Raw genomic sequence first — 144,179 nt, 5'->3', positions numbered from 1 at the left:
GTGGACAGACCAGGGCACAAATGCAAAGTATGTGGAGGATGTTTGGGGCATGGGAGTCCGGACTAGGCAGGATGAGAAGGGCATTGTGAGAAGACGAGTGTTGGAGCTGTGCATTAGGGAAGTCATGGAAGGGCAGAAAGGGAAAGAGATAAAAGAGAACGCGATCAAATGGAAGAATTTGGCGAAAGAGGCCGTTGATGAAGGTGGAAGTTCTGATAAGAACATCGATGAATTTGTAGCAGAATTAATACGCCCCTAGTGGTATTTAGAAACCCAATTAAGAATAATATGCTTATGGATTTGTCAAAAAATGTTTGTTAATACTAAAGTCATGAGCATATAATGTTAATAAGATTAGAGATTTCTGGTTGATTTACCCGATAATGATGTGAATAATATGTGAACAATTTCTCCAGAAAGTTCGTTAGTTAATTAATTTTTGTATATATTATCAGGCAAGTGTAAGAAAATTAATAATATATGCACGACTGATATGGGCCATATTGCAAAAATTAATTAACTAACGAACTTTATTAATGGAAAGAATTTCATAACCTAATCTCTGACCATACAATTGCATCTTAAGGACCTGAATAACCTCAACTGCAAAACATCAATTCTCTTTTTCCACATTCCACAATTCTGTTCATTAACATTTTTACTGAGAAATACTTCATAGTATACTAAATTGCACTGGCTGTAAAGCTCACCAATTTAACTCGCTCGAGAATAAAAATAAAAATAAAAACAAAAATGATTATTACAATGATTTGCTCGAGGATGAATTTAGAGAAATCTGTAGATTAAATTACAACATTACCGCACAAGGAACTCTTACAACAGACATATTTCACATACTCAAACCAAGACACTCGTAGCATAGAATCTTTCACATCTAGCCCCACCACTTTGTGTTTGCAACGATGACCTATCATTCCTCAAAACTGATAAAGTCTAACATGTTCTACCCAACCCCAAAAACATTTCAATTTCACCAATGTTCGCAAAACCACCTGCATTACAAGGAGTCCGGACTAGTGGACGATCTGATTCTTGAGGGCATCTGCACGGGTCTGCCTAATTCACCTCCAAACCTGTACTTCAAGGAATCAAATTCATCAAGATCAAGTTCATCCAAACTGCCGAAGGTTCCATCATCCTCTATGTGCAATTCATTCCCCATGGTACAGATCTCAGCCACATCTTCATCACTACTACCTTCTTCATCGTCGTCGTTAGTTCGAACCATTGACCAGTAAACAAAGTTCGGCCGGATGAATCTTCAGATTGAAGAAATTCAACATAGAAAAAGGATAAAAGTCAGCAAAATATGCAAGAGGCAATCACAAGAGGTCCCAACAATATTGTAGGAGATAGATATTGATTACACAGCCTGGGAAGAGTTGTTCTCCTGTCACTGTTTTGGTCCAGAAGAACGTGATTAAAAGGTTAGAGGGTTGCTCAATTATAAGATCATCTGCTTAAAGATCTATTATGTAGCATTTAATTGATGAGCCCAAAAGGAGTTGATTTAGGGGTCAAATTTTCAAAATATATAACAGGATTAACCAATGTATTGGACACAGAAAAATACCTTCATGGAAAGGATTTCATATAATTACTCATCACGTTGTTTTATATCAGATCTATGAAAAAGGGCTCTCAAATTTGTCCTTGGACCTCAAAATGAAATGTCTAAATAATTAAATCCAAGTCAGTCCATCTCAAATCCAATGATAGAATTGTTATAAATTTTCTAAATAGGGCCACAGGTGAACCGCACAAATGTAAATGGCTATGCTGAAGACCCCCTTCCAAAGCTCTGGATTCTAAAGAAGCAGTCAAAAGACAGGTATATAGAGAACAATGTCTTCCCATCTTTTGCATCTATCAAAATAGATCTCCCACTACGTAACATGCAATTTTAAATAAATCCTACTAAAATTACTTAGACCCAAAGATAAGAAGATAAACCTGTCAGATTTTGTCAAGCCTTTCTATCCCACCAAAAGCTCTGGAAAATTCTGATTCCAGCAGATCATCAAACATGAAGCTCTCTGACACTGTAAATAGATGAGATGCTTTGGCCTGCCGAAGAAATTCCTGTACTATGGATGGCAGGCACACCTGCCAGGGATGAAATCAAGGAAGATTAAGCCCCATGCTCTGTCAAAATTTAAAGGGAATTAACCAAAGCTCGCAAGACATATGTAAGTTATTGGCATAAATCATGCATCACCTCCTTGAACATATCCAAAACAGGCTCGGCCACAAAAACTCTCTTATTCCACTCTTTTCTATTACAAGTTATCCTATTATATAATTTCTTAAAATCTTTCCTTATTCAACCATCACATATTAGTTTTGTTCGGCCTCTTTGTCCTTTACTTTCTATTTTAACTAACCCCTTTTACTATCTATATCAGATGTACACAAACTACCGAAGCCTACTATCTCTTGTTTTATCATCAATACGTGACACTTATAATTTCTCTCTATGATGCTGACAATTAATAATTTCTTTTCTAGTTAATCCAACCTAATATTTGCATCTCAACCACACAGATGCATTATTCCTGTTACTTTTTTGATAACCAGCACAAGATAATTGGTCTAATATTAAGAATGGTTTTTTTTTTTTTTTTTTTTTTTTTTTTTGTCTTAAAATAATCACCATTTCAATGTCACTTATCAAAATTGTTTAGTTTTTTCTTTTAGGTATTTAGTTCAAATCCCATATATTCAGTTTTAGTTCTACAAATTTTATAACTTTTGAACTTTGTGCAATTGAGGGTGGGCCTTGGCTCAATGGTGAGGTTGTTACATTGTAACCTGGACGTCACAGTTTCTAAATCAGAAACAGCCACTCCATGTGAAGCTAAGACGTGGGAACCTTGTGCACAGGGTTAGCCCTTTTCAAACCTTGTGCAGTTCACCATATTTTCATTTTTGTTGCTAGAGTTTCCCTAAATGTGTCCATCATAATCATCAACAAGCAAATATTTTTTCTAAAGCTAATTAGAACAGATGTGGCAATAATGTTGATCCAAATTGTAATTTTAATTTTATATGAAAATTATTAGTTTCCTCATATATATTACAAACAATAGTTCTTGTCTCACATTATACATCTTGGATAAAATGAACTACAAGAATTTCTTTTTCATTGTACGACCTACCAAATTTTCTCTATTAAAACTCTATCACATGATTTCTCTAAATGTATGAAAATCTTTTGTAAATCCTACTTTTTTCACATCTACATCTTCCACTAGTAAATGGCATAAAAACATTAGTAAATAAGGGGAAAATCGGGAAATTCAATCTACAATTTTTAAAACTGTGCTAAATTCACCTTCAGTGGGTTCAAAGGATGCTTCAAAATTGACTCAATAGGCATAAAGAGCAGTTGTGATTTGAGCGGAGGAACATCCGTCATTGATCTCATATGAAAGCAACGCACATACATGAAAGCCTGTGCAACAGAAAATGACAGCACAACACCAAATTTACAGTCACTTCAATCATTTAAAAATAAAAAATAAAAATCAAACGCAAAATTGCAAATTAAATACAAGTATCAAATGAAGGCCCTCTCATTTGTGAGCATACAGTGAAACTGAATAATGGGTATCAAATGAAGGTCCAACCTATAGCAACCTCAAAAGCATCAAGATAGACAAAATTATAAAGCAAAAGCAACAGCTATCATTTAGGGGGCAGACAAACGCACCTACAAGGGTTTGGAACCTATACCATAGGTTGGCTATATTTTAATAGTAATGGATGACTATATATGTTTGTGCAACATAAACCGAAGGGAAATTTTTATTTTTATTTTTAAAAAATAGGCAGCGGAAATTGTATCTTCTAAAATTATACAGAACAATTTCCTGGACAAACTAACCATTCAAGAAATCAAAAATTCCTAATATCAAATTTCTAAACCACCAATATGAAGATAATTCCTTCATTTTAAGCAACCAAATTACAAATACAAAACTCTAAAATTTATTAAACCTATATAATCCAATTAAAAGACTGTCACTAGCTCTTACAAATGCCTTACTGTTTATCATCAATTGTTATTGTTTAACTCTTGCTGATCCTAACTGAATGTCAAAATATCAAATACCTGGCATCCAGAATAAAAAATTCTATGAGCTTCTGGATTGGTATCACCATCATGGATTTGACAATATTCAGAACACCAATCTACCAGCCTGAGACCTCATAAACATAGCAAGACACACAGCATTAGAAATAGACACGCAAGATTTAAAGAGCAGATTATAAAATGCTCATCAACCTTTTCAATATGATAGCAACAAATGAGGCTGACGAAAATTTTGCACGAGACAAGTAACTAGCAAGATAAGCAACAGCACTCATCCTGAAAGGAGCGAATAAAAGAATTAGTACCTACAAAACTTTGTACTGCATATATGTAACTAGAACTTGTGAATCTTCAACCTTCACATTGCAGATTCTATGTTGCCAACATTGTGACTGACGATATCAAGAATATTAAATGTAGGAACTGAACTGCACCATTAACCAAAAAAGGAAGGGAAAAAATGGCTAGTAAAATCTAAATTTGGCCTGATACTGATGTAGTCCAGTTTTCAATGAAATTAGGAATTGGAAAAAAATTTATCCATCGCTAACAACATTTATATAGGTGTTTGGTAGGAGGGGAGAGAGAGAGGGGAATAATATGATAGAATCGCACAAACAAAAAATGCATCTTTATTTCAGGTACTCTGTTGAGCACACTAGCACAGAGGAAGTTGGCCACAGATACTGCACTGAAAACACCATTTATATAGGTTTACTGTAGGAGGAAAGGGAGAGAGAAGGCAACACAGAGAGAAATAAGTCATACAAACAAAAAATGCATTGTTATTTCAGGTACTCTGTTGGATACAAACGCACACACATATAGGAAGTTGGACACTGATACTCCACTAAATCTCACACAAAATTCCTTAAATTTCTTCAAAGAGATCCTTTGAAGTTTATGAGATACAAAAATCAACAGATAATGTAGTACACAAGTGAATAATGATATATATTAACTTAGGAAAACTATAACGATACATATTAAGCTCATCAAGCATTTGCTCAAGAATATACGATGTAATTCGTGGAATAAAAGCAGTAACAAACCTAGCTGTGATCTACCACGTATGAGATTTTAGAAATGTATCTCCATTTTTTTTTCATCTTCTGCAACTGACACTCATATTTTTTTCCTTTTTTTTTTTTTTGGGTTAAGGTGCAACTGACACTCCTTGCCACTGTCAGAATTCAACACCAATAGCCTTAACTGAACAAATGTGACATAAGTTGGAAATAAAAAAGCTACAAAATAAGTTTAATTATTTATAGAAGTGTTTTAAGATCACAGGAGAACGGATGAACAAATAAATTGATAACAAAAGACTGAATCTTTGAAAGAAAGAAGCATCAGAAAAACTAAAATATCTTCATCCTATACCTATCAAGTGGGGATTGACCTCCCATAAAAATATCTGCAAGCATATTGGCAAATTTAACACCACAATTTTCAGGATCCAATGAACATGCAAAGAACATCACAAACTGCAAAATGTTAAGCAACAAACTTTCAACGAAGAGGTGTGACCGTGTGAGGTGCGACTCAATGCATAAACTAAAAAAATCCATTTGCAAATTCGTCACGTTCAATGAAATATGAATATAAAGAAAGGAGAAAAATTAAAAAACAACAAGAGGGATAATTTTATTATTATTATTATTATTTTTTTTTTTTTTTTCTGAGTTGATACTCACAGCCCCATGCCTCCACTGGCCCGTTGGTACAAGAGGAATAATTGTTTTGTCCATAATACGTAAGCATGTGCGATCAAGAGTAATTACCTGGGCAAATTTTGACTTGTACGTATTCATAACAGTTTTCTGAAATGACTGAAGAAGAGTTCCAAATACCTAATCATGAATATTGTGGATGGGGGTGAAGAAAAGAGAAAAGGAAAACAGATTAGCAGGATCAGGACAAGATAGTGATCTGTTTCTTTTCTTCCTCTTTTTTTCTTCTACTTATTATTATTTGTTTTTGTTTTTGTTTTTCTTGGTAGGTAGCATAATAAAATGTAGAAGAAAGATAATCCTGATTGTTACCTCAATCAATCGACCACCTTCGATGCAGGACTTGAGATGCTCAAAGATAAGCACCATCAAGCTATCTAATTTTTCAGCAAATATGTCTCCCACAAAAAAGTTCTCATTCAATGATTCTACCAGAAGCTGGAAACAAAAATTAGCATTATCAAACAGAGGTAGGCTGAAACAAAAATTAGCATTATCAAAGAGAGGTAGGCTGAAACAAAAATTTAATTCCATAGAAACTTGAAAGATCACAATTAGCGAGAGAAATTAAAATAATCATTTTTGGAAACATATTTTACCATGGTTTCAAGTTTTGAGCACAAAATTTGCATATTCTAATATGTAACAATTTTCCTTCTTACAACATTGCTTACGCTCCTCAGGACACGAAGACAACCTACCTTATAATATCAATTGGGTTTTGCCATTGTCATTCTGCTTCAGAAAGTTTGTTGATGCATGTTGCTGCCATTTTACCATCATGAACCCTTTAAATTTTTCTTTATCCTTCTCTTTTCCCAAAGTTACTCTTACACCTTGAAAATCAGCATTTCAGCTTTTTCTCATCCAAGACAAGAAGTTAGTAGGGGCTTAAAAAATATTAGGGACTTGAATCCAAAAAATGTACAAAATTTCTACAGAATTTTCATGATGATTTTGAATAATTTGGCCCAAGTCCACCAGATCAACTAATATGCTGTTAAAGATAATAGATTCTTAGAAACATTTGTACTCTAATCTGTGATGTGCTGATTTGCTTTTTTAACAAATGGTTGTTCTCAAATACATGATTGGTACTTTATGGACCAGTTTAATTGTTCATTACCCATGCATCAAGCGTTGTCTTATTCACTTTGCAGATAACATGTGGTAGCTATGTATCATGCAGTGGTTAATATTGGGTATGTAATAGCAACATATAATACTGGTCTAGTAAATATATAATAGCAATATTATATTATCATGCAGTGGTTAATATTTGGTATGTAATAGCAATATTATAGCAACATATAATATTGGTTAATATTGGTATGTAGATGCATTACCATGTGGATTCCTTATTCTATCTCCTTAATTAATTTTAGGAAATTTTAAGCAGTCATTTCACAGACTGTGGCATTTAGCCATTATGAAGACAGGCTAGATCCTAAGAATACCTACACCAGTTAATGCATCAGTATATGACCTTGATTCATATCAGTTTAGCTACAGCCATAAATATTTCCAATTGTTCATTAATCTATCAAGAATCCAATTTTTTTTGGTTCTGAAATTAAAAAAATTCAAGCAGAGATCAAAACAATTTAAATACCATATGTACAATATTATGTATTAAAAGAACATTTTTAGCCATACAGACGCACATATTGAATTTATCATTAATCATTACACATTATTCACAATAATCAAACATGAATTATGTGCACTAGTAAAAATATAACACAAATATTGTGTTTTATACAAATAAAGTTTCAAACTCATATTATACTTGCAAATCAAGTTTCAAACTCGTATTATACTTCCATAAAGTCCACCAGATCGGATTCACCAATTTCTAATGATCAAATCTACACATGACACTATCATTCAAAAATAAGACAAATTTAAACAGATACTAATGGACGTTGCAAATTAAAGTTTAAATTTTTTTGACCAGAATAGAACAGAAAGAATAAATCATCCTTCAAAGCCATACCTTGCACATGGTTGAGAATGACTCCTCTGTGCTTGTACACTATCATTTTGTCAAAATATAGAGGAAGAATAAAAATAACAAAAAACAAAAAGCAAAACAAAAACAAGACGACCTATTATGGAGCATATTATGTTTTCTAGTCGAGTTTGAAATTGGATCAATAAGCTATGAGCACTCCAAGGCTGTAATATGAACCAAGATTCTTAAGCTTGAATCAAGATTGAGCAAACAGAAGCTCAAATATCACTCAGAACAACCAAATCCAAGTTGTCCTGATCTTGTGCACATTTTAAGCCACCTTGAGCAGCCTAACACTTGACTCAAATGGCTTGTCTATAACCGTAAGTGTGATTGTTGGACACAACCAAACAGGTTTAAAATCAAGGAAAAGAAATTGCGTACTCTGGACTTCAGCAAAACATAAATACACTGCTAAACTAATCTTTGTTCCAATAGTTTCATTAGTAAAACATCACAACATAACAGTATCAACTTCTAACTAAAGAGATTTACCTGAAGGGGAAAAAAAGAGAGAGGGAGAGAACTTCCTACTAAAGAGAATACAGAGGCAATCAAATCAAAGATATTAACAAATACATGAAACACACCTCATCACTGTCTTTCCTGGCATAATCTGCAGTACCTTCCACCTCTTCTAGCTCCATCTCAAAGATGCCTTTACTGGAATCATCTTGTAAAATATCGTCCAAAACTATCTCCACCTGTATGAAGCCGTAGTACAAGATATTAAAATATCTAATCATTACTCTCTTTTCTCACAAATTGACAAGGCAACCTCATATAACTCACTTCCAAATCTATCAGCCTAGCCATCACTGCAATTACCAACAGGCTTCCAATAACTTCTCATAGAGAACCACTCTCTAGTCTCAGCACGTTCTCCACATACATCACAATCAACTACCAAAACAAGTAGCCATATTTTCAGATCAAATGCTTTACAATTAATAATGGTGGATATTTATGGCAACAAAAAATATAGACTAGCAAGACTTGAAAAATGCATTACAGCAATTCATAAACAAGGTTTTGGGCTCAGGTCCCAATTACTTTAGCGAATTCCTTATCATGCATGCTTGAATCAAGCTAAATAATTGCAAAATTGTGAATGTTCAGGATGCAATACCTCGCACCAATTGGCCAGCAAGAATAAGCACCAAATGTCAATCAAAACCAGCATGCATAAACAAATTGACCTATGCATCAAGCATAAGGTATCTTATGAGGATCACTATAATCTGGCAGATAAGTTCCACAATAGAAAAAATGAGCTCTCTATATGAAAATATCTCATAGGGTAGCTTAAAAAGGACCATGACCCTCATTTTGATTGGTTAAAGTCTCCCATCTGAAAACCCCTTTATTGTATCAACATAGAAATGCACATCCAGAGGATCTATGGCACGAGTAAGAACAAAAGTGCAAGTTAAGGATATAGAAGGGTTGGACTGGACTCAGAAACACACCAAACATATAAATCCTTATTTGAATGTTGTAACTCAATTAAACACTTCAACAACCAATTCAGGTACAAAATCATCAAAATAAAGGGACTATCAAGTTGGGAATATAAGTTGAACTCACAGTTTCCTTTGTATATATGTTCGGCATTCTCTGGATTATTATGTCCTGTAGTTTCAAAGGGGCAAGAGGCACTAAATCAGCAATGTCTTTCAGCGCTGAATGCACACGATGAAGAACTTGGTTCTTTCTTGCAACAACGCATGGCTGCTTCAGTAATTCCGGGAAGGAGTAAGGTGGCGTGAAATTGCTTACAAGCATATGCAAGCATGAATCAACATATTTTCCATTTGATGCAGCCTATGATATAATCAGAGAGAGAAATAATCATTATGACAAATATGAGAAAGAATATGTTATAATATATGCCAAAGTGTGCGAATATAACTTCCAAGTAATCCATCAAACATACATACCAAAGATATTATTAGTTCAATCAATGCATCCATCACATCAGGCCCGTAGTTCCACATGTTCATTCCAAATATCTGAAGAGTTACCAATGAGAAAATTACAATAATCAATTAACTAATGCCATGTACAGAAATGTTCATGTGTCAATAACTCTTGGAAGAAAGAAGGGACCCATGGTGAACAAAATCTATATAACAAACTGCTCCAGATAGTGCCTTCAAACTTGTCTGCCAAACAACCCAAAAAGTTCTTTAAAAAAAACAGAAGAAAAGAAAAGAGAAGAAAAGCAAAAACAAAAAGATATACGAGGTAAACAAAAAAAAAAAAATCGACATCAAAATATAAATTTGTGATTGAGTAAGAACCTACCACAAGCAGGGCCACCTCATAAGTGGTGAGACGTTCCGTATGGTGCAAGACCCCAATCAACTGGTTATAACTGTCGCTCTCACCCTGAATCAGTAATATTCTGCTTTTAGAGAACTTATTAACATCAAGGCACTCAGGCATAAACAAATATCAAATAGTTTGCCCAGTTTCTATGCACCAAAAGTAGCATTAACCATCCTCTGTAAAGTCTAAAAGAAAGAAAGGGAGCAAATATTCAAGAAAGGGAACAAATATTATTTTTCATAAATTTATATTAAATTTTGAGAGTGGAATAACTACCAAGACTTACCAAAAAGAAAAGTAAATAATTACCAAATATCAAAAGATTTGGGCTATAACAATTTCACTAGATAAAAAGGGCAAACCCGCTCCCGCCATTGCAAGGTGTGGGGAGGGTCAAATGTATGCAACCTTCCCACCGCATGCGGAGAGAAGGTTTCCTTGTTACAAACCTGTAACCTCAAGGTCACAATGGAGCAACCTTACCATTGAGCCAAGGCTCACAAAGTTTAGATGTATTTAAAAATAAATCTAAATTTGGATATGGTCCAAAGAAAATTTACCCATCACTTTGAATGGTAAGAATATGATTGTGATTGAACTTGCAACCCAACCTTTGAATCAACAGTCTTATTACATTCTATTCAAGTCAAGCCAACAAACTTGTGCCCCAACATGCATGCACACTCTTGTTATATCGTTATATTATCACATATCCATAGGTCACTAGAACATGCATGTGGGATCACTTAAGTTACTCGCATTGCTGAAGGTCCATGTAATATATATCATCTAATAATCTGCTGTCAGGGGTTCAAATCCACCAGACAAGAATATTGTTAGAATTAAACCAAGACTAACTACTAAAGAAAAACACAAAAACACACATACAGAGGATGTTTTTACTATCTCCCAATGTACTGATCTTACAATTATAGTTTGTTATTACATAAGAGCTAAGCAAACATTAAAGTAAAACCATGCAGAGAAACAATCTTCGAGAAAATTTGAGAATGCTTACCAGTGGTACTAATCTAAGGGCATCTCGGATGTGATAAACCAACTCCGAATCACTGAAATTAACATCGTCAATTCCATCACGTCCTGCCATTTCAGTTGCAAATTCCACTCCCACGATCTTTGTGCCAAATGCTAGTGACACAGTAGCAGTGCCTGGAAGAAGGAATTTAATTAACCAAACCCGTAAAAATGCAAAACACCAGTAGGCCGTATGTGCATGCTTTAGCAATCAAAATGTCTATGTAAGTCTTGGAATCAGTTTGGCAGATATCCTAAGATTATATCACACAGTTATTTATCATCTCTGTGTGTAATTTATTCTCTCTTTAGGTGTGCATATGAAAAAATGAAAACCAATTAAATAAAATAAGATAATTACTCTGACTGTAAAGCACTCCAATAAAAAGAAATTTTAATCTTCTTTTTCCTCCACCAGCATCTAACGCTAAACAGCGAACTTCAAAACCGATATTGACGGAGAGATACATTTCATTAGATTCTAAAACAGATGATGAATAGTCTTAAAATAGAGAGAGCATATATACAAAAAGAAATTACATAACGAATCAGTGATATATATTTAATTTAGAAACAAATCATATGAGCAAAGAAAGATACATACCATACGAGTTGCAAGAAACAATTCATCGTTTTAACCTCAAATTCATGTACCCTTATATGCGTGTATGTAAGCATGCATTAGATTCTAAACTTGAATTCTATACCGTTAGAACAATATCTAGAGAGGAAAAAAAAAAAGGGACAGAGAGTGTTTACCAAAAATAAATGGATGGAGAGAGGGGGGGATGATGGCGGCGATGAGAGAGAACAGAATCGGAAGTAGGCGAAGTCTCTGTGTTTCTGTGTCTCTGCCTCTTGGATTGCCGCCACACCAACGACTTCAGTTAGACGCCAATGTCAATTCAAACGCAAACCCTAACCGTAACTCTAACCCCAACCCTAGTGGACTGTTTGAACCTAACCGTGGTTACATTAGACGTGGGACTTGCCCTTTAATCATGGCGCGCGAAGGTAATCTAGTAAACAAACATATCAGACACACAGGTCTGATGCTTTATCAAAAGGAGGAGAGAGGCGTGCATGGTGCACTCCTGAGTCGTGTGAGTCGGTGTCGGTGGGCGCCCTAAATTTGGGTCTTTTAAAATTCAAAATTAAGAAATTGTATGATTTTTGTTGCTAAAGAAGATATTGGCCTCTAGCCCTCTCTCGCCCCATAATAGTTTATTGGACAGTTGTTTTGCCGTCGGTCACTATCGCAAACGGCTCCTCTCGCTCTCTCACTAAAAATTACATATTATCACTTTGTTAAAGGGTTCATTTCTTCTTCTTTAAATGCTTTTTTTTTTTTTTTTTTTTTTTTTTTTTTTTTGAGATTTTTACATATAAATAGAATTAGGGAGCCATATTTACTCATGTATGAAGTCAAAATCTTACATTTTCACAAAAATGAGTTTGACTTAAATGGTGACATGGCACATGAAGTTTTACTGTTTAAAATTTTTGTTGCCTAAAATGCCCTTCTCCCTATCCCAATGCATTTACCTTATTACCCTTGTTTAGAAAATATGGTACCTGGAGGTCAAAAAGTGGTATCTTCAGTTCAAAAACGTGGTACATTTAGAACAAAAGTGGTACCTTCGTAAAAGGGACTTATTTTTGCAATTGAAAATAGCATTAAACCCCACACCGCTAATTAAGTTGCACATTACATCCATAAACAGCTCCATTAGCGTCATGAATAACACAAAATATTCTCCAAACTAGCTAAGCGAGTATTTAGAAAACATGGTACCTTCAGTTCAAAAACGTGGTACCTTTAGAACAAAAGTGGTACCTTCGTTAAAGGGACTTATTTTTGCAATTGAAAATAGCATTAAACCCCACACCGCTAATTAAGTTGCACATTACATCCATAAACAGCTCCATTAGCGCCATGAATAACACAAAATATTCTCCAAACTAGCTAAGCGAGTATTTAGAAAACATGGTACCTTCAGTTCAAAAACGTGGTACCTTTAGAACAAAAGTGGTACCTTCGTAAAAGGAACTTATTTTTGCAATTGAAAATGGTATTAAACCCCACACCGCTAATTAAGTTACACATTAGATCCATAAACAGCTCCATTAGCGCAATAAATAACACAAATATTTCTTAATTATCATATACTACATCTAAATAGTTAGTATGGTAGATTTTTTTTTTCGCACCATTTTAATCGGCAAGGCTGTTTGGGACTTTTGAATAACTATTTCAATAATGCAATTGTTAAAAAAATTATGATATCCAAAGATCATGTTTGATATGGATCTAGGTCATAATTAAATCTTTAGAATTTTTCAATGATAATAGGGAAATAATTTGGTCTCTAGACCTCTTATACATGAAGATCATTTAGAATTTTGATATAGGTCTGGGTCCTAATTAATTGTATGATGCTACTTATATATATATATATATATATATATATATATATTCATGACAATCATTCTATTCTCATCATACAATTAATATATATATATATATATATATATATATATTAATTGTATGATGAGAATAGAATGATTGTCATGAATTCAAACATACATCTTATACATTATAACTTAAAGAGATTAATGTGTTATTGAGATTCTGGAATGCCCCAGTCTAGAATTATATTTTTCTTTACATACAATTATAATTATACTGATGTGTTATTGAAATTTTGGAATGCCCCAGTCTAGAAATTCTGGAATGCCTCATCTTATGCATTTAATTATATTTTTTCATTTTGTTTAAGAGTTTGAAAATTTGTCCACGTTTTCAGTTCCTATTTTTCACCTTTTCCGTTTCGCCAACTTCTTTAAGGTTGGTTAATTTTTTCGTTAATATGATACAATTAAATGTAGTAACTTTTTTTTTTTTTCTTTTTTTTCTTTTTGACAGTGTGATTGGAAGATCGATTCTTGCCATCAAGAATTTGAATGGATGAATGGGGGTTAATATTACAATCAAGACTTTGTATGGACGAGTGGGGGCTAATAAATTTTCAAACTTAATAATTGTGTTCTTATTTTGCAAAAGATGATTGCTTCCTTTAAATTTAGTGATTTAGTTTTTTATTTCTTGTTGACTTTATTATATTGGATGGATGATAACTTTTTTGACATTCGTGGTGACTTAAAGTATTTTGTAGACATGGTACTTCACTTGATGGTTTTGATTTAATGAAAAGTAATGGATTTTGATTGTTCTATTTAATAAATACATGTTAGGCTCTTCTATTTAATAAGAAGGTTTATAAATTTTTCAACAGCAGTATTAGGAAATTGATGATTTTCTTGACAAATGGATTTAGTCCCTGTTTTGGAACATTGATAAATGGTGAATTTTTTAATTGTAGAATGAATTTTTTGTTGTAGTGATAGGCATTGATTAACATTGATGATTTTTTTAATTGATGAACGAATTTAGTTCCGGGGAGAAAAACTTTGAAGAAGTGAGGGCACTTATCAGGTAAAGAGAACTTTTTGCCAGGTTTCATCATTGTTTGATCTTACTCCTTACAAGCTTAAAGCCCTAACCCTAATTTCGACAGCTCTTACATTAATTTGTGGAGGTAAGTTCCTATTTTGTAAGAACCAAGCGCACCTCCTGAAGGATAATTTGGGTTACAGGTACTATTCCATTATGGAATTGGCTTAAAAGCAGCTTCTTTACCTATCAAGTAAAGAATAATTGTGTTTACGATATATTGTAGAATTAAAAAAAAAAAATAAAAATAAAAATAAAAAATTAGCAGATAAACAATGTTCCAAGTGATCTTGGAGTATATTTTGTACTATTCATTCCCTCAAGTCAGCTAGACTGGAATATAGTTTGTACTCTTTATGGCACTAATTGATTTATTTGTGGATGTAATATGCAACCTAATTAGCGGTGCGAGGTTTAATACCATTTTCAATTGCAAAAATAAGTCCATTTTGCGAATGTACCACTTTTTTTCCATAGGTACCACGTTTTTGAACTAAAGGTACCACTTTTTGGCCTCCAGGTACCATGTTTCGTAAACACTCGCTTAGCTAGCTTGGAGAATATTGTGTTATTTATGGAGCTAATGGAGCTATTTATGGATCTAATGTGCAACTTAATTAACGGTGTGGGGTTTAATACCATTTTCAATTGCAAAAATAAATTCCTTTTACGAAGATACCACTTTTGTTCTAAAGGTACCACGTTTTTGAACTGAAGGTACCACTTTTTGGCCTTCAGGTACCATGTTTTCTAAACACTCGCTTAGCTAGTTTGGAGAATATTTTGTATTATTCAGAGCGCTAATGGAGCTGTTTATGGATGTAATGTGCAACTTAATTAGCGGTGTGGGGTTTAATCTCATTTTCAATTGCAAAAATAAGTCCTTTTTACTAAGGTACCACTTTTGTTCTAAAGGTACCACGTTTTTGAACTGAAGGTACCACTTTTTGGCCTTCAGATACCATGTTTTCTAAACAAGGGTGATAAGGTAAATGCATTGGAATAGGGAGAAGGGCATTTTAGGTAACAAAAAATTTTAAACAGTAAAACTTCATGTGCTATGTCATCATTTAGGTCAAACTCATTTTTGTGAAAATATAAGACTTTGACTACATCTATGAGTAAATATGGCTCCCTAACTCCATTTATATATAAAAATCCCTTTTTTTTTTCCTATGTTTTTTGGGTCACTGTGTAACTCTTCAACGTGCTTGATTGACGTTTTCAATGCCATATACTTTTGTTGAGGAGATCAAGAGTGAAATTGATAAATCAACGAGTCAGTGACCTAGTGGTATCAACTTCTTACTTCTCAAAAAGAAGTTAAGGGTTCAAGTCTCAGTAGAGATATGTATGTGTGAGTACCAATTAGGAAAAAAAAAAAAAAAAAAATTTGATAAGCTCGGGAAATAATTTTTGAATAATTAATTAGTAAGTTGCTTTGGCTAAATTTTCAAAATTTATTTTTTTCACCAACACCAAAAAAATACAAAATATTTTTCCAAAAATATTGTACGCTCAAACAAAGGAGCCTAAAAGCTTGCAATTATTTATTTTCTTTTTACCACCATTGCGCCATTTTATTTATTTAATTGTCTACTACGGAGGTGAAATCCTCACCTCAACCCTCATTTGAGATTATGCAAATTTTTATCTTATCTATCATGTATATCCGTCAATCAAAAAAAAGGGACCGATTAGAAGAAATTTTCTACCAAAGTTTAACACTGAAAAACAAAAATGATTTGCTGACAATTTATTGAATGAACTTGTGATTAAGCGGATATGAAAGCTTTGTGTCAACAACAAATTCATGGCTAACAATTGAGTCCAAAATTTATTTTGGATTTTACTAACTAGTTTGGCCTCTATTTTATCGCATGCTATTAATGTTTTCTTGGCAAAAATAAAAAAAAAAAAAAAACAAAAAACAAAAACATAGCAATGTTGCAATTTGTCATATCTGCTGTGTTGAGATCATGTACATTACAGCAAGTGCCTCCGTCGCTTCTTTCCTATCGTTGGATGGCTTTCAAGGAATGGTATATCAAAGTGCATTATGCAAGCATTATTCATTAACCTAATTGATATAGCATCCAGCTGAGTGTGTACTCTATCTCCTACAATAAGCACATTACTTGCAAATTAACATTTTTGTGAGGAAATTCCTCACAAATTAATGCCCAGAAAAGAATTTCATAAAAAAAGATTACAGAGATTTTCGTCAGCAAGTAAAAATGTTTATTCTTAGATTTTCTAAAAAGGATCCATTAAGTGGTAGCAGTACAGTATGCATTGTGGTGTTGCAATTGCAAACAATAAATACTCCTATGGACTGACACTTGCATTTCTAGTTAATCAACCGTACCACAAAAAAATAATTAAAAATAAAAAATAAAAAAATCGTGATATATACCGTAAAATACTAGACCATACCATATTGGCATACTATTATCCTCTTCTTTATTTTATTTTATTTTTTTCCTTTTACATATCCCATATGTTATATAAGTTTCAGCCTTTCTAAAAATACAATTGAATAAAACAAATATGGACCAACAAACATAGAAAATATACTATAATGAAAATAACACCACAAGAAGAAGAGGAAGAAAGTGGTAGCATTAACTTTTAAATTCCAACAAACGATCAGCTAAATCGAAAGAAAAAATAGTAATAAAGAAAGCTGTACATGTCAGAAAGCTATAACTAGGCAATTACCTGAAACATTTGAGTGAAGTTACTAATCTTCCGATATAGAAGAGTCAAGATCAGTAACAGAGCATAAAACTATACATAGAATAGAATCATTACCATAAACAATAACAAATAATTACATGCAGATTATAGTACCATTCATTATCATATCATTAAGCTATAAACATACACAGTATTAGTAAAAAAAAACAAGTTGGTAGCATCAACTTTCAAATCCAACAATCAACCAGGTATATAGGAAGGAAAAATGTAAAAAAGAATGCTGAACATGTCAGAAGCTTATAATTTGTAGATTCACCTGAAACAGTTGAATGAAGAAACTAATTGATCAATATAGAAGAGTCAAACAACAACCAAGACACTAAAATTATTACATTTATTTAAACAACAAAAGCAGATAATTACATACAGATTATGGTGACATTCATTACTACCTCTCACTCACGCGTAAGATTCACCTTCACCTCTCCAGCAACAATGAGTTCCTCTATGAAGTCAGCATCAGCAGTACTTGGTGGCATCAAAATTTCATCATCTGTAGTAAAATTGTATCGCTGCCCAATGGCTCTCAGAAGTTGGTACACTTCGAACATAGTAGGCCTCTCCTTGGGAGGGGGCAGTACACAAATACATGCAACTTTAAGGAATTGGAAAAGCTCATTATCATAACCCTTCCCAGCCAAAGAGTTGTCAACGGCATCTCGAAGCTTGGAGTTGCTTGAAAGTTGTGTAATCCATTCCACCAAATTTCCACTAAAGGTTTCAGGGGCTTTAGCCACATGGGTAGGTCTCTCACCAGTCACCAACTCAAGAAGCACAACTCCAAAGCTGTAAACATCCCCCTTAGGGGTGGCCATCAGAGTTCGTGCATATTCAGGAGCGACATAACCCAAATCCCCGAACTCCCCATTCACAAACGTACTCAAATGAGTATCAACGGGGTTCATGAGCCTAGCAAGTCCAAAATCAGAAATTTTGGGCTCAAAATCCACATCCAGCAAGATGCATTTGGAACTTATGTTACGATGAATGATACGGGGATTGCAATTATGATGAAGCCATGCAAATCCTTTGGCCGCCCCTATACCAATTTTGAGCCTCGTAGCCCACTCCATAGATTTACCACCATCATTCACAATATGTAATTTATCATAGAGGGTACCATTTGACATGTGCTTATAAATCAAAAGTCTCTCTTTCTTAGCCATGCAAAAACCAAGAAGAGGAACCAGATTACGGTGTTTCACGTTCCCCAAAGTACCCATCTCAGACATAAATTCTTTTTCAGAGTGTTGACTATTTTGCAACCTTTTCACCATAAGTGAAGTGCCATCTTCAAGGACTGCCTTATACATAGTTCCCGTTCTTCCTGATCCAATGATGTTGACTTTGCTGAAATTGTTAGTAGCCTTCATGAGATCACTTAATCTCATTTTCGAAACAGACTTCTCGAACATGGAAAGCTGAAAATTACAATACCTTTTTTTATCAATTGATATTGCTAGAATAATGAATCTTGGAAATTATAAAATTATCAAATATTACGGGAAATAGATAATTGAATAACTAAAAAAAAAATCCTACTCAATAGTAAAAGGCTGTCAGAGCAATAGATTAAATCAGCCTACCTTGATTCCTTTGGCTCCCTTTATACTCTTCGCCCATTTATTTTCTTCAGGGTCTTCTTCCTTCTTCTTTTTAGACACCCTACGGATATAGGGGAACATACCAATAACACCTAATGCTGCAACAATCAGCCCACCAGCAGCCGCTCCGGCAATGATTCCAGTGTGGGTTTTTGCCTTGGGACCTTGGCAAGGGGGCAAAGGACCCCCGCAGAGTCCATCATTATTTGCATAATTCTCTGCTGGAATTGTAGCATTGTAAAAATTTGGAACTGGCCCACTCAAGTGATTGTGGGATACGCTAAATGTCTTCATCCGACCAAGCAGGCTAAGCTGTGCAGGAATTTGACCTGTCAACTGGTTGTTGTCGAGTTTAAGAATATTCAGATAGGTACAATTGGCAAGGCCTGATGGGATCCCTCCAGAGAAATTGTTAGATGATAGATCAAGAGATGTAACATACTGGACTAATGTAGAGATGTCGGCAGGAATAGCTCCATAAAGCTTGTTGCTGGAAAGATCTAAGCCTGTCATGGCTGAGCAATTTACAAGACCACGTGGAAACTCGCCCTTGAGTCCCATGTCTGGAAGCCGGATATTTAAAACCTTGTTCTCATCAGGATGCCAGCATTCAATTCCAATAAATGTACATATGAAACCTTCAGTACCATTATCAAAATTCCATGAAGTGCTTAAGTAATTGAATGGATCTTCCAAGGAAGCTTTAAGAGCTTTTAAGCACTGAATATCACTCTCAAGACCATAGCTGAAACTGTCATCCAACAACAACAGTACTAGGATACCAACAAAAAGAGTAAAAGTTCTGCTAATTAGTGCCATATTTATGAAGAAGCCCATCACAACTCGCACGGATCTAAGGATGAGAACCCCTTGATTGCTGTTTAGCTCAAATTAGTAACCTGCAATACCATGTTCCTTTTAACACCTGACCTAAAACAAATAAAAAATCAACATAGAGAATAAACTGAATTTGGCACTCTATGTAAGTAACTAGAAGACGAATGCAAAGTCAAAACAGAACTACTTTAACTAACAGATGAGCAATTAACAAAATCTTTCATGTACCAAAATTAAGAGACAAAAGTACCAGGGGAGTTTATGCAATTATGCTGATGCCCCCTTACCAAGAGAGGACAAAAAATTATTGTCTAAAGCAAGAGAGAGAAATGAAGAAGGAAAAGAATGCTAGAACAGGGAGGGGAAAAAAAAAAAAAAAAAAAAAAAAACGAAGCAGCAAAAAACAGTTGCTACAATTCTTTTAATATAAATCACCCCCTCTTTAATGCCCTAGCCACCCTTTATCTAGCAATCCTACTAAAAAACAGAAAACTACATAAATCAGGAAAGTTTTGAAAAATGAAAAATCAGAACATAACAAAAATCATAAAGTTGACAGCAGAAAATTAGGGATTTTATTTGGCCTTCTTTGCACTCCTAGCCTTCTTTGGGTGCTCCTAACAGTTCATAAAATCACTAACTACATCATTTGCACTCTATGTAAAATTTCAACATAAGAAATAAATAAAGTAATTAGAAATGAAAACAAATAAGAAACAACTATTGTTTCAAATAATTAACCTGAAATTTTTTGAAGTAAGGAAATAAAAAAAAGGGGACAACATGCATGGAAATCCCAAACCTTAAGAGTCCCTGAATTAAAAAGGGGGAGGAGGACCGAAAACACAATTAAGTTTAACTAACGGATTATATTTAAAAAAAAAAAATTCAAAGATAACCCATAGGAAGAAAATCAATCAAAAGATGAAAAAAAAGCACAAAGAAGAAAACTTCAGCTACGCAGACCTACAAATAACGCATGAAATTGGAAAAACTAAACCTAATATAATGAGCATCCAAAATCTTCAGTCCTCAAAGTAGTGAAAACACATACCCAATTGACTTCCCTCAGTCTTTTATCACCATGAGAATAAATTCCCGAAACCCAGTTGAAAAAAAATGGAAAATTGCTAAAGAATTTCAGAGAAAGCCACATCACAAACCCTACCTCATAAAGATCAAACAACCCAGGGAAGGTCCATCGCTGTCTCGACAGAGAAAATCAAGAACTTGGTGATCGCACCTCCAAATCAACCAAATGCCTCAGAGAGAAAGCAACGACCCAGTTTGTTGAAAAATTCAAAGCCGGCAATAAACGTTCAAAGAGAAATGGGGTAATAAAATAAATTGAGCAGAAGGCAATGAGAGTGGACCAGCAAGAAATAGGTAGTAAATGTGCCTGTAAATTTTGGCGGTTTGAGATTCAACTGAGGGCCGTTCGATTGGAAGTATTGTTGGAGAGGTGAGAGGTTATTGTTGGGTCAAAGAAGGAACGCCCATCTTTTTCCAAGCTACGTACGACTGCAACGACACTCTTTGCTGTGAAAAATAAAGTAGGAATTTGATGACTTGGGCTCGTATGATTTGAGCTCGTTCACACAAAACCCATAATTTATGGGATTAATTTCATTCACCTTTAAATTTTATCAAATATCACTCATAAATATTTTTCAAAAATAACAATCAATTAGCTTCATTTTTTCTTTTTCATCATAATCACGATTAAAAACATAAAAAGGACAGTTTTGTTTCTAATTTTTTAATCTCATTTAGTCCTAAATATAAAGTTATTTAAATGACCATTATACCCTCATTGACACCTCCTCGTAAAGTGCTCACCGCCGCAGCAAGGCCACCACCCACAAGCCACCACGAAGAGGAGGATGTTCAGTCTGTGGCCAAATGCAGAATTTAGTTTGTAGTGAATAAGACCAATAAAGATATATAATATAATTTGTAAATTTAAAAAATATTTAGAGATATTTTAATATTTTTATCTAATTATTTAAGCTAAAAGAGTTATTTTGACAAAGTCGAATGATATTTAAGTCATTTGGGTGTAAATCAAAAATGGAACAAAAGTTTGTAATAGTTATTTTTGAAAGATATTTTAAGATAATATTTGGTCAAATTTGAAGAAGTGTCAGTGAAATTAACCCTATTTTGTATGTTCACGTAAAAAGTTGATTTTTTTTGCTTTCTTGTTCTTTTTACCCCTAGATTGAAAAGGAAATAGGAAGATAATAGGGAGGTGATATTTAGGCTTTGGATGTAAAATACATATTGTCCCATTGTCATAAAAAATTTACAAAGAAAAAAATATTAAAATTTAACAAAAATAACTTATTCATTAATTTTTGACAAGTTATTTTATATGAAATGATTTCGACCTCAATCTTGACTTGGTTCTTTGCCAAATATAGAAAAATAAAAATTTAGAAAAAATATTTTACCTAAAAAAATATATATTTTTTGAGTAAAATATTTTACGTGAAAATAAACGGATCCTTAAAAAATGAAAACACCATAATTGGAGTTATGGTTGTCCATTCACCCTATGTATTGTCTAAAAATTATTTATATCCCAATTCATATGGAGCATGAAATCATGAAAAGTGTGTTTACGTGCTGTTTGATAAAACTGAAAATTAAGCACTGAAAATTTCAAGTATTGAATTTTAAGCGCTGAAACTTTAAGTACTGATGAATGTATTAATTTGAAAACCTGTTTGATAACGTTTTAATTTTAAGCGCTTAATTCATTAAAATTGTTTGTTATATACAAAAGCTGAAGTCTGAAAGTTGTACATATTACATTTTTGCCTTTAATATCTGATACTCATAACAGTTTTATATTTATAATACAAAAATATTAATAAAACAACCACATTCACTAAATGAAAATATATCAATTTAACAATGAATATTAATGTCAAATATAATCATAACAAAATATAAATTCAAGATTGGAAAACGGGCCTTTAATACTCCAAATGTTCGTTCAATCACATTTCTCAGCTTGGCATGCGCATGGTTAAATAGCTATTCTTTTGTTTTAGGACAACCACCATTTTGAAAGTTGGCAAATCAATATCGTACATTACGATAAGATATCATAAATCTTCGGGTGCGTGTGTATACAACATCACACAAATAATATTTATCTACAATGTAATATGTTTAAAATGGTTAATAAAGTATATGATAAGTAAATTTTTTTTTTTCTTACATGATAAATAAATATTCAAAAATATTATTACTAAAGAAAGTAATTGTTATATTTGAAACACAATTCTTCTCTGAGAATAAAATTCTATTATATAAATAATTACATAATATTTGTTGAGGTTGAATTTCGCCGCGGTCTAGTACGATACCGTTTCCTGCAAAATAAGGATGGCAAAGTCAAACACCGGTGTTGTGCCGGCCGTTGACCCTCCGACGATCAAGTCAGCAAGGATTCTCGATAGAGAATTTTAATCGTAATTTGCTTAGTAGGAGTTTTTTTGTGCCTACCTTATCCCCAAGTCGTCTTTGTCTTTATAGTCACTTCCCTTATTCTTGATAAGGGAGTTCCATCGTCCTTAGCCCATAGAGCCTACCTCGTGGAAATCCTATCCTTGATAAGATTTGAACTTATCCCATGACAAATCCTATCCTAGATACGATTTATTTAATAGAATGGTTATCCTTAATAACGAGATATTATCGTCTGAGAGTTGGAGAAATCTGGTGGCAGGTCAATATTTAATTCCCTTTTTTGTTAAGTCAAGATAGGCTAGGGTTATTTTTTCCTATCAGTTGCCCCCTATTTCTGGGTACGTGGTGGACCAAGGAAATACTTTCTATATTCCATTTGTTTCCTTTTTACTACAGGCCCCTTCCATATTGTAGTAGGACTCCTTTATAAGAACTTCACTGTTACTTGAAAAAGAATTTTTTTTCCTATAAATAGATAAATATATATTTATTTATTTACCTTCCTTTTCTTTTTGGTTTGAAATCCTCCAAACTGGATCCTAACTGTGAGTTTATTGTGGATCGTTGTAGATACGTAATTAGGTCAAGTTGTCTCTACCAGGTTATTGGTGTAATTCCAAAGTGGTTTCGCTATTTTCGCGATATCCGATGCCTCATCATGTTCGTGCAGAAAAATAACTTGAATACTGAATCTCAATCCGAGGACTCAACCTCTGAAAGTGTTGAAGAACTCGATCCTGACTATGCTGATGAATCTGGTGTTGATTACTCCTCAAGACCAAGGACTGTTTTTTCCAAGCAACCTCCTCGTGAAGGAAAATCCTTAATGAAGGATGAGAATTTACAGAGTTGTAGAGTTAAATATTCCATTCCTTCATCTATTCGTCTTCACAAACCCAAACCAGAAGATAGATGTTCTTCTATTCGTTTGGGTGAGGTATGTTTTTTCGAGTCGACTTTTACTACGGGCTTGCATTTTCCGATTCACCCATTTGTAGAAGAAATTCTTTCTCATCTGAAGATAGCTCCTTCTCAAATTGCTCCTAATTCATGGAGAATTATTATAGGCTGTTTGATTGTTTGGGGAAAGTGTGGCAATGGCCATCTAACAGTAAATCAATTCCTGCATTTTTATTATCCCAAGAAGAAAAAAAGACAATTTTTGGTACCTCCAGTGTAGATCAAAGAAGACATACATCCTTGTCGCAACCCCTGAAAATAATAAAGGTTGGAAGAGTCGTTTCTTCTTTATTTCCGGTGCATACGGGAAATTTCCAACTATTTGGAATAATTCAGATCCAACAGGTAAGATTTATTTGTATACAATAATAGTATTGACGGACCAACCACCTAGGCAGGTTCTCCGCAAACCTGATACTTCAGGGCGACTCATGAAGTGGTCGGTAGAACTTGGAGAGTTCGATTATTCCCTCGGGTACTGTTCATGAATATGATTTTTTTTTATTTATTTATTTATTTTTTTTTTGCACCCGAGGGAATAGTACCCTCGGGTACTGTTCATGAATAGGAAATTTTTTTTTTTTTTTTTTTTTTTTTATGTGCAACTTATTATTCTTTTTCCCAGAATTTAAGGACAAACCAACCCTCTCCATTCCAGAAGCTGAGCATGTTGGTAATGCCTCTTCTTACCCAGTAAAGACCTTTAGCGATCTCATAACTGACGAGGCTTTAGATTTGTATGTACGAGCTCATAGCTTAAAGGAAACCTCCACCCACTTAGAGAAAGGTAAGAAAAACAAACATACTTATATGTGAACTTATTGATTTTTAGTTAATATCTCATTAAGTATTTCCCTTATTACTTTTCATGCAGGCAAGAAGCTCAGTAAAAGACTTCTAGCCCAAGTCCGGTCAAGTAATCTCCCTTCAACTCCTGCTTCCAAAAAATTACGAAGGGTAGGAGAAGGGAATCATGGTACATCCGCAAGCCCTGGAGTGTTATCAGGTCCTACTCTTGTACCTCTAGGTTTCAGCGGATTTGGTGGGGTTCCTACTAGTTTCGAAAGTTTTTGTTCAGTATCAACCAACCAAGCCTTTTCCCACGGGGAATCGATTCTCGATGACGCTAATGTCGCGAATGACAGGTTACATAAAATGGTAGTAAAAGGCGACAATGCCAGATTGCAGAGTCTGCCAGCATCTAAGCTTTCAAAGAAATTTCTTCATCTAATCGGCCAGGTGAGATTTTACCCTTATTATGCGCATCTATTTTTTTTCGTTTATTTATTTATTTATTTTTAATTGTTCGCCACTATTTATTTATTTATAGGGCACTACATACTCTGTTGTTATCGCCAAAGAATACGAGAAACTTTCCCTAGAGATGGCTTCCCTTAAGGCTAAATATGAAGATGTTACTTCTACACTTAAAATAAAAGAAGATGACTTGACTAATGCAAAATTAAACTTTCAAGATGAGAAAGTGAAACTTACCAAAGAATACTCTGATAAGCTGGAATTCGAGAAGCTAGCTGCCGTGGAGAATTTTAAAAATTCTAATGAATTCAAGGTGCTCATAGGCAAGGCTTGCTGTGATGGTTTTGACCAGTTCAAAGCTCTTTTCGGCAAAGATCGTCCAGACATAGACTTTTCTAGGTATGACGTTCTAAGTGAGAGCGAAGAGGAAGAGGAAGATTGAATTCCATAGTATTAGTCATATATATATATATATATATATATATATATATATTAGGTTTTTTGATTTCTCAGTATGTTGTTCCTTTAAAACTTTTCAGAATATCTTTGAATCCAGAGAATAGTTGCTCTACTTTTGTCTTTCATGGTATTATTCCATACTTATTGTTTCCTTATACAGAACTCATTTTACTTTCCCAGGCTTCACTCAGCCCGTCCTTCTTTCGAAGGAACATATTTTTACGAGCTTCACCCAGCTCGTCCCTTTAGTAAGGAAAAGTCACTTACTTCTTTTAATAAAGAAGGGGACTTAATGTGTCACTAGTCCTTATGTGACTTATAAAATTCAGTAGAAACACGTGCAATAAATACGAATAACCATTTTATTAAAGACCTATCGAAAATAATAATCGATAGTTGAATATCAGCATCCGTTACACACTGGTCTGCTTTATTGTGGCTGAAAACATTCTATCACTTTTAAAAGTGAGATAATAAAATAAAACACAGCCTGGCATGAGTACCTACTGGTAATATTTCCTCAAATATTCTGCATTCCACGGGTGGGGAAGCTGGCTCCCACCAAGTGACTCTAACCAGTATGCCCCCGGTCTGTTGCTTTTGGTTACTCGATAAGGGCCCTCCCAATTGGGAGCTAACTTTCCTTCCCCCTTTTCCTTAGTAGCTGGGGTAACCTCACGAAGCACCAGGTCTCCTGGCTCGAACCTCCTTGGCTTGACTCGGGCATTGTAGTACTTGGATATCATCCGCTGGTAAGCCGCAACCTTGACCTGGGCCTGCTCCCTTTTCTCTTCTACCAGGTCTAGGTTTAATCGTAGTTCCACTCCGTTCTGTTGAGGTTCAAAATACTTGGTTCTGAAGGTAGCAACCTTGGTTTCTACCGGGATCACAGCTTCACTTCCAAAAGCTAACCCAAAAGGGGTCTCCCCAGTAGGGGTTCTTACGGTAGTGCGATAGGCCCATAAAACTCCGGGTAGTTGTTCAGGCCACAAGCCCTTGGCCTTTTCTAGGCGTGTCTTGATCATCTTCAATATTGTCCTATTCGTGACTTCAACCTGCCCATTGGCTTGGGGATGGGTAGGAGAGGAGAAATGAACTTTGATCCCAAGTTCATTACAAAAGTCGAGGAACTGCTCACTTTCAAACTGCTTCCCATTATCGGTCACAATTACCCTTGGTGCTCCGAACCTGTAGATTATTGTCTTCCAGAAAAACTTTTTTACTTCATTCGCTTTAATATGAGCTAATGGCTCAGCTTCTACCCATTTGGTGAAATAATCGATAGCCACAATTACGTATTTTTAGTTTGTCCCTTCCCTTGGGGTAAGGGGCCGATGAGGTCTGTCCCCCATTGGGCAAAAGGCCACGGCCCTGTAAGAGGGGTTAACTTTTCTGCTGGTTGTTTTGGGACATTAGCGAATCTCTGACACTTGTCACATTTCTTCACAAACTCAAGTGCATCTGTCCTCATAGTAGGCCAAAAGTATCCTTGTCGGATAGCTTTATGCGCTAGTGATCTGCCCTCAGCATGATTTCCACAAAGGCCTTCATGTATGTCCTTTAGAATGTAATTTGCCTCATCAATGGAGACACAACGCAAGTAGGGTAGAGAAAATCTCTTCTTGTAGAGAACCCCATCAACGAGGGAATATTTTGCCGCACGCATCCTAATCTTTCATGCTTCCATGCGGTTCTGAGGTAGCTCTTCGTTCTCACTGTACCTGATAATGGGTTCTTCCCACTCCATGCCATGGGCCACCTGGTGTATTTTCTGTGGCCAATCCCAGACCGTGCTAGGCTCATCCAAATATCCCACAGGTATGGCTTTATCTTCCTCTGTGGTTGCCAATCGAGCCAGGGCGTCTGCCTGCGCATTCTCTTCTCGGGGAATCCGGTGAATAGAAAACTTCTTAAAAAAGCCCTTGATATCCTCTATCTTATGTAAATAGGTCTTCATCTTCTCATCCTTGGCTTCATATTCCCCCTGGACTTGTCCAGTTATTAGTTGAGAGTCAGTATATGCTACTAGTCGTTTAACTTCCAAAGCTTTCGCCATCCTGAGGCCTGCTAGGAGGGCTTCATACTCTGCCTCATTGTTGGTTGCTTTAAAACCAAACCTGAGTGCATATTTGATGCATTCCCCATTTGGGGAGATAATTACTAGTCCTGCCCCACTTGCACGGGCGTTGACAGACCCATCCACATATAACGTCCAAGTAGATTCGGCTTCTTCCTGCTTATCTGCAGCATGCTCGGGCCCATCTTCTGGTGTGAATTCCGCTATAACATCTGCCAGTACCTGGGCTTTTAAGGCCGTTCGGGGTTTGTATTGGATATCGAACTCTCCAAGTTCTACCGACCACTTCATGAGTCGCCCTGAAGTATCAGGTTTGCGGAGAACCTGCCTAAGTGGTTGGTCCGTCAATACTATTATTGTATGAGCTTGGAAGTAAGGCCTGAGTTTCCTTGCGGAGATAACTAGAGCAAATGCCAACTTTTCTATCCTTGGGTATCTTTCTTCTGCCCCCCTGAATGCACGACTAATATAATATACCGGTTTCTGGTTTCCATCCTCTTCGCGGACCAAGGCTGAGCTTACTGCCGACGGAGAAACTGCCAAGTACAAATACAACTGTTCTCCTTGCATCGCCCGCGAACTGTTGAGGTTAAATTTCGCCGCGGTCTAGTACGACACCGTTTCCTGCAAAATAAGGATGGCAAAGTCAAACATCGGTGTTGTGCCGGCCGTTGACCCTCCGACGATCAAGTCAGCAAGGATTCTCGATAGAGAATTTTAATCGTAATTTGCTTAGTAGGAGTTTTTTTGTGCCTGATAATGGGTTCTGCCCACTCCATGCCATGGGCCACCTGGTGTATTTTCTGTGGCCAATCCCAGACCGTGCTAGGCTCATCCAAATATCCCACGGGTATGGCTTTTATCTTCCTCTATGGTTGCCAATTAAGCCAGGGCGTCTGCCTGCGCATTCTCTTAGGGGTTCTTACGGTAGTGCGATAGGCCCATAAAACTCCGGGTAGTTGTTCAGGCCACAAGCCCTTGGCCTTTTCTAGGCGTGTCTTGATCATCTTCAATATTGTCCTATTCGTGACTTCAACCTGCCCATTGGCTTGGGGATGGGTAGGAGAGGAGAAATGAACTTTGATCCCAAGTTCATTACAAAAGTCGAGGAACTGCTCACTTTCAAACTGCTTCCCATTATCGGTCACAATTACCCTTGGTGCTCCAAACCTGCAGATTATTGTCTTCCAGAAAAACTTTTTTACTTCATTCGCTCTAATATGAGCTAATGGCTCAGCTTCTACCCATTTGGTGAAATAATCGAACTCTCCAAGTTCTACCGACCACTTCATGAGTCGCTCTGAAGTATCAGGTTTGCGGAGAACCTGCCTAGGTGGTTGGTCCGTCAATACTATTATTGTATGACCTTGGAAGTAAGGCCTGAGTTTCCTCGCGGAGATAACTAGAGCAAATGCCAACTTTTCTATCCTTGGGTATATTTCTTCCGCCCCCCTGAATGCACGACTAATATAATATACCGGTTTCTGGTTTCCATCCTCTTCGCGGACCAAGGCTGAGCTTACTGCCGACAGAGAAACTGCCAAGTACAAATACAACTGTTCTCCTTGCATCGCCCGCGACAATAATGGTGGTGAAGTGAGATACTCCTTTAGCTCTGTAAAAGCTTGCTCGCACTTAGGGGTCCATGAAAAAGCTTTCCTGAGCACACGGAAAAAAGGCAAACACCTATCGGTCGCCCTGGAAATCAACCTGTTCAGAGCTGCGATCCTTCCTGTCAATCTTTGAAGTTCCTTGGTCGATGCTGGAGACTGCATGTTGAGAATCGCCTGGACCTTCTCAGGGTTAGCTTCTATCCCTCTTCTACTTACCATGTAACCGAGGAATTTCCTAGAGGAGACTCCGAAGGCACATTTACTTGGGTTGAGCTTCATCTGGTGTTTCCTGAGGACTTGGAACGTTTCCTGTAGATCAACCAGATGGTCTTGAGCTTTCAAGCTTTTTACAAGCATGTCATCCACATACACTTCCATATTCCTTCCGATTTGGTCCTTAAACATCAGGTTTACTAGCCGCTGATATGTTGCACCAGCATTTTTTAGCCCAAAAGGCATCACCTTATAGCAATATAAACCTCTGTCCGTGATGAAAGAGGTTTTATCTCTGTCTGGCGTGTGCATTGAGATTTGGTTATACCCTGAGTATGCATCCATAAAACTGAGCAGCTCATGGCCAGCTGTCCCTTCTACCAAGATATCAATTCTTGGTAGAGGGAAACTGTCTTTGGGGCACGCCTTATTTAAATCCGTAAAGTCTACACACAACCTCCATTTTCCATTGGCCTTTTTTACCAAAACAACATTGGCCAACCAGTCGGGATAATGAACCTCCTGGATGAAATCAGCTTTCATAAGCTTATTCACCTCTTCTGATATAGCCATGTTCCTTTCCGCGGCAAATGTTCTTCGCTTTTGCCTGATAGGTTTGAATGTAGGATTTGTGTTTAATCGATGTTCAATCGTAGTTGGATTAATACCGGACATGTCTTCATGTGACCAAGCGAATACATCTTGATTCTGTCTGAGGAACTGTATAAGAATATTTGTGAAATCTGAGGGGAGCAAAGACCCTATCTTCACCTTTTTTGTTATGTCAGTGTCATTCAGGCATATCTCCACCAAGTCCTCGATTGGCTTAGCCCGGTCTTGCTCATTCTCTTCAACTTCATCGACAATCAAAGCCTCCTGCTGTCTCTTTTCTTTGAGAGAGGCAACGTAGCATTCTCTGGCAATAGACTGATCTCCTCTTAGTTCGCCCACGCCATGCTCGGTAGGGAAGCGCATTAATAGGTGATAAGTCGAAGTGATAACCCTCATCGAATTTAAGGTCGCTCTTCCTAGGATGACATTGTAAGCAGATGGACAATCCACCACCAGGAAGTCGACCATGACAGTGACTTGCTTTGGGCTGGTTCCTGCAGTGACATGAAGGATGACTGCTCCTAGAGGATAGACTTTGTCTCCTGTGAATCCTACCAATGGTGATCTGGTAGGTCTGAGTTTCTCCTTACCAATCTTCATCTTGCTGAATGCATCAAGAAAAATGATATCAGCTGAACTTCCATTATCTACCAAGATTTGCCGAGTATTATAGTTAGAAATCATCATGGTGACGACAAGAGGGTCGTCATGAGGTTGCTGCACATCTTTCATGTCTTCATCTGAAAATGTAATAACTGGATCACCTAAACGAGGCATCTTTCGATGTTGAATCTGTACTCCCACTTCGCACACCTCAGATGAGCTTCGCATTCTCCTTGCATAGGCCTTACGGGCTGAGCTCGATTCTCCACCTCCTGCACACCCCCCGGCTATGACCCTGATCTCTCCTATTGGTTGTTGATCAGGAGGGTGGTTATCTCGGCCTGCTCTTAGTGGGTTAATGTCGGTTCTGTCATTCTCCACAATAAATTTTCGCATGTGCCCCCTTCGGATCAGAGTCTCAATTTGATCCTTAAGGTCGAAGCAATCCTCTGTAGCGTGCCCATGGTCTTTATGGAACCTGCAATACTTATCACGAGGTCTCCTTGCCGGATCTGACTTCAACTTCGGTGGCCACTTCAGATATGGTTCATCCTGGATCTGTAGGAAAACTTGATCTATCGGCATATTTAAAGGAGTGTAATTTGTATACCTCTCCGTGTTCTTATAGCGAGATGCCCTTTCATTCTGGTTGACCATGGGTTTCTTATACTTGGTTTCCTTTTCATCTCTGATCATCAGGGCCGGCCTTTTCTTGTCTGACTTCTTATCCTCCCCTTCTTTTCCCTTTCTCGCAATCATTGCATCTTCAGCATTCATATGTCTTTTAGCTCGAACCAATAACTCGGCCATGTTGGTAGGAGGTTCCTCTGATAAAGAGAAGAGAAATCTTGAGGTTTGAAGTCCTCCTATGAAGGCGGCTAGGGCCACCTTGTCATCCGCTTCCTCCACCTGTAACATCTCCGTGTTAAAACGACTAATGTAATCTCGCAGTGACTCTCCCTTCTGTTGCTTCACAGTAAGGAGGTGGGTAGCCGGCCTTCTATGCCTCTGGCCAGCAATGAAATGGCCCACGAAGCCCTTACTCAATTCTTCAAAGGTTTCGATGGTTCCTGGCTTTAGTTTGTTGAACCATACCCGTACTGATCCTTTAAGAGTAGTTGGGAAAGCCCTGCACATGATCTCATCCGGCATCGCGTGTAGGTGCATAAGCGCCTGAAAAGTCTCCAAGTGGTCGAGGGGATCTTTAGTTCCGTCGAAACTCTCAATTGTGGGCATTCTAAATTTGCTTGGCAAAGGGCATTTCATAACCGAGGGGCTGAATGGCAAATTGGTTTTCTGCACCAAACCATCTATGGCTGCAATGCCTTTTCCCTTCATGGCCTGCATCACACCCTCCATCTTTGCCTTGAGATCCTGTATCTCTAGGTCAACGTGGGAAATTTCCTCGGTCTTTTCAATGACAGTCGTGTCTTCATGGGGTCGGGAACTCCGTGGAAGAAAGGGGCGGATCACCTCTCTATGTCGGTTTCCCACCTGGCTTTGTTCAACTTCTGTCTCATGTCGGGGAGGATGAGTATCCTGCTTTTCCAGATTCCCATTACCCCTGTTTGGATTCGAGAGGTCTTGGCGTGGCAAGCCCTGTTGAACCGGTGGAACAAGGTGTTGCAGGAGTGCTGCATTTTGTTGGATCAACTGGTCCATACCCTGATTCAGAGTTTGGACCTGCAGTTCCAACGCTGCAAATCGTGTCTGGTCATTTGGGACGTCTAGATTTTCACCCGACTCTTCCCTTTGACCAGATCCCTGCGACGGTGTTCCTTCGGTAACCATACCGGACCGCAAACGTCTATACCCAACGAGTAATAAATCGATTCAAGGGAATTGCTGTTCCCACAGACGGCGCCAACTGTTGAGGTTGAATTTCGCCGCGGTCTAGTACGACACCGTTTCCTGCAAAATAAGGATGGCAAAGTCAAACACCGGTGTTGTGCCGGCCGTTGACCCTCCGACGATCAAGTCAGCAAGGATTCTCGATAGAGAATTTTAATCGTAATTTGCTTAGTAGGAGTTTTTTTGTGCCTACCTTATCCCCAAGTCGTCTTTGTCTTTATAGTCACTTCCCTTATTCTTGATAAGGGAGTTCCATCGTCCTTAGCCCATAGAGCCTACCTCGTGGAAATCCTATCCTTGATAAGATTTGAACTTATCCCATGACAAATCCTATCCTAGATACGATTTGTCATCATTCTTATTTAATAGAATGGTTATCCTTAATAACGAGATATTATCGTCTGAGAGTTGGAGAAATCTGGTGGTAGGTCAATATTTAATTCCCTTTTTTGTTAAGTCAAGATAGGCTAGGGTTATTTTTCCCTATCAATATTTTTGTAAGGTATGAAAATGGTGTTAATAATATTAAACAAAATATGTGAAATTGAATAAAATTTTGTTATATAAATAATTATTTTCTATATATTGTGAATCAATATGAATATGAATGGTAACAGTTTAAAATATAAATAATTACATAATATTTATGTAGGGTACAAAAATGGTGTTAACAATATTAAAGAAAGTACGTAAAATTGAATAAAATTCTTATATAAATAATTATTTTTTATATATAGTGAATCAATATGAATGGTAATAGTTTAAAATGTATTAGGTAGAATTATGTTTTTTTTTATTTTTATTTTTTTGGAATTTGTTCCATGCAATTCATTTTCATTAGCAACAAGACGAAACTAAATATATATGATTATATGAGGGTAGAGCAGTCATTAGAAATTTGTTTTTTAAACCCAACCACTTGCCATGTTCTGCGATAAGCTATAAGCAACCTTTCCAACGCTTAAAATTTTCGCCTCTTTTAAGAAGTACTTACCATTTTAAGCGGTGTCCTGAAATTTTATTAAACGCACTTATTTTTAAAAATCACTTACCGTGTTCTGCATTCAGCGCTTAATTGGAAAATCAAACAGGCTTAGATTATGGTTGTGGATGCAGTTTTAGAATTTTAATCAACTGATAGATATGGTATGTTAGGCTCCGCTTGTTTGGACGTAAAATATTTTTCAGAAAATATTTATTTTTTATTTTTTTGGTATTTGGTTGTCGTAAAATATTTACAAACAAAAAAAATTAAAAATTAACAAAAATAACTTATTTATTAATTTTAGACAAGTTATTCTACATGTCCTGCCCAATGGACTTGACCTCAACCTCGACGTAGATCTTTGCCAAATATAGACAAAGTAAAAATAAAAGATTTTACCTAAAAGATAAAAATATTTAAAAAAAATATAAATTTTACGTAGGAAGAAATGGAGCCTTAATATTAAATTTGGGATAGTAGGAACTTATAAAAATAGAGTACATCAATATATAGGATATGAGTATCCTTATAATTCTTGGCAAAATATATATATATAATAACTCCCTAGTTTTTTTTTTTTTTTTTTTTTATTTTTTTTAAAAAAAAAATTAATAAAAACGTAACAAAACCTCCTCAAACTAATGTATTCGCAATAATCCCGCTGTAGTATCTGTTAACATGATTTTTTATTTTTTTCTTTTTGGGGGAAATTCAAACAATTGTGTATATATATATATATATATTATATATATAAGAGTAATTGCAAAAGCCCAAATTAATGGGTTAGGCCCAAAGGGCTGTCACAAGTGTAACATGACAGCCCAAATGGCAACAAAGGGAGCAGAATTTGGCTAGCCGTTAGACGCAGTCGAGATCATCTCAACATCTCCGCTGGTGAAGCCAAGGTGTGATTCCGGTGGAATCGCAATCAATCGGGATCAGTTAGTCTCGGGGTTGGCCTGATGAAGGAAGACAGAAACTTCCATCTTTAACTGAGCATGCCGGGACTTTATGGAATCTCTCTTTGTTACAGAGTCAAGATTACCTGAGACGGTATCCATAATCCTGTTGAGGATGCACAATTGCAAATAGGATTTTCCTTTAAACAATCTTGCTCTTCGTTCCCTCCAGACATGGTATACTTCCAGTGGTGGGAGCACCAATTAACCAGAGAGATTCAATTCGGCATTGCTAAATGGAACCCACAATGTGTTTGAATAAATGACCAAATTGGAGCAGATAATGGGCAGCTGAAAAATAGATGGGAATGGGATTCAGGGGATGATAATTTAACAATGGTTTGAGGAATCAGAAGGGGATATGGTCCAGAGCACAGAGTCTGAGCGATCAACAGTGGGTGGTGGATTGGTTCGAAGCTCGGGGACTAGGGAAGTGATGGAAGGTGGAAAGCTCCAAGAGTTACCTGTAATGAATTCTCTTACAGTAGCATTGGGTTCAACAGGAGAGTTCTGAATGGATAGATGACTGTGAGAAAGAGTGAGTGGTCCTGATGACAGCCAATTATCATGCCAAAAACTGGTAGAAACTCCATTGCCGACTATGCTCGATTAGTGGTCTAACTAAGCTCTGAGTTGTAGAATCTTTCTCCACATCCAACTATCGGAAGAGAATCAAAATACAATTTGGTCTTTCGGAAGAGGTTCCCCTTGTGGTGAATCCGGTGCACCATTCTTTGTTGCCATTTGAGTGAGCCGGTGCAGAGCTAAATGCAGGCCAATGTTGGGCTCCATGCCGGCACAATGGTGCTCTCTTTTTCCTCTTCAACTATGCTCTTTCTCTCGCTTATGCAAACCCCCACTTTTTTCTTTTTCTTTTTTTTCCTAAGTCCAATTCCATTTGTTCCCAGCAATTTCTGCAAACATCATCGATCCTCATCCTGACTGAGTCCATTCTAACACCTCAGTCACCACACTACAGTATGATGCATAAGCACCTATGATTAAAGGTTGAAGATTGAGAAAATGTTGAGATTGGGGAGAAATCAGACAGGTTATTGGTTAGTTAAACTATTCATAGAGATTTGATCAGAACTTTGTGATGAGGAATCCTTTTAGAATAATCATTTTCAGTCCAAAATTAAACATCTGACTGAATGGAGGAACTGAGAGGAGCTGCTTCGGCTCCTCCATTGGCAGCCTTGTTTTCGTCTCCCACATCACTGCTCTTTTTTTTTTTTTTTACTCTTTATATATAATTCTGATGAGACAAACAAAGCATGCATGTTAGGCAGTGGTAGTTAGCGGTCAAGGTTTTAAGGAATTGCACCACCATCACCGTCTACATCAGAGTTTTATATATACAATTGCACCACCACCATAGTCTGCCACATATCCCATCATCACTACATCAATACTCATTGATGTATTTTCTTCTAATCATTAATTATAGATCTCACTTGTCTTTTTATTCATTATGTTCCTGTCCTATTTTTTCTCCTATAACAAAGCTTTGTTTTTGTTGATACTCCGTATATTATTTATTTTTTTCTATTGGAAGGTGAAGAAGCATTAGGTAGGAGGGGTGGTTGTTGGTCGATAGTTTTATTTTATACAATATGATGAGTCAACACATTAGTTTCATAGGTATTGGTTGTTAACTTGGTTAATCAGTAATTTAGTGATCTAGAATAAGATCGAGAGTGGGTACCAGTACCATTGAAAAACTCTCTCTTGTTGATTACACTTTGTAGATTGAGTGTCAAAGAGAAAAGAAGGGTGGAAATTGCTACCGCATTCGTTACTTGGATGGTGGAGAAAATCCTAGACTCCTTGATCAATGCAGTTGGATGTGAAGATTTGTTACTTGGTTGAGTATGACAACAATATTGAGAATGTTGATAAGAAAAGGTGAGAAGCTTGGGCATGTGAAATAAAGGGTGCAAGGACAGGTTGACACTGCCACGAGGAACAGGGAAGTTACTGAAGCTGATGTCCGGACCTGGCTTGAAAATGTGTATGTTGTCACCTTGGGGTCAGAAAGCTTCTGGAAGACGAAGATCAGTAGGACAAGAGGTGCCTCGGTGGATGGTGCATCAATTTGAGCTCTCAATACCAGTTTAGCAAAGAAGCAAAGTAGAAAACAGTTGCAATTACTGAGCTCCATGAAGAGGGCAGATTCTCGACTTTGTCTCACCCTGTTCCTCCACCAGGAATAGAAGTTTCTTCAAGCAGAGGTTTTCGCACTTTTGAAAGAAGAGCATTAGCCATGAAGCGAATTACGGATGCTTTGATGGACCAGAACACTCACATTATTGGAATTTGTGGAATGGGAGGTGTGGGCAAGACTAGTGTAGGAAATTGGCAAACGTACCAAAGAGAGAGATGGCCGTTGTTTCTCAAACTCCAAGTGTGACCAAGATCCAAAAGGAAATCGCAGACATGCTAGGCAATAAGCTAGACAACAAGCTAGACAACGATGTCAGTGTTAGCGAATCTCATAGAGCACAGTTATTATGGCAAACAATAAGGACCTGGCAGAAACGAATCCTGGTAATACTTGACACTGTTTTGGGACAGACTTGATCTTTAGGCGGTGGGTGTTCCTTTTAGAGAGGATAATATAGGTTGCAAAGTTGTGTTAACCAGTCGAAGTGTGGTTTGCAATCAAATGGGAGTTCAAAAGATTGTTCATGTCAATGTGTTGCCGAAACCAGAAGCATGGGTCCTTTTCACAGAGATGGCCAGTGAAGCAGTCGATTGCAGTGATTTGAATCCATTGCAAGAGAGGTAGAAGATGAATGCAGTGATGTGCCACTTGTTATTGTGACGATCACTAGAGTGTTGAAAAATAAAAACGAGTGCATGTGGACTGATGTAGCTCGACAGCTAAAGAAGTCAAACCCAACACACATCCATGGATTGCAAATAGACGTGTCTGCCAAACTAGAGTTGAGTTTCAATTATCTGGAAAGCAAGGAGGCCAAATCATTCTTCTTATCCTGTTGCTTCTTTCCAGAAGATTATAACATTCCGATGGATGACTTGATGAGGTACTCGATGGGGCTTAGGATGTTTCGAAAAGTCCGTACCATTGAAGAAGCAAGAGGTATAGCCTGGGCTGTGGTAAGTACCCTTATTGCTTCTTTTTGTTGATGGATGGTACTGAGGAAGGGTTCGTTAAAATGCATGATGTCATTCGCGATGTTGCAATATCTATTTTGTCTAAATATGAGAACTACAGGTTCAAGGTTATGAGTGGACTGAGAGATTGGCCAATTGAACAAACATTTGAAAATTATTCAGCATCTGATTGATATCAAATGATAGTAATGATGAGCTTCCTGATATCCTTCAATGCCCAAATCTCCAGACCTTGCAACAACAATGCAATTCTCAGTTGCAAATTCCAAATGATTTCTTTCAAGGATTGAAAGATCAATTAAATTTTTTAGAAATATCTAATTTCTCAGTTTCAAATTCCAAATGCTGTATTCGCTTCCAGTCACTTCCACCATCGCTTGGAATGCTTTCTACCCTTCAAACCCTTCATCTAACTTATTGCAAGTTAGGGGACATATCTATGATAGGAAGCCCATATAATCTTGAGATTATCAGCTTTTGTGGTTCCGAAGTTGATGAGATTCCCCAAGAAATTGGCCAATTGACTTATCTAAGACTCCCTGATTTGACGAACTGTGAAGGGCTTATCAAAATAGTACTAGGCGTCATATGCAGTCTTCGTAAATTAGAGGAGCTATATTTGCCAGAATATATTAGGATCCCATTGGGCTAAAATCCTTGTCTCAATTGGCTTGCCTGCACATTTTTATTCCAATCAAGCCTTTGTTAGCTGGATCTGGGTGATAGATCGGCCTATACATTCTGGTAGTCTAGCTCCTACTTATGGAGGAAAACCAAACCCCAGGTCTGTCCCCCTTCAAGCAGCCTACCAGATGAATATCCTATACCAATTCTGATATTTACATGCTTCAGATAGGTAGCATGCATCAATTGTACCCATTGCAATGAAATATTTGTCGTGTTGAAGTGAGTACGTCATGGGTGCTAGGTCTCGAGCCATAGTACCATCATCAGTAGTTAGAGGAAGAGTTCCAACAAAGACTTCCAAACGGATCACGGGACTTGGTCCAGCCAATCCACCAGATTGGACAGCTGTTTCGGTTGATATTGGTTTGTTTGAGTTTTGAGAATCACATATGCCATTCTTGAGTTAGGAGTGTTGGGTGAGCAATATGTTCTTTTGCATAGGATTGCTTGTAAATCCCGTAGTTGGGGGAAGTTATAGTTCTGGTTTATCCTATAATAGATTCAGAGTCTTCTTCTAGAAGCTCTTCACATGATCCTGAACCAATTCCTCAGTTTGTGTTGAAGAAACTGACAATCCATTTTATAAAAAGTCAAATCTCTTCTGCGTATAGATTTACATGTGGGAGAGACAACAAGTTTCAACATAAGAATTGGCATTCCAAGTCATAAGGTTGGCCAAACATACAAATCTAATCTTTATTGATGGCTTGAAGAATTTGAAGAATATCTTCATTGAATTAAATGACGATGGCTTCAGTGAATTAAAGTCTCTTGAAATCAATTTCTGTATAATGGAATACCTGGTGAACAGAACGAAGGGGACACCGCAGGTGGCCTTTCGCAGCTTAGAAGTTTTGTTGTTTCATTTCCTAGACGGCTTCATTGAAATATGCCCTGGCCAACTCCCGGAGGACCTGGACCAATCCTTGTGCAATGTACGACAAATACATGTGAGTGTGTGTCATGAGATGCTGAAGATTGCTTCATCTAGTTTGCTATTAAGGCTAATAAATCTTGAGAAATTCAGTGTCAGTGCTGCTTGTTCACTGATAAATGTGTTTGAACTGGAAGAGCATGATGTTGAAGATGAACTTGAGCTAGATGGTATGTGCGGGATGACACGTATATGGAGGGGCCCCTACAATTTATTAACCTTGAGAAGGTCCAATTGAGTCAATGTCACACAAGTTGCGAAAGTTATTCCCGCCAATGCTAGTACAAGGGCTTGTTCGCCTGAAATACCTCTATATTAGTAATTGCCATGGTTTGGAAGAATTACTATTGGTTGTGAAGAGTTATAGTACTATTGAATGGCCATCTTAGGAAATGCTGGAGATGGAATCTTGTCATAGGATGGGGACTTTTGGTTGTGGAGTGCAAGAGATTAGGATGGATGGCGACCTTAATGCCACTGTGCAACAAATCTTCAAAGGAAAGGTTCGAATCATTGAGCACGGACTGTGTATATAGATTATATCCGATTTGGTCCTGTTAATTACAATGAAAGGTCCTCATATTTCATTGTGGACATACAATGGTTGTGTGTGTTCCTCACAGTGGGATATGGTTTTGTAGGCACTGGCTAAGGAGGAAGGTCCCAGTCACTCTTCCCCATTAGGCATCACCCACTTGAAAGTAGGAGCTTGGTGATGGTTCCGAGGAGGATGCAGATTTCCAACTAGCTCTTTCAGCAAAAATAAAATAAAATAACCAAGAGAAACAAAAGCTGTCTTCCGTTCTTGGTTATGACAATGAGGATATTTCATCTCCAGCAGCCATGTAGTGTTCCTTTTGTTATTCGTACTTTCGTAGGTGCAGCACCTTGTGCGGAAATAAAAATACTCATGTAAAATGGTGGTTCTTTGATGTATATATGTAATCCTCTGGTGTGCTTCATTATATTTGTGACGGTGTGTAAACTACTTGTATAAACAGTATTCTATCTGAGTGCAATGTTTTGTGTATTAATGAATGTGTAATATTTTGTATATTAATGAAGTAGTTGTTGTTTCTCCCTTTTTTTTGGGGCTTTACTTTTTGCTTCAAAATGATATACATATATCACTAAGTTACGTACCTTCACTATTTTAGTATATATGAACTCAGTAATGTGGGAAAAAAAAAATTCACAAGAAATTAACTTTAGCTCCATATTTTAATATTTTATTCTAGGCAATCACATAACAAGTACAGCTTTGGGGACACCTATTACAATGCCTTATGTTGGTCATATGATGGTTCTTTTCAACCCACATTGAAAAGAACATGAAGGACAATTTTAAATAAATGTCTACTTTTAAAAAAATAATATAAAAACTTTAAGGGGATGGTGTTTATTTAAAATTGGAAAGTTAATAATTATCATTTTGTCGTGTTTATTGGAGAACAAATGATTTTTTTTTTTGTCCATAGGGCACACAAAATAGAATGTTGCATTTACTTCCTCTCTCTCTCTCTTTTTTTTTTTTTTTTTTCTCTTAAACAAGTGAAGGTTTATTAATATATTCTCTTTTTTCCTTCCTCTTTCATTTTATTTCTTTTTCTCTCCTAATTATCCAGTTAAATGCACGGTAAAAAAAAAAATTTATTCTCTCTTTTCTTTTCTATTGATTCAATAAAAGAAAATTAAGAAAAATAATAAAATTCCTTCCACATTTGGGTGAACAAAATAGGCTTCGATGGATAGGTCCTTATACATTTAAATAAAATAAAATTAAAAATCAAAGGAAATCATCCATTTTTTCCCTTGGGATGCAAACGTCAACTACATTGATGAAAAGGCAAATCAGAAGCGAATAATCATGATCTATAGTGTTTAAATAGTTTTCCAAACCAAAAAGTGGAAAGAACCAAATGTTGGATAATTTGACCTTGAGTTTAGACTTTAATCAAATGATCTCTAAATTAATCATGTTGCACATATTTTATATAACTAAGAACTGCGATTGATACAAGTGTCACATTCTTTGGGCATTCATAATATCAAGTCACTAGTACTCTTTACTGCATTTTTGTGAAGTTACTGCGTATCACCGTAACTGGTCGTCAATAGCACCATAATGATTTTCCAACTCCAATATGTGAGGAGCATTGAGTTCGGGTGTCTCTACCCTATACCATTAGTTAACACATTATAGGACTTTTCTTTATTTTCCTTTCTTGTTTGTTTGGTAGAAAGAAGAAAAAGGGAAACAAAAAGGAGGAAGGAAATCTACCCATTTTCTTCTAAAAATAAAAAAATAAAAATTTCTAGCCATATTAATTTCGGGCTTGGATTCTCAATTTTCAGTTGTGGATAATGAGAGTGGACCATTATAAACATGTCTTATTTGATGGTCTAATCTCTATAATTGATTAAATACTTAATCAAATGGAGAATCATTACCCATCTAATTTTTATTTTTATTATTTTTTTTTTCAAGAATGGTAGAGATTAGTGAATAGTGCTTAGTTATTAGATAGAAGTGAAAGGATGCAAAACTCGAACACGGGCTCTCAAATACGAAGAGCAACCTAATCACTCAAACAATGCAACACTTGTCCATTTATTTCTTCAAAAGTGAAAAGCTTGAAGAAATCATCATTATATTTTTATATTTTTTGTTGTCTTTATTGTATATTTATCTCACTACACCTTCTTTAATATTTAGCATAAAAATTCAAGACAAGTCCTTTACTTGTATTTCAACTCATTTCAATTTGAAAGGTAGAATGTTTGAGTCTTTCAAAGTGTATCGTGGAAGTTAATTTTGAGGGCAATTATATATACATATATATATTAGCATTATATAAATAATTTGAGATTCCTAAGAATAAATTTTAAGTTTTCACATATTGGAAAATTTGAAAAAATATTCAAAAATCCATTAAATTGACATTTTTTTAAATAAAAAAATTGTTGCCTAAAAACATAATTAAAAAACTCCAATTATAAAGAACATTTGTTAAAGCACGTATATAAACAAATTTAAAAAATACCCTCAAATAAAATCACACAAGTTGGTCAAAATTCAACTAATCAATGTATACAACTCTAATCAAACGACTAAAGACATAAAAGTTTGAGAGAGAACTTACTCTTATAAATGAATACTTAATATTTGATTATTTAATGAAGAACAAGTAATTCAAGCATCTACTGACTTCAATCATTTTCCTCAATTTAAGGTTTTAGAAGACATAAGAAATGCCATTACTAGGGGCACGTTTGTGGACTGGTCATTGATAAATATATTCTGTAATAGCCTTTTCCTTTCCTACCGTACGACGTCGGTCCAAAGCTACTCCATCGGGTATTAGTAAAAATGGGACTGCCCCCAAAAAAGCAAAAAAGTAGAGGGGGAGAGAGTGTGGGTGTGTCGGGTGTTGTGACAGTGGTATATAGTAAGTCTTTAGTCCAACTGATACTTTCCTCTTTCTTTCTTTAGGGGTTCGCAGCGTCCCGCAAACCCTCAAAAACCCACCGAACATGGTTTGATCTTCCGGCGAATTTCGCCGCCGACCGATCGTTTTCGTCACCATATCACATCCATATCTGTAAGTCCTTCTCCATTTCTCTCAAATATTCGATCATTTGGTTCAATTTCGTTATTTAATCTTCAGATCGGGACTCGACTCTCAACTCCTAATCTTTAAATTTAGCTTCAATTATTTCACTTTTTCTTGTTCCAATTGTTTTGTTTAAGATATTTTTTCCTTTGTGATCGATCATTTTGGGCCTAGCTTTTGCAGTGTTCTTGTTGATTAAATCATCAGCATCGGGAGTTAAAACCTGTTATTTGGTGAAATTAAAACCGCTAATTCACGCGCGTGCTGTTGTGTATTCACTGACCATATTTTCTCCCATTTATTCGTATCATAAGTTTCAACATTTTTCATGTATTTGTTTCTTTTTATTTGTATTCATCTTTGGGTTTAATATCTTATTTTGACCTGGTTTACTGTGTTGAAATTTATTTACATGTATTTGATTTTGTGGTTGATTCACTTAATTAACATGAAGATGGATAAGGGTTTATGAAAGTACTAATCTTTTTTTTGGGGATTAGAATATGTTGAATGCTGAATAGTGATATATGTGTTCGTGTAACCCATTGATGGGCAGAAAAAAGAAATGATTATGGAAAGGATTGAAGACAAAATGCATTGGGGTTGAGTGGTATATCTATGTTAATTCTTTCAATGTCTGTTTCTGTTTGTACTGAGTATATAGGTTGATTTGAGTTGCGGAATTCTATGTTATAAGTTGTTTCAAATACAATCTAGTTTCGAGTTGGAAAAGATTATTTCATTAAACCTTTGATGGTACTTACTGTGTGGTTTATGATTTTCATTGTTTTAATCTACTTTTTACTGATTTCAGTGCTTGCTTCCTTGGATGTTCAATTAAATAATCTTTCTGATCTCCAATTCTTTTTATCTTATGTAATTTCTTTTCTTTTATTTGCTGAATTCAACACTTTTTACCAATTAAACTGTCAAATTTTACATATCCATGCATATTGCACATAGATATGACCGAGTTTGTTAAACACCATGGCATCACTGTCAACTCTAGTAAAAAATTTGAATTGGATATCGGCATTCTCATGTTCTTTGTGGTAACAGTCCAACTTGGGAGTGTGTGAGTTGATCTTGGATTTGGGACTGTGTTAGTTGATCTAATCTTTATGCTTTCATTCAAATTTAAAATGCAAGACATGTGTCTTGACTCGATATATGTTCATTTTTCTAATTGTTTACAATCTTTGAAGTAACATGTGATTTGTAAACTGAACATTTACAGAGAACACAAAGTGAAAATGAGATATTGAGCATGAATATGAACATAAACATATTTGAACTATCACTTTTTAATTTTTTTTCTTTATTTATTAAGTGCTTGAAAGATTATCAAGGGTGACTTTCTTACTTTATCATGACTGAAGTGTCTTTATGTGTTCTAGAAACAAGTTTGCTTTACCCCGTATTTATTTTTTTACAAGAAAGCACAATAATTAGAAGTTTCTATTTATTAAACAGTTTGCTAAAAATAAGTTTTCTTTATTATAATTAAACTTGAGATGGTCCTCTTCCTCTGTATGCTTATAGTGTGCTGAGTGAATTTTCAAATTCAATAAGGTAAAGCTCCATTCAAAATCTTCTTGTCTTCCTATAGTTAGTAACAAGATCTCACGGCTAAAGAGTATCAATAATCACGCCATGTTTCTTTGTGAAGGTGATTAGAGCTGTAAATGAGTCAAGCCGAGTTTTGGGGTGTTCCACTCCAAAAAGGTGCTAATCGAGGTTTGACTAGTCAAGATTGAGCTTGGCTCACCGGTGTTTGAATGAGCCCGGATGGTTCAATTGAGCTAATTCTTGTTTGTATGACTACTTAGTGTGTGTGTGCATGTCTATATATGACACTTCGATGGAAGAAATCACCATTGATCATGGCTTCATTGTCCAGCATTTGAGAGAGAGAGAGAGAGAACTAATTTGTTTGGCAAAAGATGCTGTTGGTTGTGGTTGTCAACGACAGGATTTGCCTTTTCGACAGACGTCAATTTGCTTGGGCTATGTGGCGACTAGGTTGTGTGCGTGCAAGAAAGAGAAGGTAATGGAGATAGGGTTTACAGATAAGCTGGCTGCTAGGATTGTGTGAGTGAGTTAACAGAAGGTAATGGAGATAGGGGTTACAAATGTGCTAGCAGCTAGGGTTGAGTGTGAGCGAGAAAGAGAAGGTAATGGAAATTGGGTTTAATGATGGGTTGGGTAATGGAGATGGGCTTGTGTTTTGGGCTATTTTATTTTCAAAAGGAATGAATATAAGTTGGTCTGGGCTGGGTTTGGACTTTTATTTGTTAGTTAAAATGAAGTGTAATGGTTAATAAGCCTTCTTAACACAGCCAACACACACACACACACACACACACACACACACACACGAGCTCAAAACGTGTCATTCGACGATCTTGTTCGTGAACGTCTTCACAAATAAACGTGATGTGGTGGGGGTTGTGTGAGCTCGGTTATTTTAATAATTGAGCTTTAAAATTCAGTTTGAGCTTGGTTCATATACTAAATAAACAAACACGAATTGAGCTCTTAAAGAGCTGTGCCTCAGCTGTTCGCTAATAGCGAGGTTCATTTATAGCCCTAAAGGTGATAATTTTTTATTTATTTATTTGTGGACGGTGATACTGCTGTGCTGTTCTTTTTGGATTTTCTTTATAGCATGGAACTAGGTTGGTGAAGAGTTTTTTTTTTTTTTTTTTTCATGTTTAGTAACGCTAGCACTTGTCAAAAAAAAAAAAAATAAATGTTTAGTAACGCTAGCAAAGAAATGCACGAGCGATGCACGTAGTTCAAAAAGTTGCAACAATATATGATGGTGAGACATTCTTCTAAATTTTTTTTATTTTTTATTTTATTTATTTTAAATATAGTTTAATAACTCGTAGGTATTTAAAAAAAGAAAATATGACAAATTGGGACCTTTACTGTCATTAAACAACCCAAATCCATCCACTAGAAGGCATATGATGGTGAGACATTCTTTTAAAACAATTTCTATAATATAGCTCAATAACTCATGGACATTTAAAGAAAGAAAAGATGACAAATTGGAACATTTAGCCGTTATGGTATTTTTCTTGAGATTATAAGTGCTAAGGCTTGCATCTTGTTAAAATTTTGCTGATCTCTATCAAAACTTCAGCAATGTGAAGAAAATCAATACATCAAGTAGTCTGAACCTGAAATATGAACAGATAATAAATCTAATTAACAAATGAACTAATAAATAAAAGCAGCACATAACCAACAAATTCAACACGAGGAATACTCACCTTGTGTGGTGAAAAAACAAACAATTGGTATAAATAAGCAAATCTAATTAAAGGATTAATACACAATATATACGTAGGAAAAAGAGAAAAACCATTTATGAACTAATTCACAAAGAAAGGAAAAAAAAGAACTAATTCACGAACAACCATTTGATGCTTGGCTTGTGTGGGTTCCTGTGGGTCATGCCTCATTCTGCTAGAGAGATGGTTGAGGCTTGGAGAGGGTGTTTTGTGGGGGCCCATGTTCGTGATCCTTGGAGGGCAACGCCTCTCTGTGTGTGGTGGTGCATTTGGCTTGAGAGGAATAGGAGATATTTTGATGGGAAGGAGAGGCCTATTTCTTTTCTTAATTTCTCTATTGTTTCCACTCTTTTTTGTTGGGTCTTGGGTAGAGATTATAGATCTTTAGAGGAAATTGTTGATTTTTTGGCCTCTTTGAAATTGTAGAGGATGTTTTGGCCTGTGTTTGTTCCCTTGGGATGCGCTTCCCTTTTGAGCGCTTTTTATACAATTCTTACTTATCAAAAAAAAAAGAAAAAGAAAAAAAAAAGCCCTATTTTGTATCCATGTGTACACCACACACACACACATGTACCTAAAAATAAAAATAGCTTATAATTGCATTTTTTGCGTGCACATGGCTTACAAAAGAAAGATTCTCATGCATCAATATGTACCTTTTCATTTTTATATTTTCTAATTATTTGATGAGAAGCATGTGATTATGAATCTAAAATTTCAATTATCTTGGAACTAATTCAAATACTTGTTTTAGTTGTGCTGCAATCTTTGAACGTTTATTAGACACAACTAATTTCCCATTGGGCCTTTCGTCTTGGTACATTAATCTCTTTAAATAAAATCCATATGCTTTGCCTTTCAGGGAAAAAAATAAAAGTCTTTGAACTTTATCATTTATCTTGGAACTAACTCAAATATTTGTTTTAGTTGTGCTGATAACTCCAACTTTTTAATAACCAAAATAATAAAAAACATTAAAAAAATGCGATCTTTGAAATTTTATCATTTCTTTGAATTTATGTGCACCAAATTGTTATGTTATTCAATTTCTTGCATAAAAAGCAAAAAATATCATTAAATCAGAATTTTTTTTAAAAAAATGTATAGAAATAATAAAAAATGCTTAACACTTTTATAAGTAGGTAGGAGAAATGTACATGCAATGCATGTAGTTGAAAATCTTTGCAGAAAATAATTTTTATGATACAAATGTTAAATAATTACACAATAAAAAAAAAATAAAGTAATAAAATCAAATGACATGATTAAGATAAATGCTAAATACTTTAGACATGAAGAGAAAAAAATTGACTGCAATCATTCAATACAAATATTTTATCAGATATGAAAAACTCAATTAAATTGGTAAAACATTTAGAATAATATGAAAAAAAAAGCATTACAACTCAAAGATTGATAAAGAGGCACAATGAAGTGCTTACCGTGCGTTGCAATAAAATCTCAGGATCAACACCATCTAAAATTCAACGATTTTGGAATTTTCATTACAAAGATTGAATGTCTGGACACAAAAACAATTTAAATCAACAACAAATCCAGCAAAGAAATGAAAAAAGTATCGAATTCATCTCTTTGCACTGGACGACCTAGAATTGACCATCGGGGAGGGATCAGATTACCCTTTCTTCGTTATCAATTGAGGATTGTCGCTCTGTTGCAACACACTCCAATCAACACCCGATTTGGTTACGTCATACTTTCCACACTTCTTTTTTTCAACAATTTCCTTATCTTGTTTTGCTAACTGTATATGAAAAGGAAATATGTTGATAACCATAATTTAGTTTTGCCGAAGGTTTGTGTCCTTTGGGTATCCTTTTAGGAATTAAGCGATTAGGAAACTGTTTAGGAAAATAAAATTATATTAGTAACTATAATTTACTTTTGCCGAAGGTTTGTGCCCTTTGGAGTGTCCTTTGAGAAATGGAAAAAAACTGTTTAGAATAAGGAAATAATATTAATAATTATAATTAATTGCAATTGATAAAAATAGTGAAAAATGTGAAATAATAAAAAAATCCTTGCACTTTTATAGATAGCATAGATAGATATGCATGTTTGACCAAATTTATGATATCTTTTGTGTCTATGGATAACATCGGCGAAGTTTGAATTAAACTATTTAAGAGAAACACTAGGCATTGTGAAATGATTGTTTATTGTCTTGTAAGTTTTAGAAGTCTATGAAAATTCTGTTGGAACATTTCTTTGAGCAATGTATTTTTCTATTTTTAACTCAATGATTAAAAGCTGAACGAGTTTGTTCTCTTTACTAGTTCAACATCCATGTTGCGTCTTAGATATTTTAGTTTTCAAATATTGATTTCTCATTTCAGGTAAATATCTTGTGGTTATTGGGTGGGTGATGGTGCCTTTTACCAAATTGATTGCTATCAATTATATGATATATTTGGTTGGTTAAAAAGGAATACTAGTTCCAATAAATATCAACTTATCAAGGTTGCAGAATGAATAGTTTGTAGCAATTTATTTTGCCAGTGGATTGAATTTAAAGGGAAGACAATAAATAGGAGACACAATTGGATTTCATTTCGAGTCCTGGCATAGTAAGTTGGAATCCTGTTTGTAGTGGGTGTTCTGCTTAGTGTCCTTGCATGGTTTATTAGTTTTCCTTTGTTGCGAATTGAATATTAGAGAATGAGATTAACTTAGGTGGTTCTTAGTAGTGACATTTCTTTTTTATGCAACACAAGTAATATGGAGTAGACATTTTAATCCACACATGTATTTGATGGATGAATGGAGTGTGACTAGGAGAGATAAGATAAATAATGACAGTGTGAGAGAAATATTAGCTGTAGCAACAGTTAGTGAGAAAATTAGAGAGTAGACTTAGATGGTTTGGACACATATATCGGAGACCTAGAGACGCATTGGTTAAGCGGGGTAGATTAGTTGTAATAGAAGGTAAGAGATGGAGAGGGCTACCAAAAAAAATAGGGGACGAGGTTATTAAAAATGAATTAAAAAAATTAAACATGGCAGGGGAAATGGCATGTAATAGGAAAGAGTAGAGAGAGAATTCACGTGGCCGACCCCGTTCGTATGGGATTAAGGCAAGGATGATGATGGTGATGACGACGACGACGACGATGATATATTTGTTTGTTTTATAGTCACTAGGCACTTTGATAGTTAGTTATTGGACAAGGATAGCCATCATGTGTGGAATTTGAATTTCGTTTTGTAAGATTTTTCAGTTTGCTGGTATGATGGTTGTTCCTATTGTGACAAAACAGAGTTATTGGTAGAAGTGTCGGGATTTTGGTTATTGCTGCTGGTGATGTTTGAAGATAAGTAACTTAGAAATTCTGTTACATGTTTGTGGTTTTGTTGTCTTGTTACTTGGACTGAATCTGTATTAGAACTTCTGTTACTTGTTTGTGGTTTGGTTGTCTTGTTCCTTGGACTGAATCTGTACTTTGTAAGGACCTTTTTGTTCTTCTGTTGATAAGTTATCCTTAAACATTAGGGGGCTATGTTTTGTAGAGAGAGTCTTGCTTCGTTAATGTGTATAATTGATTTGGCAATCCTCTTTCTTGGTGCAAGCTTTTTAACTTGCTGCTAGGACATTAATTTCGTCAAGATTTTACAGATCTTTTGTAGGCCATAAATCTTGATATTTTAGGTCCTCTCTTTTCAAACTTTTAACTTGTGTATCATGAGATATATATATATATATATATATATATATATATATTTGTTTTTTTTTTCGGTTTTCCATTTCTTTCTCCATGTCAGTTTACTTTAGGAATATTTGTTAGCATTTAATGATATTTTATTTATAGTTCTCTTGGTATAATTCAAGTTTCGGCCAACCTTCACCACTATGCTTGGAAGACACTGGTTATTAGCTGTTTAGATATTTGATTTAGTTCTACAGCATCCGTCTATAGTATTTTTGTGGAAGAAATGCAGGGGTGAGACACTGAGGACTTTGGTTTGGTGCACTGCTGCAGCAATACTAAAGTTCACCTTGTTTTTTTTGGATGTATATCGAAATATATTTTCTAAAAGTGTAAAATTGTCATCCATAATCTTTTAGTTAAGCAGGATATTACTCGAAAGATTTATAACTTATAAGTAGAGCTATCCAATGAAGTCATAATGCCATAACTTAATAAGATATTGACTCTTATGTGCCTTTTAATTCTTGCATACACCGACACACATATATTGGAATGTTTTAGTTACTTCCTTTTGACATGTAGTGTTTTGGTTAGTTGAGAAGTTGGGGATCTTTTGTGAGTGTTCAGAATAAATTTTAAATGCATTGCTTAAGTAAATTCTGAGTTCCTTTTTTCAATTGATTTTTCTCTTATATTTTTGATGAATGACAATGTGTTAGATTATAGTCACTTAATGCTTGTTTACCCCCCTGTATGCGGCACTAAGAGATTTCATAGATGCTGTTTAATTTTTACAAGGTTCTCTCTTACATATGCATTACACAGAACAGATAATAATTATACAGAGCAGATAATAATAAGATTATTAGCGGCTGATATAGTGATAATTCATGCAACATATGGCATGGCTAATGTGTTTTTGTTCATTTCAGATGCCAAATTTATTCTTGTCTTTTTACTCTTTTATTAATTCCTTTATTTTAATTTTTTTTTCAGTTTCCACTAGGCTTTGCTGCCATGGAAGATGCTCAATCAGTTGCTACACTCATGGATTCCACGAGCTCTAAGATTCAACAACTTCAGAAAGCATTTGCTGAGCTCGAAAGTCATCGTGCCGTAACTCTGAATTTAAAATGGAAACAACTTGAAGAACATTTTCATGGACTTGAGAAGTCCCTGAAGAGGCGTTTTAATGAATTGGAAGACCAAGAAAAGGAACTCGAGAGCAAGGCAATGGAAGCCCAAGAGTTGTTGGTGAGGCGTGAAGCAGCTGTCACAGCCAAGGAACAAGCTTCATTGGAGAGGCTCCAAGAGAAGAGAGATGCTGCAGTCTCTGCAATTCTAGATAAGCACAGGAAGGTATTTCCCGGAGAACCTGCTGTTGTCACGAGTGAGGGCCAAGGTGGAACAGCATTTGTGGAAGAGAAACCACCTGATGCCATGGCTGCTGAGACTCCTGAGAGTAACAACGAAGACATGAAGAAGACTTCTGAAATTGGAAATGTGGAGGTGATGTCTTACCCCCAGCTAGTCAAATTATGTCAAGAGATGGACTCAGAAGGGCTCCACAAGTTCATATCAGACAACCGTAAGAATCTTGCTGCCATAAGGGAGGAAATTCCACTTGCATTAAAGGCTGCAGCTGATCCAGCTTCTTTGGTTTTGGACTCCCTCAAGGGTTTCTACTGCATGGAACTGCCAAATCTGGATGGAAAAAAAGATTCAAATCTACTGGGTCTACGCCGAACATGTATCATGTTGATGGAGTGCCTTAGCATTTTGTTAACAAGCCTGGATCTGGGCTCTGTTTCAAATGTAATCCCAGAAGATGTAAAAGAACGAGCAAAGGCTATTGCTGAAGAGTGGAAACCAAAGTTAGATGATCTTGATGTGGATGCTGGCAATGGGAACTCCTTAGAGGCTCATGCATTTTTACAACTTCTAGCCACTTTTGGTATTAATTCTGATTTTGATCAGGACGACTTATCCAAGTTAATACCGATGGTTTCTCGTCGTCGCCAAGCAGCTGATCTGTGTCGTTCCCTTGGATTGTCAGATAAGATGCCAGGTCAGCTTTTGTTTATTTATTTATTATTTGAGTTTGGGTATCGGGTTGGGGGGTCAATGTTGAAAACACATTGAACATTCACTTGACAGGATGAACTTGCTTGGGGTTTTATATCGCATAGAACTTGGGTAAATGGGGTACATATCTAATCTGTAGCTTTTAGGAAAGTGGACATCGGTAAATTGTAAGAAGTGTCCAATTTTTCTTATAATCTGTATATGAGAGTGAAACAACCTGTCTGAGAACATTAAGTCTTTAACGCGAGTACATGTACTCATTGGAATTTTTTGAGCACTGGAGACATGTTAAGCAATATCCAATGGAACTGCCGGGTTACGTTTCTCTCTTGTCAGATATGCACCTTGTATTTTCCAACAAAAGGCATGTTAGACGCACCCCATACTTGTCGGTGCCCATGTCATAGTGTCCTAAAGGGGTGTTTTATGCATTTTTAAAATTTTAGACAACTTAGAGACAAAATGGACAAGAAGGGTCATCTCTCCTAAAGTAGTTAAGGATGGACCCCCCTCCCTTTTTTATTTTTAATTTTTAATTTTTTTTCTTTTTTTCATTTCATTTGATAACCTACAGTGTAAGTATAATGGGCCGGGTGCTTCGCGGTTCGACCCAAAAGCTAAAACTATTAAGTGGTGCTAACACCCAACCATAGATACCCAATCACTTTCCTATCCGGATCCGATGTGGGACAAGACCCTTCTAACATTCTTCCCCTCCTGAACTCGCAATGCACTTGTTGTGGTCGGACCACCCGGCGTTGACCCGGGCACCTCCCGGGTGGGCTCGTCTAGGCGAGTACTTGGCGTGACACCGGACCAAGGACTGAGTCTGGCTCTCATATCAACTATAATAGGTAGGGAGCTTCGTGGTCCGACCCAAAAGCTTAAGTTATTAGGTGGTGTCCAACCCACATATACCCAATCACTCCCCCACCTGGATCCGATGTGGGACAAGACCCTCTAACAGTAAGCTTGTAGGTTCGTGCTTCATTGGATTTTGCGTTTGTTCCATGTGAAATACTCTATATTTTCTCTTTAATAGACTTTTTTTATAGAAAGTTTCTTGGCATTTGCTGAATAATGGAGTTGAGGATGTTGCAGCTTGGGTAGATGGATTCATTTGACAGAGAGTGCAGAAGTTCTCAAGGGGACTGAATTATTTTAATGTCATACTACTATCAGTTTTTGTAACTGTTCTATGGTTCACTTCAGTCTGCTTGGACTTTTCAGGTGTAATTATTGTTTTGGTGAATAATGGAAGGCAAATTGATGCTGTTAACCTAGCTTTTGCATTTGAGCTCACAGAGCAGTTTTCACCTGTTTCATTACTGAAATCCTACTTGACAGAGGCAAGAAAAGTTTCTTCACCTGTAAGATCTGGAAATCAATCTCCTACTCTGCAGGTTTGTTCTTCAAATATGTTAAACAATGAGTTCTATTGTTTCTAGTAATTTGCTCTCCAAAATTCCAACTAGCAAGCAATACAATTAATTTGAGCCTACTAAAATGACATTGTTTTTAGTGTGTGTAAGTAGTTCTTTTCCAAATATCTAATGCATTTCAATTAGAGTAGTTTATTTAATGCTTCGACACTGTCAGCGTTTGGATTGATAAAATACTAAGAAATTTGATCTAGTAGAGCTTGAAAATTTATTCTCTAGTGTTGTTTCCTTTGGGATTCTCTTGTTTGCATACTATCGTTAGAGTATCAGGGGTAAAATTTTGACTTTAATGTACTGGCAGCAGTACCAAGTGTTTGGACCTAACTTAGTCCGATGTGGCTGATGCTAGATGTTAATAGGATTTTGTCAAGACGGAATATGAAAATTTTATTTTGTGCTCCTGTTTTGGATAATCTAATAAAGTTTCTGGTGTTTCAGAATGAGGTCAATGAAAGGGAGCTGACTGCACTTAAGGCTGTGATCAAGTGCATTGAAGACCACAAGCTTGAAGAGCATTACCCCCTGGATCCACTCCAAAAACGGGTTCTCCTGATAGAGAAGGTGAAGGCAGACAAGAAAAGGGCAACAGAAGTTGCAAAACCTCAACCCAAAAGACCCCGTGCTAATGGCGTAGGATATGTGCCCCGAGTCACTAATGTTGCCACTGACAAGAATTTCTATCCTAGAATGACCGATAGGTATCCCCAGTACATTTATGACAGACCATATGTTTACCCCGGACCAACTGACAACCATGTCCCCTCACTTCTTGGTTCTGCTACTTACAACCTATCCCCTAGTCATGGCAACTACTTTGGAAATGGCTTCCAGTACCAGGCTCCATATCTTCACTAGTTAGTAGGATGTTTAAGCTTTGATTATGATCCTCTTAACTGTTAGTGTTAACCCTTCAGTTCGTCAGATGCTGCAATGTATGATCATTAAAAAAAAAAAAAAAAAGAAAAAAAAAAATCGAAAAAAAGAAGGAAAACAACTAGCCATGTTGATCTTTAATTTGTTGTACAAGCTAATACTGTGATCCTTTTAATATATGTACTGTTTACTTTGTTGTGTAGTTATTGTTTCTCATAGCATGTTTAGGCCTTTTGTGTAGTTACCATATTTATGTTTGTATGATGCAGGTGAAGATCCTTTTGCCTATAGTAAGCATGAAATTTAGATTGTTGTGACCAAGTTACACCACTTTGTATATTCGGATGATGCGCCATGTCTAATCCTGCTGTATGTGATTCCTGCTTTCTTTGGCATTCACTGATGTTTTTGAGTAACTAATATGCTTTTCTATAGGGACTTTATGTCATAATTCCGACACAATTTCTCAATAATAATTGGTGTGTAAAATTCTTAGGTTTCAATTATAAGTGCTTATTCAATTCAGTTTTTTATTTTTATTTTTATTTTTTTTATAAAAGAAATTCAGTACTTAATTCTGAATATATTTAGTGATTATTACTCAAAAGATTAAAATATACTTCATTTGTTACTAAACCCCAAAAATAAAAAAAAATTAAAATTAAAATCATAATTACTAATTAATATTTTAGCTATTAAAATTTTCGTATTTAATTTTTAATTTTATCAAACAACAGTAAAGAACTTTTTACTGGATTATAGTAATATCATCACCGAAACTTTTGCATGTTGGAGTGATGTGTAGACATGTGGTCCTTGTTCTGCGAAGCTATTCATTTTTTTTTTTTTTTTGTAATTTTTAGCCAGCATTCTTTGGACTAGGGTTTCATTCTGTTCTCTCATGTTGCTTTACAACATGTAGTCTTAATCCATTTCTATTTTATTTTGTGCTCTCATGTTGCTTCATGCTGTCATAATGTGGGGCAAGTGTAAAGCCAAATTATCTGATTGGGAACTCTTTTATAGTAGTACTGATATGTAGGTGATTTTTTTTTTCCCTAGTTGATCTGTAGGTGAAATGATTTAAAACATGAAGGCAGTGTAGGTTTGTTTTGTATTGTAGAACCGACACATTCCAACTCAAGGGGAAGTACTGTGTTTTTTCTGGTTCGATTTCTTTAAGTTTGATGGGTCTTGCCGTCTTGGGTTATGTTTTCCAGACCAACTGAACTCGGGTTAGTTCTGACAAGTTTGTACTTGAATGAAAGGGCTTGATTAGATGGATCTCATTCTACATGTTCAAAACACAAAAGTGAACTTGAAAATCCACGAATATAGAGCTTCATCATAGCATGTAAATATTATACCAGAAAATTGCATCTCAGTGTAAGGGAGTAGAAACTGAGAATATACAGAAAAAAACCGATCCACCTTGCACAAATATGATAATAGACAAACACTACAATCAACATAGAAAGACACCATTCACAATAAGATTCAGAATAGCCAAAATGTCCAACATTGTGTACTAAAACCTAATACATTCACCAACAGGTTAGTGGCTTAACAGTACTAAGCTCCTACTTCTCAAAGAGAGGTCAGGGGTTCGAACCTCAGTTGAGTAGAGGCATGTGTGTGTGACCAACTAGGAAAAACAAAAACCTAATACATTTTGTGCTAAAAACTCATGCATCCCAAAAGAATTCCTGTGTGTGTGTGTGCTAAAAACTCATGCATCCCAACCCACCCACAAATGCCTGGCATCACTAGCATACAGGGTTACATCCATCACTAGGCGTAGACGAAAAAGATTTTCAAGCTTATGAAAATTACCTTGAAGAAGTTCACCATGTCAGACCATTGGAGAATTGATAATTACCATTGCTAAAATCCTTCACTTATTTATTTTTTCAAAAAAATCACAGCCACATGTATTTTCATATCTTAAAAGTTAAAAACATACATAGGAAGCACTCATTATTGCTTTTTTTTTTTTTTTCTTCCCAAAAAGGTTACAGCCACGTGTATTTTCAAACCTTAAAATACAACCATAGGAAACAAGTTTTCTGCACGTTACATTCCTGAATAATTGTTCCCACTCATGCAGCAGTTACAGCTTTTTTGGTTGCATTTCAATCTGCAACTTCAGTAACTGTTCGGTTAAAGCAAACTAGAAACTCGGTATTACCCTCGGCACCCTTTAGTGGAGACTCAATCCACCCTTTGCAGTGGAATCCTAAATCTTTTACGCCTTGGATGATCTTTTCAAGAACCTACATAGTAAAATCCAATCAAGAGCATATCACTCTCAAATTAAATTATAGATTCCTAAATATGCCAAAATCATCTCTCACATTAAATTATAAATACCTAAATATGTATTGATGGTAAAGAAAATAAGTTTGGAAATCTAGGCAAATATTAGAGAAATATTGGGACACAAATAAATAATAATAAAACCTTAGTATCTTCTCATCGAAGTGTGAACCAAATTTGTATGAAAGCTAGGGTGTCCTCAACATTGGTTCGATTTCAGATTCAAAAGATGGTCCTTTGAATTCAAAAAAACTTCATTAGCACTTGTCATATCTCACATTACCTCATATAACCCTTCCCTCTTTTAAGCCTGCAAAAATTACTAACTCTTTAAATTATACTCTCAATCCCTAACACATGAATCTGTTGGCAATTTGCAGAGAATATGGATCTCTTATCACCATCAACACAAACACCCCCCAAAATTAAGCCTAAACTCGGTCCGAATCCGATTCGTTTACAAGTCTACTTTTAGATATAAGTTGGAGAAGATTTCAAAACATGCAATGGAAAAATTGTGCTCATTTTAGTGCTTAAAACTCCATGTCTAATTGAAACACTTGCAAAGAAGGGGAAGATGAATTCGAAGTTACAGATAATTCTTATTTCATATTTTAAATAATGTTGTGACACGTCCAGATTATTGTCAAAAGCTCACGAATAATCAGCACCATTTAATGATTTATATCGTTCTCTGAAGATTCACTCTTAATATTAAATTTAACTTAAGATTTCTAAAATCCAAATAAAAGCTAGATGGCAGTTAGCCAACATGGTTATTCTACCAAATAAAGAACATTTCCATCCCTTTTCTAACAAAAACAAATAGATGCAAGCTAATAATTGAACATGAAGAGCACTGTTCTCTTGTAGACACTGGGCTGTGTGAAGATCAAGTTCATTAAATTAACAGAAAATTGAACAAATGCTTACCTCCTGATGGACTAAGGGATCTCTCACGATTCCTCCTCCTCCTACCTGCAACAAACAAGGACTCTCTTACATAACAAACAAAAAAGGTTATCAATACGCAATTGCCCTATGGTTACCATAAACTGACATACCATATGCAAATAAAGAAGTGCACATAAAGTAGAGTTCTGCTATTCTTTTCCAGTTTACTGGTCTTGTTGGTTTGAAAGCAACAGTTTTTAGTAAACCAAAAGTCTTTAAAAGAATGGTGTTAAGTGGATTACCGACTGGCCGAAGTATTATAAACTTTTTTCTAAATGAGAAACCAGAAATTTAGTAAACACAGGACAAAGATGGCACAATGAACAGAAGCATGATAAATCCTTCAATTATAAAGAAAAAAAGTTTAAAAAAGAGAAGAGAAAATACAACAGAGTGGCAGACTATACAATGATAACATCCCAAAGAAGTGGCCTCTATAAAGCCCCACTAGCCCTTTCCCCAATCACTTTTTAAGCTGTGCCTCCTGATAATATAACTGGCCCCTATCCTACAAAAACCTTTTATCTTCAAATTCGTATAGCGAAAACAAAAGATCTCTTTTAATCTAACCTCATCTTGTTGATAAATCTCTCCTCCAACTTTAGTAATGTTCTTTTCCAAATATAATAATAAAAACTGATTCAGCTAAACTGCAGGACATACAAAATCCATATAGACCAAGCATCAAAATAAAATAACAAGGAAAAATAGATGGCTTACTTGGGATCTGCGAGCCTCAAATTGAGGCTTAACCAGGGTAACTAATGTAGATTCTTCCTTCATTACATTTAAAACAGCAGGCATGACCTACATATAAACCAAAAAGGGAAAAGAAGGTGAGAAGGAAAAACAAAGCATTTGAAATCAAAAAGGGAAGTTCAACAACGCCAAAAACTATAAATAAAAAAAAAAAAAATCCATAAAATCATATTGATTGAGAAGGAGAATGTTCACAATACTCTTGCTCCGTATATTTAAAGCAGAACCATTTTTCAAATGTATGCAGAAAAATCAGAAGCGTATTTAAATTGGATAAGTGATTTCAAGTGACAAAGTCCACAAAATCTGTACATTGGCAGTGCGGTGTTTCAACACTATTTGAAATCTCACCAAGAGTATGGAGATGAATGAAAGGTCCAATGTCACCAAATCAACTTTTTGTGGGAGTCCAGAAAGATATCTTAAATTTGTCCGTTCTACAACACTGACACGTTCATCTCGCCGAATTTTGTCTGCCACCTAAGAAAAAGTGAGCATCAAGAATGACTGGAAAATCCAACACTGTAGCAGAAGAACATGCGAAGGCCGTAGGGGTGTGTTACAATATCCTTAAACATTCATGTTCATAACAGCAGAAATTTGCTTATACATTGAGGTTGACATACTTATCTGAACTAAACCGGATACATCTCACACTAAAAACAAGAATTTTGGTTTTATGAATAAATACTTTCAAGGTAAAGACTGAGAAACCTTCTTGATTAAAAGCCAGTTTCTTTCAAAAGCAGAGTAAAATATAAACTTGCATTTTAGAATAAAGAACTAGGTCCTGTTTTGCTCTGCAGGAGCCGATGGATGGCAGGACAAAAAATGAGCAGTTGCACATGCAAATGCAGAAAACTTAAATTAAATAAGCTAATCTATTCCGAACTGACTGAAACCATTAATGTTTGTTACAAACAGAAATATTAAAATATGAACTCCAAACAGTCTGGTTGTTTACACCAAAAGCATTCTCCAAGGAGCCTTTGGGATTGGGCGGATTTAAGGGAATCCTATTCAAGTTTTTACTTCTTTGAAGGGTGAGAAGAAAATTTAGAGGATTTTCCTTTCTGGATTATTTATCATTGGCCTTACCATGTTCTATTTGTCCCATGACGCATCTACATAAGGGTTTGACTTTCTTTTTTTTAATACAATTGGCACTAGTTGTTTAAAGGGGCAAAAAAAAAAAAAAAAAATCACGCAATTCTAACCACTTACAACTACTCTACTGATTTAACTGGTAAACTTTTTAAAGTCTTCCATCAATATGGTACTACCAGATGATGGTCCATTCAACAAGATTATCATGTATACATGGCAATGAAAAGTCATGCACTGTTGTGCATCTCGGTTTTTAGTCGTGACAGTGGTTGTGACCAATAGACTATTGCTAGTGAGTCCGTCTCATCGCATCCCCTGTTTAGGTACTAGAGATTACTTTTTACAAATTATGCCTGCTTAACCCCCCATTTAAGCAAAGTTCCTGGACAATGGCAGTACAAACCAAAAATTTCAAAAATCTCATACATTGCTTTGGCTACAGCATGTGAAATTCTAATATTTATCTATAGTGTAATAACATTTGTGACATTTCGTACTGGTATTTGCCAATTGTAAGTAAACCTTAACTACCTCCTCTGCCTGGATATATCCAAACTCTTCACTGATTCATGAGTACGAGATGTCAGAAAAATGTAAACTACCTGTCCATATCCTACATCAACTCCATAAACAAATGAAGCACCATACTGAAGCAAGCAGTCTGTAAATCCTCAGTAGACAACCCTGAATCAAGAGCTACTCTGCCAGCAACATCAACACCGAGTTGTTCAATGGCAGCCTCTAACTTATGTCCTGCTCTGGATTAGGAGAAAAATAGAGAAAGGAACAAGCTTCAGAAGTCTTCCCAAGGTTATTGCAGAAATGAAAAATCGTACAATTTTTGGGGTTATTATAGGGAGTAATCACCTACATACATATTTTGGAACTTCAGCCTTGATCTCAACTAAAGCTTTATCAGATACAGGTGTTCCAGCCTTGTTTACTACTTTTCCGTCAACAAAAACTTTTCCTGTTTTGAAAGGAGCAACATAAGTCCCAAAAAGAATCAAATGTGAGTCAATGCAAATGAAAATGGAGAAGTTGACATAGTAATAAGAAAGATATCTAGCATGTGTTTTAACTGTTTATTGAAATTATGACCTCGAAATATAATAAAACATTGAAACAAAATTCATTTAAGAGACCAAGAATGGTTGGATTGGGCAAGGTTTTTTTGAGTTGTTTCCTTAACTAAATTTCTCAGTTCCAATGTATTTATTTCTCTTCTTGCCATATCAAATATTTCTAAAGTCAAATTTAGTTTATTAATAGCTTCAAATCATAGCTAATGGACACTAGAATCCATCATCAAAAGATGTCGGTTTTGTACAAGAGCTCCAAGTCTTACAGATGGTCTGGGTAGAATACTCCTTTAACTAGGAGTCTGGTGCTGACATTGAAAACAAATTAGACGTCAAATTTTTAACAAGAACCCAAGATATATGCAATATCAAAACAAATACACTTTCATCTTTCGAGAATATTACATTAATTTTGTGATAGCATGCAATCACTGTAATTTTGGCATTCCTATATGGAAACAGCTAAACAATTACAGATATGAGGATTTAGTATGTTGCAGATGTAGATCAACTTGCCTAGTTAATGACATAAGCCCTTTTTCCAATTTTTTTTTCATCAACAATCCAAATTAAACATCAAATTTCTAAATCTTAGACAAATTCAGCAAGGCATAAAATTTCAAGATGTGTAAGGTATTATAAATTCAAAGTCTAAAATCTAGCAGACTCCACAAAATACATTTCTAGGACCCTTTTTTTAATGAGTATATCACCTTGTAGGATCCATGACTGTATGAAGGTTCGGCTGTACTGCTGAAACCTTTCAAGGCATATCTCATCCAGCCTCCTTTTCCTAGAAATGTCATCAAAGAACACAGATGGTAAAAAAGTAGATGGAAAAATAAAAAGGTTCTCTAAAGAATAGTCTATAATTATTGTACAACATTGCAATTATATTCATCTCAGGCTCATTAATAAAAATAATTTTGCTTCTGAATGTGAAAATTGACTCTCCTCCTCAAGTCATTTTTGTCATTATCACCATTACTACCATCAATACCTAAATGGAGTTTGGATGCATTTGTTCATGCTAAGGATGCAAGTATGCAACTATCACAAAATTAATAAGCATTGGTATGGACTAAATTTACACTGTTTTAAAGGTGAAAACAAATGGTGAGGCATTTTTCTCCATCTGAGATAAGGGTTAAGCCTCTCTTTTGTGGGCGGTGTGGCTGTGATTTGGTCATTCTTGGGTCTTATGTGGTATTTATAGTTGATAGTGAGGTCCTCTCTTTTGTGGGGTGTGTCGGTGTGGTTCACTGGCTGTGGGTGTGACGCGTAAAGATTTATAATTATGTACCTATTATAATAAAATAGAAGATGTGGTTGGTAATAACAGTGAGAAGTGAAAATTTATGATATATTAGGCGTAAGCGTCTGCTGAGGCATAAAAAAGGATGTTAAAAAAAATGCGCATATAATTATTCCTTGGTTCATGAGGTGTGAGCCCTAAAAGGGATGTTTGTTTAATTTTTGAAGTCTCACGAGCTCATTGAAGCAGCATCCTCAAACTTGTTTTGTACAACAACAACCAAGCCTTTTCCCCAACAGAAAAGTTTTCTAACAATATCATAACAAATGAAATGAAATGACAGTAGAAGAGTGGATATGGCCCAAATGTTCTGAGTTTTTATTAATCCCATGTTTATATATAAAAAATATTCTGAGTTCTGTCGTATATGATAGATTTGAAACAAAATTGGAAACCTACAATTGTATTGCATTAACAAATTGGGTGTACATTATATATATACATATATAACTGTATATGTATACACGTGCTTAGATAGAGAGAAAGCTCACTTCTTCTGAGGTTGAACCTTTCCTGATCTGTCAGCAGTAGCGGTAAAGCTTCTACTGGGATAACGCATGTGGGCCTTGACCCATCTCACTGAAATCAAAAGAGCTAATTAGAACACAATCTACAATTCATCTAGGCGGATATAAAAGTTTGGATTTTCTCACTAGTTCATGCAAGATACACAACACAAACGGGTCGAATAAGGATGCATATGGACTTCCCACCGGAATGGGATGGTATTCTTTACATTTTCCATAGCAGTTGAAAACAGAAGGGCAAAGGCAAGTGATAAAGTAGAAATTGGAATGATAGACTAAGTTCCATAAAGCAATCGCATGAGAGCCTCAATTCCAAATGCTCAAGGAAAAACATAGATAGATAAATATAATTTTTTTGGAAAAGATAAAGCTGGACAGTGGGTATCGGAAAGAAAAGAACAAGAAATTATAAAGACGAAGGGGAATAAAGAATTATATTACACAGTAAATAAACAAACCAAAGAAAATCTTTAGCGAAAACAAGAAATTGGGTGTGTGTGGAAACTGTACCCTCAGAGCAAAGAGAAGTAATATAACGGCTTGATATAGGAAACTTCAGCACCTGCAGTGACATCTTTTTGCATCCCCTTTGATCCTGTCACTGCCAGAACACAAACTTCAGTGTAACTGTGTGTGTATGAGAGCGACCTTATCCTCCTAGATTGCCGTTCAAGATTATTGCGGCTTGAGCCAGAAGCGAGGCTAAATTTAATTAGGTATTAGGTATTGGTAATTTAGGTGGGTCTGAAACCACCGGCCCATTGGGCTCATGGTATCCCAGATAAGTCTATGCCTGTGATTAAATTTATTTTTATTTTTATTTCAATATTGATTAGTAATTTGAAGAATCATTTTCTTAAGAGGTCAGATGTAGTTCTTCTATATCTATATCCAATTTATTTATTTATTTTTGGGTAAGGTGCAAAAAAAAATAAAAATAAAAAAACTCTCAAATTATATCCAAATTTGCACATAACTTCATTAAAGTAAATTTTGTACATAATACTCTTAAACTATAATATTTTGTTATAAAATGCGACTATTTTATTTATTAAGTTACCAAAATATTATTTCTTATTGAATCAAGCTTAATTTAGTTTTCTTATTGGAATAAATTATGAAAAAATTCATTCTAATTTGATGACCTATTATTCCTTTAATTTTTTAATTAATTATTTAAATAAAAATCTTAAATAAAAAATTTTAAAATTATTTAATTAATTTCTTGAATATATTGTATAAAAAAGAAATTAATTAATTATTTAAGTAATTTATTAATTTTTATGGTAAAAATGTTTAAACTAAGTATAATAAATTTAATTATTAATAATAAATTAATCATTTTATAAAATAATAGTTACAAATTTATTTTTCTTAATGATAAATTGATACTAAATATAAAATAAAATAAAATATTATAATTAATATTTAGATAAGAGAAAAAATAATAAAAATAATTTAATAAAAAATTTTATAAGAAAAGGTATAATAATATTTTGTAACAAATTTATCTTTAATGAAAGAAATGAAGGCTGGTAAGGAAAGAAAAGAAGCGTCTAATTCAAACAGGGAAAATAAAGGCAGCGTTAAAAGAACGCCTTAATAAAAGGATGTATATAAATGCATGATATTGGCGGTGGATTTGAACCAGAGAAACCCTATCCCTCCACTCGAAAATAAATGGCTCCAACGGTCTTCAACTGTCCTCCTGGGTTCAAGACCAGACGACTCTCATCTCGCGTCGTTAACATTGTTCTTTCTCCACTCGTCGTCACTCACAATGTCTCTTACCATATCATCATCGCTTGCATGTGGCTTTCTGAAATCAACGGCTCTAAATGTCCGCAGAAGAAAATCTTCCGGACTCAGTTGCCGATCATCCATTGATGACGTAAGCTTTTTCACATCATTAAACTCTCTTCTCTCATTTTTCATGATTTTGATGGTAATATTTTGATGAATATTGTAGGATTATCTGTTGGATGCTCCTACTTCAGTGGGAGATGGCTTTTCTTTCAGCGGAGGTTTGATTTGTTTTCTTTTTCAAAATTTTCCAAAAAACGAAATTTGATGAAGAAAATTATACTTTCTTCTTGGACAGGGAAGTATTCAGATGGGCCTAATCCAGCGGATGAATGGTTCAAGAAAGGAAAAATCGTAAGTCTTGTTTGGGATTAGGTTTTTCTGAAATTTTTAGGGTATTTCTTGAAATTATTTTTATGTGACATTAGTATTTGAGGCAGTTTATTTTTTAAGGAAAAGAAAGAAAGATTAAACAGAGGACAGTTTTACAGAGGCAATTTTGTATTAAAGAATTTCATGGTGTAATATACCAGAGATTATTTTGTTGCATTAAAGGGTAAGGGCTATACTAACTGAAAATATGAAAATGGAATAGTTAAAATTACTTATTTCGAGAACCCTCTTTCTACTTTCATTATCTAATTGTTGTGGTCTACTCTGAAGAATGATGGTCCTTAATGCATCTACTTTAGTTTGTAACAGTATACCATACGGCAAAACATGTCTTCATTTTTTATTTTTTCATTTTTATTCAACGTGTGCCTAAGTATGCCATTTCTATTATTGCATCTGAGAATCAAGTAGCTCATTTGGAACTTTTGATATTGGTTCTGGCTGTATTTACCATGCTTGTCGGATGTCTATTTGCCTAAATTTCATTTGGATGCTTTGTGTATCATGTTGACATTAATAGTCATTGGTCATTATCAGGTGAAAGCTCATCCTGTTTTTGGCTCTGGCGACAAAGCAAAGGATCCAATTTTTGGTCTTACAATGGGTGGGGGATCTCAGGCTTCTACTGATGTCTTCAGGTGAATTTATAAGTCTTTAAGACTCAGGAGTCTCCTAGTTTTTTTATATAGGATGTCAACATGCTATAATTTTATAGTGGTTTAGGACTTCATGTTATGCAGAAATTGACGATGGAATATTTGCAAGGTTTACCGTTTGAAACATGATCTATATATATGAAATAGATGGTTTTGCGTTGAAAGCGGAAGTGATGACAGTCCTCCAATTATATTAATTCATGGTTTTCCTTCACAGGTGAGTCTTATTTTGTTGAGTGATTTGTTCAAAAATACAATTAAGTTACCATCTTTGTTTGAGTGTTTTGATTATCTAAATTAACCTAGATAACTGTGGCATGACATAATTACTGGAAGCTTTACCCTGGGTTTGTATGATGTTGCAACAAGGTCAAAGGAGGTTGAAGTTGAAACCTTGATAATTACCAAAAAGCCAAAAAAAAGAAAACTAAGAAGAATTCTTGACAAGGCTCTTTTCAATTTAGCGTTGCATTTTAAACATCACATTACAAATGGTAGCTAAGGTATTCAATGATTTATGCATAATGTTGGAATAGTAATGTACTTAATTTATTCTTGCTCAATGTGTGTTCATGTATGTGGTGATTATGAATTTTACACTTGTTTTGTTTATTCAGTTTTTTTATTTTTATTGGAGTCTCAATTAATGATGATTGTACCCTTCAAAGATATATAATTATCTTCAGTATAATTTGAGCTAGTGTTTGCTTCTGCTGCTCAAGAGCTGAATGGCGAAGATTGAGTATATGCTTTAGCATTGCAAACTCGAAGAAAGATTTTTCATATTTTAAATCACCGCTTATAGTTGTGTTTCATATAAGAAAGGGCTGAGATGAATTTCTATTTCTAAGAGTAATCTTTGAAGGATGCAATGAAATTATTTCTTCCTTTGTTTAAGATAAATAAAAAAAGACATCATCATTGTAATATTATTGTTCTGAAACATATTGATCTTTAGGCAACTGCTAAATTACTTGCATTCTTTTTTACTCAACACAAAGAACAATTTTTAGGTTTATATATGACTAGGAGGACTTTCAATTGATCATACTGTGAACTTTTGAGACTAATAAAACACTCTCGTTGTTGCTAATACAGTTGTATGGAAGGGTGGTAGGCTCTATTTGATGCAGCATGGGCACCATGTTTCTAACGGATATTCTGAAAAAGTAGCAAACAGAACTAGTCTTTTCGAGCATAATATAATATCTTTTTAAACATAATGATTGCATATTCTCTATGATTTGAATATGCCACTTGAAAAGCATTTCTCGTTCTTTCCTCCTACTATGTAACCGTTAAATTGCTTGATGCTAAGGTATACCCTTTACATTTTCTCATTCTGGGCAGTTATTCGATGATATGTTATATGTTTTGCAATATTATTGGCATTGCTGGTATTGCATGGAGATGTCTATGTGATACCACAATTAATTTGAATTGCAAAGACTTGCCTAGAAATGACATGGCCTTTGAAAAGATGGATTGTCCAATCAAATATGTCTGCTATAATGTATATTAGAATAATACTTATTAGTTGATCAGAAATTACTTGGTACAAATCAAACTGAACATTCCTTGAATTATTTCATGTTTAGAACTCCTCTTTGGTTGCAACCATTTTAACCCAACATTTCCAAACAAGGTTGGTTTCGATTATCAAATTAGATGTGCATGCATGTCTTTTTCTCAATTATGCCCATTCTTCATTTTGCAAAAAGATAATAATTCTTTTGTTCCTATCAAGGTTGAAAGCTTCTTCTGGGGTCTCATTTACTCATTTTGCCAACTAGAAAAGAATAAAGAGGAAAAGAAATAAGTACCTGGAGGGACATTCCTTGAATTATATCATGTTTAGAACTCCTCTTTGGTTGCAACCATTTTAACCCAACATTTTCAAACAGGGTTGGTTTTGATTATCAAATTAGATGTGCATGCATGTCTTTTTATCAATCATGCCCATTCTTCATTTTGCAAAAAGATAATAATTCTTTTGTTCCTATCAAGGTTGTAAGCTTCTTCTGGGGTCTCATTTACTCATTTGCCAACTAGAAAAGAATAAAGAGGAAAAGAAATAAGTACCTAGAGGGACATTCCTTGAATTGTATCATGTTTAGAACTCCTCCTTGGTTTCAACCATTTTAACCCAACATTTTTAAACAGGGTTGGTTTCGATTATCAAATTAGATGTGCATGCATGTCTTTTTCTCAATCAGGCCCATTCTTCATTTTGCTAAAAAATAATAATTCTTTTGTTCCTATCAAGGTTGTTAGCTTCTTCTGGGGTCTCATTTACTCATTTTGTCAACTAGAAAAGAATAAAGAGGAAAAGAAATAAGTACCTAGAGTTCTCTATTTTTTCTGTTAATTTGTCTCCAAGCCCCGTGAGCGTCCTGAATTTTGAAATGTTCTTTACTTTCTAACAAACATTAATCACAATTTTCTCATGCTGATATTGAGAAAGTAAAATACTTGTAGTTATAATTGCAAAAATGTATCTAGGCTGTGTTTGTTTTTATATAATATGTGACTGATTTCATGTGCGTGTAATATACATATTCATTCTAGTTTCCTTTTATCATAATCCGGTTGATTTGATAACCACACGATTTATTATCATCCATATCACTGTTAATGTTAAAGTAACGTGGAGGTTGATTGCAGACTATTATCATTTCTGGGAACTTCTGTTAAGTTTTTACCTCAAATGTTTTTCTTTTCATACTGTCACAGGCATATTCTTATCGCAAAGTTCTTCCCGTGCTCTCCAAGGACTATCATGCCGTTGCTTTTGATTGGCTTGGTAAGATTTTATTAATTTCAGGGAAAACTAATTTTTAAAGATTAGTGTTTCATCTCCTTAAGAGATTTTTCTTTAAATTCCTGTTCATTTTTTATGATCTTTGAAAGTAACTACCACTTGGACTAGAACTATTGAAAATGCACTTATAGACTCCAAATACACAATTTATTGATTAGATAATCTTAGCAATGCAATGTCTGTCTTACCTTTGTGGCCCTTCTCTGTTAAATAATTAATACTTGAAGTATTGATAATTTGTCATGGTCTAAGTGATGTTTCAATATGATGATTTGTCATGCTCAATTATTCACATAAATGTTCATTATAAGCTAACATATAAAGAAAATACTGCATTTATTTCTTTCTTACAGGATTTGGGTTTTCAGATAAGCCTCAGCCCAAATATGGTTTTGACTACACATTGGATGGTAAATGCCTTTTTATTCAGATAAAATATGGCAGGACACAGGCTGTAGGTTAATTTAGTTTTAAAAGAAAAAGATTAAGAATATCCGCTTTAAATTTTTTGTTGTGGCTTGCAGAATATGTCTCATCCTTGGGATCTCTTATAAATGAACTTTCCACCAGTAAGGTTACAATTGTTGCACAGGTATATTTGCCATTTTTGAATTTAGATGCAGGGTTACTGGTCAAGCTACACATTTTTTACAAGTAGCTGAAAAATAATTTCGTTATATGCCATGTTTTGCAGGGTTATTTTTCTCCAATTGCTGTTAAATATGCTAGCAGTCATCAGGAAAAGATTAACAATCTCATACTTCTTAATCCTCCTGTATGAACTACTCTACTCTAATCTTAGAATTCAGTTTGTCAATTTGTACTTGGTGATATTCATTCTATTGGTCTTATTATTTTGCTTATACAAGCTTGTGAAGTTTGGAATAATGATAAATAGGAAAACTACCAATAATCCCCGGAAGTTTCTGAAACTAGTATTAATCTGCCATAAGCTTTCTAAAATAAGATATCCCACTCTTGAGGTTTCTGATATCACTACCAAACTCTGCTGAGTTTGGCATTAGCTCACCCTTAACTTCCTTCCTTTTGAGTTCTCTTGTGATAGTTTTTTCTTTATCTTTTTATTTTTTATCTTCGTGGTTGTTTTGCCTCTTGTCATTTAAAAAAATTGAGTTGATAATGACTACACCATAGATGTAAAAAAATTGGTATGGTATTTTGGTCCGTGCAAGGTAGTGTGCAAGCCTCAATTCGTATGGCACAAATGTTTTGATTCTTTATTATTTTATTGCAAGCCTCAATTCGTATGGCACAAATGTTTTGATTCTTTATTATTTTATTGCAAGCCTCAATTCGTATGGCACAAATGTTTTGATTCTTTATTGTTTTATTCCAAGAATTGGAATGTCAATTTTTGTGAGAATAGTTAACAAATGTAGACATTTATATTCCACATTCATTAATTTGTATGAAGTTTCTACATAGACACACGAACAATTGCATAACTTTTTTTTTTTGATAAGTACTAACAATTGCATAACTTGGTACATTTAAGAATTTGTTCGAGTAAAATAAAAGGCGTGGAAGAAATAAATGTGGGTAACATGTTACTAAATACAACAACTAAGATATGCAACATTGTTTGTCACTTTGAATCCTAATGAAAGAACCATAATATCCGGTCACATAAATCTTAATGGCTTGGCATCTAGCACATCCCTTGAGTTGGTGCAGGCATGATATAGGCTTTTTAAAAATATGGATTGAACCACTCCCTCAATGGTTTTCTCACAGGAGAAATTACGGGAGGATATCTGAGTGCAAGTCTATGCGAACTTGAAGGTGGTCTGTTATGTTATAAAAGCCTGTAGGAGCATGAGTGTAATTCTAAGAAACCTCAGGAGGCTCTGTAATTTAAATTTATTCGAGACCACAATTCTGGATACCAAAGAAATGTCTGTCGATGTATTATGATGTCTACGTAAACATATATTTTTGTGATGCAAGAGTCATGTGTAATTATTTGTGGCTTTTTAGAATAATAAAACCTAATTTTGTTCTTTATCTGGTGCATTGTAGCTAACAGCCAAACATGCCGACTTACCGTCAACATTGTCCATATTTAGCAACTTTTTGTTAGGTGAAATTTTTTCTCAGGTAAGGAAGACTACACGAGAGTTATATTTTGTTTTTTTCTTTGTAGTTGTACAATTTTACAGATTCGTTGGTTCTTAATAATTGAATGCGTATAACTAGATCAGTAAACTTGCTTTTCTCCTAAGCAGGATCCTCTAAGGGCCAGTGATAAAGCCTTGACAAGCTGTGGTCCTTACAAAATGAAAGAAGATGATGCAATGGTTTATAGAAGACCTTATCTCACATCCGGTTCCTCCGGATTTGCATTAAATGCGATTAGCAGGGCGATGAAGAAGGAACTAAAGGTGCACTTTTTCCTTTCTGTTGGTCCTTTTTCATCTAGTTGGCGTGGAATTTAGTCTTCTAAATTATTCTAGGTATTATGTAACAATGAACTTAACACTGCTGGTGGTAGTTTTTTTTCACCTGCAAGTCTTAAGAGAGAGCTTGAAAAATTAATTTCGAAATTAGAGAAAAAATGGGGTGGAGGGGGGGTTAAATTTCAATGCAAATTTTTACTATAATGACATTAATATACCTTTAGGTGTTTTCCTGATTTCGTCTAAGCAACACTAGCATTTCTGCAGAAGAACTGTTCACTGCCCCTCTAGATCACTGGCCCTATCATGGCCTATTCACTGCCCCTCTAGATCTAGATAAAGGGCTTTGCACTACTCTTTATCATAGCTTAGGGTTCCAGTCCCACATTCCTCGATAGGAAATTGGCTTCATACCCAGAGTTCTTCGATGCCCCTCTGATGTATTCAACATGACTATGAAGTGTCGTCAATGTTTTCATGTTTTATGAAAATAGCACGAATCATTGCCTCATTTGTCTCTCTTTAAAAATGCTAAACTCACCACAAGGTGTTAGATTGAATGGTACCTATAGCCACTCCCAAATGGAGAAGTGCAGGTTTCAAGTCCCAATTGGATGCTAGTGTGTAACAAGAAATACATGCATAAAATAAGGAGATATAAGTGAAGGCTAACCAAACTTGGAGGACTTGAGATGATTTTTTGAAGGTTTGTTAGATAGAAGATTCATAAGCAGTAGCTTATACCCAGCCGCTCCTTTTTCTTTCTTTTTTTTTTTTTTTTAAGTAAAATTTCCATCCAGCCACTCCTTTTAGGAACCAACATGATGGAAAAAGGAAATAACAGCATGTCAGTGTCAAGGCACTTTCAAGCAGGTCACCAGTAGGCATTGATACTTTCTTAACTTATGAAGCAAAGCGAGAAAGCCAGCTCTTGTTCCTAATGATTGCCCCAAGAACTGTTTTGGCACCTTTTGAGTATTACCGCCGGTGCAGGGATGTTTATTTTATAGTTCTTCTCAGGAAGCAGAGGGTGTCTTGGGCACCCCCAGGACACAGAGTCACTGATATGCTGAGAGCGCTCGTTCGGCATACTATGGATACGTTAAAGTTTCTTTTCATATAGAGAAGATAGGTATTGCTGTCCATGTTTTGTTGTTCAATAATTCTGTGTTCTGTATTGTATTATGAAGCACAAAAGCATTTAAAAGGTAACAAACTTGAGTCTTTTATCAAGAAACAATTTGTTGCGGGCCATTTTGGCCTGCGCCATGCCACTCCTACTTTATAATCACATAATCAGTTACAATGCTTGCTCAGCTGGGTAATAAATTGAAATATCTTTGTTGTGGTTTAATATGGAAATAATTTATTGTTTCAGTGTACCTGGGACTGGAATAGAATGGATCTCCTTACAGATAGAAATGGCAAAGCCGAGGCCCTATTAGTTGTTATATTAGATATTGTTATACTTAGTAAGAGGCTAAAAGCTAGGTCAATAATGAGTTTTGAATGCTCCTTGTTTTTTTAAAGTTTAAATGCTCCATTGGATGGGTCGTATAGAAATTGTTAAGACTGTATATAAAGACTATTATTAAAATGAAAGTTTTAAAGGCAAATTTGAGGTTCTGCATATGGCGATGTTTTCCACCTAGATGGCATCAAAGGACATGAGAGACAGACATTACAATATTTAAAAACACTGGGCCTGGATACAACAAATTCTAAAAAGGTTGGACACAAACATGAATAGGACACGATTTTTTTTTATATTTACTAAAAATTAAGTCTATGCTAACAATAGCATAACTTGGAAGATGATGTTCAGCAAATATCATTCGCATCAGCCTTTATTTTTATTACTGCTAGTGTTCTCTTATTATACCCCTTCTTTAACTGTTATCTTTTTATTCTCTGTTAAAAAATTAAAAAGATTATATTGAATGCTTGACTTGATTTGGCCATGTTTATAATATTAAATTTCTTTTGAAGAAGTACTGAGACACATTTGTGCCATGTTCAATATGTTTCTAGGAGTGTCCTGTTCGATCCATTTAGAACATGGACCTGTTTCCTCTTAAGAATTTTCACGCTTTATTGTTTTCCATGTTGGAGTTCTCTAAATTATTCAGCCTTCACGCAGAAACCTGAATATCATTTCTTGCTTTCTTTTTCTCTTTTTTCTTTCCAATTTTTGTTGGATGGAATCCTGAAAATGACCATACATTGAGCACAAGATATTTTGGTAGAATACAATGCACTTACAATGCATGCTTTAGAAAACTTCAGCTTACGTTCACTATGCCAGGATTTGGGGACCTACGTTATTGTCCTATTTTTTGACATGTTGATTTACCTTTATAGCATCTCTCTTTCATATGAGTAGGTTTTTGTGAATTCTGAAAGCTGCAAACCTTAATATACGCTTTTAATGAAATATGCTATTTTCTTTTTGCTTTTCTTTTAAATAAAGTGTTTTCATCTTGGTTACTAAGCAGGCCTATGTTGAAGAACTGAGGATGACGCTCATGGATGAGAATTGGAAAATTCGGACTACTATATGCTGGGGCCTAAGAGACCGCTGGTTAAGTTATGATGGAGTTGAAGCTTTTTGCAAAGATTCAAAGCTTAGACTGGTTGAACTTCCAATGGTACTAACAGTTCTTTATAACTAATGTTTAACATTTTATCATCCCTTAAAACTCTAGTTGCTTTTGTTGCTGCTGTTCGTTTGCAAGCTTTCACACACTATGTGCATGTTCTTTACTGCATACTAGTCATTTAAGGGAGCAGCTCTACTGTAATCTTTTTACTGCAACAGTTGAAATTAGCAGTTTGTCATATATCATACTTGCACATCTTTATTGCAAAATTTGGGTAGCAAGGTCGGTGGTGTTTTATGATCTATAACTGAAAGATCCATTCACAAACGTTCCACTCACCTTGTTAATGAAGGGAGAGCTGTGTCAACAAATGTTTGGGAAACAACTATTCGAGCCAAGTTCATAGTTTAGCTGCATATTTTTTGTTCTTTCTTTGTCTTTGGTTACTTGTTTGGTTGCAATATTTTAGTTGCATACTTCTTTGTGATAAAAAAATTCATTTATCTTGTTAGTACCCAATTTTTGTGGGGAAGTTAGGAGGGGCCAAGTGTGTTAGGGTTGTTATTCTCATGTATATTGTTTCATTCATTGCTGAGAAAAGGAAAGAAAGAACGGTATAACAATTTTAGTTTAGTTTTTTTCATTAAATGGGGATTAAGAAAATAAAACCTTCCCAGTAATCCAATGTTAGGCTTCATGAATATGGATTTTATAGTATACAACCATTTATTATCATGCTCCTTGTCAATTTTATTTTCTGGAACTGATCCCACTTGTAGAATTGTATTTAAAGCAAGTAGTTTTCTTTAGTCTCTTCAATTCTCTAGGCTGTTTCCATGGATTAGAATTCCTAGTTAGGTTGCGTTTGCACCTTCAGTTAACTGCTTGGTCGTCCTTATCTACCTCTCAGCGCACAATGGCTGGATTTGCTTTTATACCATCGACAGAATCTTGAAATGCAGCTACATAAAATAAAATAATCAATTTACTTTGGCTCAACTAAATATTTTGTTGCGCAGCACAAACCTCTTCTATTTTTTATTTTTAATTTTTTATTTTATTTCGTAGTTAGCACAAACCTCTTCTAAATGCCTTCTTTTACATTATTTTGTAAAAAAATCAGTTAATTTGTTGCTTTTGCAGGCAGGTCATCATGTGCAGGAAGATTTTGGTGAAGAACTAGGACAACTCATTGCTGGATTAGTTAACAAGAGGAGTTAAATTGACGCCCTCTTGAAATTGTTCATTGAAGAAGATTGTGGTGAAGAAGCAGGACCACTCATTTCTGGATTAGTCAACAAGAGGAGTTAAATTTGACGCCCCATTGAAATTGTTCATTGACACTAAGTGCCCTAAAAAATGTTTTGGTGTGCTGGCTTTTGATGAATCGCATTATGTGTATGTCCTTTGCACTTGATGAATCTATATATCTGTTACATCTTAAATTCTCAATATGGATGAGCCTGCGTTCAGGGATTGTTCTTTGTTATCATTCATCATATTGTCTTTATTTTCCCCCTAAATTATTCCTATGTTGATTTATAGGAGTCTGAAACACAAGATGTCATTTTGAGTTCTGTTGTAATTGTTTTTTCTTTATCTTTTTTTTTTTTTTTTTTTTTTTTTTTTTTTATCTTCGTGATTGTTTTTCCCCTTGTCATTTTAAAAATCGCGTTGATAATGACTAGACCATAGATGCCAAAAAATGTTTTGATTCTTTATTTTTCTATTCCAAGAATTGTTATGTCAATTTTTATGAGAATAGTTAACAAAAATAGATGTTTATATTCCACTTTCATTAATTTGTATGAAGTTTCTACATTGAAACATGAAAACATGCATAACTTGGTACATTTAAGAAATTTGCTAAATGGAACATTGTTGGTCACTTTGAATCCTAATGAAAGAACTATAATAGCCGGTCACATAAGGCCTAAATCTTAATGACTTGGCATCCAGCACATCCGTCGAGTTGGTGCAAGCATGATATAGGCTTTTTTAAAATATGGATTGAACCACTCCCTCAATAGTTTTCTCACATGAAAAATTAAAGGAGGATAACAGAGTCTAAGTCTATGTAAATTTTAAGGGTGCATAAAAAAAATTATGGAATCGAATGAATCAGACCTAATCGGGACTTCGATTTTCACGATTTCGGTCCCGATTCCTAAAATGAGGGTCCCAGTTACTAAAATGAAAAGCTATTAAATTTCGATTCGGTTTTGATTTCGCTCTCTCAGTTTCGGTTAACCATAATATATATATAAATCTTAATAACACTTAGCTTAGCACCCCTTCGTTTGTAGCCGATAATGGTCAATGTAGTCAACATTTGCAATTGCTGATGGAAGCAACTTTTATCCTTTGATGTTCCTAAATTGCCCCTTTAATTGTTGTAAAGACAAATATGACCTTTTCTTATTTGAGTAAAATTCCCAAAAACCTAGCCCTCTACTTTTGAGTTCCCTTGAGAGACTCAGCCATGGATTTTATTTATTTATTTATATATATATATTTTTGTAAGTTAAGCCATGGCTGTTTGTTTGTTTTTTTTTTTTTTTTTTGCTATTGAACACGATGCAGTATTATATAGTATTGTGTATGTTAATTTGTAAAAAGATGCAATAGCACATATTATATATATATATATATATATATATATATATATATATATATATATATATTATTGTGTATATTGATTTGTAAAAGGATATAATATAAACTAGCGTTAAAAAGATGCAACAGAACGTGGGTCATTTACCTCCCAAAAAAAAAAAAAAACAGAACGTTTGATTCAATATGGAGTATTATATATTAGGCATGTTAACTTGTAGTATGATTAACAAAGCACGCGTACATACAATTTTGGGTAAAGTACACCATACTTCGGTTTGGCAAAAGAATCCTCTGAGAAATCTTACCTGGTTTTTAGACAAAGATATCCTGAAAGTTCAAAAATGGACAAAGATACCAATTCACATGAAAAATTAATCAAATTACCCTTTGACTGTTTAGGAGACTTTTTTAACTTTGCAATGTAATAAATTGGGCCAATCTACTCTCATGAATAATTTATGCATAAAAAAAAGTTAAAAAAAAAAAAAAAACTTCACTTTTTTTTTTTTTTTTTAACTTTATAAATGTCCCAACTTTTTAAAAATGTAGACGTCTAAAATGATTTTTTGATTCAATACATATATTTTCAATAAATTATATTTTGTTATTACTTCTTTTTATTTTTATTTTTTATTTTTAAATTAAGATGTTTAATCCTTTCATCTAAAAAAATTAAACCAATCTCTTTTTCTTAAAAATAAAAAATATGGTACCAGTATAACTTTATGCATCTTAAATTATATATCAAACATTATGCATTTTCCAATATAAAAGAAAATAAGTACCAATATAACTTTATGCATCTTAAGTTTATGCATGTCTTTGTTTTTTTTTTTTTTTTTTTTTCCCTTTGTTTTATTATTATTTTTTCCCCTTTGTTTTATTATTTTTTTCCCTTTTTTTTTACCCCTTTGTTTTTTTATTATTTTTTTTCTCTTTGTTTTATTATTATTTTTTTCCCTTTTATGTTGGGAATGCATAATATTTGATATATAATTTAAGATGCATAAAGTTATACAGATACCATATTTTTTATTTTTAAGGAAAAGAGATTGATTTAATTTTTTTAAATGAAAGAATTAAGAATCTTAATTTAAAAATAAAAAAAGAAAGAAAAGAAGTAATAACAAAATATAATTTATTTGAAATATATGTATTGGATCAAATAATTATTTTAGACGTCTACATTTTTAAGAAGTTGGGACATTTATAAAGTAAATAAAAAAAAAAAGTGAACAATATAAAGTTTTTTATATTTTTGTTACTTTTTTTTTTTTAATGCATAAATTGTTCATGAGGTAGATTGGTCCAATTTATTAAATTATAAAGTTAAAAAAGTCTCCTAAATGATCAAATAGTAATGTAATTAATTTTTCATGTAAAGGGGTGTCTTTATCCATTTTTAAACTTTTAGAAGGTGTCTTTGTCCAAAAAATAAATAAGTTTCTGAATATCTTTTTACCAAATCTTAGAAAGTGTGACTATACTTTACCCTATAATTTTTGATTCATGGTCGCGGCTCTTGGATTTTGCTGATCTCTCGAACCCAATTCCCCATCTATCTATTTTTTTCACGGCTCTTGGGTTTTGCCCGGTTAGGTGGCACCTTTAAGTGGCGGAGATATGTGTGATATATATATATATATATATATATATATATATATATATGTGTGTGTGTGTGTGTGTGTGTATGTATATATTTATATGTGTGTGTATATACTCTAGTTTTTAGCTCCCACCTAGTGGCTTTGAAACCCTAAATTGGAACCCTATAATTGATAGGATAGATGAAGGGTAGAACTGAGAATAAATTACCATAAATATATTGAGGTCAGTTATGTAATTCCACTCGAACACTAATGGCATCCAACTAATAACAAGGTCAGTGTTATTTGACTGAACCTCAGGGGAGGTCAGTGTAATTTTTCCTATACTAGGCATTCGCTTCTTGTCCATAAAACCTAAACCTATTACCTCCCAAACTCCGCCTACCCTCCTCAGCTCCTCTCACCGTCTCACGATCTCATCTGTTTACAACTTGCATATCGTTTCAGATTGTTCAAAAAATCAAAACCCATATCTTTCAGTTTCCATCGCACGCTGTTCCAGCTCGGGTTCGCCTTTCGCAAGCTTCAGCCGCTGGCCCAATGTCTCTCGACTATCAAGCTCTCCCCCTCTCTCTCTGCAACTGCTAACTTGTATTTATGGGTTTTGTTTTAATTTTTTTTCTAAATCAACTAATCCGTAATTCTTGTTTTGCAAATATATATATATATATATATATATATATATATATTTCTATAACTTCTATTTTTTTTTTTTTTTTTTCTTCTATTTCTGCTTTCAGATATCCTTTTTCTTTGTGGAGAATTTAGTGAATATGTAGATCCTACACTGAATCTTGTTTGAGATTATCTTTGTTGGAAGTTAATATTTGCTTTAAGAAAGAAAATTTGTCTCAATTCAATGTTGAGATTTTCGTATTTCAAATGATGGTCGGTTGCATGGTTGATTCAGTTTTTTGTAAGTCTCATAGACTATCAGACTATAGTAATTCAGAATTTCAGTATCACAAATTCAGTACCATGCAATGTAATATTATTTTATTGACAATCAGTTTGCTGTATTTATTTATGTTTTTATTTTTGTTATTGTATTTTGTTTAAGGGAAATACAGAAAATTAATCTTGAATTCAGCTACAGGAGCTTCATATCAGTCAACGGTTCCGTGGAATCAGGAACCGAACCGTGAATGCCAGTTCGGTCCGGTTCTATATACAACTGTTCCGGTTCCATTTTTAAGGAACCATTGAGATCGATACCGGTTACCGAACTGCACCATGTGCACCCTAGTGAAACAAAACAGACCTTCCTCAAGTTATGATTTATTCTAAGAAACCTTAGGGGCTTGTAATTTAAATGTATTCGAGACTACAATTCTGGATTCAAAAGAAATGTCTGTCTATGTATGATGATCTCTCCGCAAACATATATTTTTATGTTGCAAGATTCCTGCATAATTATTTGTGGCTTTTTAGAATAATAAAACCTAATTTTGTTCTTTATCTGGTTCATGTAGCTAACAGCCAAACATACTGACTTACCGTCAACCTTGTCCATATCTAGCAACTTTTTGTTAGGTGAAATTTTTTCTCAGCTACACGAGAGTTATATATATATATATATATATATATATATATATTGTATAATTTTTCAGATTCGTTGGATCTAAATAATTGAATGCTTGCTCTTCTGCCAAGCACGATTCTCTATACGTGTTTTTAATTTTACAAATTTTTTTGGTTCTAAATAATTGAATGCTTATAAATTGATCAGTAAACTTGCTCTTCTGCCAAGCAGGATCCAAACTGTGGTCCTTACAAAATGAAAGAAGATGATGCTATGGTTTATGGAAGACCTTATCTCACATCCGGTTCATCCGGATTTGCATTAAATGCAATTAGTAGGGCGATGAAGAAGCAACTAAAGGTGCTCTTTTTTCTTTCTCTTGGTCCTTTTTCATCTAGTATGCAGTATAGAAACTCGAAATCGGTATAGTGGATCCCTCACATTTGATCCTGAAATAAGGAGAAGGAGAAGATTATGTACCACGGCATAACCCCTCACCAACAGGCGACAAATATTGATGATGAAGAAGCCGGTGTTACCAATATTGATGATGGTAGTTGAAAGCCCTCAAGGGTGGGGTGAGACCTCCAAGGACCTAAACAATGCATAAACAAGGAGTTGTTTTTGTTCTGCAACTTCCATGACTATAGGGAAGGGTTTGGGTGCAATCGGTAATGCCTCCGGCAACTCAGTGAGTTTTCGAAACACGGGAACTTGAAAGATCTGGTAGGGAACTTCAGCGTCGTATAACTACAATAGAGATACAAATTTTATCCGATCAAATCACAACCCACCTTTGTATAACATGACTGTGGTGGTGGTTGAGATCCAATGTACTCCTTCCTATCAAACCCTTCCACAAATTTGATACCGTGTTTGGAAAACTCACTGAGTTGCCGAGGCATTACCGATTACACCCAAACCCTTCCATGAAGTCATGGAGAACAAGAACAACTCCTTGTTTATGCGCAACGCAGGTTTAGGTCCCACCCACACTCTTGAGGTAAATATTGGTAACACCGATTTCTTCATCATCAGTATTTGTTGGTACCTGAGGGTTTATACAGTGGTACATAATTTTCTCCTTATTTCAGCATCAAATGTGAGGGATCCACTTAACGATTTCGAGTTTCTATACTGCAAAATCTCTTCCACTTATCATTCAAGCAACAAGTGGGAGAGGTTGATTATGGCAGAAGAATCAACATATTACCCTTTCTTAGGAAAAGCTGAGTTTGTGGACGGAGTTATTTTTTCTTTCTCGGCCGGCGGAGGTTCGTCTACTCTCTATATCACCTCCTGTGCTACTTTTCATATTTGGGGTTCCGGAAAAGAGTCGTTGAGGTGTCTGATGATATCAGATCTCTAACCCTCATTAGTTCCCGAGTATGCACTCTTGACATCACCGGACTCGACTGTCAGCTTTTCGTCTACTAAGCTCCTGTTGTGTTGCCCGTGCTTAATTATGTCATAGGTTGTAGATAACAGTACTTGTAGGTTTTTATTATCAGTCCATTTTAATTCCATTCTTTTGATTATGTAATCTATGATTCTGAACTACCTTTTCAAGTGTCTCCATAAATTTTGTTATTCTCTGAAAATTTGGACATCATTATTTTTTGAGAAGAGTATTATAATTTTTGTTTGAGAAGAGTATTGGTTGGTGGCATGCTATGTATCCATTTATATGGTGTAGATTATCATGGTGTGTTTGTGTTTATACGAGATAAGACAAGGAAAAAAAATTTCTTAGTTTACAATGAAAAAATTTAATAAATGACAATTTATTTGTATGGTTTTACAAATATAACTGTATTCAAACAGTACAGGTGAAGGAGTCAATAAACTTAAATATTTATAAAATTAAAAAAAAAAATAGTATTCTACAAGTATGATTGTTAATTGGGAAATGTGGTCTTACCAAATATCTAATTAGCTAAAATAATTATCGAGAAATGAATTCTACACTTTCGGTCCAAATTGCCTTTTAATCACTTTTGAATTTTTTTTCCACCTAAACCCTCCATATTTAATTTTACCAAAATTTGTCCAATAAAATAAAATATTATGATTAATTCCTGATTTTCAATTTATATGTATATATATAATAAATAAACCCTGAAGCTGTTATAGGTTGAAGTCGTCGAAACGGTCACAGCGACAAGAAGCAGATGGGGGTATTTGCCGGAGGTATCCCGGCGAGAGAGAGCGTGGCACATCCGGATTGGGTTGTGATGTGGACGCCATCACCGCCGACAACACCATAAACTGAGTATCTAGGACTTGTTCAGTGATATGGATTTTGTTTTATCAGATTCGTAGATTAATGAGTATTTTTAAATTGCAAGTATTATACATAGAATGTTCTATATTTTAATTTGGATCGTCTGTAATGCGTTTTTCCCTCTCATTGCTCGGGTAGTGGGGGTTGATGGTGGCAGTGGTTGTTCACGGATTCGTGTCGGTTTGTCAGACTCGGTGAAGGAATTTAAAGGAAGTGAGAGTAGTGGCGGCGGAGGTGGTGATTGGGTGGTGTTTTTTTGGCGATCACACAACTTTGTGAAATTTTCTTCATCGGTGTGTACATAATTTTTTGTTGCAGCTTTCTTTATTGATTTCGTCACAAACTGCCATAGTCAAATCCCTAACTAATGGGATATATAGGTCCTGCTTGGAATGGAACTCTCAAAACAATTTTATGTTTTGGGAGTTACAAAAAACTGTTCTTGAAAAAAAATGATCTGTTAAAACTAGAGTTTTAAGAGTAGCAGTTGTCTAAGAACAACTCAAAGTTGTTTTTGCTATTTTGGAGAACATGCTGAGCTTCGCTCGTTTAAAACCCTCCCTAGACTTTCTCTTTCTACCTTATCTTCAACCACATATTCTTTTCTGAACTTGCAACCTCTCTATCTTACGCTTCTCTAGCTTATCTTCAACATCTTCTCACTTCGATCAAGAATCTTGTTTGGTGGTCGTCGATCGATCCCTGCCTGTTAAAGATTTTTTTGGCCCTTTTTTTAAACACAAGAAACCTCTCATCTCTCAGAGATCTTGTTTCACCCTGCCTATCTCTCAAATTTGTCGCTGTGGTGGTATTGGGAGCTACTCTGTACAATTTTTGCTTCTGTACAATGTTCCCTTCTCTTAAAACACATAATATAATCACTGGCCTTTAATTATATATACATATACATATATATAGCTCTGATTATTATTATTTTTATTTTATTATCGATTTTATGGGGCTTGGTTTGCTTTGATTGGATTTGATTGCAGGGGGATTCAGATTTTCTTAGTTCTATTTTTTTAGATGTGGGCTTTGATTGTAAACATTGCTCCTTTGTCTCGTGAAAAGAGGATTCTAAGGGAACTTCTTGTAACAAATAGTTGGTTTAAAATTTTTTATTTTTTTTAAAAGGCCGCAACCAGACGAATTTTTGTTTTCTAAAAAGTTCTATAATTTTTTGTCTACCTAATGGGTTGTTTCTGCTCTCTATTTCATCTTCTCTGTTTTCAGTTTCCTGTTCTCATTCTTTAAAAACTATTTTCAAAAATTATTTTTGAAATTACATTCAAAATAGAGAGAGAATTTTGGTAAAATTAAACACATACTCCATAGTATAAAGAGAGAAAGAGAGGTGAGTCTCGTGAGAAGGGGTGGGGTGAACGGGGAAAGAGGATGAGAGGGGAATAAATTTAATATTAGATTTATATTTTTAATTGAAGAGCGTTTGGGTAAGATAATAATAAAAAAAGGTGTTGTTGAGGTGTAACCTTGTCTCAATTGTCTTCATATTTGATGGATGTATAATTTAAATATCCATGATTAAGGAAAAATTGCTAAATTAACGCACTATCTTATAAGATTGAGATAGGTTTTACAGATTACGATAACAATTAAAGATTGAGATAGATTCTACAGATTACGATAAGAATTAAAGATTATGATAAGGATTAAAGATTACGATAAGGATTAAGTCTACAGATTACGAGAATGTAACTTTACGTGACATTCTGACCTAAGCCCTATAAAGAAGGCGGGCTAATCAATGTTTTGAGGTACGCAATAAACCCTGACTCAATTTCTTGATTTCTCTGAAGAGATTACTTTGCACACTGACTTGTTCGTCGGAGCCTACTCCACCGGTAACACACCGTGTTTGTAGGATCACCTTTTCTTCTCTCTGTTTAGGAAGTTAGATCAGATCCGGGTTGCGCAGAATCCATCATCAACAGTTGGCGCCGTCTGTGGGAACGATTTTAGTTCTCTAAGCAAAGCATGGTTCGATTGCGATCTAGTTTGGCTGCTGGCGAGGACGAAGCATTGCAGGCTTCTGATGAAGGGGACTCGATGGGGTAACCCCACGTCGTCCCAAATGATCAGGAACGTGTCACAGCCTTGGAACAACTGGTGAACCAGTTAGTCCAGCAAAATGCGATGATTCTATAACGCTTAGCCGCCCCCAACGAGGAGAGAAACACCCAACAATGACTCCCGTAGGGTTGCCAACGACGTTAAGCTTAGTCAAATAGGGGGTCAACAAAGGAGCCATCACCATCGGTCCCCTGAACGGAATATCACCAAGCTCCGTGGAGATACTTCTAGTTATGTTGGTGACAAGACTGAGGACGCCACTCATTTCGATCCAGAGATGCAGGATCTGAAAGCTAAGGTTAACGATGTCATGCAAGCAATGAAAGGGAAGGGCCAGGCTGCGGTGAACGATATGGTGCAGAAGACCAACCTAGCTTTTAGCCCAGCTGTTATGAGTTGCCCTCTACCTAGCAAATTCAAGATGCCAACTCTTGAGAGCTTCGATGGGACGCGGGACCTTCTCGACCATTTGGAGACCTACAAAGCTCTTATGTATTTGTAAGCCGTACCGGACGAGATTATGTGCAAGGCTTTCCTTACCACATTAAAGGGTTGGGCTCGTCTCTGGTTCAATAAATTAAAGCCAGGCTCCATTGAAAACTTTGAAGAGTTGAGCAAACAATTCACAGGACACTTCATTGCTGGGCAAAAGCATAGGAGACCAGCAACACATTTACTGAATGTGAAACAGCAGAAGGGAAAGCCTCTTCGTGATTACATAAGTTATTTTAACATTGAAATACTGCAAGTAGAAGAGGTGGACGACAAGGTTGCCCTCACAGCCTTTATGGGAGGACTACGAACTTCTAAGTTCCTATTGTCCTTATCAAAGGAAGCCCCTACGAGCATGATAGAGTTAATGGTTAGAGCGCAAAAGCACATGACTGCTGAGGATGCAATGAATGCACGAAAAAACAAAGATGGTGAAGATAAGAGGTCGGATAAGAAGAGGCCAGCACCTAGCACTAGGGAGGAAAGGGAATCGAGGTACAAGAAATTCTCAAACAGCCAGGTTGATAGATCGTCTCGCCGTCCAGTGAGCCCAGGTAGGTATAATAACTATATCCCCCTAAATATATCTGTAGAGCAAGTCTTTCTGTAGATTTAAGATGACGCATCATTAAAATGGCCGCCAAAGCTAAAAACTGATCCAACAAAGAGGTCTCGAGATAAATACTGTAGGTTCCACCGAGACCATGGACATAATATAGAAGATTGTTTCGACCTCAAAAACCAGATCGAGAACCTCGTTCGTAAAGGTCATTTACGCAAATTCACGACTGGGAATGGAAAAGGAGGCTCCAACCCTGCCCGAGAGGGCCGAGATGATCGCCCTCCTTAACACTAACCAATGGGTGAGATCAGAGTTATATTGGGTGGTTTCGTTGGTGGTGGGGAGACGAGTTCGGCTTGGAGGGCTCATGCCAGGAGAATTCGGAGTTTTTCAGAGGTGAATGAAGTTAGAGCAACAAGTCCTCCAACAAAATTACCGCGAGTTGAGGAGCTGGTCATAACCTTTTCTGAAGAAGATGACAAGGGAATTCACCAGCCCCGTGATGACCTTCTGGTAGTTTCCATGGTCGTCACTAATTTCACTGTTCGTCGAATATTGATAGACAATGGTAGCTCGGCTGACATACTATTTCTTGGGGTGTACGACAAATTGAAAATCGGCCGAGAGAAGCTCCGACCTATAAAGTCACCACTGGTGGGATTTTCAGGCGACAACGTATATCCACTGGGGGCAGTTACCCTTCCAGTCACTGTAGGATCCAATCCAAAGCAGGTTACTGTAATGATGGACTTTGTAGTGGTGGACTACCCATCATCATCCAATATTATCTTGGGAAGGACAACATTGAATGCCATGAAAACAATCATTTCCACTTACCATTTCCTGATGCGTTTCCCAACTGAATATGGTATGGGAGAGCTAAGAGGGGACCAAACAATGACTCGAGAATGTTATGTCGTCTTTCTCAGGAAAATAAAATCGCAAGAGGCACTTACGATTGAAGGACTAGAAGAGAGAGATATGACAGATTTTCATAGAGCGGAACCTACAGAGGCGCTATAAGAGGTCATCCTTGGTGATAGTAAGCCTGAGAAGAAAGTGAGTATAGGGTTTTTACTCCCCCCAGGTATCAAAGATGAACTTACTCAATTCCTCAGGAAGAATCGAGACGAATTTGCATGGGCACATGAAGACATGCCAGGTATAGACCCCACTATCATGGAGCACCGCTTAAATGTAAATCCTAACTTCAAACCTGTCAGACAAAAGAAGAGGACTTTCGCTCCAGAGAGGAATCAAGCTATATCAGAAAAAGTGGAAAAGCTCTTAAAAGTTGACTTTATTCAAGAGGTGTACTACCCCGACTGGCTGGCAAATGTGGTCCTAGTGAAGAAGGTAAATGGAAAGTGGAGGCTATGTGTGGATTTCACTGACCTTAATAAAGCTTGCCGAAGGACAGCTTTCCTTTCCGAAGAATCGATATGTTCGTTGAGGGGACGGCTGGACACGAACTACTAAGTTTCATGGATACATATTCTGGATACAACCAGATATCTATGTACACCTCAGATAGAGAAAAAACAGCCTTCATCACTGATAGAGGTCTGTACTGTTACAAAGTAATGCTTTTTGGGCTCAAGAACTCTGGTGCAACATACCAAAGGCTAGTGAATGCAATGTCTAAGCACCAAATTGGTAGAAACATGGAGGTATACGTTGATGACATGTTAGTGAAAAGCCTAAAAGCTGAAGACCATTTGACTGACCTGCAGGAGACCTTCGAGGTACTTAGGAGGCATAAGATGAAACTCAACCCCAACAAGTGTGCCTTTGGGGTTTCCTCAGGAAAGTTCTTGGGATCTATGGTAAGCAGAAGAGGAATTGAGGCCAATCCAGAGAAGATCCGAGCAGTCATTAACATGAGATCGCCAAGATAAACCAAGGATCTACAACGACTAACATGGAAGATTGCTGCCTTGAGTAGGCTAATCTCTCGGTCAACTGACAGGTGTCTACCTTTCTTTCGTGTGCTAAGGAAGGCTTTTGAATGGACCCCAGAATGTGAGCAGGCGTTCAAAGAACTAAAGCAATACCTTAGTTCTCCCCCACTACTGTCTCGAACCATACCGGGAGAGGAAATATACATATACCTTGCGGTCTCCATGATAGCTATCAGTTCAACTTTGATACGAGAAGAAGAAGGGGTCCAAAGGCTAGTGTACTTCGTGAGCAGAGCACTCAGGGGTGCGGAGGAAAGATATCTAATGATGGAACAGTTGGTCTTTGCTTTTGTGTCCGCTAGGAAACTGAGACCATACTTTTAAGCGCACACGATAGTGGTGCTAACAGATCAACCCCTCCGACAAGTCCTACACAACCCAGAAAACTCTGGTCGACTGATGAAGTGGTCAATAGAGTTAGGAGAGTTCAACATTCAGTACAAGCCAAGAACAGCCGCAAAGGCTCAGGTGTTGGCTGATTTCTTAGCTGAGTTTACTCTTCCAGAAGAGGAGCAACAACCCCAATTTTCGACAGAACCAGGTTCAAGTGAGCAGATGGACCCAGGAGTAGTCTGAAACTTGTTCGTAGATGGGTCATCTAATGTTCAGGCTAGCGGAGCTGGGCTTGTTCTTATCCCCCAGAAGGAGAAAGTATACAGTATGCACTTTGGTGAGTACGAAGCCTTGATAGCAGGATTAAATGTGGCAAATGCCCTAAGGGTTGAGCAATTAAAGGTGTACACCGACTCCCAGTTGGTCGCTGGACAAGTTCAAGCGGAATATGAGGCAAGGGACGAGAAGATGAAGAGTTACCTATAAAAGGTAGAGGAATTAAAGAATCACTTCCAGAGATTCTCAATTCATCAAATACCACGAGAAAAGAACGGGAAGGCAGACGCCTTAGCCTGGCTAGCTACTGCATTGGAACCTGAGATTAATAAGACTATACCACTGGAATATTTAGAAGAACCATCTATATCTCAGGAGAGACAACTTGACGTGCAACAAGCAATATTGAGTGTGAAATGGGCAGATCCTATCATTAGATATATCATGGGGTGCTACCAACAGACTGAGCGGAAGCTCGAAAGGTTAAGATGCGGGCAGCTAGGTATACCCTTATCAGAGGGGTGCTCTACAAGAGAAGCCTCTCCATGCCGTATTTACGATGCGTTTTTAGCGAGGAAGCTGACTACATTTTGAGGGAGATCCACCTAGGAGTTTGTGGAAACCATACTGGGGGTAGGTCACTTGCTAACAAGGCCATCCGACAAGGATACTATTGGCCCACCATGCAGATTAATGTACTTAACTTCGTTAAAAAGTGCGACAGGTGTTAACGATTTGCTAATATCTCGAGACAACTGTTAGAGGAGTTGACTCCCATGTCAAGACCATGGCCATTTGCTCAATGGGAAATGGACTTGATTGGCCTTCTCATCAAGGGCAAAGGGCAAACTAAGTATGCCATTGTTATGGTTGATTACTTCACTAAATGGGTAGAAGCTAAGCCTCTGGCCAGGATCACAGAGAATAATATAAGGAACTTCGTGTGGAAGTCAATAGTTTGCAGATTTGGGACAGACAACGTAAAACAGTTCAACAACTCTGACTTCAAAATTTTTTATTCCGAGCTCGGGATTCAAATTCATTTTTCATCGCCAGGACATCCCCACGCGAATGGACAGGCTGAAGTCACTAATAGAACAATCCTTCAGATGATCAAGACTTGACTCGACGCTTCAAAGGGACTGTGGCCTGAGCAGCTGCCGAGTGTTTTATGGGCTTATTGTATTACTGTAAGGACTCCCACAGGGGAAACTCCTTTTCTTTTAGCGTTTGGAAGTGAGGCAGTAGTCCCTGTAGAGATTGGCTTAACAAGCTTTAGGACGAAGCACTACGAGCCTAAGCAGAATGAAAGGGAGTTGGAAGCAAGCTTAGACCTGATCGAAGAAAGGAGAGACCAAGCTCAGATTAGGATGGCTGCTTATGAACAGAAGGTTTCCAAGTATTACAATGCTCGGGTCAAGCCTAGGAGGTTCTCAGTAGGAGATTTAGTACTCCGCAAAGTTACTCAAGTAACTAAGGATTCAACCATAGGGAAACTTGGTCCTAAATGGGAAGGGCCTTACAAAGTTACACGATGTCAGCGACCAGGAACATATTGGTTAGAGGACTACGAGGGAAAACCACTGCCTCACCCATGGAATGTTGAGCATCTGAAGAAATATTATCAATATTCATGTTAAATGGATAAGCTGAGTATAATTCCTACTAATCTACTTCCCTTGTTAAAGGGTGAGCTAGATGAAGCTCATAGTAATCTACTTCCCTTGTTAAAGGGTGAGCTGGGTGACGCTCATAGTAATCTACTTCCCTTGTTAAAGGGTGAGCTGGGTGACGCTCATAGTAATCTACTTCCACTGTTAAATGGTGAGCTGGGTGAAGCTCATAGTAATCTACTTCCCCTGTTAAAGGGTGAGCTGGGTGAAGCTCATAGTAATCTACTTCCCCTGTTAAAGGGTGAGCTGGGTGAAACTCATAGTAATATACTTTCCCTGTTAAAGGGTGAGCTGGGTGAAGCTCATAATAATCTACTTCCCCTGTTAAAGGGTGAGTTAGGTGAAACTCATAATAATCTACTTCCCTATTAAAGGGTGAGCTGAGTGAAGCTTGTATTCATCTACTTACCTTATTACAAGCTACGTGAAACTTGTCTTAATCTACTTTCCTTATTAAAGGGACGAGCCGACTAAAGATGTCAATATGATGAAGTATTAAATTACATAATGCGACAATCGCAATGGCAAAACATAACTGTCCATCCTACTCATGAACCCTACAAATATAAATGGAAACTAATTGCAACAACAAATAACGGCAGCTTGCCACATAACGATAGGCTGTTAGCATGCCAGCTTGCCAAATAACGGTAGGTTGCCAGTATGACAGCTTGCCAAATAACTGTAGGTTGCCAGTATGACAGCTTGCTAAATAACGGTAGGCTGCCAGCATGCTAACACGGCAGCTTGCCGTATAACGGTAGGCTGCCAGCATGCTAGCATGACAGTTTGTCGTATAACGGTAGGCTGCCAGCATGGCAACTTGCCAAATAACGATAGGCTGCCAGCATGGCAGCACGGCAGCTTGCCACATAACGGTAGGCTGCCAGGCAGCTTGCCAAATAACGGTAGGCTGCCAGCATGCCAGCACGGTAGCTTGCCACATAATGGTAGACTGCTAGCATGGCAGCTTGCCAAATAACGGTAGGCTGCCAGCATGCCAGCACGACAACTTGCCACATAATGGTAAACTGCCAGCATGCCAGCTTGCCAAATAACGGTAGGCTGCCCGCATGCCAGCACGGCAGCTTGCCACATAACGGTAGGCTGCTAGTGTGACAGCTTGCCAAATAACAATAGGTTGCCAGCATGCCAGCACGGCAGCTTGCCACATAACGGTAGGCTGCCAGCGTGACAACTTGCCAAATAACAGTAGGCTGCCAGCATGCCAGCACGGCAGCTTGCCACATAATGGTAGGTTGCCAGCATGGCAGCTTGCCACATAACAGTAGGCTGCCAGCGTGTAATACCCCTAATTTTAAAAAGGATAGTCTCGGCATTTTCAACATATTTATTGTATTGCCTTTTAATTTATTTTATTATCTTTATCGCATTTTTATTTAAATTGATTATTTGAAATTTGAATTAAATTGTTTTATGTGATTATTTGGTTTACTTGTTGTTTGCCTATGTGTCATGTGTTTTATATTGAATTAAGTGTTTTTAATTATTTAATTGGGTTTTTAATTGGAATTAATTAGTTAAGCGGATTTAATTATTTAATTGTTTTTTATTTAATGATGTGTTAAGTTACAGTTAACTTTGGGGTTGGAAATTTCAAATTTAGGTAAGTCGTAACAAAGGTAGTTTCATGGGCCGACTAGGTTTAGAATTAGGGCTCTGTCTCTGATTAAACACGGATTAGGGTTTATGTTTTTACGCCTATATATATATGGTTACTCTGTATCAAGGGTTGGAAAAAAAAAACCCTATTCACGTACCAAAGATACAGAGAGGGAAACAGAGAGCAGTTGTGGGGAAAACAGAGTGAGGCTTAAGAGGAAGTGTACAGAGAGGACCAAGGAGGTATTAGGAGGCTAGACAGTGTTGCAGTGGTTACCGGACGTTGGGAAGACGGCGACAAGTTTTGAGTCCAAAACTTCAGGCAAGTTCTTTTCTTCCTCCTTCCCGTTGGCCTGTGTTCTGTGCACCTAGACATACTCTAGGGTTCTAATGGATCAATAATTGAATTAAACATGTTTTTATATGTCAATCTAACCTTATCTTTGCCTTGAATGAATTCGGTGATGGTTTTTTAAGTTTATTACAGTAGTTGTTTTCCTAAGCGTGATTTGTCTGTGGAACTTGTAGTTTTTGTTTTTGATTTCAACTGTTGTAAACACTCCATGGGGATTATATTGGACATAGTTAGGACCCTTGGGAACAGTCTAAAACTAAATAAAATGGATGGGAAGCGGCCGGCGTTGAAGAAGAAGGTCGCAGAGGTCACAGACGGACAGACGGCTCTCAGAGAGGGAGAGAGCCGGCTCCATGGAGGAGGGAGCCGGCTCCCCCCTAGTGTAGAGCCGGCTCTAGGAAGTGTAGAGCCGGCTCTACCCAAGTAGAGCAGGCTCCAATAAAAAATTGGAGCCGGCTCCCCTTTTGTGCATAACCTGTTCTCGCTCAGTTTGCTTCCAGAAGGTGTTTAATGCACTGTTTGAAGCTGTTGTGTGTGGGAACTGTTTAAAAAAAAAATATTGGGACTTGCCATAGTGATTAAAAAGTTAACTTTGGGTATTAAGAGGTCTTTTAATTGATTAAAGTTTACCTCTAAATTAACGGAACAAACTGTATAAAATTTATGCACATTGTACACGATTAAGGGATGGAAGAAGACTTAATTGCTCAAGCTTATTTTTAAGCATTCCAGTAGGATCTAATATGTTTATAAATTGTTCTAAATACATTATAGGGTCATTGATGTATTGAAGTTGACCTATGCATGCTTTGGAGGCTTATTGTTGAAATAGTAAATACTTTCTGCAATGATATGGATTATCGTTTGGACTTTTAATTGCTAGAACATCAAATATCTTCCTGCAATTATTTGGATAATGTTTTGGAATGTAATTTACTAAATTATGATTTCTATATTGTAATTGGCATTGATATGGAGGATTATATGCACCGGTATGGGACGGTGGCATATTAGGGATGGTTTAGCTTCAAAACGCTAAGACCTAACCTAATGGATTAATGGAATGGATTGTAAGATATCGAATCCTAATTGTGACTAAGTCAGATCAGCTGTAACCAAGTTGGATGACTTCCTGGATTAACGGATGGTAGTTAAGTCATATCCACTGAATAAGTTGAGTGACTAACTAGTTGGTTTATTGTAAGTCAGTTTAATAAATTGTTAAACTGCTTACCCTGGATTTGGACGGATTATATATATATGTTTATGGTACCACGAGTTGAGCTTGAGTCTCAGACTTGTTGGTTAGGGTGCGTATATGCAGTGGATGCGTAGCTGGTTATAATAGGTTGAGGTGTACCCTGTTAGGTCTAGGTACTCATGCCCACCTTTGGGTGCGTATTCGCATGTTGCCTTCTATTCAGGTTGAGACCCCTATTATAGATTAGTGAATGTCCCTTAGTGTGGATATATTTATACGTATGGACTAGATAGATATTGTGAGGTGTCTACGGTGTATCTGCGTATCGGGTCACTGTATGGATTGCAGTTAGATTAGAACTTGCTCGTGGGTCTGACCCACTCCTTTATTATTCTTTTCAGGTACAGGACGGTTCCAGCCTTAGAGCTTGATCGTGCTTGTCGAGGACAGTCTCACTTTCATCTGATTACGTAGGACTTCTCTCGATGTTTCTAGTATTATCTATTTTCAGTTTCATTCTCAGTTGAACTTTTAGTTAGGGGTCCATCAGTGGATTCCCAAGTTGTAACTTTGAAGTTTTGGAGGATTGGAGTTTCAATTTTCAGTTATACATGGAGGATTTTATAATTAATGTTTCTTTCAGTTTTATTCTATCTTTATTGTTCTTTTTGTCATCTGTGTTCGTTTTAAAATACTTTAATTGTTTGATATTCTCTCGGGTTTGGGCCTGGGCCTGATCAACCCGTGTCTCGGATCCGAGGGGTATCACACAGCGTGACAGCTTGCCAAATAATGGTAGGCTGCCAGCATGCCAGCATGGCAGCTTGCCACATAATGGTAGGCTGCCAGTATGGCAGCTTGCCACATATACGAGCTGCCAATGAGGCACTACGACCCCGACTGTATTCGCAAAGTGGTAATATAGGTCAGGCTAATGGACAAGGCTCTACAATTCTAACTATATATTATTTATTTTGGAATTAATGTTCCAGTGGTTTGACAAGCAATACTCCGAAATGGGGGGCAACTGATGGATGTACAATTTAAATATCCATGATTAAGAGAAAATTGCTAAATTAACGCACTATCTCATAAGATTGAGATAGGTTTTACAGATTACGATAAGGATTAAGTCTACAGATTACGAGAAGGTAACTTTAGGTGACATCCTGATCTAAGCCCTATAAAGAAGGCGGGCTAATCAACGTTTTGAAGTACGCAATAAACCCTAACTCAATTTCTTGATTTCTCTGAAGAGATTACTTTGCACACTGACTTGTTCGTCGGAACCTATTCCACCGGTAACACACCGGTGTTTGTAGGATTACCTTTTCTTCTCTCTGTTTAGGAAGTCAGATCAGATCCGGGTTGCGCAGAATCCATCATCAACAATATTATTTGTAATACATTTTGTTAAAGGAATATTTTTTATCCATTCTTTTTGGATATGTATTTGTAATATATCCAAAATAAGTTGTCATTTATAATTTTTTTTTATTAATATCCCGATTCAGATTGTAAAATCTCACAATCTTAAGATCACATAAAATTTTGATTTATGTTATGATCACATAAAATTTTGATTTGTATTTAAATCAATCTAATCAATGTTGTCGGACTTGTGTTTTACAAGATCTTTCCCCAGTGGCATTGATTGGGAGAATTTTTACTTAACTAATTTAACTAAAAATTGAGTGATTAAAGATAAAAGAAAAAGATGATTAATAAAAAAATACAATGGAAATAAGTACCAAGGTCTGGATTCCACCACTAATTATAGTAACTCGTATTTTCAAATATAAATTTATTAAATATCCAATTTAATTCACACATTCATTATATGATATTTTCGTTTAAATTCATAGATGCTGTATCATTGGTCAGACATAGATTTAATTAAATATATATTTTCTTGTTCATGAATCACTCTTGACATCACGGGACTCGACAGTCAGCTTTTCATCACTTCTTGCTTTGTCAGTTTGTCCCCTCATAAGATTTTATCTGTTGTATATCCATATTTATGTACATGCATGAAAAAATATAAGAAAAATTACATATAAATGAAGTCAAAGTTTCATATTTACTTAGAAATTGAGTCAAAGTTTCATATTTCTCTAAAATGGATTGTTGAGGTGGCACATGATTTTTTATTGTTTAAAAAATTATGGTGCCTAAAATGCCCTTCCCTAACAAAAAAATAGTACCTTCAGTTTAAAAAAGTAGTATCTTCACTTCAAAAAAGTAGTACCTTCGGAGAAAAAGTAGTACCTTCGTGGGTGTTTAAAAAACATGATACTTGGACGTCAAAAAGTAGTACCTTCAGTTCAAAAAAGTAGTACCTTCGAAGAAAAAGTAGTACCTTCGTGGAAGGGTATTTTAGGCACTATAATTTTTAAACAGTAAAAAATCATGTGCCACCTCAGTAATTCATTTTAGAGAAATATGGAACTTTGACTCAGCCTCTAAGTAAATATGGAACTTTAACTCAATTTATATGTAATTTTCCTAAAAATATATGTGTTATTGTTGGATAAGAACAAAGAATCAGACAACTTGCGGAAGAATCAATTTATGTACTTGAGCCGATTTAGGAGAGCGGTAAAGTTGTTCACTTCTTTTTTCTGAACTTTTGTATACTAATACAAAAGTTTCTCAAAAAACATTGCAAAGAGGCCAATATAATAAATTAATAATAAGCTCACTTTTCGGCTACTCAACGGATTAGCTTTTGATTCGGGTCCAATCCAATTATCGATTGAATAAAAAACTCGGTACCTGCATAATGATCCAGATCTGGGACAATTGCTACATTAACAAACCAAATATGAATTAAAGACGATTTAATTAAAATCGAATTAAATCAAAATATATTTTATATGTATGTTATATATATTAATTATTTAACACTAAATTTACATATATTAATTATCTTACACTAAAATTACATATATTAATTATTTAACACTAAATTTATTTAGTTGCATAACTATATGATGTAGGATCTTATATATTAACAACACTCCACTCCATTTAATGATTAGATTTCAATCCGAATTTGATAATTTATTAACTAAACAAATCAAATATGAATTATAACAAATAACCAAAGGTACAAAGTATGATATATTTCCAATGGAATGGTCAAGGTGCTACTAAAAAAGACAATAAATAAATAAAAATAATAAAAAAATAGAATGGTTAAGGTAAAATTAAGGGTTAATTACACTGACACTTCTTTAGGTATCGGTTAATGCCCCTCAAATACAGGTCAATGATATTTTGGACAATAACACCCCTAATGTTTCAAATGCCATATTTGAAATTAATTATTTAATTCAATTAATTAACAAAATATCACTACTTTGAATTGATAAAACTACCATTCCTCTCTCTTTACCTAAATCTCTTAACCTTTTTTTTTTTTGGGTTGCTTTTTGTTTATCCACCGGCTCCCTCTCTCTCACATTTCCCCTTCTCCACTGTTAATCTTCTTTCTCTTTTCCGGTTACTCATCCCCAATACATGCTTCTGATATGTTAGTGATGTAACGACTTAATTCCACTAGATTCAGATTGCTAACCGCTTACCCAACCCAAAGTCATCCAAGGGTAACACGGTCATTTCACTTTAAATTAATACTTTAAGGCCAAACAAGGTTAAAATAGTCCTTTAACACATATTTACATAGTGATTTACAACCCCCAAAAGGGTAAAACGATCATTTGTTAAGGTCATTCAATGATTATGATGAAGTCTGGGGGTAATATGGTCATTCTCGTGGCTAAAATATAATTGTTGTGTTTTAGTAGGTCACATAGTGTGTAATAATATCCCTAAGTGAGTAGAAGAGGGCAAAAATGGATAATAAATTACAAAGGAAAAATAACAGGAGTGGTCGACGCCTAACGAATACATGTTGACTGGTTTGAGTGAATCGGTCAATGTAAACCTTTTCACGTTGACCGGTTGTGCTGTGTATAATAGAAAAATCTATTGTTGAGATATCGGTCGACGTGTGGGTACTTATACGTCAATCGAAACTTCCCATTTGATCCTTAATTTGGTTCAACCAATTTTTGTTCACAACTACCCCACAATACAACCACTAAATACCACTGAAATAATAATATAACACCATTGCACGTATACGTGCACACACACACACACACTACGTTAATATAATTTTAGGCCTATCCACACCCACATGTAATGAAATACACAACTATATCCATATGTGAGGATTTAGAAAGATTAAATTTAATTACATCCCCAAAATATGTCAAAATATATTCAAAGGATAGTCACTCATTATCATGGTGACAATTACAAAATAATACAAGTTTACTCAATTTATTATAAAATAATACATGGATTACTAATGAAACAAAAATAATGGATTTTTCAACATTGACTACACATGTGGAGGAACATCGTCGAGTACCTTCTTGCCGTGACCTGAAAAATAATAAAGAAAATGGTGAGCACGGAAGCTCGGTAGAAGTTGCCTAAGGCGTCAACTTTGGACTCCCTTGAGCCACATAACACATAAAAGGGATAAAGGAGAACCGGGATCCTGTATCGGGGTTTTCATCACATTTATGTCACAATTAACATTTTCATCAACGTCATTTATACCATTCAATACAAATATGCATGGAATGCAATGCAATACGTAATACTCCCTTAACTTGGTCTCTACAAACTCTAACTCGCACCGAAAATCGCTAATTGACTTTACCGAGGCGAGATTGATTAGTTATCTCTAGCCTCTAAACCGATGACCATTTGGGGCTTAGTAATCAACTTTACGCATTCTAAACCGGCACACGCTCCCTCTAGGTCAAATTAGCACCGGACTCATGAAATCTGGTTCTTTTTTATAAAAATCATTTCAATATCCTTTCTCATTTCCTTTTTTTCCCCATGCCATACATGTGCATCAATTTCATCATTTGACTTCATTTTCATCAACATAGCAACAACAGAATAACCATAGCATTCTCTACAACATGATCATAACATGGCATTTTCAATGACTAAGCACAAGCATGGCAACCTTCCACAAAATAAGGACAAGCATGCCATCTTTCTAACATTTAATCACAGTCATGCTCTTCATATAACTCATTACAACACAATTATGCTAATACTTAATTTCAACATAGAGGCTCCGTTTGTTTGGACGTAAAATATTTTTTAGAAAATATATATATTTTTTATTTTCTGGTGTTTGGTTGTAGTAAAATATTTACGAAGAAAAAATATATTAAAATTTAACAAAAATAATTTATGCATAAATTTTTGGTAAGTTATTTTACATACCCAGCCCGATAGAATCAATCTCAATCTCGACATAGACCTTTACAAAATACCGACAAAGTAAAAATAAAAGAATACTTTACCTGAAAAAAAAATATATTTTCTAAAAAAAATATTTTACATTGAAACAAACGGAACCAGAATGTCACGTTTCTTCCATAAAAGCATGCTTTGGACACTTAGCACATCATTGGCATTCATAAAGTAACAATTTCATAATATAGTATTCAACTTGAAATTAATGGAAGAACAAGGTAGCAATTCTCAACAAAAGTCAAAGTTCAAGGCATCAAGAAACCCCTACCTCAAGATGCAAGCCAAACTAGCCCTTATGCAAAGCCTTAACTAGAAATCCTCTAAGTGTATGCAAGATTGGTCTTAAAATGTAGCACTTGATGAGTAGAACCAATCTTTCTTATAGGTCTAAGCCTAAATATCACTTTAGGGCTCTCAAAATGTGGATTAAAGCATGTAGTATATAAATATAAAAAGAGAAAGGGGTTAGCCGAGAATGGGAGGAAGAGGAGATGGTTTGGCAAATTCTAAATGTGTACGTGCCTTTGCCAAGTGTCAACCTCTAGGTGGTTACTAACTTTAGGTCAAGTTACCATATTGGCCTCCTTCTTCCATCACAATGTCATGCTTGTTCCACAAAATCTCCCCCAATGTCTAGATACATGTATATGTATATATGTGTAAACTGTCTACAATGCCCTCCAAGGAAAATAGTAAGACAGGGAAAAGTTCTCAGCTCGGAAGTTGTCCCGACTTATGAAATTTTTTAAAAATAGTCCCATCACTTCCAATTGAATTAAAATGATTTAAAATACTTTACTAAAACTCTCGGCTCAAAAAATTGGCTTAAATGACCATCGAGGCCTGTGTAACATGCAAAATGAGACATGCAAAATAAATAAAATAAAATTCAAAAAAATCTGGAAAAATCTGGGACATTACAAGCAACCACTTCATCACTTATTTCCTCTCTCACTTCAACTCCGATCATTACATTAGCATCACCCAAATTGGTCCAAAGGCATCATATTTTGCTTCAATATTACCACTCGCTTCTTGTCGCTAAAAGGCCCTAATTTCATGGTAATGTGATCGCGGCCGGCAACGCCAAGGATGTTGGCAATTTTTTGCGCGGAGCACAAATAAACACCCCTAAAATTGTCGAAAAATTGTTCTTAGTTAGGCGGAGATGAATTGACATGGTTTGAACGAGCCGTGAAGCGAGCACCAGAAAGTAGTAGAGCTGGTGGTTGGCGAATAGGTGGCGGGATTTCCTAACCAGAAGAGCACATCTGAGGTGGATGTGTGAGGCTTCCTCACATAAGTGTCATTGGAGAGACCGATTTAATATTGAAATGTTACCCAAATGCGACTCTTTCGTACCTTTACTTTTACTACTGGTTCCACAAGTTCATATGGGTTGGGTTGGAAGCCCAATTGAGAGGGGCGACTAGAACAAGTCCCCATAATATGGGGGAAAATGTGTTTTTTTATTGTTGTGGTGGTTTCTAGGTTTGCTATGGTTATTTTCAAAAAAAATTTCCTACTATTGTGGTGTCTGGATGTTTCAAATTTTTTTTTTTTTCCTCTTATGGTGGTGGTGGTGTTGTTTCGGTATGTTATGGGTGGCGATGGCGGTTCCGGTGTACTGGCGATGGTGGTTCTGTTGTGGTGACATAAATTAGTATTAAAGATAGAAAGATTAGTGCAATTGTCCAAATAATGGGTCAATTAGTTATACTAAAATTAGTTAGAAAGGGCATTCATGTCATTTTTGGATTAAAAAATAAAAAGTTTACTTGTCAAAGGGCATTAAAGTCTTTTGATAGGTCGGGAGGGAGTGTGGATGCAAAATTTTAAAAACTTGAGAGTGTTACTGTCCAAAAAAACGTTGACCAGCCGCTAAGTGACATTAACCAATACCTCAGGGTGTCAGTGCAAATAACCTAAAATTAAGCAGGGTTCACCCCAACACACATAGCCAACTTACGCTTACTGAAAAGTGAGGAGATACCAAAAATACGTATATTTTGGGTTGATGGCTACAAAGAGCAGATTTAGGGGTTCTCCAATTTGATCGTGTATGATTTATACGAAGAATTTTGGACTTCTCTTTCAATCTTAAGAGTTACCCCTTTTCTATACTTTCAATTCTCTAGTAATTTTGGAAATATATTTGAATTCCTTTAGATAGTAGTAGATTTAAATACTGCGGTTTTTTTTTTTTTTTTTTCTTCGTTTGATACCTCATGTTCCTCTTATTTTTTGCAAGTTTGTTTTTTTTATTCTTGTAGTTGTAATGGGATGATCGGTGAAATATACACGTGAATTCATTATATATGTGACGTTTCCGATTTTTTTTGCCATTTTTTAATTTTCTGAAAATTTTGTTGCCGCAAAGATATTTCTGTCATTTCACGTTTTGCGTACTGGATTGTGGTTGGGTCTAATTGCAATTAGTACATTTAAATTCATATGGACTAAGTGGTATGTGCATGTGGTGCATTGTACATGTTATGTGGTGTAGAATTTTGTGACAAAAGAATAATGGAAAATCAAAATTTGAAGTGGAGGGACCCACCACTAATGCATTAGTGGTTTAGAGACCACTTCTTCTCTCTCATTTTTCTCTCTCCCCATTTCTTCCTCTCTCTCCCTCATTTCCCTTCATTTTTCTTTTCTTTTGGAAGCCAAACTTTGGATCTTGATTTCTCTCTCATTACATGGTAGATTTAAGTGCCGTTTGAGGCAAAACGGAGAGCACGACGAACTCTACACGTGGGTACAAGCAATTTCAGTTTTGGTGCTCCCTAGAGACTTCAAAATTTGGACCCATTTTGAGAGTTTTCGCAATTCTAAGAGGTAAGGGTTTCTAATCCATGAGTTCTTGCCCCCTAGTGAATTAATCCTTGTTAATTGATGCTTAACGTGCTTAATTGAGTTGATTACCTTTAATAATGATTTGGTTTTGTAAATGAGATTCATGTTTATGTGTATATGTGGTTTTGTGAGACAAACATGCTTAGATGTTGATTTTACATGCTTTAGTGTTTATATCTTGGTAGAATTTTTTATATGGAAAGCATGTCTATGTGTAGCTTCCATTATGCTTATGGTGCTAGTAATTTCTTTGTAAATTGTTGAATGGGAGCACGTTAAATTGTGTATTGTATGAATCTTTCATGTATCATGGCATCATGAAAGCATATGATGATCATGCATGTGATTGGGTAGCAAAATGGGAAAGAAATTGTTTGATACAAAAGGGGAACTTTTGGGGGAAACAAGTTTTGATGAAAAAGAGTTTTGAGAAAACCCGGTCGCTGCGGAGTCACCAACGGGCCGGTATGTTAATGTAACCTAAAGGGAACTAGGGAGATTGCCCTAGCATGGTTGAGCTATCTGGGCCCCATAATGACGCTGCGGAGTCACCAAAGGTCAGGGACAGTAGCCAATCCTTCTCTCGGCGCTGCGGAGTCACCAAGGGGGGTTACATTAACAGTTTGAAATTGGTGGATTTGAATTGTTGAAAATGGGGAGTGACATTAACATGCACTGCATTTCATTGCTCCATATTGATTGTGTTGAGATTGTATATTATGCTGTATTTTCCCTACACAGTATGACCCCAATTCCTATTGTCCTATTCCTTGTTTGGGTTCACGGGGATACAAGATGCGTGTCTTAGGTGCCACCTACTGAGCAATTTGCTCACCCCATATATTTATATTATTTTTTTTTCAGGTCTTGGAAATTAACCGGTGGACGACAATCCACCTCAAGCTTGAAAGTTGTTAGAAGGTTGTTTGCTAATTTGTATTTTGACCATTCTATGTATATTCATAGTTGTGGAAATGTAATTAAGTTAGTATTCATGGCCTTGTAACTTAAGAACGAACTTATCTTTTGTTTGATGTAAATGAAACTAATGGAATTATGGTATATATATTTTCATGCAATTGTATCATATAACGTTGTAAGACAGGGACTTTAAATCTCAACCATGTATTTTGGGACTGTAATTATGATAATTTAGATTAATTTGTGTGTGGATGTTCCACCATGAGAGGAACTATGTAAGGCATGGTGAATGGATGAAAGGGATGTTAGAATGTATTATATGTTTATTGATCGGTTGATCAACTAATATCAACCTTCGCAATAGCACGAATCATTGTAAAATAGGGCTATTGGTCGGGTAAGTCGAACCACTGGGACTGCGCTAGTCTAAGGCAACCTAAGTGTTTAGAGTCATGCTTAGGATGATGAAGGGGTGTTCATAGAGGTTGTGTTTGTTGTCACTTAACTACAAATTCAGAATGCATACAACAATAAATTGAAGGAGATTAAAAGAGAAGATTTAGAGAAGGAAGTCTCGGGAAGTGAATCCACTCCAAACCTCTACACAAGCTAATTATATGATTGATTTGGGGAATTAATGTAGAGATGACCTTGATGAATAGCAATTCATGACTACTATATCATCTTCAAGAAATTCAATTAATTAAAATGTAAGAACAACCTATCAAAGCTCCACATGCTTAAATTACCTAAACTATGGTGCAATCCTCAACATGCTCACTAAGCTAGAGATTGTCAAACAAGTAATCAATTGATGAGAGCACATGATAACAAGTCACAAGGTTAATCCATCAAAAGAAATTCTTAAGCAATGAATTAACAAGCTACTCAAAATCATGCCATTAAAACCATTCCATAGTCTTAGCTCCATTGTCACTATGAAACTACAAGCCATACAACCATGAGATTAAATCATCTAAGACAAGAGTATTTAATGCAACATGATCTTTAGAACATTAAAACATCCATTACATTATGTAACATGCTCTAGATTATGGAACTAGTCAAATACACATTTCATTCCCCAAAATAAATCAAAAACTAGACATGCTTACAAGGAGGAGTTTCATCACCTCCCTAGATGGAGGTTTGGTTATCCATGGATACAAAAATGGAAGAAGAAGAAGAAGACTCCATCTCCATTTTCGAGCTCCTACTGTAGCACTCAAGAACACCCTCCTCCTTGCTCTCTTCTCTCTCCTCTATCTTGCTAAAGATCAAAGATAGCAAATGTGTGGCCTTTGGTAGCTTTTTATTCTCCAACACACCCTCTCTCTCTCCTCCAAGGAACACCTCCAACCACTTCATAAAGAAGGAAGATGGCATTGAGGAAACCAATGTTCAAGTGGCTGAAATTGAGCCATTTCCGAGTGCAATCTGCCTGATTTTCGAGCACTCGAAAAGTGGTCTCGAGCACTCTAAATTAGTGCAATGTGCAACATGCTCTTCTTGCTCAACGCTGACCCACTTTGGTAAAACTGCTATAACTTTGTACCCTGAACTCCGAATGATGATCTGTTTGAAGATTTGGAGAGCTGATTCAGTGCTTTAAAAACTTCATGTTTTGATGAAGACCCAATTCTCAAGTCTGGTTGGTCGAAAATGGGGAGAAAGGCAGTACTTCAGTGCTGCCAGGCAGTTCTGCGCACCTCTGTTACGAAGATCATAACTCTCTGCTCCAAACTCCGAATGATGAACCACTTGAAGATTTGGAAAGCTGATTCAGAGATCTAAATCTTTCATGTTATGATGGAAGTCTAGTTCTTGAGTTTGCTAGGTCGAAAATGGCGACAAAAGTCAGGATCACTGCTGCCAGAAATTCAGAAATGGCATCCTTTTTGTTCAAAATTCCACAAGGCATCATTTTTGCTTCCTTTTTGCACTTTAACCTGAAAATGCATAAAAACATGCAAATGGAGTTAATCTACATAAAATAATTAATAACTGGACTTTGTTAATGTAATTTAGGGCGCTTGAATATACAATATTCGGTGCTTATCACACCCCCAAACTTACATTTTGCTAGTCCCTTAGCAAAACTACAATGAAAAACATAATGAAAAGACAACCATGGGCATGCTACTACAAAGATATCATCCATGGTAAAATGAGATAGATACATAGCTCAAATACAACTTGAAACAGACAAAAACTAGAGATGGGGTCATTGGGAAAACTACCTTGCATATATGAAGCATTGATACAAAAAATGGGAAAAACCATTTCAACATGCATGCATCAACATCATAGTCCATATAAATAATTCAATTGTCATCTCTTAAATGGAAATAACTCAAACTCCAGTAAAAGTGAATTAGATTCTCAACATGCGGCTTTTACTTTCTTTTCCAATTCCAAAGCACAAGTTTTCAAATCATTGAATTCCCCTTTAAATGAGGTCCCTAAGGCATGATTTTATTTACAAGACAACCTTTGTTACTTGTTAACAATTTATTTCAACTCATAAGCGAAACATAGAATGGTTGTGCAATGCTAAAGTCCCTTAAGCTTTCTAACCAACCTATGTAGCAAGCGTTAGGCCAACAACTCCCAAACCAGACGGCTTTAGGGTGTTAAGTGTAGATACACTCCAAAGGACTTAATAGCTCAAGTTGGAAATGCTACGAACTCTAGCTAACCATGTTTATTACAATTTTTTTTGAATGACCGTGCAATGTTTAAGTCCTTTAAGCTTTCTAACCAACCCTTGTAGCAAGCGTTAGGCCAACAACTCCCAAACCAGACGGCTTTAGGGTGTTAAGTGTAGAGACACTCCAAAGGGCTTAATAGCTCGAGTTGGAAAGGCTATGAACGTCAACTGGTCATTTTTCATTTCATTTTTTTTTTTTTTTTTTTAACTTAAATCATGCCAAAGATATTCAGCTATCAGGTTCATCAAATCAGATTAACTAGGCCAAGGTCAAGGTTGATCAAGCTGTATGCCTCACAGTTAAGTTTCCAATGTGCATCTGTGCATTGTGAAGCTTATAAGAGTGTAAATCCAGCAAGAATCTAATTGAAACATTTATACAGACTAATTTGAATCTACATGATCATTTCAACTCAAATTTTTCTTTATTTTCAAAAATGTCCATTACTTTTATACACAAGGTATTAAACATATGTTTCATCTCCAACAAGTGTCAAGTTATACTATCATTACTTAGCAAAAATTATGAAACCAAAAATATGCCAAGAATGCTTTGATGCACCCCCAAACTTAAACTACACAGTGTCCTCAATGTGGGACATGGATGCAAGTTAGAGACAAAAATGACAAAGAGTATAAAAAGGAACAACAATACCCAGGGGCAGGAAACGGCATTTTGAGACAAAAACCCCCAAACTTGAATTGGACTGCGCAACCTGGAGAGCAACATGAAGAACAAAAAGAAACAACCACAAACAGCATTAATAGCACAAGCATAAATACAGAAAAAGAATGTAGCGAAAGTTAACAGAACAGAAAGAATTTGCATTGCAAAAAGAGTTTACATGATGACAAAAAGAGCTGTACAGAGATCATGTCGACTAGAGCAACCTATACATAGCAAATTCTTACAGTTCAAAAGGAAAACAAAAGATACAAGAGAAATAGTTACATATGAAACAAAAAGATAAAGTCCACACTCGCAACAAGCTACTGTCCAGAAGGTAAACGGGCGAGGATGGAATGGAGGAGAGATTGAGTCTTACGCCGTTCAGCGGAAGCCAAACGACGTTCCTCAGCAGCGACACGGCGGTCTTCAGCAGCAAGACGACGATCGTCTTCAGCACGTGAAGAAGTCTCACACAGAGTCTGAGTGCACACGGACAAAGAATTCTCAAAACGATCTAATCGCTCATGAATACCGGCAATGGAAGCCCGGATGAAAGCCTGGTCCTGGTGAGAGTCGACCGGAGGCTCTACCCTTGCAGCGGCTGCGGCGGTGGAAACAGCCTCAGAAAGAGGAGGAGGTGGAGCGTGGATGAACAGGGGGGCAGGAGGCGGAGGGGTACTAGAATGGCTCAGAACATTGATCCATCGACGCTTGGTAAAAATTTTAATTTTTTCGCCTTTTGGTTCATGGGGAGGAACAACGAAACCCTTGTGCTGAAGGAGCCGAGTGATGAAAAACGGCAAAGGCAATTTCCGATTTTCAACTCGCGGAACCCGTGCATTATGAGCATCATGCCAAAACTTCATAAATGTGGTCCAAATGAGCTCTGGGATAGAGAACCATTAGCCTTGGTCCATGGCATATAAGGCTTGCAGAAGGAGGCCCCGACGCTCGGTGCTATGCACCAAAGGGCAGACATTGTGCTTGAAGACAGTGTCAATGAACCATAGGCGTTCCGGAAGATTGGTTTTGCGGATAAAAGACCGGGGCCTAGTAGGATCGTCAATAGTGCAAATGGCAGCGGCAATCTGCTCCACAGTTAATGTATCCGGCTCCTCATATAAAGGGAGATTTTCACGATTGACAATGTCATCGGGGCACTCAATGGGGCAACCAGAAACCTGAATGATGTCAGTCATAGTGAAAGCATATGTGGTGCCATCAATGGAGGTAGTGAGAGAAATGGGTGGCTCTTCAGGGCATTGGAGATTCTGGTAGAAGAGGCGCACTACACGGGGGTAGGCAACCCGGGTAAGGGGAGCGCAAATGTGCTGCAGACGTCGGTTAGTCAATTCGGCGACAGCCCACGAAGTAGTGGGTAGAATGTCAAAGGCATCCGTGAGCGGAAATGAGAGTTCGTAGTTGAGGTGTTTGCGATCCCAAGGATCACGTGGTCGCTCACGATTGACAGCACGGGCACCCGAAGAGGGTCGAGGAGGGCGAGAAGAACCGACACGAGACATTTAGAGAGGTGGACTTGGTTGAGGACTTTCAGCGAGCACCTGGCGTGCACCACAAAAGAGAGAATGGGAAGATGAGTGGGAGGGATGAAGAAAACCAAAATTTATTACAATCAAAACAAGCTCTAGCATAGAGCACTCAGCAACCACAAACAACACAACCTCCACAATGCATTCCCATCCTCCATATAACGGAAATAAAGGCAAGGAATTGAGAGAAAGAAAAAAAAAGAAACTCACATACCTTGCGAAGTAGAAAAAGAATGGAGGCACATGGAGTGAATGCATGCATGAATGAGAGGGGAAACGGGGAAGGTGGGGTAGAAGGGAGAGAAGGTTGTATGTGGTGGGTGGCCAAAGGTGAGGGGTGAGAAGGAGAGATGAAGAGGGAGGCCGAGAGGTGGTGAGGAGTTGGGGAAGCTTGAGGAAGGGAGGTGGTGTTGGCTGCGAGGTGATGAGGTTGAGGTATGGTTTGGTTTGTTTGAGGTGGGTGAGAAGCCGAGAGAGAGGGAGTTGGGTGTGAGGTGTGAGATGGGTGTGTGGGTTTAAAAGAAAGAGAGGGTGTGAGCTTCGAGTGAGAGAGGGTGGTTTTAAAAGAGAGAGGAAGTGGTTGTTTGGTCGAGTGCTCGAAGCTTCACTTCGAGCACTCGAAGTGGAGGCAGTAGGCTCGGGTGGTGGTTGGGGAAGAACTCAAGCAAGGGGCGAGCACTCGAAGCTTGGCTTCGAGTGCTCTAGAATTTGGCAGAGAGGTGAGTGGTAGTTTTGAGCACTCAGCAGCTTTGGGTTTACATGCAGGATGGGCTGCATGCATTGAGGAGGTGGTGGTTTGTGAGGATGGCCGAGAATGGGATGCATGAGGTTGGAGTTGGTGTAAGGTGGAGGAGCTCGGTTGTGGAGTTGGTTTGGGGAGAGAGAGAGTTGGTGAGGGAGTTTGGTTTTGCATGCATGCATGGAGCTTGCATGCATGCATGGATGTCGTGGGTGGTGAAGGATAGGTGGTGGGGATGGTTGGATGATGGTGTGAGGTGATAGAGCATGCATGGTTTGCATGCTTGGGTGGGGAGGTGTGGGTTGTTTGGTGGAGAGTGGAGAGGTGGGGATGCCGAGAGGGTGGCATGAGAGAGTGAGGTTGGGTTGTATGAAGTGGGTTGTTTGGTTGGAGATGAGGCTGGGTTGGGAAGGGAGAAGTGGTTGGGAAGGTTGTTGGGTGGTCTTGCATGCATGGGCATGCATGGTGGTGGGTTGAGAGGAGATGGAGGTGGGTTGTCGTGGTGTATGATGTTGATCGATGGTGGTATGGTGTGGGAGGGTGGTTGGTTGAGGGGCATGCATGCATGGGCTTGGAGCTGGATGCTGGAGGGTTTAGGTTGGTTGGCATGGTTGAGGCTGGGTTGGTGAGGAGGTGGATTCGAGTGCTCGAACTGAGCATGCGAGCACTCGAATTGAAGGCAGCCGAGAGAGAGTGTAAGATGGATGCAGGTTGGTGGGGTGTGGAAGTTGGTTTGCATGGGTTGGGGGGGGGGTGGTTTTGATGCAGACAAGGCTGCATGGTTTGTGTGAGGTTGGTGAGGTGGTGAGTGGGGGTAGGCATGGGGAGTGAGAAGGTGAATGCCGGGATGTTGGTTGTTGGAGTTGTTGTCGAGCACTCTAAGCATGGAAGTAGAGTGCTCGAATTGGGACCAGTAGCCTCAGCAGCTTTGGGGTTCAAAACTCAAGCAAGGTCGAGCACTCCAAATTGGAGTTTAGATTGCTCGAAATGAAGCCAGAGAGTTTGGGTTTGCTGGGATGAGGCTGCGAGCACTTGAAGCTGGGTGGTAGAATGCTCTAAACTGGATCAGTAGGCTCAGCATTGTGGGTTGAAGAATTTAGAGCACTCAAATTGGAATTTGGAGTGCACGAAAGTGGCTCAGTAGCTTGGAAATGAACTGGCATATGGAGATTGAATGTTTCAGCCAACTTGAATGCATGGATGGATTGCATGGCTGCATTGTGAGTGCATGGATGAATGCATTTGATGGATTGCCATGCATGGTGCTTCCAACCATTCATCCATCATGTAAGATTGCAACAAAGAAATGCATGGAATGCATGCAACATAGAAATGCATGCAACATAAAAAGGAATGGAATGCATGCAAGCAAGGTGTCTAGGCATGCACAAATGCAATATGGAATGGAATGCCGTGCATGGTTGCATGGATTTGGAGGTGATGAAGTCCCTTTTTTTTTTTTTTTTTTTTTTTTTTTTTTTTTTTTTTTTTTTTAGGATGATGCATGCATGAATAAGTGTAAGAAAATGAAATTTTTCAAAAAAAATGAAATTTTTATGCATAGAGAATTTTTGAAAATTTTCATGTCAGTCCTAAATTCAAGCCATGCATGGAAAATGTGAAACTTTGCACATTATTCCAATCCAATGCATGGATGATTTTGAGAAACCATGACCCAACAATGCATTGAAGATAAGAGGCTATGCATGTGAGAGCCATGTCGAAAGTCCGAGAAAAATAGAGCCAAAAACGTCCGGGAATGAAAACAAGAGTTAAGAAGGTCTAAGAAGCCAGTCTTAAAAATGTGGAACACAACTTAAGATAGTTCCAGAGAAAGTTAAATTTTGGCATTTCTACCCTGTTTCCCAGAAAATTGGCGAGGCACGAGCAATTTCAAGGAGAAGGAAGCTTGGAAATTGAAAGAATTGCTTCCCTTGCTTTGCTAAATTTACTGTCGATAGCTAGACAAAGCTAGAGCAGGCACTAATCCTCATAAATTGGATCCGTCAAGAGGACTTCCTCAACTTTTCGGGTTAGAATTATGCCGTCAATGCAAGGCTTAAGCCTTTGGCCATTTACCTTGAAGAGTGATCCACTTGCCGGATCATGAAGTTCGATTGCTCCATGAGGAAAGATGGTAGTGACAATGTATGGACCATCCCATCTTGACCGGAGTTTACCGGGAAAGAGTTTCAAGCGGGAATTGAAAAGCCAGACCTTTTGTCCCGGGGCAAAAGACTTTTTGACGATATGTTTGTCATGAAAAGCTTTAGTCTTTGCCTTGTAAATTTTTGCGCTTTCATACGCGTCATTACGCAATTCCTCAAGTTCATTTAATTGCAACGCACGATTAGAGCCGGCTTATTTGAGATCAAAATTGAACCTTTTTATGGCCCAATAAGCACGGTGCTCTAATTCTACCGGGAGATGACATGCTTTGCCAAAGACAAGTCGATATGGTGACATGCCAATGGGTGTCTTATAAGCTGTCCGGTAAGCCCAAAGCGCATCGTTTAGCCTTACTGACCAATCTTTGCGGTCCGGTCTAACCGTTTTTTCCAAAATGTGCTTAATCTCCCGGTTAGAAATCTCTACTTGACCACTCGTTTGAGGGTGGTAAGGTGTAGCAACCTTATGAATGACAGAATACTTAGCAAGGACGGATTTTAGATAACGATTTCGGAAATGAGATCCGCCATCACTAATGATTGCTCGGGGCGTACCAAAACGACTAAAGATGTGAGACTGAATAAAATGGATCACGACTTTATGATCATCGGTTTTGGTAGCCGCGGCTTCAACCCATTTAGACACATAATCCACCGCTACAAGGATGTACTCATAGCCATAAGAAGATGGAAATGGTCCCATGAAGTCAATCCCCCACACATCAAAAATTTCAACAATTAAAATGTTGGTGAGGGGCATCATGTCTCTTCGGGACATGGATCCAAGTTTTTGACATCGTTCACACGATTTGCAAAAATTGTATGCATCCCGGAACAAGGTAGGCCAAAAGAATCCGCTTTGAAGGACTTTGTTAGCGGTCTTTTTGGCACTGAAATGGCCTCCACAAGCAAGAGCATGGAAAAAATTTAAAATGCTTGTGGCCTCGGTTTCAGGAATACATCGCCGGATGATTTGGTCCGGGCAATACTTGAATAGTTCCGGATCTTCCCAAAAGAAATGCTTGACTTGGGAGAAAAACCAGTCCCTTTCTTGTTTGGACCAATGGGCTGGAATTTTGCCAACCGTAAGATAATTGACAATATCCGCAAACCATGGAAGAGTAGAATGTGAAACTTGAAGAAGTTGCTCATCCGGAAAGGAATCACGGATGGCTGCGAATTCTGAAGATTTCTCAATAAGTAAGCGAGAGAGATGATCGGCGACAACATTGTCGGTCCCTTTTTTGTCCCGGATGTCAATGTCGAACTCTTGAAGTAAGAGGATCCATCGAATTAAACGGGGTTTTGTCTCTTTTTTCGCTAACAAATGCCTAAGAGCGGCATGATCTGAAAAGACGATGACCTTGGAGCCAAGAAGATAAGAGCGAAATTTATCCAAGGCGTACACCACAGCTAGCAATTCTTTTTCAGTGGTGGTGTAGTTCAATTGGGCATCGCAGAGAGTTTTGCTAGCATAATAAATGACATGCGGAAGTTTATCCACACGTTGGCCCAAAACCGCCCCTAATGCATAGTCGGATGCATCACACATGATCTCAAAGGGAAGAGACCAATTAGGGGGTTTCATGATCGGGGCAGAGGAGAGGAGAATGCGAAGTTTGATGAAAGCTTCCATGCAAGCGTCATCAAAATTGAACGGAACATCCTTGGCTAAGAGATTACACAAGGGCCGTGAGATTTTGCTAAAATCTTTGATGAAGCGACGATAAAATCCGGCATGGCCAAGAAAAGAACGGATTTGACGGACGAAATTCGGAGGAGGAAGATTAGAGATTAACTCAACTTTTGCCTTGTCTACCTCGATTCCCCGCTTAGAAATGACATGTCCTAAAACAATGCCTTCTTGGACCATAAAGTGGCTTTTCTCCCAATTTAGAATGAGATTCGTCTCTTTGCATCTTTGGAGCACAAGAGATAAATTTTTGAGACACGAGTCAAAGGAGGAGCCAAATACGGAAAAATCGTCCATGAAAACTTCCAAGAACCTTTCAACCATATCGGAGAATATGGACGTCATGCACCTTTGGAACGTTGCCGGTGCATTGCATAGACCAAAAGGCATGCGTCGATAGGCAAAAGTACCAAAGGGACATGTGAATGTTGTTTTCTCTTGATCTTGGGGGGCGATTGCCACTTGGTTATAGCCGGAATAACCATCAAGAAAACAATAGAAGCTTTGGCCGGCTAACCTTTCTAGGATTTGATCAATAAATGGGAGTGGAAAATGATCCTTCCTAGTTGATGAGTTGAGTTTACGATAGTCAATGCACACACGCCACCCGGTGGTGGTTCGTTGTGGCACGAGCTCGCCCGCTGAATTTTCAACAACGGTGAGCCCGGATTTCTTGGGGACAAATTGTGTGGGGCTCACCCATTTGCTATCAGAGATAGGATAGATGATTCCCGCATCTAGCAATTTGATCACCTCTTTCATGACCACTTCCTTCATGTTTGGATTTAACCGGCGCTGGACCTCTCTAGTAGGCTTTGCGTTATCCTCCATATGAATGCGGTGCATACAAATGGAGGGGTCAATTCCTTTCAAATCTGCCACTGTCCAACCAATAGTTTCTTTATGCTCTTGGAGCACCGCTAAAAGGTTGGTCTCTTGGTCGTTTTGAAGGTCCGAGGCAATAATGACCGGAAGGGTTTGCTTTGGACCAAGGAACACATACTTGAGATGGGACGGGAGCGGCTTAAGCTCAAGTTGTGGCGGAGATAGCAATGATGGGACCGGAGGAGTGGTGGAAAGTTGGGGAAGTGGTTCTTTTGGAATTTTCCAAGGAGGTACGTCCATGACAGCATTGATATCAAGCAAGGAATTGACTTCTTGAATGGCCTGATCAACATCAAAGTTTGAGAAGTCAAAATGGGACATGCAAGTTTCAAGAGGATCTTTGCCTAGAATGAAGGGGAGAGATTCTTCGACCACTTCATCAATGACATCCACAAGAAAACAATCATCCTTATTGGAGGGATGTTGAGTTGCATGAAAGATGTGGAGTTTGACTTGCATGTTTCCAAAAGCGATGTCCATCACCCCGGTTCGACAATTAATTGATGCATTAGCCGTGGCTAAAAATGGCCTACCAAGGATCACGGGAATGTGTTTTTTTGGGTCATGGACCGGTTCCGTATCAAGAACCACAAAATCTACCGGGAAGTAGAATTTGTCCACTTTGATGATAACGTCCTCGAGAATACCTCGTGGATGCTTGACCGATCTATCGGCAAGTTGCAAAACCACGGAAGTCGGCTTAAGATCTCCCAAACCAAGTTGTAGGTAGACTGAGTATGGAATTAAATTCACACTAGCTCCTAATTCAAGGAGGGCCCTCTCGATTTTGCTGTCACCAATGACGCAAGAGATTGTGGGGGCACCCGGATCCTTATACTTCGGGGAAGTGCTGTGCTGAATGATAGCACTAACATTTTCAGTCAACCTCACTTTTTTTGGCAAATGATTTTTAGAAGTGCGCTTTTGAGTGCACAAATCTTTGAGAAATTTTGTGTAGGGAGGGATTTGCTTGATAGCATCCAAGAGGGGCAAGTTAATATTCACTTGCTTGAAAACTTCCCACATGTCTTGAATTTTACAATTCTTGTTCCCAAAATGTGTCGACTCTTGAAGACGTTGAGGAAACGGAGCTTTTGGCTCATAAGTAGTTTCCATATTTGGGGTGACATGTGTGGGATTTCCGTGAATGGTATTTGGACAAGAATTTGGATTAAAAGAGCTTGAATTTGGATTTTTCAAAGGAGAAACTTCCTCACTTTTGTCTCCATCGACCTTGTTGTCAACCACTCTACCACTCCGAAGGGTGGTGATAGCTTGAACTTGTTCATGAGTCGGCCCACTCGGAGGAGGGGTTTCGTCAATCACATGCATTCCTCTAGGATTTTCAAAAGGTTGAGAGGGAAGCTTGCCCTTGTCCTTTTGAAGCAATTGATTCACTGAGTTAGCTATTTGGCCCACTTGATTTTCGAGATTAGCTATGGATTGAGTATGAGAGTGAACCATTTGGAGAGTAGGCTGCAAGGATGTCAAGAGTTGCTTGTTGGCATCCATTATTTGCTTATTTAATGATTCCATCATTTGCTTGTTTGCAGCTACTATCTCGTCAGTTGGACACACAGGAGGTTGATTGGAGACATTTGGATTGTAAGGAGGACGGTAGCTTGAAGAAGCTTGGAAAGGTCTACCTTGATATTGAGAAGAGGGCTGATTTTGCCGCCCTTGGTTTTGGAAATGGGAATTTTGTGGGGCTTGTTGCCGCCACGAGAAATTCAGATGATCTCACCAACCCGGATTATAAGTGTTGGAATATGGATTGTTCCCGGGCCGCGAGAACATGGCATTAGCTTGCTCTTGGTTGGGATTGGGAAATTGCTCCGGTGTGGGGCAATCTTCCGAGAGATGGAATGGACTAGTGCATGAAGCACAAACTGAACTTGCCGAATTTTGAGACAATGAAGGAGGAAGATGTGGTGCCATCAATTGGTAGAATTTATGAGCGATGGCATCCACTTGAGATGATTCCTCCCTTATTGACTTTGGTTGACAAGGGTTGGTGTTGTTTGGAGTGGTTGCGGTCGGAGCCCTACGAGAATTGTGTTGAAGTGAATTTTCACTCAAATTCTCAAGTAAGGTCCAAGCCTCATCCGCATTCTTGGACATGAACATCCCACCACAAGAAGAATCAACCATGAATCTATGGGTTTCGGTCAAGCCAGCATAGAAAGCTTGCACTAATTGCCATTTTGGGATCAAATGATGAGGGCATTTTCGAAGAAGATCTTGTAGCCTTTCCCAAGTCTCGTGGAGTTGTTCTCCATCAACTTGAGAAAAACTTAGAATGGAACGCCTCATCTGGTTGGTTTTACTCACCGGATAATACTTCTTAAGAAATTCTTGTTGCAATTGAGCCCAAGAAGTAATAGAGTTGGGAGCGAGGGAGTTCAACCAATATTTTGCCCTATCCTTTAGGGAGAATGGGAAAAGATGGAGATGAAGTGCATTGTCCGGAAAACCTCTCAACCGGATGGTCGAACAGATTTCAAGGAACTCATCAAGATGCTTATATGGATCTTCATTATCAAAGCCATGAAATGATGGAAGCATTTGAATGGTACTAGACTTGATCTCATATTGAGCTGCATCGATGTTTGGCATCACTATACAAGAAGGAGAAGCATAGGTGGTAGGAATGAAATGATCTCTAAGAGTTATTGGTTCTACATTAGGAATTTCAGCCCTTTCATTCCCCGGATTTCCTACGTTATCCCCCATTATATTGAATTCAGTTTCAAGGTCCCTTGTAAGAGTGGGTTCCCTAAGGTTCCGTCTAAGAGTTCTTTCAAGTGAATTTATATCAATAGGCGAGTCAAGTGTGGGTAGAGAGAGTGACCTACGGCCAAACATCAACAATTCACAACAACATCATCACAACAAATCTTTATCATCAACTCCACATACGATGTTCCCTTTCTCCTCAATTATCAAGACAGAAAATAAATGGCCACGACAAGGACCGATGCTTGGAATTGAAAATACACAATTGAAGTAGCCTCGACAAGGGCTTGCAATTTATCTACTTCTAAGCTTAACACATGCACGATATTCACAATTTGAAACTAGAAGTCACGAGACTTACCTGGGGTCCTCTAGACTTACAATTTGCTAGCAATCCCACGGCGAGCTTCGAGTCCCTAGAATCTTACAATACGAAGATGATTAAAACACACAAGGAATATTCACAAGACACAATATGCACAATCAAACTAAATTTAACCCTAAACTTTGGTTGCTAAACCGTTTGCAAGTCCCCGGCAACGGCGCCAAAAATTGATCGGTTGATCAACTAACATCAACCTTCGCAATAGCACGAATCATTGTAAAATAGGGCTATTGGTCGGGTAAGTCGAACCACTGGGACTGCGCTAGTCTAAGGCAACCTAAGTGTTTAGAGTCATGCTTAGGATGATGAAGGGGTGTTCATAGAGGTTGTGTTTGTTGTCACTTAACTACAAATTCAGAATGCATACAACAATAAATTGAAGGAGATTAAAAGAGAAGATTTAGAGAAGGAAGTCTCGGGAAGTGAATCCACTCCAAACCTCTACACAAGCTAATTATATGATTGATTTGGGGAATTAATGTAGAGATGACCTTGATGAATAGCAATTCATGACTACTATATCATCTTCAAGAAATTCAATTAATTAAAATGTAAGAACAACCTATCAAAGCTCCACATGCTTAAATTACCTAAACTATGGTGCAATCCTCAACATGCTCACTAAGCTAGAGATTGTCAAACAAGTAATCAATTGATGAGAGCACATGATAACAAGTCACAAGGTTAATCCATCAAAAGAAATTCTTAAGCAATGAATTAACAAGCTACTCAAAATCATGCCATTAAAACCATTCCATAGTCTTAGCTCCATTGTCACTATGAAACTACAAGCCATACAACCATGAGATTAAATCATCTAAGACAAGAGTATTTAATGCAACATGATCTTTAGAACATTAAAACATCCATTACATTATGTAACATGCTCTAGATTATGGAACTAGTCAAATACACATTTCATTCCCCAAAATAAATCAAAAACTAGACATGCTTACAAGGAGGAGTTTCATCACCTCCCTAGATGGAGGTTTAGTTATCCATGGATACAAAAATGGAAGAAGAAGAAGAAGACTCCATCTCCATTTTCGAGCTCCTACTGTAGCACTCAAGAACACCCTCCTCCTTGCTCTCTTCTCTCTCCTCTATCTTGCTAAAGATCAAAGATAGCAAATGTGTGGCCTTTGGTAGCTTTTTATTCTCCAACACACCCTCTCTCTCTCCTCCAAGGAACACCTCCAACCACTTCATAAAGAAGGAAGATGGCATTGAGGAAACCAATGTGCAAGTGGCTGAAATTGAGCCATTTCCGAGTGCAATCTGCCTGATTTTCGAGCACTCGAAAAGTGGTCTCGAGCACTCTAAATTAGTGCAATGTGCAACATGCTCTTCTTGCTCAGCGCTGACCCACTTTGGTAAAACTGCTATAACTTTGTGCCCCGAACTCCGAATGATGATCTGTTTGAAGATTTGGAGAGCTGATTCAGTGCTTTAAAAACTTCATGTTTTGATGAAGACCCAATTCTCAAGTCTGGTTAGTCGAAAATGGGGAGAAAGGCAGTACTTCAGTGCTGCCAGGCAGTTCTGCGCACCTCTGTTACGAAGATCATAACTCTCTGCTCCGAACTCCGAATGATGAACCACTTGAAGATTTGGAAAGCTGATTCAGAGATCTAAATCTTTCATGTTATGATGGAAGTCTAGTTCTTGAGTTTGCTAGGTCGAAAATGGCGACAAAAGTCAGGATCACTGCTGCCAGAAATTCAGAAATGGCATCCTTTTTGTTCAAAATTCCACAAGGCATCATTTTTGCTTCCTTTTTGCATTTTAACCTGAAAATGCATAAAAACATGCAAATGGAATTAATCTACATAAAATAATTAATAACTGGACTTTGTTAATGTAATTTAGGGCGCTTGAATATACAATATTCGGCGCTTATCATTTATTGTGCTGGAACAGGTTAAAAAATTCATTTAAACAGGTTGTGGTAGGCCCATTTTTAGGGAAGGTTATGCCAATTTTTTTTTTAAAATTTTGGCATCAGCTAGGGTCGTTACAATATATATATATATATATATATATATATATATTATTTTAATTCATACCTAGCTAAAAAAATTAGAACGTGTTCATAAAATGCATCGATCACTAGCTGGCCAGCAAATTAAGGAGCAATATATAGTCGAAGAAGTTCAAAATAATTATATTGCAATATTGATTTCTTCAATGCATAATACCATTTTTAGTGAAGAGGTACTTTAACATGAAAACCAATTTGCCCATAAACAGCTTTCTAATATAGTTTTTGACACGCCTAATCAAGAATATGACAAGGGCTAAAGTTGAAGAGATCCCACTAATAAGGAATAAACCACCAAAACTATCTAGGTTCAGAATGGTGGGGTTAGCCTTAAAATCCTCGACCTTCGGAGATGGTTGCTGACTCTTAAACCATGCCTCCTCCATCATCTTGAGTTTTCCTTCTGCTCTTAGTTTCATAATCGCCCTTGACATCTCCGGAACCAATGGTGAACCCTTTCGAAAAGGCTATCATAAGAGATCTTCCAAATAAATTAAGTATATAAAGTGCATGTTATGCATTAAAATTTTCAGATATTTGTGTAGATAGTTTGTTGTCCTATTTTTATCATGCATATATAGATGCATAAAAATGATATATATACTCACGAAGCCGAAGGCACTCGTGTTAGATTCTGATGCAATCATGGCATAGCCATGGGGATATCTTGGGAGGAAGACCTTGATGTATGGGATCTCATCAATGATAGCGCCAACACCCCCATTTGACAAAGCATGGGCATATTCCTTAGGTGAAGAATATAGGATAACCCTAGAGTCAGTAAAATTCAGGTTGCTGACAATATCTCCTTTTACGGCAGGAGAGTTACTTTGGTATCCGATATAATTCCCCTTTGATGCTGATTTAATCTGTTAAACTGTTAAGAGTGAAGTGAAAGTTGCTGTGTAGCTTGATATCAATATAAGCACAACAAACACCCAAACAATCCCTGTAAACCTTGACAAATTACTTATTTAACTTTTCTCCTGCAGTGTCAAACACTATTAATTAATATTGTTTGTTCTTAACTTTTCAGGAAGGTTAGGTGTTTTGTTTAGAAACAATATACTTTCATCCAAAAAAAAAAATAACTTACCATAAGCAAAAACAAGGGTTGAGAAGGAGAACCAGAAGACTGTCCCAATTTGCTGAGCTGCTGAACCTTGGAATTCTTCATTTACGGGATGCTCCATAACCCAAACAACAAAGCCGGTTAAGACAAAGAAAGCAGCACTTGTGAGCCATAGATTTGAATCAAGTGGCTTCAAGAAGATCCACATGTTCTTATTGTCAACAACCCTTGTTATTGTTCCAACACCCAAGTCGGTATATGGCATTGTAAAGTCAACATATCAAGTTCTATTGGCTGTTATTGTAATATCCCCCACGACAACATCATAATTCTAATCCATTGATAAAAAATGCTCAATATACATCAAATAAACCAATTTTCAAATAATATATGAGCAAGCGTTCAAACATGTCTAACAATTTTAAGGCATCAATGGCAGTACGAAATAAATCAGCACAAAAACCAGTGGCAATTGTTGCATTAGTTTGAGGATCACGATGCACCTCTATCAAATCATTGAACCCTGCTTTCACTGGAACTCCAATTCTCAGCTTTTTACCACTCATTCGCATCAACCAACCTTTTGGAGTAGTTGTAGATCCTCCCGGCCAGATAATGGCTTCAAGACTACTAGTACTTGAAGATCTCGGATGCTTTTCGCCGACAGATGGAAACATTTCTTTGGTGATTCCATGAGTCGATGCACAAAATCCAACTCTTCTCTCCACTTTGCCTAATACAGTGACTATTTCAAATGCCCTAAAGATTAGTTTCCCCTTCATAAATTGAAATTCACCATTTAGACGTCTAAATCTAATTTGCAATATCTCATTTAGAATTATTGAGCCACTTTGAGATACTCCAATGTTAGCTAAGTCTGTCATGTTCAATGCAACATTTTGTTCCTTAGTATGAGTAATCTTATCCACCACCCTCTCCACTGCCCTTGCTAGTGCCCCAATTGCATCATATGCCCATTTGCCAAACACATTAAACTCTGTCATTTCCATATTTGGTTTTTCAGAACGAAATTTCCTTCTCCATCTTGAAGTGAAGTTGTCGAGCTCGCTTGATTGTGGAATATAAGACTTCAAACCCAGTGCGCCTTGCATTGACTCAGTGAGTACTGAAGAATCCATTGAATGCAAGAGGTCCATAGTCTTGTCAGTTATAACCCAAGCATATCCTTCACTCATCATTCCTACCCTTTTGATGTTTAAGAAAAGACGTGACGCTAGAGAAGGTGATGCATGCACAACAAATATTGTTGTATGCAGAGTACTCATGAGATTATGGAGCTCTTGGAGGATTTGTTCATCAGTGGTTGATGTAGAAATTTCACTCTTATAAGCAATACGAATGCTTTTCTCTTGGAACAAATCGGCCAAATTTGAAATGATTTCTCCCTCCTCATAAATAAGGATGACATTCCTCCATTGAAATGATTATACAATGGAAGCAACGCCATCGAATTCAAATTAGGATATGTAGGATGAGTCCTAGTAAGTTGAACAAGGTAACTAGGATATGTAGGATGAGTCCTAGTAAAAGAAAGGATAGGAACTTTGGCCTTGTCCCCCAATCCAGCCAAGAGCTTTGCTTCAGGTGATGTTCCTGGGCCTATGATTGCTTGCACCTTCATATTCTCCAACAGATAAAGAGCTGCAATAGAGGGCAAAGAAAGCAATTATTTACTTCATTAATTTTGAAAAATATATGGTAAACAAGTCAAATGGGGGGTTTTCTTTTTGTGTGGCAAAAGAAGCCACAAGTCAAATTGAATGCATATGAGGCCAACCAAATTGACTCTATAATAAATGAATGACAATTCAGAACAAGAAAGCTTAGGGTAGTAATCAAAAGTCATGGTGATGTGTAAAACAAAAACTCACATGCAGACAGAGCACGCAGGGGTTTTCCCTCGGAATCCCTGATGTGAAGAAGTATCCTTGTTGTGTAGTGTGTGTTAAGAGCATAACAATCAGATATTGTCATGCTAATGCAGCTATTAACAACCTTCCCGACCAATGATCCCATATCGAGAATCACTCTGACCTAAATTTCCTTCACAACGCGGATACTTGTACTCGGATTTGCTGTAAGTTCGGCATTTAATTGATGCAAAAGGCTGAACGAGATTAGAAGTGAAATGAAGGTATGGTTCTTCATCCTCATCATATCTCAGCTCATGTTGCTGATGGTGTTATATATAAGTTGAAGTTGAATATGAACCACTCATGAATTACTTACGTACCATATTACAAAAGATAGCCGTATTCAGCAACTTCAAGTTAGTATCCAGGCTAGTGTGAACGTAGAATTGCTGACTAGCCTTCTAAGAAAGAGACTTCTTCTAACTGTCACTGATCAAGCCATGGAAAAATATTCTCCAGTTTTATTCTAGGAAACTTCATCAAATTCAATTTATTTGAAATTGAACCTTGACGTGAAGCTCTTACCTTACATAGAAGTCTCGGCTGGTCAACATTAGAGGAGTCATTTTCTTATTAATCTAATTTGGTTCATCATTTCAGTGAACCTATCATCCCAATCCCTTCCACTGATTTATTAGGAGTCATATTAAGTGAGTCCACAAAAAAAAAAAAAAAAAAAAAAAAAAAAAAAAAAAATTCTAATTCCTTACTAGAAGAGCTGTTGTTGTCTTGGCTAGAGATATGCGTGATCTTTGGAGGTGATGATGCCCAGACTGATTAAGATGCCCATGAATTGGGTCGTTTTTTTCCTACTATTCTAATCTTTAATGAATAAAACAAAGGGAAAATCCCAACAAAAGGCTGATAAATGAGATGGCAAGCAGACTAGCCATGTGGTGTGAATACGTGTTTGGTTCAATTTCTGAAAGTAATTTTCGAGAAAGTTCAGCAGTGGTTCAATTTCTGAAAGCAATTTTCAAGAAAGATCAAACACAAAGATCATCAATCCTTATCTTAATCCAACATCAATTATCTATTTTAATTCAGTTTTCAAAAAACTTTCAGAATTTTTTTAAAATTAAATTAGTTATATGATATGCTCACTAAACGTGGATGGAGAGAGAGAGAGACACACACACACACAGAGGACCATAGGAGCATTCAGATGACATTCGATGTGAATGTAGAAAGAAAGACCTTACAAATTTGGGTCATCTAAATAACTCATCAGTCCTTGATCCCCATGTGAATGTAGAAAGAGAGACCTAACAATTTGGGTTATTTTCAACTCTGCTAAGGTGGATACTAGATTAGGATTAGTCCAAGAAACAAAATAAGACACTAACCTGCTTGCACGACCACAAAAAAAAATCATCATCCAAGTTGACTCACGGGCAAGACTGGGACAACACATGCATAAGTCTGCGCAAGAGTAATTACGAATGCAAAGAGAGCCGAATCCTTTCCAGTATACAGCATCATGCTTTATAGGATTTCCCAACATATTTAATCTATCTATTTTTTTTTTTGGATAAATCTATTTCAACCAGATTTAATGTGTTTAAAAGTTATTTGGTTGAAAAACAAAATTAATGTGTCGATAAATACCACCACACTACACTACAACACATGCCACTCGCACAAGTATGAATTGGCCCCATATGTAAGTCGGCTGAGATGCATTCCCAATGTGAATATCCAACTTATTTGGGCGTGGTTGTAGGATTCATCTTCCATTTTTCTAATTTTCCATTCCTTTTTTCATTCTTTCCCCTCCTCACTCTCTCACTTCTATTCTACTTTTTGGTGTACATATGGAGATGACATCTTGCGTTTCAGACTCCTATAAATCAAATAATTTAGTGGAAAACAAAGACAATATAATGATAACAAATAACAAGCACATACATCCTTGAACGCACGCTCATCTATATTGAGAATTTAATATGCAACTGAGATATAGATTCATCAAGTGCAAAGGACATACGCATAATGCTTTTTGATTGATCAAAAGCCCGCACACCAAAACATCTGTTAGGGCACTTGGTGTCAATAAACAATTTCAATTGAGGCATCAAATTTAACTCCTCTTGTTGACTAATCCAGAAATGAGCGGTCCTACTTCACCACAATCTTCTTCAATGAACAATTTCAAGAGGGCATCAATTTAACTCCTCTTATTAACTAATCCAGCAATGACTTGTCCTAGTTCTTCACCACAATCTTCCTGCACATGATGACCTGCTGCAAAAGCAACAAATTAACTGAATTTTTTTCAAAATAATGTAAAAGAAGGCATTTAGAAGAGGTTTGTGCTAACTAGGAAATAAAAAATAAATAGCTGTGACAAGTATGCACATATAGTAAATATAGTAAAAAAAAAAAAAAAAAAGGTTAAATGACAAGCATGCAGTAAAGAACATGCATATAGTGTGTGTGAAAGCTTGCAAACAAACAGCAGCGAAAGAAGCCGCTAGAGTTTTAAGGGATGACAAAATGGTAAACATTAGTTATAAAGAACTGTTAGTACCATTGGAAGTTCAACCAGTCTATGCTTTGAATCTTTGCAAAAAGCTTCAACTCCATCATAGCTTAACCAGAGGTCTCTTAGGCCCCAGCTTATAGTAGTCCGAATTTTCCAATTCTCATCCATGAGCATCATCCTCAGTTCTTCAACATAGGACTGCTTAGTAACCAAGATGAAAACAGTTTATTTAAAAGAAAATAAAACCTACTCATATGAAAGAGAGATGCTGTAAAGGCAAATCAACATGTCAAAAAATAGGACAATAATGTAGGTCCCCAAATCCTGGCATAGTGAACATAATAAGCCGAAGTTTTCTAAAGCATGCACCATGCATTGTATTCTTCCAAAATATCTTGTGCTCCATGTATGGTCATTTTCAGGATTCCATCCAACAATAATTGGAAAGAAAAAAGAGAAAAAGAAAGCAAGAAATGATATTCAGGTTTCTGCGTGAAGGCTGAATAATTTAGAGAACTCCAACATGGAAAACTATAAAGCGTGAAAATTCTTAAGAGGAACCAAGTCCATGTCCTAAATAGGTTGAACAGGACACTCCTGGAAACATATTGAACATGGCACAAATGGGTCTCAGTACTTCGATGGAAAGGAAAAGCCTATTTCTATGCTTAAGTTCTCTATTCTTTTCACTCTTTTTTGTTGGGTTTTAGTGAGGGATTTTCGATCCATTGAGGAGTTGGTTGTTTTCTTGGCCTCTCTGAAGGCTTGAGGCGTTTTTGGCCTTGTTTTGTACTTGGGTTTCGCTCCCCTTTTGAGCTGTTCTTTAATAAAATTTACTTATCAAAAAAAAAAAAATTATAAACATAGCCAAATCAAGTCAAGCATACAATATAATCTTTTTTATTTTTTAACGAAGAATAAAAAGGCAATAGTTAGAGAAAAGGGAGGTGTGGGGGTGTGATAAGAGAACACTAGCAGTAATAAAAATAAAGCCTGATGTGAATGATATTTGCTGATCTTCATCTTCCAAGTTATGCTGTTGTTAGTATAGAGTTAATTTTTAGTAAATATATAAAAAATGTGTCATATTCATATTTGTGTCCAACCTTTTTAGAATTTGTTGTATCAAGGCCCCGTGTTTTTAAATATTGTAATGTCTGTCTCTCATGTCCTTTGATGCCATCTAGGTGGAACACATCACCATATGCAGAACCCTCAATTTTGCCCTTAATAACTTTCATTTTAATAATAGTCTTTATAAACAGTCTGAACAATTTCTACACCACCCATCCAATGGAGCATTTAAACTTAAAAAAAACAAGGAACATTCAAAACTCATTATTGACCTAGCTCTTACTAAGTATAACAATATCTACTATAACAACTAATTGGGCCTTGCTTTTACCATTTCTATCAGTAAGGATATCCATTCTATCCCAGTCCCAGGTACAATGAAACAATAAATTATTTCCATATTAAACCACAAAAGATATTACAATTTAGTAGGAGTGGCATGGCGCAGACCAAAATAGCCTGCAACAAATTGTTTCTTGATAAAAGACTCAAGTTTGTTACCTTTTAAATGCTTTTGTGCTTCATAAGACAATACAGAACACAGAATTCTTGAACAACAAAACATGGATACCTATCTTCTGTATATGAAAAGAAACGGCCACTTTTAATGTATCCATAGTATGCCCAAGACACCCTCTGCTTCCTGAGAAGTAATAAACATCCCTGCATCGTTTCGTTGCCGGATTTTGCACCCCCACCCCCGTCTGTGAATTGGTGCGACTACTACAATTTATGCTTTTCATATTTGGGGTTCCGGAAAAGATTTTGCTTTGCCCAGTCAGACACGAGGATTCTATTCCTGATGGACAATGTGTCTCCATATCAGTAGTTGAGGTGTCTGATTATATCAGATCTCTAACCCCCATCAGTTCCTGAGTCTGCACTCTTGACATCATTGGACTCGACAGTCAATCTAACACCTTGTGGTTGAGTTTTACCATTTTTAAAGAGAGACAAAGGGTGCAATGATTCATGCTATTCTCATAAAGCATGAAAACATTGACGACACTTCTTAGTCATGTTGAATACATCTGAGGGGCATCGAAGAAGTCTCGGAATGAATACAGTTCTTCTACAGAAATGCTAGCGCTACATAAACGAAATCAGGAAGACACCTAAAGATATATTAATGTCATTATAGAAAAAATTTGCATGGAAATTTAATCCCACCCCCCCAAAAAAAAAAAAAAAATCCTCTAATTTCGAAATTAGTTTTTCAAGCACTCTATTAAGACTTGCAGGTGAATGAATAACTGCCACCAGCAGTGTTAAGTTCATTTTTCCATAATACCTAGAATAATTTAGAAGACTAAATTCATCACCAACTAGATGAAAAAGGACCAACAGAAAGAAAAAAGTGCACCTTTAGTTCCTTCTTCATTGCCTTACTAATCGCATTTAATGCAAATCCGGAGGAACCGGATGTGAGATAAGGTCTATAAACCATCTCATCATCTTCTTTCATTTTCTAAGAACCACAGCTTGTCAAGGCTTTATCACTGGCCCTTAGAGGATCCTGCTTCACAGAAGAGCAAGTTTACTGATCAAATTATAAGCATTCAATTATTTAGAACCAACGAATCTATAAAATTGTACAACTACAAAGAAGAAAACAAAATATAACTCTCGTGTAGTCTTCCTTACCTGAGAAAAAATTTCACCTAACAAAAAGTTGCTATATATGGACAAGGTTGACGGTAAGTCGGCATGTTTGGCTGTTAGCTACAGGAACCAAATAAAGAACAAAATTAGGTTTTATTATTCTAAAAAGCCACAAATAATTATGCAGGACTCTTGCAACATAAAAATATATGTTTACGGAAACATCATAATACATCGACAGACATTTCTTTCGAATCCAGAATTGTGGTCACGAATAAATTTAAATTACAGAGCGTCCTAAGGTTTCTTAGAATAAATCATAACTTGAGGAAGGTCTGTTTTATAACAAAACAGACCTTCCTCAAGTTTGCATAGACTTGCACTCTGATATCCTCCTTTAATTTTTCATGTGAGAAAACCATTGAGGGAGTGGTTCAATCCATATTTTAAAAAAGCCTATATCATGCCTGCACCAACTCAAGGGATGTGCTGGATGCCAAGCGTTCAAGATTTAGGCCTTATGTGACCGGCTATTTTGGTTCTTTCATTAGGATTCAAAGTGACTAACAATGTTGCATTTAGTAAATTCTTAAATCTACCAAGTTATGCATGTTTTCATGTTTCTGTGTAGAAACTACATACAAATTAATGAATGTGGAATATAAACATATATTTTTGTTAACTATTATCAAAAAAATTGACACTACAATTCTTGGAATAGAAAAATAAAGAATCAAAACATTTGTGCAATTTGAATTGAGGCTTGCACACTACCTTGCACGGAGCAAAATACTGTACCAATTTTTTTGCATCTATGGCCTAGTCATTATAAATGCAATTTTTTAAAATGACAAGGGGCAAAACAATCATGAAGATAAAAAAATAAAAAGACAAAGGAAAAACAATTACCAGAGAACTCAAAATGAAGGAAGTTAAGGGTGAGCTAACGCCAAACTCAGCAGAGTTGGGTAGTGATATCAGAATCCTCAAGAGTGGGATATCTTATTTTAGAAAGCTCGTGGAAGATTAATATTAGTTTCATAGCTTCTGGGGATTATTGGTAGTTTTCCTATTTATCATTATTCCAAACTTCACAAGCTTGTATAAGCAAAATAATAGGACCAACAGAATGAATATCACTAAGTACAAATTCACAAACTGAATTCTAAGGTTAGAGTAGAGTAGTTCATATAGGAGGATTAAGAAGTATGAGATTGTTAATCTTTTCCTGATGACTGCTAGCATATTTAACAGCGATTGGAGAAAAATAACCCTGCAAAACATAGCATATACCGAAATTATTTTTCAATTAATTGAAAAAAATGTGTACCTTGACCGGCAACCCTGCATCTAAATTCAGAAAAGGCAAATATACCCATGCAACAATTGTAACCTTACTGGTGGAAAGTTCATTTATAAGAGATCCCAAGGATGAGACATATCCTGCAAGCCACAACAAAAATTTTAACACGGAAATTCTTAATCTTTTTTATTTAAAACTAAATTTTAATACGAAAATTAACCTACAGGCTGGATCCTGCCATATTTTATCTGTATAAAAAGGCATTTACCATCCAATGTGTAGTCAAAACCATATTCGGGCTGAGGCTTATCTGAAAACCCAAATCCTGTATGAAGGAAATAAATGCAGTATTTTCTTTAATGAACAGTTATGTGAATAATTGAGCATGACAAATCATCATATTGAACATCACTTAGAGCATGACAAATTATCAATCTTTCAAGTATTAATTATTTAATAGAGAAGGGCCACAAAGGTAAGACAGACCAAGCATTGTTAAGATTATCTAATCAATAAATTGTATATTTGGAGTCTATAAGTGCATTTTCCATAGATGGAAAATTTCAATAGTTCTAGTCCAAGTGGTAGTTACTTTCAAGATCATAAAAAAAGAACAGGAATTTAAAGAAAAATCTATTAAGGAGATGAAACACTAATCTTTAAAAATTAGTTTTCCCTGAAATTAATAAAATCTTACGTAGCCAATCAAAAGCAACGGCATGATAGTCCTTGGAGAGCACGGGAAGAATTTTGCGATAAGAATTGCCTGTGAAAGTATGAAAAGAAATATATCTAACGTAAGAATTAAAAGAAGTTCCCAGAAATGATAATAGTCTGCAATCAACCTCCACGTTACTTTAACGTTAAAAGTGACATGGACGATAATAAATCATCTGGTTATCTAGAATGAAATTTATATATATATATATATATTACACACACACACACATGAAATCAGTCACATATAAGATAAAAACAAACACAGCCTAGATGGATTTACATTTATGCAATTATACCTACAAGTATTTTACTTTCTCAATAACAGCATGAGAAAATTGTAAAGAACATTTCAAGAGGGGGGTGGTGGAAGATAGACTTGGATACAAATTATGAGACCCCAGAAGAAGCTAAAAACCTTGATAGGAACAAAATAATTATTATCTTTTTGCAAAATGAAGAATGGGCATGATTTTTTTTTTGATAAGTGACGAATGGGCATGATTGAGAAAAAGACATGCATGCACATCTAATTGGATAATCGAAACCAACCCTATTTGGAAATGTTGGGTTAAAATGGTTGCAACCAAAGAGGAGTTCTCAACATGATATAATTCAAGGAATGTTCAGTTTGACTTGTACCAAGTAATTTGTGATCAACTAATGAGTATTCTGATATACATTATAGCAGACATGTTTGATCGGACAATCCATCTTTTCAAAGGCCATCTCATTTCTAGGCAAGGCTTTGCAATTCAAACTAATTGTGGTATCACATAGACATCTCGATGCAATACCAGCAACGCCAATAATATTGCAAAACATATAACATATCATCGAATAGCCGCCCAGAATGAGAAAATGTAAAAGGTATACCTTAGCATCAAGCAATTTAACGGTTACATAGTAGGAGGAAAGAATGAGAAATGCTTGTTGTGTGGCATATTCAAATCATAGAGAATATGGAATCATTAGGTTTAAAAAGAAATTATATTATGCTCGAAAAGGCTAGTTCTGTTTGCTACTTTTTCAGAATATCCGTTAGAAACATGATGTCCATGTTGCATCAAATAGAACCTACCACCCTTCCATACAACTGTATTAGCAACAATGAGAGTGTTTTATTAGTCTCAAAAGTTCACAGTATGATCAACAGAAAGTCCTCCTAGTCAGATATAAACCTAAAAATTGTTCTTTGTGTCGAGTAAAAAAGAATGCAAGTAGTTCAGCAGTTGCCTAAAGATCAATACGTTTCAGAACAATAATATTACAATGATGATGTCTTTTTTTATTTATCTTAAACAAAGGAAGAAAGAATTTCATTGCATCCTTCAAAGATTACTCTTAGAAATAGTAATTCATCTCAGCCTTTTCTTATATGAAACACAACAATAAGCAGTGATTTTTTTATTTTTTTTTTGATAAGTTACCCTTTAATATAAGCAATAAGCAGTGATTTAAAATATGAAGAACTTTCTTTGAGCTTGCAATGCTAAACAATATATCCAATCGTCGCCATTCAGCTCTTGACGAGCAGAAGCAAACACTAGCTCAAGTTATACTGAAGATAATTATATATGTTTGAAGAGTACAATCATCATTAATTGAGACGCCAATAAAAATAAAAAATCTGTATAAACAAAACAAGTGTAAAATTCATAACGACCATATACATGAACACACATTGAGCAAGAATAAATTAAGTACATTACTATTCCAACATTATGCATAAATCATTGAATACCTTAGCTACCATTTGTAATGTGATGTTTAAAATACCACGCTAAATTGAAAAGAGTTATAACTTTAGCCATTTAAAGCAGGTCATTTAGACATAGAGCCTTGTCAATAATTCTTCTTAGTTTTCTTTTTTTTGCTTTTTGGTAATTATCAACTTCAACCTCCTTTGACTTTGACAACATCATACAAACCCAGGGTAAGGCTTCCAGTCATTATGTCATGCCACAGTTATCTAGGTTAATTTAGATAATCAAAACACTCAAACAAAGATGGTAAATTGTATTTTTGAACAAATCACTCAACAAAATAAGACTCACCTGTGAAGGAAAACCATGAATTAATATTATTGGAGGACTGTCATCACTTCCGCTTTCAACGCAAAACCATCTATTTCATATATATAGATCATGTTTCAATCGGTAAACCTTGCAAATATTCCATCCTCAATTTCTGCATAACATGAAGTCCTAAGCCACTATAAAATTTTAGCACGTTGACATCCTATATAAAAAAACTAGGAGACTCCTGAGTCCTAAAGACTTATAAATTCACCTGACGACGTCAGTAGAAGCCTGAGAGCCCCCACCCATTATAAGACCAAAAATTGGATCCTTTGCTTTATCGCCAGAGCCAAAAACAGGATGAGCTTTCACCTGATAGTGACCAGTGACTATTAATGTCAACATGATACACAGAGCATCCAAATGAGATGTGTTGTGAACTTAAGGCAAATAGACATCCAACAAGCATGGTAAATACAGCCATAACCAATATCAGAAGTTCCAAATAAGCTAACTGATTCTCAGATTTCATAATAGAAATGGCATCCTAGTTAGGCACACGTTGAAAAAAAAAAAAAATGGAAGACATGTTTTGACGTATGGTATACTGTTACCTACTAAAGTAGACGCACCCTTCATTAAGGATTGTCATGCTTCAGAGTACACCACAACGATTATTAGATAATGAAAGTCGAAAAGGGGTACTTGAAACAAGTAATTTTAATTATTCCATTTTCATAATTTCTGTTAGTATAGCCCTTACCCTTAATGCAACAAAATAATCTCTAGTATATTGTACCACGAAATTCTTTAATACAAAATTGCCTCCGTAAAACTGCCCCCTGTTTCATCTTTCTTTCTTTTCCTTAAAAATAAACTGCTTCAAAGTTTAATGTCATAATTTTTTTTTTTTTTCAAGAAATACCCTTAAAGCTAAATAAGAGTAAACTAGCCCTCATAAAATGAAAAAAATAAAATTTCAGAAAAACCTAATCCCAACAAGACTTACGATTTTTCCTTTCTTGAACCATTCATCCGCTGGATTTGGCCCATCTGAATACTTCCCTGTCCAAGAAGAGAGTAGAATTCATCAAATTTCATATTTCTTTTTCCTTTCTATTATGAATCAAATGGAAAATTTTGAAAAAGAAAACAAATCAAACCTCCGCTGAAAGAAAAGCCATCTCCGACTGAAGTAGGAGCATCCAACAGATAATCCTACAATATTCATCAAAATATTACCATCAAAATCATGAAAAAAAAGAGAGTTTAATGATGTGAAAAAGCTTACGTCATCGATGGATGATCGGCAACCCAGTCCGGAAGATTTTCTTCTGCTGACATTTAGAGCCGTTGATTTCAGAAAGCCACAGGCAAGCGATGATGATATGGTAAGAGACATTGTGACTGACGACGAGTAGAGTAAGAACAATGTTGACTACGCGATAGGAGTCGTCTTGTATTTGAACCAAGGAGAACGGTCTAGATGATGGCATTTATATACTTGTTTGGTTAGGTGGAAACACATAGAAAAGAAAGGAAAGAAAATTTTTTGGTCAGGTGAAAACAGTAACAAAAGAAAGGAAAGAAAAATTTTTAAAATTTTTATAAAGTTTGAATAAATAAAAAGAGAAAATTAAAATTTTTTTTAGAATTTGAATAGATAAAAATACAAAACTAATAGAATATTTTATTTTCTTACTTGTTTATTTTCTCTTAATATTTTTCATGCACAAAACACAAGCAAATAATTTTTTTGCCTGAAATGTTTGTCTTTTAATTTAAAAGTCTTATTTTACTCTTTAATTTAAAATTTTTATTTTACTCATTAACTTAATCGTGAAAAATAATTTCATCCTCTATTTTTGTATTGAATTTTTAAGAGAGGCAAGTTTTTTGCAAAACAAAACAATAACAAAATAGAATCAAATCTCTCTAAAAACAATTAGTATTGTCATCTATGTTTTTTTTTTAAAATTTCGTTTCTCATTCACTAATAATTAGTTTTATTTTTGTCTCAGAAAATATTTTAAATATAAATAATTATATTATTAAATTTAATAATTCATTATTTTACTATTTTAATATTTTTTTGTTAAAAATAAACATCAATAAATATAAATTTATTTGTTTATTAATATTTAAAATTATAAGAATAAATTTATTATCTATGATCGATTTTCTTTTACTTTTATGTTATCTAAAATAATAAATTAATATTTTTTTATAATTTTATTAAATAAATTTTTATTCTAACCAAATGCATAAAACTTGCACCCCTAAAACAGAGCCTCAGGGAAAAGTGCATAAAATCTGCCCGAACTACCCAAAAAAAAAAAAAAAAAAAACATACCTTGAACTTTAATTTTGTTGCAATTAAATCCACCAAGTCAAGTTGGGTAGAATACCATATGGTCGCTCCCCTGTCGAGCACTTCACGATTTGCCTTGGCCATTGGAACAAAGCAAAGAAGGAGGTAGAATGGACAAAGGATAGGAACAAGCTCGCAGCCGTTCTTCTTCATAACAGCCCATCACTGGAATCTCCACCGCCGGCCGCCATCATCCGAATCCAAGCTCGCAGCCGTTCGGTCCCGCCGGCCGCCATCAAACCCAATCACGGCCGAGCTTCTTCATAACAGCCCATCACCGGAATCGCGACTTCTTTAGTAGCTGATTCGCTGCCGTCCCGAACCAGCCGTCTCCACCGGCCGAACACACCGCCGTCCGTGTTCCGAACACCGCCGCAAGCTCAGCGCCGACCTCTCGGTTCCGAGCTCGCCGCCGCCTCCATCACAGGCGACACCATCAAAGCCAAGCTAGCCGCCGCGAGTTCACCATCACAGCCCGCTACTCACCGCCCCAGGCTCTCCACGGCCGAGCCAACAGCCAAGCTCTCCACAGCCGGAAGATTCTTGCCGCCGTCCATCTCCACCAACATCGCCGGTCAGAGCTCCACCATCCGAGCTCTCTGCCATCGTCTCCACCGGCTGATTTCTCCACAGCCGAGCCATCCCTTGTTCGCCGGCCGCCGATTCAATCCCAATTCATAGCGCTACATCACCGCTACCCCCACAAACCTACTGCCACCACCACACAACCAAATCCAATCAAACCCCACAAACTCACTTCCACTACCCCCACAAACCCACTGCCACCACGCCACGTCCGCGACTACCATCACCGCCACCTCACGCATATACACACACATGTATTTCTCTTCCCCAACGACTCTCCTTCTCCGGTGCATCCACTGGTGTACCTTTTCATGGTCGATATCAACACACAAAACAGACCCAAAGAGACGCCAACAGTTGAATACCTTTGAGTCAAGCACGAATCGAGAGTGGGAGGGAAGAGTAGATGACCACGGACCCAGGAGCTGATTCGATAGCGACCCAAGAGAGAATTCTGAGTTGGGGTTCTGCCGAATTGGGATTTTTTAGCTCGGGTAAAGGGTAAAGATAAGGGGTTGTTTGGCTGTAACGGTCAAACAAATGAGCGATTTAGTATTTTTCGTCGTATGTGTGTACACAGTTACACTGACGGATCAGACCGTCAGAGGAATGCAAAAAGATGTCACGCAGGTGCTGAAGTTTCCTATATCACGCCGTTGTATTACTTCTCTTTACTCTGATGGTACCGTTGCCACACACACCCAATTTCTTGTTTTCGCTAAAGACTTTTATAATATTTCTTTTTTGTTTATTACCGTGTAATATAATTCTTTATTCCCTCTTCGTCCTATAGTTTCTTGTTATTTTCTTTCAATACCCCTTTGCTAAATTGAATTTTTTTTCCCAAATTTTTCTTTCAATACCCATATCCTCAACATTTATTGCTATTTTCTTCCGATACCCACTAGTCCAGATTTATCTTTTCCAAAAAAATTATTTCATTTTCGGAGCCTCTGATTTTATCTTTTATTCATTCTTGTTTATATGAATTAATTTGTAATTATCTATGCGGTTGCTGTGTTCTATAATTCTTTATCCTCGTAATTGCTTTTTATTTTCTTCCAATACCCATCTGCCAAAGTGAATTTCATTCAAAAATTTATTCCATTTCTGGGCCTCTGATTTATTTCTTTTACAAAATCTTCTTTTATCTATCTATGTCATTCCAATTTATACTTGTACCGGGTTAATTGGAGTAACAAGTTGGTGTGTATGATTTGTATTTGAGAATACAAGGATTTTGGGACAGACATATGCATTAAGTCGATATATGTTGTGTTGAGGATTGCTATAATGATGAGGACTTGTATAAATTTCGTTGCGTCCCCTTTAAAGTTGCATGATCACATTTCTTTTCCTTTTTTCCATTCTTTATTGGGTGTGACCCACGGGATTGGAAAGGGTACGTCTTAGATTTCACTTATTGAGCCATATGCATACTTGTTCTTTACTGCATACTTGTCATTTAAGGGAGCATCTCTCCTGTACACATTTTACTGCAACAGTTGAAATCAGCAGTTTGTCATATATCATACCTCCACATCTTTATTACAAAATTTGCGTAGCAAGGTCTCGGTGGTGTTGTGTGATCTATAACTGAAAGAACCATTCACAAACATTCCACTCACCTTGTTAATGAAGTGAGAGCTGTGTCAACAAATGTTTGGGAAACAACTATTCGAGCCAAGTTCATAGTTTAGTTGCAAATATTTTGTTCTTCCTTTTTCTTTGGTTACTTATTTGGTTGCAATATTTTTTACTTCTTTCTGATAAAAAAAATCATTTATCTTGTTAATATCCAATTTTTGTGGGGAAGTTGGGAGGGGCCAAGTGTGTTGGGGTTATTATTCTCATGTATTTCATTACTGAGAAAAGGAAAGAAAGAAAAGTATAACAATTTTAGTTTCGTTTTTCATTAAATGGGGCTTTAATAAAATAAAACCTTCCCTGTAATCCAATGTTAGGCTTCATGAATATGGATTTAATAGTATACAACCATTTATTATCATGCTCCCTATCAATTTTATTTTCTGAAACTGATCCCACTTATAGAATTGTACTTAAAGCAAGTAGGTTTTCTTTAGGCTCTCCAATTCTCTAGGCTGTTTCCATGGATCAGAATTCCTAGTTAGGTTGCGTTTGCACCTTCTGTTAACTGCTTGATCCTTCTTATCTACCTCTCAGCGCACAATGGCTGGATTTGCTTTTATCCCATTGACTGAATTCCTCCGATTTGCTTTTTCTCTCGCCTCTCTCTAACCCTCAGCCACCTCCCCCTTGGCTCTCTCTTCTGCTATGCATGAACCCAATTTGGTGACTGCATCAATGTGTTAAATTACCTTTTTACCCTTGTAGAAGAAGATTACTCAGATATTCTTGAATGTGGTCTAGAATCGGCTGATGAGGACTGAGCGGGATCTGCTCAAAAACAAAAGATTCAAGGCAATCCTTGAGGAGAAGAGTACAGAGGTCTTTCTTTATGACCGCAGTGCATGGAAGTCAAGCATGGTACAACCAGTGACGAACCTAGAAAATTTGGTGAGGGGGGGCGAATTTTTAATTTGTTGGTACAAGATTATATGATGGGTTCATTTTTGTAATTTTAATATGGTTTTTTTCATAAATTTTAAAAAATTTTAAGTACAAAATGAAAAAAAAAAAATTAGTGGGACAAATTATAATTATAGTGGGGGCATTTTAATAAATTATCAAAATTTGAAGTATAAAATGCTGGAAAAAAAGAATCCAATGGGGGCAAATTGTAATTTTAGGGGGGGCATTTTCATAAATTTCAAAAAAATTAGGATATAAAAATGAAAATATTAAAAATTCGGGGGGGGGGGGGGGGGGCATCCACCCCCCTAGTCCCCTGCTGGGTCCATCCCTGAGTACAACTGAAGCTTGCGAATGGCGAACCCGAACTAGAACAGCGGGCGAGGGAAACTGAAGGATATGGGTTTTGATTCTCAGATTTTCACGAATATATATATATATATATATATATATATATATATATTTCCGTTAGATCTTTTGTTTTTTGAGTTCGGTTTCTCGTCACTTAGTGTCATCTTGAGTGCTCTGAAATGGTTTTCGAGACTCTTTTCCTTGAATTGACAAGTTCGGATAAATCGAACTAAGGCGGTGCACTTTTTGATATAGACAAGGCTTAGATATTTTTAAGAAAAGGACAAAAGTGGTAGGTGGGGATAAGATCAAAACGCCATTTTGCTGTGGTGTATAAGCTGCTGTCAGTTGCTTTTGAATTCCATAAGCCTCATAAAAATTTACAAATTCTTGTGAGTTGTATTCTCCACCACGATCGCTACGAAGAATCTTTTTATGTATGCTTATTTGCTTAAGTGCTTATTTGTTTGAAGAGCTTTCTTTGATTGCTTTAGCATGACCACGGATATTTCCGTTGATCTTTCCTTTTTTGAGTTCGGTTTCTCGTCACTTAGTGTCATCTCGAGTACCCTGGAATGATTTCTGAGACTCTTTTATGTGGATTGACAACTTCCTAAACTTTTTTTTGTGTGGGTTCAGGGACAGCCATGGGTTGAAGAAAGGACTTAAAATCGTCGTAACAAACAATAATTCGATCCTGGGCCCACTCCAGCTCCCTTTTCTTGGGCATATGCCCGAAGCCCTGTTGAGAGAAAAGGTACTTGAGACTTTTATGATCCGAGAACAGCTCGAATCTCTCGTCATATAAATAATGTCTCTAACACTTTAAAACAAATATGACTATTGCTAACTCTAGGTCATGATGGGAGTGGGGTGGTGCTGATCCCTCCCACGGCTTAATAAACTTGGCCTGGTGTAATAAGTTCGCTCGATGGGTGGGTTTCACGCAGTTTTGCTGTTGTTTTGTTAGATCTGCTTCTGTTTGGTTTGCTTCTGGCTCGACAGGGTGGATCTATTGTTTGTCTCTGGCTAGATCCCTGATCTATGTCGGGTTTTGGTATTCCCGTCTTTTTGTGCGTGGTTTGGGTGGTTTTTCCTCAGTAGGCGGTGCCTTGTGGATGCAGCCTTGGAACTGTTGCTTTGATGATTGCCTGACCTTTGAGTCACTCCCGTTGCTGCTCTTCTCCCTGGGTCCGCTGGTGTGTTTTATCTTGTTTCTCAATAAATTGGAGGCCTGCAGTTTTTTCTTTTATTGCTTCCTGATTTGTTAGGCTTTGTACGGTGTTTATGGCTACGTTTGTAGATGTCGCATGGCTGTTTTTCTTGTCAGGAAAAAAAAAAAAAAAAATCTTGAAATGCAGCTACATAAAATAATCAATTTACTTTGGCTCAACTAAATATTTTGTTGCACAGCTATTTATTTTTTATTTCCTAGTTAGCACAAACCTCTTCTAAACGCCGCCTTTTACAGTATTTTGTAAAAAAAAAATCAGTTAATTTGTTGCTTTTGCAGGCAGGTCATCACGTGCAGGAAGATTGTGGTGAAGAAGTAGGACAAGTTATTGCTGGATTAGTTAGTTAACAAGAGGAGTTAAATTGATGATGCCCTCTTGAAATTGTTCATTGAAGAAGATTGTGGTGAAGTAGACCACTCATTTCTGGATTAGTCAACAAGAGGAGTTAAATTTGATGCCCCATTGAAATTGTTCATTGACACTAAGTGCCCTAAAAAGTGTTTTGGTGTGCTGGCTTTTGAGGAATCACATTATGTGTATGTCCTTTGCACTTGATGAATCTATATCTCTGTTGCATCTTAAATTCTCAATATAAATGAGCCTGCATTCAGGAATTGTTCTCTGTTATCATTCATTATATTGTCTTTATTTTCTACCTAAATTATTCCTGTGTTAATTTATAGGAGTCTCGCAAGATATCATCTATGTACACCAAAAAATAATACTCTTCTCAAACAAAAATGACATCGAAATTTTCAGACAACAACAAAATTTATGGAGATACCTTATGATTCCATAATAAAAAGAATGCAATTAAAATTGACTGAAAAAAGAAGAAGAAAACCACTAGTACTATTATTATCTACTACCTATGACATAATTAAGCACAGGGGCAACAGGAGGGGACAAAGCAAGAAAGGAGGAAAAGCTGACGGTCGTGTCCAGTGATGTCAAGAGTGCAGACTCGGGAACTGATGAGGGTTACAGATCTGATATCATCAGACACCTCAACTACTGATATGGAGACACATTGTCCATCTGGAATAGAATCCTCGTACCCGTACCCTGACTCGACGAAGCAAAATCTTTTCCGAAACCCCAAATATGAATAGCAAAACTATGGTTGTCGCACCAATCCGCAAAGGGGGTATTATGCATTGAAGAAAAAAAATATTGCAGTATAATTATTTTGAACTTCTACAACTATATATGGCTCCTCAATTTGCTGGCCAGCTACTGCTCAATGCATTTTATGAACGCGTCTTGAATTTTTTCATAGTAAAAAATATATATACATATACTAGTTGAATACAATTATATTCGTAAAACCACACAAATAAATTGTCATTTATTAATTTTTTTCAATTTTTCTTATCAACCATAGTTTTAAACTACTAATTTTTTTTGGTTCCTTCTTTTATCTCGTATACACACTGTACACACCATGATAATCTACACAATATAAATGGGATACATAGCATCCCAGGCCACCAACCAATACTCTTCTCAAACAAAAATAATACTCCTCTCAAATAAAAATATAAAAATGATATCCAAATTTTCAGAGAACGAGATACTTGAAAGAGTAGTTCAGAATCATAAGATTCAATAATAAACAGAATGCAATTAAAATTCACTGATAATAAAAACCCACTAGTATTACTATTATCTACAGCCTATGACATAATTAAGCACAGGGGCAACAGGAGGGGACAAAGCAAGAAAGGAGAAAAAGCTGACTGTCGAGTCCGGTGATGTCAAGAGTGCAGACTCGGGAACTGATGAGGGTTAGAGATCTGAAATCATCATATACCTCAACTACTGATATGGAGACACATTGTCCATCAGGAACAGAATCCTCGTACCGGTACCCTGACTCGACGAAGCAAAATCTTTTCCGAAGCCCCAAATATGAAAAGCAAAAATTGTGGTTGTCGCACCAATCCACATAGGGGGGTGGGGCTGCAAAATCAGGCAACGAAAGTAGCACAGGAGGTGATACAGAGAGTACACCCTCCTCCTCTTTAACCCGGTTTGCTGTAAAGCCGGCCGAGAAAGAAAAAATAAATACGTCCACAAACTCAGCTTTTCCTAAGAAAGGGTAGTATGTTGAGTTTGGTTCCGCCCTAATCAACTCCTCCCACTTGTGGGTTGAATTATAACTGGATGAGATTTTGCAGTATAGAAACTCGAAATCGGTAAGTGGATCTCACTCACATTTGATGCTGCAATAATGAGATAATTATGTACCACTGCATAACCCCTTACGTACCAACCAGGCGACAAATCAAACTGAGGAGGAGATAGTGATCGTACTGAAGCCGGTGATGATGGTAACTGAAAGCTCTAAAGGGTGGGGGTTGGGACATCCAAGGACCTAAACCTGCGTTGCGCATAAACAAGGAGCTGTTCTTGTTCTGCAACAGCCATAACTACAGGGAAGGGTTTGGGTGCAATCGGTAATGCCTCCGGCAACTCAGTGAGTTTTCGAAATACGGTATCGAATTTGTGGATGGGAGCTCGAAAGATCTGGTAAGGGGACTTCAGCGTCGTATAACTACAATAGAGATACAAATTGTATCCGATCAAATCACAGCCCACCTTTTATCTAACATCGTGGCGGTGATTGAGATCCAATGTTCTCCTTCCTATCAAACACTTCATATCGACCTCCATCCCAATCTTCAATAATTTCCCCATAACTTCCAATACTTACCCTAAAAATACAGGCAGAATACTTAGAAGGCTCATCCAATTCTCCAACGATGTACAACTCTGATCTTCCCTCTTTCGGCCGCTGTGAAACGCTCTCTCTTGCCAATTCCATCGATATATCTCGTGCTTTCTCTCTCTGGTGGAGTATCTGAGTAGTAGGGTGGCTGCGAGGAAGAGGCGTGTGATTTATAAGGTTTCTAGACGCCATTGCCTTACCCTAACCATCACCAAATCCTGATCCAAGAATAACTCGTATATAGTACTTTCCTAATCTTATTCCTAATCCTATTACACGGAAGAAATATAGGAGTTGGAGTGTATTTTATTTTATTTTATTTTATTTTTATTTTTGGAAGGTATATGATACGGGAAGTATTAAAAAAATGTAAGTGTATAAAGTCACTTTTAATCAAATATATCTATATCTATGTAGCCTATAAAAGTGTAATCAATTTGTAATATTTATATATATTTTTAAAATACTTAAATTAATTAACAAAAATATTATTACATGACTTGTGACGTTTCAGTTTATGTTTTTATATTGCTAAAAGTTAAGTAGTTTATATATTTTAAGTTGCTTTTAGTCCTGAAGAGTTTCTTCCTTATAGGATTTTAACGCTTTTAATTATTTAAAAAATGACTTTTCATGTTTTATTAAAACATGTGTCTTAATTAATTCACGTAACTTTTCGTTACTTATCAGTTATATTATCAAAGAGTTGCATCACTCCAAAACAATCTTAAAAGAGTTTCAAAACAATCTTAAAAGAGTTTCAAATCTAAAAGAGTCTCTTGATTTCCACAATCCCTCCAGGTGAACCCATAAGAAAAAAATGTTAAAAGTTTTCTTCTTCCACATACAACTTCGAACCATTCTAAAGGGAACACATCTTTGGTTTGTGTGCATCAAATCAAATCTCAAAATCTAACTTTTTGGAAAGGTATGTTTCTGTTGTTGTGAATGCAATGTCACACTTTGGGAAAGATTTTTGAATTAATTTAAAAAATTATATATGTTCTTCTTCAAGGCAATTTTCAAGATACTTAGTAATATCAAATTTTGTGGCCAATTAATTGATTAACTGATGAATTATATTCCTTCTCAAAATTTTATAGATTAATTATTACATTTGCGGTATTTGATACACAACATTTTTAGATGATTCTTGTATTCATGATTTATAAAATCTCTAATGCTCCAAGTTCCTTTCTCATTTTTGTAAATCAATTCCAAAAAATTAGATTCATCCAAAAGTGACATTATTTCTCTTTCTACAAGTCTATTTTTTTTAATTTCCAAAAGAGAGTCTCTTGATTTCCACAATCCCTCCAACGTGAACCCATAAGAAAAAAATGCTACAGGTTTTCTTCTTTCACATACAACTTTGAACCATTTTAGAAGGGAGCATACCTTTGGTTTGTGTGCATCAAATCAAATCTCAAAATCCTAATTTTTTAGAAAAGTATGTTTCAGTTGTTGTGAATGCAGTGCCACACTTTGGGAAAGATTTTTGAATTAATCCAAAAAATTATATATGTTCTTCTTCAAGGCTATTTTCAAGATACTTAGTAGGATCAAATTTTGTGGCCAATTAATTGATTAACTGATGAATTATATTCCTTCTCAAAATTTTATAGATTAAATTATTACATTTGCGAGATTTGATACACAACATTATTAGATGATTCTTATATTCATGATTTATAAAATCTCTAATGCTCGAAGTTCCTTTCTCATTTTTGTAAATCAATTCCAAAAAATTAGTTTCATCCAAAAGTGGCATTATTTCTCTATGTTTTAAATTTCATACAAGTCTATTTTTTAAATTTCCAAAAGAGATGACTCATCACAAAAATAATTGAATTTTAAAAGTCACTTTTCTCTATCTACGTAGTCAGTGTTTGAATACTTTATCAGTGTTTAGATTGTAATTTTAGTTATTTTACGTATGAAAGATTTATGAGTTAGAGACCTTTTTCAATTTAAACACTTATTTTAACATTGTGTTTACCTTTTGGTGTTTATTAAAAGAAAAAGAAATTTTGTTTTTTTAACTTTGTTTGATAGTTGATGCATTGAAATTCAATATCATAAAATGTTAATAAATTATAATTTTCATAAACTTCTTACTCTAAAAATTTTAAATGATGGTTGTGACTTAAATTAATGATTAATTTTAGATTTGTTGTAAGTATTCACTCATGTGAAACAATGTAAAATGGAACAGTTACATTTTAAATTAAAGCACCTCTTGTACAATATTTCATACTAAAAAAACAAAACAAAACAGATGGTTAGAAACACTAAAATTAGATCATAATTATAAATTATTATTTAAAAATAATAAATAGCAACATTGACTCTATTTATTCCCCTTGAGCAAGGAATTTTACTCTCTTATGACTATTTATTCTTAGAAAAATCAAATACTCTCTTCCATATTCACCTTTTGAGACATATTTCAATTGTTTCGGAAACAAATTATAACGGGTGGTCTTATATGCTTTTATAATTGCAAAAAACTTTTAAAATTGCTAAAAGTATATACATTTATCAAAATACACGTGTACAAAGTATTTTGGTTTATTCACTGAAAATAAACCAAATTCATTGTTATTTTATTAAACCTGTTTTATTTTTTATTTGTTGTGGGGTAAAAATAATTTGTTTTCATATTGAAGTCATATGGTGATATGTGATATTTGCAAAAGAATAAAAATAATTACAGATAATTTACATTACGTGCAACGCACGTTGATTCATCTAGTACCTTATAAAAGTGTATTCAATTTATAATATTTATATACATTTTAAAACACTTAATTTAATATAAAAAATATTATCACGTGACTTTTCAACTTTTGCAATTTACATTATACACTTTTTAATTCCTAAAAGTTTCACCTTATAGGATTTCAACCTTTTTTATATTATTTACCAATAAACTCTTTCGATTTTAACTCACCCAATCAAAAAGTCTATATATACATTTTAAAACACTTAACTAATTAGTTAAAAAATATTATTACGTGACTTTTCAAGTTTTCAATTTACATTGTTTTTTTCAGGTTTCTAATTTTGGCTGTTATACACCTTTTGATTCTTAAACGTTATACCTTTAGGATTTTAACCTTTTTGATATTTCATGCCAATACACTTTTACGCCTTTAGCTAAATTTTTAATATGATTTTTTTTTTTGGAAAGTTACCTACTTAACTACTAGCACCTCTTTGCAAAGCGAAAAATAAAAATAAAATACACACACTCTCTAGATAATATTCTATTTTATATATTTTGATTATCAAGTTGTATTCTTTTAGAAAAGAGTTTCTTTTAAATTCACACACTTATTCATATTAAACACTTTTTATTTATTTATTTTTTTTTTTTTATGGTCAAAGAGTTTCTGTGCGGTTAAAAAATATCACCTCTCTATTTATTTATTTTTAATAAAAAATAATAATTCATGCCAATACACTTTTACACCTTTAGATAGATTTTTAATATGAAAAATAATTTTTTTGAAAAGTTATCTTATCTGCTGGCATCGGTTTGTAAAGCGGAAAAAAAAACACACACTCTCCCTCTCCAGACACCTTTTATATTTTATATATTTTGCCTATCAAGTTGTTTTCTTTTCGAAAAGAGTTTCTTTTAAATTCACACACTTATTCCTATTAAACACTTTTTTTTCATAAAGACTTTCTGTCCAGTTAAAATATATCACCTTTATTTATAATTTATTTATATTTTTATTAAAAAAATACGTGAAATATTTCAATTACCTAATTTACTCTTTGTATATTGAAATATGAATGGTTATTTAGGAAAAAAATAAATATGAATGCTTATGAAGAAAGTTAATGGTAAAAAACTTTTTATAGTTGAACTTGTAGCCTATAAATAAAATAGTAGTCCAATAAAAACAATATATGTTTTACACGTTCCTCTTTGTTTCTTTTCTAATCTTTCTTCTTTTGTCCATCCAATATATATATATATATATATATATATATATATATATATATATATATATATATCTTGAATTTATGATCAACATGTAAATGAAAGAGTTGATAAATGTTATTCAACGTCACAATTGTCCTCAGTCTCCTGACTCTCCAAGAGGCCAGAAATAAGTTTCTTACTGTCTCATTCTAATATGCTTTTATTAATTGATATTTTACTGGATTATTATTATTTTATAATGTTTTATTTATACTATTTATATTATGTTATAACAAAGTGTTTTGGCCTCTTTATATCTTATTTGTGTATATAATGTGTTTATTTTTTCATGTTGATTTTCTGTCTAATTCTGTATTCCTTTTTTGTTTAATTCTTTAGGAAATGTTATTCTTTCATATACGTTCTCTACTTTGCCTAATTCTTTCCAAAGTAGTTATAATTCTGTTATATAATGTCTTTATATTTGGAAGAGACTTTTGGAAGTATGTTTGTTGGAGATTTAGGATAAGAATGCAGAGGCGTTTAGAAAAACTTATTAAAAGTGTTTATTTAGAGCGTTGGAAAAAGATATTGGATAAAAAGAAAAGTGTTGTGAAAGTGAAACATGGAGTTTTATTTTTCATTATACTAAGTGAGATAAATAAGTGCATCTTATACCTTTTATGAATTTAGAAACACTCTTAATAGCAAACACTTTTAAAGAAACGAGATGGTTGACAATTATAGATTCTATGTATGAATAAATCGTAATACTTACTCTATATAATATCTTTCATTTATTTTTAACCTTTCATTTATCTTTCATATATTCTTTTTTTTTTTTATACATAAATCTACTACCCTCTTACATACGTACCCTTGATGAATTTTAATGGTTTGAAAAATAAATTTTAACTTTGTTTGAACAACTTTATAGGTCTCTATATACATAATATGTTATCATGTATATTGTATTCTATTCGATCATATATTAAAAAAAACAAAATAGATATACGACATATAGGTATAATTATTAAATTTTTATTGCAAGTAATGGTTGGTTATGATGTAGTGTTTATAAACGTTATTGTTATATTCTAATACATCATATGATTTTATATAATAAATTTCTTGTAGAGTTGATTCAATAGTTTTTTTCATTGCTTTGCGAAATAAAATTATATTCTTTAATTGTTCGATAATAAATACCGCAAGAATATTGGGGTTTTCATAAAATTTTGCATAAAGAGATTTTGAAGATGATGAAAAGTATGAAGAGGATTGAATTAGTGAGTTTTAAATCCTTATTTATCTTTGAGATTAATAGTCAAATAGTACTCGAACAAATGATTGAATGATAACTTAAAATTTTGAATAAACCAAA

At 36.1% G+C, this 144,179-nt stretch overlaps 7 protein-coding genes and 2 pseudogenes across 9 annotated transcripts in view; 5 read left to right on the top strand and 4 right to left on the bottom strand.

Annotated features, from left to right (window-relative positions):
• LOC132269216 (UDP-glycosyltransferase 74G1-like) overlaps nt 1-372 on the top strand; it is a 1,688-nt gene extending 1,316 nt beyond the window's left edge. Inside the window, exon 2 of the mRNA XM_059770322.1 lies at nt 1-372. This exon is cut by the window's left edge and continues 464 nt beyond it. Within this exon, the coding sequence (XP_059626305.1) occupies nt 1-259 (259 nt within the window). The 3' untranslated portion in view covers nt 260-372.
• A 358-nt stretch (nt 373-730) lies between these two features.
• On the bottom strand, nt 731-12,370 carry LOC132269676 (uncharacterized; annotated as a pseudogene).
• Nucleotides 12,371-17,769: 5,399 nt separating this feature from the next.
• LOC132269215 (probably inactive leucine-rich repeat receptor-like protein kinase At5g48380) lies at nt 17,770-21,496 on the bottom strand. 3 transcript variants are annotated; one of them, XM_059770319.1, is made up of 3 exons: nt 21,114-21,496; nt 19,091-20,038; nt 17,770-18,925 (listed from the first exon to the last, which is right to left on the bottom strand). In XM_059770319.1, the coding sequence occupies exons 2-3, from the start codon at nt 19,943-19,945 to the stop codon at nt 17,900-17,902; spliced, it is 1,881 nt and encodes a 626-aa protein (XP_059626302.1). In that variant the 5' UTR covers nt 19,946-20,038; nt 21,114-21,496; the 3' UTR covers nt 17,770-17,899. The 3 variants fall into 3 exon arrangements, with proteins under 3 accessions (XP_059626302.1, XP_059626303.1, XP_059626304.1); XM_059770320.1 differs by having other exon boundaries at nt 19,091-20,033; XM_059770321.1 differs by having other exon boundaries at nt 19,091-20,007.
• A 15,900-nt stretch (nt 21,497-37,396) lies between these two features.
• On the top strand, nt 37,397-37,805 carry LOC132269671 (disease resistance protein RPS5-like). Its single transcript, XM_059770923.1, has 2 exons — nt 37,397-37,498; nt 37,605-37,805. The coding sequence occupies exons 1-2, from the start codon at nt 37,397-37,399 to the stop codon at nt 37,803-37,805; spliced, it is 303 nt and encodes a 100-aa protein (XP_059626906.1).
• Nucleotides 37,806-43,233: 5,428 nt separating this feature from the next.
• LOC132269213 (FRIGIDA-like protein 3) lies at nt 43,234-54,965 on the top strand. Its single transcript, XM_059770317.1, has 4 exons — nt 43,234-43,378; nt 51,360-52,431; nt 53,679-53,851; nt 54,329-54,965. Exons 2-4 carry the CDS (start codon nt 51,381-51,383, stop codon nt 54,743-54,745), a joined length of 1,641 nt encoding a protein of 546 aa, XP_059626300.1. The 5' UTR covers nt 43,234-43,378; nt 51,360-51,380; the 3' UTR covers nt 54,746-54,965.
• Nucleotides 54,966-56,638: 1,673 nt separating this feature from the next.
• On the bottom strand, nt 56,639-63,525 carry LOC132269214 (uncharacterized). Its single transcript, XM_059770318.1, is given in 10 exon segments — nt 56,639-57,036; nt 58,013-58,057; nt 58,754-58,840; nt 59,144-59,272; nt 60,502-60,572; nt 60,575-60,657; nt 60,767-60,869; nt 61,695-61,774; nt 62,788-62,875; nt 63,334-63,525. Coding segments are annotated over 10 exon segments (891 nt in total). The 5' UTR covers nt 63,398-63,525; the 3' UTR covers nt 56,639-56,895.
• Nucleotides 63,526-64,432: 907 nt separating this feature from the next.
• On the top strand, nt 64,433-75,005 carry LOC132269212 (uncharacterized). Its single transcript, XM_059770316.1, has 13 exons — nt 64,433-64,714; nt 64,793-64,847; nt 64,925-64,980; nt 65,557-65,657; nt 65,823-65,892; nt 68,409-68,478; nt 68,850-68,906; nt 69,021-69,088; nt 69,191-69,271; nt 70,537-70,614; nt 70,743-70,898; nt 73,409-73,561; nt 74,657-75,005. The coding sequence occupies exons 1-13, from the start codon at nt 64,448-64,450 to the stop codon at nt 74,732-74,734; spliced, it is 1,290 nt and encodes a 429-aa protein (XP_059626299.1). The 5' UTR covers nt 64,433-64,447; the 3' UTR covers nt 74,735-75,005.
• A 9,148-nt stretch (nt 75,006-84,153) lies between these two features.
• On the top strand, nt 84,154-84,975 carry LOC132269670 (uncharacterized). Its single transcript, XM_059770922.1, has 2 exons — nt 84,154-84,679; nt 84,743-84,975. The coding sequence occupies exons 1-2, from the start codon at nt 84,154-84,156 to the stop codon at nt 84,973-84,975; spliced, it is 759 nt and encodes a 252-aa protein (XP_059626905.1).
• Nucleotides 84,976-121,814: 36,839 nt separating this feature from the next.
• On the bottom strand, nt 121,815-131,711 carry LOC132269211 (uncharacterized; annotated as a pseudogene).
• Between the last annotated feature and the right edge of the window lie 12,468 nt (nt 131,712-144,179).

This window comes from Cornus florida, unplaced genomic scaffold, assembly GCF_030987335.1.
Source record: "Cornus florida cultivar Cherokee Brave unplaced genomic scaffold, ASM3098733v1 CherokeeBrave_3.0.0_Hap2_Chr08, whole genome shotgun sequence".
Taxonomy (NCBI): Eukaryota; Viridiplantae; Streptophyta; class Magnoliopsida; order Cornales; family Cornaceae; genus Cornus; species Cornus florida.
This window is presented reverse-complemented; position numbering and strand designations above follow the sequence as displayed.

What these genes read in the sequence shown, in the direction of transcription:
- LOC132269215 (XM_059770319.1), bottom strand. Translation starts at nt 19,945, where the DNA reads ATGGGCTTCTTCATAAATATGGCACTAATTAGCAGAACTTTTACTCTT. An exon ending in AGGGAGCCAAAGGAATCAAG is followed by an intron (nt 18,926 to 19,090) that starts GTAGGCTGATTT and finishes TGTAATTTTCAG; the next exon opens with CTTTCCATGTTCGAGAAGTC.
- LOC132269212 (XM_059770316.1), top strand. Translation starts at nt 64,448, where the DNA reads ATGATATTGGCGGTGGATTTGAACCAGAGAAACCCTATCCCTCCACTC. An exon ending in TGGCTTTTCTTTCAGCGGAG is followed by an intron (nt 64,848 to 64,924) that starts GTTTGATTTGTT and finishes CTTCTTGGACAG; the next exon opens with GGAAGTATTCAGATGGGCCT. An exon ending in TTTTGACTACACATTGGATG is followed by an intron (nt 68,907 to 69,020) that starts GTAAATGCCTTT and finishes TGTGGCTTGCAG; the next exon opens with AATATGTCTCATCCTTGGGA.
- LOC132269213 (XM_059770317.1), top strand. Translation starts at nt 51,381, where the DNA reads ATGGAAGATGCTCAATCAGTTGCTACACTCATGGATTCCACGAGCTCT. An exon ending in ATTGTCAGATAAGATGCCAG is followed by an intron (nt 52,432 to 53,678) that starts GTCAGCTTTTGT and finishes TGGACTTTTCAG; the next exon opens with GTGTAATTATTGTTTTGGTG. An exon ending in ATCAATCTCCTACTCTGCAG is followed by an intron (nt 53,852 to 54,328) that starts GTTTGTTCTTCA and finishes CTGGTGTTTCAG; the next exon opens with AATGAGGTCAATGAAAGGGA.
- LOC132269671 (XM_059770923.1), top strand. Translation starts at nt 37,397, where the DNA reads ATGGCCGTTGTTTCTCAAACTCCAAGTGTGACCAAGATCCAAAAGGAA. An exon ending in AGCTAGACAACGATGTCAGT is followed by an intron (nt 37,499 to 37,604) that starts GTTAGCGAATCT and finishes CTTGATCTTTAG; the next exon opens with GCGGTGGGTGTTCCTTTTAG.
- LOC132269670 (XM_059770922.1), top strand. Translation starts at nt 84,154, where the DNA reads ATGTGCAAGGCTTTCCTTACCACATTAAAGGGTTGGGCTCGTCTCTGG. An exon ending in TCGCCGTCCAGTGAGCCCAG is followed by an intron (nt 84,680 to 84,742) that starts GTAGGTATAATA and finishes TGTAGATTTAAG; the next exon opens with ATGACGCATCATTAAAATGG.